We start from the raw sequence: 120,265 nt of genomic DNA on the forward strand, positions 1-120,265 counted from the left end.
GAAATGATTGTTATCAAGTTTGTCCAAATGGTGGCAATACACAGACCCAAGCAGATTATTTCCAGAACCTTCCACTGCCTGTTCTCACTGATTAAGCCTTAAAGCAGAATGCAAAGTGCAGCTGTTGGTTTACTGTCGGGGACTTGGTTTCACAATTAACTGTCTGATCCAATCTCTCCTTGTATCCCAGCCCACCTGTATACACACTCCATGACATTCCAGTCATTCCAGGGCACTCCCAAACACTCCCTGCCTCCACTGGAGGACCACCTGCACTACTCCACACTCTAGAGTCAAGCTTGGCATTTATTTAGGAATTCATTCATTCATTCTCTACTTCATAACAGATAGACAGTACACTCAAAAAACAGGCCTGTTTGTTTTTAATGACCCTAAACCATCAAAATACATAATAATATTTATAATATTTTATATTTTTTAAATGTTTTAAATATGAGGTGTACAGACCCCAAAAAATTGTACCCCAGTCCGACCCGACTTAACGGGATTCATTTTCAAACCCGACTGGACCCGAACGTAAAAAGCATTGACGTGTACACAGCCTGCAGCCCCGCAGTCAGTAAAAATCCCGGTGTCTTGCTGACTGATTTGCTAGCTAGCTTGTTACCTTGAGAAATCTTGCCCTCAAAGTTGTCAGCCAATTTAGAGCCCTTCTTCTTACTAGAGGTTGTGAGAGATGCCACTTCGACTGACATCGTTCACCATAATCCGCAGTCTTGGGGAAATGCATTACAAGTAATGCGAGTTGCGTAATCAGATTACTTTTTTCTAGTAAAGTAACGTATTACTTTTACGTTTACTACAAAATATCAAAGTCCTTTTTTAAAATAAGTAACGCAAGTTAATTTGTTTTACCATTTATTGACTGCCACCTCTCCTGTCCTCATGTTGAGAGAAATCGGGAGTAAGTGCAGAGGCGTTGTGTAAATATAATGGTTATTCTAGACTAGTTCTAGACTAAATGTGAGCATACATACTTCTGTATTCCAGAATGGCAGCGCAACTGAAAAGCTTTTTTGTTTGAACTGCGCCTTCTACTGTACAGGTGTGAATTTTCATTTCCTTCAGCTTGAGGCTTATTCATTTTCACTTTTGGTGTGAAAGGACCTTAATAAAGGGTAGGTAACATACACTGTTTCTACAAATCTACAAATGTTAATTTTGAGTACCTGTAGAGTAGTATTGCATCCTTCATATCACTTTTTATGTAAAGTAATGTAACAGATTACTTTACATAAAAAGTAACTAAGTAACGTGATTAGTTACTTTTTTAGCATTACTTTTAAAACTTTACCCAAAGCAGTTCTGACGGCGCTCATTGAAACAGTAGGCAAAAATGGAGCAACTGAATCTAAATGCGGAAGCAACCGTGCATAGAGTCCATTGCGCATAGAAGCGCAGAATTAGAGAGAACTTTTGAGAAAAAATTGAGATAATAACCTTGTCATAGAATTGTTTTAATTAAAGGTCCTCTAAGCGTTTTTAGGCCAAAACATTTTTTGTCACATACAGCAAACATCTGCTCACTATCCGCTAGCTGCCTGTCCCCTGAACACACTGTAAAAAAAAAACGCGGTCTCTGTAGTCGCCACAAGCTCCGAAAATGGCAAAAAAAAAAAAAAAAAAAACCTGGTGCAGCCTGGACAACGAATCATAATAAACATGCTCCAGCCAATAACCGACAAGAATGATTTTAAATGCGCGTTCATGACTGTTTCAGGAAGCACGGATGGGAGGAGGAGGGAGGGTCTAGCTAGCCTCTGTTTTGTTTGACAACACTTCGAACGTCAACAGGAAGTTACTCCGCTCAGGATCGCTTAGAGAACCTTTAATAACATTTTGTTAAATGCCTGACATTTTTTAAAAGGATTCAGGTCTTCTCCGGTCCGTTCGGAAAAAACACATTTATTTTAAATTAACGAGGCCACTAATACCGAACCCGACCCATTTCCAACTAAGGTACTTTCCAACTAAGGTACTAAGGTTTTCCTGAGGATCCAAGTGGACCCATGAAGTTTCTTGTAGAGATGGAGCCTCCATCATCAAGGTAGGGGTGAATAGTTGGAATGCTCACTTTCTGTTGACCGTTTCGTTTTGTTTAATTTAATTTAATTTAATTTAGTTTGTTTCATTTAGTTTCATATTTGCTTGTACCATCGTCATTTGACATGCTGATCCTGTTCAACGCTGTTTAAATAAAGAGTTTGCATCAAAACGCATCATGGATTTAATAGCAGCTACTTAGCCTCTCAGTGGATAGGCTACTTGTGCCGCTACATGAGGGAAAAACAAAACACTAAACTAAACTCCGCCTTTTGCCGAACTCACTCTTCTCCCTTTCCCCATCACATATCAAATCAGAAAGGTATTTATTTTCAATAAAAATGAAGAAAATATTTGAAAAGTGGAAATAAAGTGTCTAACAAGTGTTTAATAATAAAGTATTTATTGGGTAGGATTAGGGGTCATTGTAGGGAGGGTTTTATTGTCCCAATAGGTCGGCATCCATTTAATAATTTTAATAAATATAATAATTTACACTCTATGTTATTATTGCATCCTGTTAATGTACAACAATACTGAGGTACAAATATTATCTGCCACTATAAATAGCGTCTAACAACTATTTTCACTTATTACAAAGAACTGCTACTTTTATATAGTCTAAATAAAATATATCGCTATTTTCATTTAGTGTATATAGCATATCACTAAGAAAATTTTGCTATTGTCAATTAGTGTAAATAGAATAGGCTATTGCTCTTTTCACTTAGTGTAAATAGCATCTATAAATAGTAAGTTGACATTCATGAATTAATCCCCTAGAAAAGACTGTGGCAAAACATGTTCAAAAATCTGTTTGAAACCAGTCATACTGATTATTTTACTATTTTGTATAGTGCCGAAATTACACAATTAACCTTAAAATATCTAATTCCTTAAGCATTTTTCCACCATATGTTGTAGTCTATCATCATGGGTGTGGAATATAATTCACTGTATAGGTGTGGGAAAATTAAATCAGCCATTTTTTTTTTTTTTTATCACTATTATTTTACAATTATTAAAAATAACATTTTATGTTCGACACTATGTTTCACCATTGATATGCTATAAGCATCAAACTGTTGGCAGATATCAGTTAATTGCTCTGATTTATGATGGAGCAAAAGGTTATTTAAGGTCAATATTCAGAGTTTGGATCAGAGTGTTGAATCAGTCATCGTGTGGCAGAGATCCCACGCACAGTGATGATAGGTCGGTCCACCCTGCGTTTCCTCGCATCAAACCGGCACAGGGGAACCTGATACATCTTCACTTATTCTGAACCCTGTTCATTTAACCTGCCGTCCGGGTCCAAGTCAAACAGCTGTGGCTACTGTGAACACTACAGCAAAGATAAGTTACCACGCAATGAGAAAAAACAACAGGCCCAACTCCCATCGCTCCACAGGCGAGGAAATTTGTGTGGATAGGGAAGATCTGGTTTAAGTTGTGTGTGGACAGTCATCAATCCAAAACACTCCCCCCTCTCCCAAAAGACAAAAACATCCACATGCTGGATGCACCGATGCAGTAATAAGACCCATGGCTGCAAATTTTCCAAATTGGAGATCAACTGGGCAATGACACTCCTCCTTGGTCCAAGAGTTAAAGGAGTGCCCAGATATTTTAAAATGGACCTGAATCAAGGAACATCACAGCTTATCCCATCTACTGTAGGTCTTTGTCCGGAAGGATCCGTGGGTAAACGCTTGAGTTCTGGGCTTTGTGCCGAGAGGAACACCTGCAGTGGAGAATTGGGAGAAATCTCGAGACTATGGGAGAGAGCAGAGCTGTGATGTGCTGCTTAATAAGGCTTTCGTGTAAGATCCATTTCCCTCCATCCTTACAAGCATCTGGCTCCAACAGTAAGAGCGAGATATATATCCTCTTTGATCTATTGTAGAGTGTGGGTCAGATATGCTCAACTGTGAGAAAAAAGCACATGTACCGGACCACAGTTTTTGTGTGCGATGCATCATCCCTGCTGTGTTACAATGAAATTCAAGGCAACCTGTAAATGACCTAATATGACAGCTGTGGGTGTCCTTTTTTGGAACTTGTAGGCACTAGTGTCCTCTAATGACGTTCTGCAGCAGTATCTGGGAGAAACAAAGATGTTTTACTGAATAAATACACATTTACATGGATTAGGTCAGCTAAATATGAAAATTCTGTCGTCATTTACTCACCCTAGTTGTTCAAAACCTGAGTTTCATTCATCTGTGGAACACAATAGGATACATTTTGAACATGATCTTTTCCATGCAACTACAATGAAGAGTGACACAAAAGCGAAATAAATGTTTCACTGCAAACAAAATAAAAAGTAAACGTGTAAGAAATGATTACACGAATACGCTCCTAGATGATTACGCTCCTAGAAGAAAAAGTTCTATAAACTTAAAATGTTCTTTCAGGAGCTTCATATACTGGATATATAACCTTTCTGTGGTTCCAATCATGATATCATTTTATGGATTAAGTTTTAATTCATTTTTTATTTTGATTAAATTTTATGAATTAAACAGCTCATAAACACATTTTATGTGCACTAGCAATGACTCGTTAAACGTGGGAGTATTATGCAATCATTTAAGACATTTCTCCTTGTATTAAACTTTTTGGGCATAAAATGTTCTTTAAAATTGAATCAATAACCGTAGATTTCTGTAAATAACTCATTTGATTTGCAAGAACTCAAAGTTAATTAACTTTATATTAATTGTTATCAAAATGTATGAGTTAACTAACTCAGTACTTTTAACAATTAAAATGCATGAGTACTACAAACTCAAAATTTGATAGTTCTTCTTACTTAGAATTGGGAACATCATAACTCAAAAAAATTTGATGTAACTGATTACCTTAAATTTTTTGAGTTAGCCCAACTTATTTGGGTTTATAGAACCCAACTGAACCTTTCTGTAAGAGTGATATGGGTAAAGTGATGGACGCTTGAATTATTGAACATATTTAATTAATATCATTGATTAAATACAATAAAATAAACCTATTATTTTACACACAGTACATTTGAACTGTACGTTTTAGATGCTGCCAGTAATGTTCATTAAAACATAGTATAATGTATGTGTGCTAGAACTGCACTTTATATACAAATACATATGATTATTAATTATATCAACTGGATCATTGAGTCAGTAAGTTAAACCCAATAATGAATCATTCAGATCTGTTTAATGAAAAGGATCAAATGATTCACTGTAAAAAATCTGCAAATATCATCACTTCTTTCATGTCAGGGACAGACAAGGTGCACTAAAGAGTCTTTAAAGACTCAGGTGCAGTCAAGTTTTATAACTACTGAAATTTTGGCTCATTCCTCATACAAAGTTGTCATATGGCTTCAGAATTATATGACTTTCATGGTGCTTTTTGTAATTTTTGCTGCCATGATGTTCTTCTTTTATGTTCCACTGAATTAAGAAGGTCTGTGGTTGTAACAACAACATGACTGAGTAAATAATGAGAGAACCTTCAGTTTTTGGTTGAACTATCCCTTTAAGTGTTGTTCAGAGACAGCACCGAAATGCCAGAGAAAGCATCTGCACAGTAAGCTACCAGTATTGAAAAACTTTCTTAGTGTGCTTAGTATTTTATACAGTAAAACTCTATGCCAAAAGAAACACTATAGACTTCTATTAGTTTCTTGGGGGCTACAGTTTTGGACATACAGTAGAGGCCAATTTGGCTGCAAAACACCATTTTTTCTCTCCCAAAAAAGAAAACTGAAGACATTCTTCTTACAGCATGGATGAAGATAAGTTACAATAACACTCAAAGAACTGAAGTGAACTCCAAGTTATGTTTCTTCATGTTTATACAGTCTACCTTAGACAGGTCTTATTGTCAATTTGATAAGAGGACCATTACTCCTTCTTAGATTCAATTACAGTTCAATTTATTCTGTAGTGTAGAGTGATCAGGGTACATCACGCCTAGTAGGCATACAAATGTAACTCCATTTGCCTTGAGAGTGAACAAAAATCAGCTGGTCATAATCGCAGAATAAACTATGATAATTATTAACCAACCGATGATGACCAACTTAAGGTACGGTCATGAGTTCCCCACACAGATTTCACTCATATTCACTTAAAGGAGAGCTTCATGGCACATGGCTATTTAATACTGATCTGAGTTTATGAATATATATTTAAAACCTTACCTGTTGCATTTTTTCGGTAGGCTAACCCGGAAGTTGCCATCACCCTGGTTCCCTCAACAAAAACCCAACATGATTTTTCCATTGGATTTTGGATTACTGTAGAAAATATCCAACAAAAGTTTATGATTACATGTTTGTTCATCACAATAATCTTCAAAAATGAATGCAACTTTTATGAATTTTGAAGCTTAAATACAATCGTCAGAAGTAAAAAGCTAAATGTACGCTATATATAAGATCATCCCTACTAGGACACCAACTATGAAATGAATGCAGCATTAAATTTACTGTCTATTTGAATACAATATGTCTCAGATTTTCTCTTTGAAAGCCTTCAGAAAATATGTTTGAAAAATAGACTTTAGTTTTTCTTGTGTTTAATGTGAAATGTGTTTCATTTTTTTGATAAAAGGGCTTTGAGCTAAAATGATTTGCACCAAATTCTGACATAAAGTGTCATGAAAACATATCTAAATCAAATTCATGGATCCTCCAGGTTATTTCTCTCTCTTTGGCAGTCTTTGTTTCTCTTTCCAGCTCAGCTTTTCAGTCATCAATACATTATGCCCTGTTCATTTCCTTCATGCTGACTGACATTGTGTCCTTGGCCATCTGGCTTTTTCCAAGCTTTGGACTTTGACTGTACGTCAGTAAAGGTCACAAGGGCCTTTTTCTACCAGCAAATAGGAAAAGGTAACGACTGCTCCTTGTTCTCAGGTTTCCTTTTAATAATAGTCTTTATTTAGGAATTGTGGAAATTAGGTGATTCGCCACAATCCTTCACTTACAATTTCCTCAACAGACTGAAAGCATGTACACACAAATATTACTTCAAGTAAGTTACTACTCCTCCAGGAAATAGATACTAGTAACGGTAATAAGACTTTTCAGGAGGTTCAGCTGAGAATTTACCAAACTCAACAATTCGGAAACAGACATTTAAACTGAAGTGGACTGATGGAAGAGTACTAGAAAGTTGGAAGGGGAAAATGGCTGACCGCAGGTGTGGTCACAAATGCACAAATACAATAAACAGAGGATTAGAGCAGTGGTTCTTGATCCAGATTTTACTTTGGACTTAAGTGGCGACCCAGTACAGTAACAAAACTGTTTACTGTACAAAATTTAATTTCAATGGTTTCATGCTCTCAGCAGCCAATAATTCACCCCTCAAAACACATTGTGGTCAGCACAAACCATGTTTATCCTCAGTGCAAATGAACCCATTTTTAATGCAGTCTGAGGCGTATTTTCCTTTACTTGTGTAGTTTTGTTGATGGGTTTTGAGGATGAGGGCATGTCACGCAAACTAGTTTAACTCCTGGTTGTGACCCACCAGAACTACACTCTCAGAAAAAAAAGGAACAAAAGCTGTCACTGGGGTGGTACCCTTTCAAAATGTACTACCTTTAAGGTAGGCCTATTAATATATGCTCCCTTTAGGGGTAAATAATGTACAGAGGTGTAGCATTTGAAAGGGTACTGCCCCAGTAACAGCTTTTGTACTTTGTTTTCTGAGAGTGTAGAATTCTACAGTGAAGTGAAGCTATAAAAAAGTCCATGGGAGATATAAAGTAAGTGACCACCTCTTTCATCATGCTGTTTCACCTGGATCTCCTAATTGCCCACCAGAGAGAAAGAACGGCTGTTGGACCTCCACATTTATCGTCCATTGTGAGAAGAGCCCTTAAGGTGAAGACAATCCAGGCCTCCAGTCCAGTGTGTGTTTAAACAGAAAAAAAGCACTTGGACTATATATCAGTTTAATGCATTTTGTTCAGTGGATTGTGTTATTAAACTGTGTTGAGACACAAATGACCTGTAGAAAACAAGCAAACCCATGCTAGCCTCTGCCCTCCATAGAGTTCACACAAAGGTGTCTCACTTTTCCTCTCCACTGAGAACACTTGACACTTTGTCCTAGCAAAAGTGGCGATAAAGCAAGCACAAGGGAGTTTTGGCCCCATAAGTGTAAGGCCAGGCAGTGTCTCGTACAGTGCTCTCATTCACTCTTGTAATAATCTTGTAACACATCTTCCGGTGTGAAAGGACAAGTGACCCTTAACCCCACGACCTGAGGTTTGTGGAAACAAATCATACCGTCATCTGAAAAACCCTCCAAAGCATCTCAGCGTGGGCCCTCACACCTGGGCCTCCTTCAGTGTTGATCCTTTTCATTATAAATTATCACACCAATGAATACAGCTCATCCACCTTTATTGCCCGCAAAGGCGTCCACTCGCGTTATTAGATTCATGCGAAAGCCACATGTGCTAATGGCAGTTCCTCACACGCGTTTTGACTGGTCTTTCATCACCCTCGCTTCCCCCACACGTTTCTGCCGAGGTCTGGCATGTGTTAAACTGTCCGGAACGTAAGAGAAAGAAAGTGGGAGAAGGACAGAGGGCCAGGAAGAGTGGGAGGTGGGAAGAGGGTCTGAGTGAGAAATAAGGAAACCAGCTTTACTTGCATCATCCATAACTCGAAATTGATTGGAAACAGTGTTGGGAAGTAATTAATGTTAGCTTGTACATGAATCAATAAAAAAAGATTACTGTTATGTACTGCATTTTAGACCTTCTTAATTAAATAAATTTGATTTTAAAAAATCAAATAAATGACATTTAAAGACATTAAATTACCGCAAATAGACAATAGATATATATAGATATATAGATATATATAGGTACGAGAGGCTGTGCTGTATCGTGAATAAGTCACAGCTGAAGTGCGTTGTTAGGCACGATGCGAAGCCATGACTTATTCACGATACAGCACCAGCCTCGAGTACCTTACTGCTTTCATAAAACGGTTACTACACAATTCAAATATTAAAAGTCAAAAAATATACTATCAATGCAACTTTCATGAAGTAAAATCACTAAAAGCCTTCCTTCCGCCAGAAAATATAGTCCCTGACCATGAACAGCAACAGAAGTTAATGTACAGTATTACGACATTAGATGGCGGCAAAGATTGTCTTTATGAGTAAGCCACTCAGTTTACATTGAAAAGACTGAATTGTTGTGAACACGGAACAAGATGCAACTGACAAATGCTTTGACTAGCGCTGTCAGTCATGGGAAAACCCCTTAACTGTTAAAAGGACAAGATAATACATCGGACATTTAAACCGATTTTTTTTTATTATGAACACAGGACTGACCTGAAGGAAAATGCTAAATCTGAATGCAGGTAATAAACTCGCTCACTCGATCTCTTTCTCACAATACTCTTCTACATAATACAGTAAGCTTCAATGAACAATATCAATTGAGAAAATACAGTTTACGTTGCTAAGAGTGATTGCTAAGGGTGCTGTGTAGTGATACACAGAACCGTTGGGTGAAGCGGATCAGAATCAAGGACAGAAACTAACCGTTTTATAAATATCGCTTAATTGTGATTAATTGCATCTAACATAAAAGTTTGTGTTTATATAATACATGTATATTACTAACCTAAAGTATACAGCCCACCACAATCCATTCAATAAAGTAGTCAGTAATGGTTATTTTTATATATTTGCTAAGTATATGCTCCTCATTGTATTGTTTAGCTACTTTCTGTTATTAATTTTTTGTGTAACTAACAACTTTTCAAACGAGTAGCTTGATAAAAGATTATCAATCTATTTATCCATCTTAAACATGCATTTTTCTCTGTAGGGTCATGAGGTGATTGCAGTTTAAGTAGTTTAAAATATGGGAAGTTTTGGCAAGCTGCAGGTTTAAAGTAGCTTCCCCAAAATGTATTGAAAAATAACAAACGTTATCTCACCAAAGTCAGATCATTCTCTATTATATGACATATTGTATAATAGATGTGTAAAAGATATTTAAGGTGCTTTCTGTCTTTTTTTATTACATGCAACGTAATTGTCTTAAAGTTGTCTTAAAAGTACATTCGGTAATTTTACTTTCATTAAAAAGTTTTACACTATTAGAATTAATAGTACTTTTGATAACTAGTAAACCATTTCACATGAGATGAAGGCTTCAGGCATATAGGATATCACATGACCAGCTGAATACTACTTATTACTACCATTAATACTATAATTAAAATAATTAATACTACCATTTTGAAGTGCATTCAACTTCGTCAAGTGGACGAGGGAATATTTGTTTTGGACAGACCCTCAACCCCTCGATTTTGAGTGAGTTTACTCGTATGTAAACTTCAGGCAGATCCATAGACCATAATGCAACACCACTGTGATGTCACAACAGCAACTCCCATAGCAGATTCCAAATAATCAAGGGTTTACGGCATTCCATTTAAACGTATTGCAAGGGTATATATATATATATATATATATATAAACTTAAAATATATGGGAGCTTATTTTAATCACAGTAGTCAGTCAAAAAAGAAAAAAAGAAAAAGACAACTGAAAAAAACATTATTTGTGGTCAAGTTTACAATTATCTCAGAACATACGAGAGATAAAGGCCACAAGAATTTTTACTTACCTTTATTTAAAATTAGATGGCAAAGATCATCCCACTTACAATACAAATATGCAAAAAAATGAAGGTAAGAAAGAAAGAGGGAAAAGGGAAAGTACACTGGCTTTCCAGTGAAGTTGGATGTTATTGTTTGAAGAACAAGCCTGTTGCTGCTGTAGTGGGGTGAGTCCCCAGTAGAGAAGGGCCTCATAAATCTGGACCTTGACTGGAAGTCCCTAGCTGTGCAGGTTGGATGGAGGACAAAAGTAGCCGAGTGCTCAGGATGTGGAGAGACTGCTCTACAGTCAAGCCTGAGGGGCCGTGAAATAACATCAACAGTGACCTAGACCCTGTGCACGGCATAGGATCATAGGGGTCAGCCGACGTCTGTGTATGTGTTTGTGTGTGTTATAATATTTTACTGGATTTACATGGTAGAACACAATAACCCATCCCTATTCCAACTAAACGCATGAGTTCAGGACTAATTGTTTGACTGTTCGGAAAACGTGTTTGAAAACAGTTATTAGTTTTTGCAGTTGCATTTTGTTTTGAAATGACACACTTCTGCTGTAAAATGACTTTCTGGAATAGTGTCACTCCATGTAAAAGATGTGTTATTGTAATCATATTCCTTTCATCTTATCCAGTTAAACATTTTGAATGTAAATTTGGAAAGTGCTTCAAGCAGAATAAGACAGTAGTTTAATTATTTAGATATGCCTTTATGGATTCTACAGTTTTTAAAGAAATAAAACTTTATTTAAAGACATAAAACTGCTCTGCTTGTAATGTATTGTTGGCTCTCAGATTGATAACAGATTGCAGGCTCTGGCTTTGGCAAGGTGCGCTAGTTATTCTTCATGTAGTGCCTCAGTCTAACGCTCTTCCAAATCACTTATCAAAATCTCATCACTGTGGATCTGTGGGTCTCTACTGGATTTGATTCAGGACCCACATTTCACATTAGACATCAGTGGTGACCCAACACATCCAAAATGGCTTATCGTACAAAAGAAATTAAAAAAAAAAAAAAAATTGTTACAGTCAAACATTGACATTGAACTGCACAGGGTTTAATTATTAACAAGACAAAAGATAAAGGATAAAAAAATCTGAGCATTTTGTAAATGCAACAGAAGTATGATTTACAGTCTTTGGCATAAATAACAAAATGTGGGAAACATCCTTTTTAAAAGTTGATGAGCACATGTGACCCTGGACCAAAAAAAAGTGGCACGGGTATTTTTGTAGCAATAGCCAAAAATACATTGTATGGGTCAAAATAATCGTTTTTTTCTTTTATGCCAAAAATCAATTGGATATTAAGTAAAGATCATGCTCCATGAAGATATTTTGTAAATTTCCTACCGTAAATATATAAAAACATTATTTTGTGAGTGGATATGCATTGCATTCATTTGGACAACTTTAAAGGTGATTTTCTCAATATTTGGATTTTTTTTTTTTTTTTGCACCCTCAGATTCCAGATTTTCAATAGTTGTATCTCGGTCAAATATTGTAATATCCTATCAAACCATACATCAATGGAAAGCTTATTTATTCAGCTCTCAGATTATGTATAAATCTCAATTTTTTTGACTGGTTTTGAGGTCCAGGGTCACATATTAGTTTGCAGTAATAACTAGTTAGTTGCATGTATTATTTGATATGCATATGTTATTTTTAGTATTTTTCCCTATGTCCAATCTGAAGAGAGCTATATATGAACCATTGCTGGGTCCCAACTTCACTGTATCAGTCCACCATTTTAGCATAATTTATAAATAGTATTTACTAATATTTTGAAATAGTTTTTATTTTTATATTTTCGGTTTAGTTTTTGTTATTATTAAGTATTTTAAGTTTTTCATCTTAATATTAATATTTTTTTATTTCAGCTTTAACGGCAGCAATTTTTATTAGTTTCAGTTAACAATAAGAATACTGACAAGCCTTACCTACAGTAGATGGAAATATCTATTTTTATGAGTGAGTCATTGAATGATTGACTGATAACAAAAAACAGAACAATGTCTAAAGCTGCTATGTGACATGGTGTACAGCAAACAAGCTAAAAAACCCAGAACTAAGTTTTTATAAGTCTTTTATAAGACACAAAAGTGGATACAGGCAGCGAGACAGAGCGCAAATTACTATAAGAACAACACTAGAGGGGAACGTAATCGGCGACAACATGTGCTAAACAAACAAACAAACAAACAAAAAACCCATTCATTATTTTTAACCATGTCAAAGAATTATTTAACCTGTCACCGAATACGTTCCCCTCTAATGTAGTTCTAATAGTAATATGACCCGTTGTGATCCCTTTAACATTAGTTTTTTGGGGTCAACCATAGACTGTGGGGTCGACAGCCCCCCCGGTGGGCGTGGTTTTCAGATTATGACGTGTGTCGCTCTGTCTCTATTTCTGCCATAAAGCAGGAACACACCAAGCCGACGGTCGGCCATCGGGCAGTTTTTCTTCGTCGGCCGACTAAGTTTCCTCGGTGTGTTCCGCACCGTCGGCTGAAGTTGGTCCTTGTCGGCTTTGTTTCGGCCGATTCGACATGTTGAATCGCCGTCGGACCTCGTCGGGCCGTCGGACCATATGATCATTCTGATTGGCTGTTCAGCTACTGCCACCTGCTGTTCGGAAAGGCATTTCATATCACGCAGGCGCAGAACTGATGTGCTGTTTGGCTGTCGGCTGTTTAGCGTCGGTTTGGTGTGTCAGGGCAACTTTGGACACAGACGCTGCCGACGTGAGCCAACCCCGCAGTCTGCTTTCATCGCCCCTAGTTCGTCGGCATCGGCTTGGTGTGTTCTGGCCTATAGAAAGACACAAGTAGTACGAGTAGTATACTAGTATGGGGTTCCGAATTCAGTGACTGATTCGTTCAGGAATGAGTCTTTACGAGTGAGTCAGTGAATCATTTACACTGATTCATTTAGGAATGATGCGCCACTAATGTATGACGCAACGTTGAATTCTGCTATGGCTCTTTAGATTCGCAGTGCATAAAGTCCCTTTAAGATAGTCTTTGATAATAGTAAGGGAACCGACAATATTTTGTCTAAAACGTACGTTACGTAATATTTATTTCTTATGTTAAAAACATTATCACATTTGCAAACGTGCTTTTGGTTGTACAAAACAATAGTGTGCATTGTTAACTCCGCCGTGCTTTCGTCTGCTCTCACTAAAACATGTATAAAGTTGGCTCCCTTATATCCAAATGCTGGCCTTTGCTGATGATCATCAATGTTATATATATATTAGCTAATAAAGCAAATCTCCCCTGCAACATTGTGATCCAAAACACGGTTCTAAAGTGTCTTTCTAACATTCATACTTCCCAAGAAAATTCTGAAGTTTTGGCAGTGAAGTAGTGGAGACAGCGTGAAGTATTGCGATGACAGAGAATGGTTTGTCCTGCGTCGTGGGGCTTAAACTGCTGTTTAAGTTGGCACCTAGCGTGAGTAGGCTTATGTGCCAAATACCAAAAGCCTTTACACCCCATTGATAACCTGAATGACAGGGCGTCCTGTTACTCAGCAGATTGAAAATCAATGCCTCATTTCACACCACTGGTGACTACACAGGGACTACTTTCTTTACATGCTTCAGTACTCCACCATTTCCCCTTTTTTTGGCCTGCAGTGTTGATTCAAGACACTTCTATACGGTATTATTAGTAATTACTGATAAAACCCATTTCTTTTGACCTCTGCATTGTTTGATGTGGCCTTTGCCCAGCATCCCCGACTAGGTAATATAGATCTGCAGGCCTCAGCATACCGCATTCGGTGGGATGGTTTCTGCTGCGTTCCCCAAGATCCCTCCATGACTGCACGCAGGAACGCTGGCCGCCAGACTATGCAGCTGCCTGCTGTGCTGGAGAGCAGGGACATGCGGTACACTGAAGCCCAGCCACTCCTACTTCCCTCCAGTGACATCTCGCATCAATCTTCCACCACATCCCCTAGCAGAGAGGAGGGGGAACGCAGTAGAGCATCAACAATAGACTCAGCTGTCTTCCATGGATGTTTGCAGCTCAGAGGCTGTGTTATTTATAAGTGCTGGCTAACTTAGGGAACTGTTTGAAAACACTGATTTCTGAGGCCCAGATGATGGATTGAGACCTTCCATGATGCACCAACTACTAAAAAAGCGCAATAGATCAATGAGGGAATATAATAACAGTGCCTAGAGTTTTGGCCTCTGGCACTATTCGTGCCTGTCAGCAGATGTAAACACAAATCAATGTCTCACAACATTGATCCTTTTCATGAAATCTTCTGATATTCTTGTTTTTCCTTTCAGTTTTTTGTGAGTATGTTATTTGGCTTATGTTTTGGGGCTGGCAAAAATGAAGAAATATTCTGTTTCAGAACTTAAATTATTGTTATATCCATGACATAAGCTATATATTTTATTTTGCAGAGTTTTAAGCAATGCTAACCCTATTTAGATCACCAAAAGCAGCTGTCCATGAGCACATTTGCTTGTTTTTTGATTCAGATTACACTAGTATGGTAGTAGATGAAATTGTAGACCTGCTTCGTGGTGGCCGGTGTAGGTCAGTGGGCCACAGCTATAGGCTTAAGAGGATGGGTGGTCCTCCATTAGGTCTGCAGACCGCTGAACCTAACAGGCATGTAATTAGTCCCAAGAACATAATGAGATGCCAAGGTAATGCATCTTTCACAGCATGTGATGAGAGAGGAAGTTAGCCTCGTGCCACGGACTGTCTGTGGCCCAGCTGTAGGCGTAACGCTCGCTCTACAATAATCCCATTATTCTAAAAGACCATAAAACTCAGTCCAAATAAGAAACAGTCTATAAAACCAGCCACTTTATACAAGCATAACTCCACCTTCACTAGACTGTGCAAATATACATATGTTACTCACTCCTCAGCACAGCTAATGAGATGGAATAACCTAATATTGCACAAGGAGATTACGCAAAGAAAGTGGGTTGATTATAGAGAATTCAAAATAATACAGAATTCATATTTGATGTATAAGGGTAGACTAATATTAAACGTTATACAGGGCCTCTAAATGTTTTGTAAAAGTACATACAAAAAACATTTTTAATCAGTATCTTTGTCCTGTTTTACAGTATAATATATTGCATCATATAAATATAAATAAGATTTGCATGTTTTGAAGGTGAATGTTTTTTTTTTTTTCATTTTCCTCCCACCCATCAGTTTAACCAGTGGTGTGAGTTTGGGCAAAGACTATAGAATAACACAAGACGTGTCACTCGTATTGTTTTGAATGGGAGAAAGTGTAACGTGCAATATGGCGGAATAAGTCCCGCCTTCTAAATAAGAGCCAATCGCCGACTGGTAAAGTCATCGCGTCACTGCAGCAGCCGTTAGAAGCACCGGTTTAAGAAACAGTCAGACGCGCGCCTCTGAAACATGGCAGAAGAGACGCGCATTAGCTTGATCCAGCCTAAAAAATAAATTTTTTTGTCATGATTCGAGCGTTTGGATAAAACATTTATGAGACAGCTGTTGTCAGATTTCATTGGTGATTTCAAATATGAAATGTAATCGTAAGGTTGGCGAACAGTTTTGGAGAATTTGATGTTTGCCCATTCAAAGAGATAGGGCATGATGCCCAGGATGCCCGAGAGGCGTTTCAAAGATGGCCGCCGAGTGAAATGACTTGTCTTAAAGGGACTTTGGTTTTGGGCGGGACTATCTATTGGCTGACCAATGGCACATGGAGGTGTGAAAAAAAGTTGAGAGGCGAGTCTCATTTCACATACATCTGAACTATTCTGTGCAGTAGTGCGAGAAGTATGTTAAGTATGTAAACAGAGGCTTTACTTCCTTCAAACTTAAATTGGAATGTCACTGTTTCCGTCATGGCACCATCCCGAACACACACAAGAAATTAAAGGGTTATATAATGCCATTTTTACAAGATGTAAAAAAAAAAAAACAGTCTCTGATTTCCCCAGAGTATGTTAATCTTTAGCTCAAAATACCCCACAGATCATTTTTATAGCATGTTGAATTTGTCACTTTTTGAGGGTGAGAAAAAACAGGCTGTTTTGTGTGTGTCCCTTTAAATGCAAATGAGCTGCTGCTCCAACAAGGAGGGCAGAGTTTCGAGGGCTTGTTAGTAGCTCCAATTACCTCACACAGACTTACTGACAATCTCAGAAACTGTTCAGCCTTTTATATTTAAACCGGAGTCGGACACTGATGGAGAGACTCAAGAAGAAGTGACAACATGTAGAATGCAACAGGACATTTCTGAATGGTTAGTTGATGAATTTATGTAGCTGATGTGGAGATAACTATCTTAAGGTCATTGATTCTGACATGATAATCTATAAATTGCTCTTGTGTGAACTGTTGTAAGACGCCTACAGAGCCAGAGAATAAATGCTGCATGAAGACAGAACAGGTATAGTTTAGTTTAATTACGGTTATAACTTATACTGTTATCTTGCTTTTATGACATGTTATTGCATTTGTGTTACATTCTGTATTGCAATAACATGGGCTCACCCCTTTGTTGCATGTTATATGGGGCGTGGTTTATGTAAATTTTAGGGTTAGTAATGTCACTAACCTGGGAGAAAGTCGTTGTAGTCCCTACCAGCCGTTTGTTGTAGTCCTTAAAAAGTGATTTCTTTAAAAGAAAATTTCTCCCATTACATTGAACTTTGCAGATGTTGTTTATGCTTGAACAGCAACATTACACACTAACTAAAGTTAAAAAAGTGAAATCATAATCAAACACCCCTTTAAACATGTTCAGCTCAAACAAAGGCTAGATATAGACTTTATAAGTTTATTATCATATACATACAGCGCTTCACAGCCATTACATAACACATGCCCAGATTGGTCCTGATTAACTACTTCACTAAAACGCTCCCACTCTGTATTTTTCTTTTCTTTCCTTTTGTTGTTAATTCTCCTTTTTGAAATGTATCTCGAATCTGTTTTGCCTCCATTGCTGCTTAAACAAGTAGATCCCACAACCGCGTAGCATATTAACCGCAGTGTCCGTGGATATAACTGCGATCCGCGCAGCACTACTGTGTATACAAGTGCCGAGGAAGCCTCAAGAGCTTAAATTCAGAACCAATCACAACAGACTGGGCCATCTGACCAATCAGAGCAGAGTATGATCTTGGAAAGGAGGGGTTTAGAGAGACCAAACTTGATTGAACAATTTCAGACACTATGAGATAAGACGTGATGCTGAAATGCAAGTTTTTGCATTTAGGAATTAGGAATCTTTATCATAGCATTATGGGCACTTTAGTTGTAACTAGACTTATATTTTCACATATGTTATCTTTCAATGTTCTGTTAGCCTTCAGTGTTCAGTGCGAATGCATTAAAAGCAAAAACCTTACAGTATATTTTATTTTTTTACAGCCATTTTTATAGTGCAGGTGTCCGTCAGCTTTGTCAGAGTGAATGGTTACACCTCTCAAACACAAAAGAATGATCTTTTTGCACCCAAATATAAAAAAGCTAGACTCCCAAACCCCCAGATGATTTGTAGTGTCAAGCGATATATTTAGAAGAGAATTATTGCTTTGGGTTGAAAATCCCTTCCAAGCCGTTATAAAGCGCCTGATGTCCAGCAGACATTCTGCCCTCAGCAAGACAGGACTTAAATTTCGTAGAGAGGAGCTGAGATCCCTATTATGAGCTCTGAAGGAGTCTTAATGACCACAGGGATACAGTCAGACCTGTGTCTGCTCTTCAAACCCAGACAATAAGCCTTTATTGTTACTGGGGGTTACATAAGTGTACTCTTTCACTTAAAGTGGGTGTGTGTGTGTGTGTGTTCTAAGTGTCTGCTTTTGCCGTTTACTTCGGGGCCCAGGGAATGAGTTAAAATTTACAGCCTCAGGGTTTATCTCGCAGGATATTTTTCATCAAAATAATCATAACTGCTGGAGCCAAGTGGGTTTGTTACATTTAATTTATGACTTCCCGTTGATTTGGAAGCTGAGTTGTCAATAAGTGTAGCCTGTCCCTCTAGTTCTATGGTTTAACTGATCTCTTGAGTCTGAAGAAGTGAAACGTTTCTCGCTAATATGTTCATTTGGTTTTTTGCAACATTTGATAACCAGGCAACTTACATTAAGGATTTTGGAATGCCTACAAATTAAAAATCTAAATGTAACTCTTTGGGTTTGGGTTTGAAATTCCTAATTATGGGTTGTTTTGGAGCCCTCTGTGGCTATTTTTGGCACAATGTTGAAGTCTTGTAACAGTATGGCCCCATTGCTTTTATGTTGGATTGATGTTTTGTCCTTTATGTTTCCTTTGTGTGATTTCTAAGAAAAGCCACATCTTTTGTATTTTGCAATGTTGTTGATACTGCAGTGCGAGTATTACTTATTTTCTCTTGCATCTTTTTTCTCTCTCTCCAAGGATTCTCTAGGAGCCACTTGGGAGTTTAAGTTGGTGGTCTTTGGAAAATATTTTTGCGGTAACATTGCCTATTTCCTGTCTGATTTAGAAATTCATCAATCACCGGGGCTTTCCAGTCAGAATGGATCTAGGTTTAGGATGCATGACTATTGCATATGCTTAGAGGGCTTTATGGCTTTTTGGTGGTCTTGGACATAAATTATACATTCCTAAAGTTTTGTGGCAGCATGCTATGAAAAGATACATATGTAAAGTAATTGCGCCTGTATTATTTACGTGACATCATGGCAGCAGTTCTCCGCTGTCACAGTATTAAGGTAATTGAAAAAGAGGCACAGCCTTCTTGAAAGAGGTGAAGTGATTTTCCAGTCTAATCCTTTTCAAATGAAACGGTCTCATATTTGGCATTGAATGATGTTTGAGCTCATTTCAACTGTCACATTTATTTTGACTAAACTTAACGAGGGATCGTTTTATTGGTCACAAACATGGCCGACAGGTATGTATTTCCGTATCCCAACAACGACATTTGTCACTAATGAAAATGGATTTGAAGTGAAATGGAGAACGTGTTTGGTATTCCTCAGTCCTGAACGTAGACCTATATGGCCGGCAGGATCCAGTAGGGGAGTATGGCGAAGCCATTTTATGTATATGTACTGTATCTATTTCAATAATAAAATTATGTTTCTGTATATGTATTCAGAGAATGGCTTAAACCAGAAGTGTACTAAATGAAAATCATTAATCATAAGCAAATCATAAGCAAATATGACTTGCATAATTCATAAAATGTTTTCTTTTTTATTGCGACCTTTACACTACTGTTCAAAAGTTAGATTTTTTCTGTAAGATGTTTTGAAAAGCCTTATATGCTCCTCAAGGCTGCATTTATTTTATACAAAATATAGTAAAATATTATTACAATTTAAAGTAAATAGTTTAAAAATATTTAAAATAGTTTTCTATTTAAATATATTTTAAAATGTAATTTATTCCTGTGATGACAAAGCTGAATTTTCAGCATCATTACTCCAGTCTTTAGTATCACATGATCCTTCAGAAACTGAATTAATAATTTTTTTAAAGTAATGTATGATCAAGTATTTTGGTTTAATGTTGATCAAGTTTGGATTTCTGATCCAGTGTCATCTTGAAATCACCACCATGCATTTACACCCAAGTGAATACACACTCTAAAAAATTCTGGGTTAAAAACATAAAACATCCCAAGTTGGGTTGAAAATTTATTTAACCCAACTATTGTTTAAAAATTACTATATGGCTGGCTTAAAATGAACCCAAAATAATTACACATAAAGACACATAATTATAGAGGCAACAATAATAATCAAAAGGTGAACATTATTAATAAGCAATGTAATAAATGTTTATTGTTTAATTATTATTAAACTTGTTAATAAAGGCTCATTTATTAAACATATTAATAAATGTTAAATTCCAACATACTTTGTGTTAATTTTGAGCAAGCAGAACCATTTTTTTTTAAACAATAGTTGAGTTAAATAAGACTACCCAGCTGGTTGGGCAAATATTTAACCCAACCGTTGAGTTAAAACAACCCATTCACTGCTTAAAACAATCCAACTGCTGTCCATTTTCAACCTAACTTGGGTTGTTTTTAACTCAGCATTTTTTAGAGTGTATGTTCTATTATTCAGTAGAATTTATTATTCATTTTGAAGTTATTATTCATGCTTTTCCAAATAAGGGATTCAAGTTTGGCTACATCCCTTTTAAGCAGTATTCTTACCAGAGATAACAGCAGAACATAGAGCAAGAAAAATAAAAAATGATAATGCAGAAGAGGGAATACTTGAGAGAGCTGTCAGCTATAGATTACTGTTTTCCATACCATTTGAGATTGAGTCCTGCAAACTGCAAATATCTCAGTGCATTTTGACTGAAATCTTTAGAGGTATGAAAATGAGAGCACTGTTTCCAGACAGTAATTGGTTCTCTTGAGTCTGCACTGACTTTTCAAAGGAGTGTGGTGTGACTTTCCTTGTGGCAAAACTAAAGAATAGAACCGTGACAAGACAAGACACTCGTTCTCAGGGACAAAGAGGTATTTAAATTTGAGGTAAATCATTTTTATTGAACCTTATTTTACGCATACACGATGCCTCTCTGTAAAATCCACCCGAGTTTCACATGTTCCCTCTGCATGTGAAGTTTCCCTTCAGCTGAAGGGCCCAATTGACCATAAAATTGCAGTCCGTCACTGAGGATGTGTGGCAGCGGCGGATCGCAGGCGACCCCTCATTACTCGACTTCCTCTCCTGTCAACCTGCGTCTGGAATCAATTAGACATGTCTGGTGCTAACGAGAGAGTGTGTGCTGATGTGATTCACACGTGAGTCTGTGATGCGTCTTTTATTGTTATGGCCCATCTGTTGCTCGCTATGACCGAGGTGGTAAATCCCACTGGGGACTCCCTTCCTTGAGAGTTTGTGTGACAGTGATACCCATATTTTCATTAGACTATCTTTCATTTAGACAATCAGCACAAATAAAAGTTTTTTTCAAACATTTCGTCTGAAAATTAAACATAATATGCATCAATTATTCCAATCTTAAGTCCCTTGCACGCATATGTAAAATGCAGTGGTGGCCAATATACACAAGTCCTGTATTCAGGTATAGATGAAAAGTAGGTACAAGTCAGAAAGTATTTACGTTTGAATATACAAACCCGATTCCAAAAAAGTTGTGACACTGTACAAAATTGTGAATAATAACAGAATGCAATGATGTGGAAGTTTCAAATTTCAGTATTTTATTCAGAATACAACATAGATGACATATCAAATGTTTAAACTGAGAAAATGTATCATTTTAAGGGAAAAATAAGTTGATTTTAAATTTCATGGCATCAACACATCTCAAAAAAGTTAGGACAAGGCCATGTTTACCACTGTGTGGCATCCCCTCTTCTTTTTATAACAGTCTGCAAACGTCTGGGGACTGAGGAGACAAGTTGCTCAAGTTTAGGAACAGGAATGTTGTCCCATTCTTGTCTAATACAGGCTTCTAGTTGCTCAACTGTCTTAGGTCTTCTTTGTCGCATCTTCCTCTTTATGATGCGCCAAATGTTTTCTATGGGTGAAAGATCTGGACATGCAGTCTGGCCATTTCAGTACCCGGATCCTTCTTCTATGCAGCCATGATGTTGTAATTGATGCAGTATGTGGTCTGGCATTGTCATGTTGGAAAATGCAGGGTCTTCCCTGAAAGAGACGACGTCTGGATGGGAGCAAATGTTGTTCTAGAACTTGGATATACCTTTCAGCATTGATGTTGCCTTTCCAGATGTGTAAGCTGCCCATGCCACACGCACTCATGCAAACCCCATACCATCAGAGATGCAGGCTTCTGAACTGAGCGCTGATAACAACTTGGGTTGTCCTTGTCCTCTTTAGTCTGGATGACATGGCGTCCCAGTTTTCCAAAAAGAACTTCAAATTTTGATTCATCTGACCACAGAACAGTTTTCCACTTTGCCACAGTCCATTTTAAATGAGCCTTGGCCCAGAGAAAACGCCTGTGCTTCTGGATCATGTTTAGATATGGCTTCTTTTTTTACCTGTAGAGTTTTAGCTGGCAACGGCGAATGGCACGGTGGATTGTGTTCACCGACAATGTTTTCTGGAATTTTTCCTGAGCCCATGTTGTGATTTCCATTACATTAGCATTCCTGTATGTGATGCAGTGCCGTCTAAGGGCCCGAAGATCACAGGCATCCAGTATGGTTTTCCGGCCGTGACCCTTACGCACAGAGATTGTTCCAGATTCTCTGAATCTTTGGATGATATTATGCACCGTAGATGATTCAAACTTCAATTTTTCTCTGAGAAACTCCTTTCTTATATTGCTCCACTATTTTTCGCCGCAGCATTGGGGGAATTGGTGATCCTCTGCCCATCTTGACTTCTGAGAGACACTGCCACTCTGAGAGGCTCTTTTTATACCCGATCATTTTGCCAGTTGACCTAATAAGTTGCAAATTGGTCCTCCAGCTGTTCCTTATATGTACATTTAACTTTTCCGGCCTCTTATTGCTGCCTGTCCCAACTTTTTTGGAATGTGTAGCTCTCATGAAATCCAAAATGAGCCAATATTTGGCATGACATTTCAAAATGTCTCACTTTTAACATTTGATATGTTATCTATATTCTATTGTGAATAAAATATTTTATAAGTTTCCCAGTGTCCCAACTTTTTTGGAATCGGGTTTGTACTTAATTATCAAAAGTAAAAGTTCTGATCTATAAGGAGAATATTGAAAAGAATCAGCTAAAAAGTTATTCATAAATCAACATATTGTTATTCCTTAAGTTCTTCACTTTGAAAAAATAAGGAACGATATGCTTTTATGAAACATAGTGGAGCAAAAAGAAGATATTAATTTAAATGTAGCAAAGTAAAGTTTTCAATGATGAAAATACTATTTGTCACTGTGTCCACCACTGGTAAAACATGAAAACTTACAGTATCCAGATGGCTTTGGTATTTATTAGACATTATCCATGAGGTAATGTTTTTATTAGTATGACTTTGTCTTTCACTGTATAGAATCTACTGCACAAAGTCGGTACATGTTACATGGACGGTCCATATGGTGTTTCTATAGTTAGGAAACATCATTTATGATCTCCTTCAATCTTAGAACCTAATGAGTACTTTGCCTGTTAGGTACGTCAGTGGCTTGTCTCGAACGCACCTCCTCCATGGCAGTAATGATTTTTAGTCGACAGCAGTGGGAACCCATTATTTAAACTGAAATAATATGTTAACAATATAATAGTAGGTCTCTTGATGTGAATGGCCAAGGCTCGACTCTCAAGGATTCTGTTTTGAAGTCGTGCCAGTCGATTAACTGTGGCTAAGACCAAGGACTCGGAGTGCCGGAGTGGGACAGCGTTTAATTGCGCTGGTTTTGAAGGAGTGTAAGTTAAAGGGTGTATGGAAATGGCAGTGTGTTAAAGCCAGACCTGTGTGATATATGACTGTGGTGTCGCTATAGACAGGCTGGGGAGTTTTTTTCTTTCTAAAATACCACCAAGCCTGGACCATAAACTTAGGTGATGGTCATCTGCTCTGGTTTTACCTTCACATGAGCATGAGAGAGGGGGAATGCATGTCTGGATGTGTGTGTGTGTGTGTGTGTTTGCGCTCTAATGATGTAACACTTGGCCCTGGCTGGGTGGTTCTGAAGGCAGTTCATGGTATTTCCCTCAGTAATTACCTATTCTGCATTAGCACTGATGGAGGCTGGCCCTGACCCACCAGTGAAGTCATTTAAAGCCTTTTCAGACAAAAGCCAATAAAAACCCACCTGCCTGGCAGTCCACAGTCTGACTGGGATACTGAACGGCTTCATAATTGTAAGGAAACTGGTTCTGATTTTCAAACCCGCCCTCTCTGGCTACAGCAGTCTGCTCTATTCACGGCAGCACAGTTTTGATCAGAGGGTGTAATTTAACTCGCTAAAACTTGAAATGGCCTCTGAGCCTGTTTGAAGATGAAGAAGTGCACTTTGACAGAACTACATGTATGAAAAAAACGCTACTTTAATCATTAAGTAGGGTTTGACATTTAAATGGTTGTTTGATATGCTTATGTTTGATATGCTGTGGCTAAAATGTCTGTTCAGTGTTGTTCTTTATAACTAAAACTATTAAAAAAAAACATAAGATGGAATAAGATGAAATAAAATAAAAAATAAACCTAAACGTCTTACAAATGCCTTGACAGGTAAGTTTGTTGAAGTACTAATTTTACTGAAACTAAACTGATTACTAAACTAATTACTTTACATATGAAACTAATGGTATCTTTTTCTGAATGAAGGCCACTGATACTAATACTGGTACTGATGTCTCTATGAAATTGATTTAAAAAAAAAAGAAAAAAAAAAGCATTAATTATATTAACATTACAGTTTAACTGAAAGCTATCAATATCAACATTTTTTTTTTTTTTGAAAAATGATTTAATTTAACTTAAAACAATCTTCAATGTAAAGTATTTGAAAACTATTTAAGTCTTCACTGCATAAATTATAAATGAAATATGGATTAATCCTTATTAAAGCTACAATTTTCTCTGTTACCTTTGTTCTTTGATTAACATTAATGACATCACAGCAACTGGTTTATTAGGCTACTGTGACTTTAAGACCTGCCTCTGTTGAACATTGACAGCCCTAATAAAAACTAAATCAAAATATTTATAAATACTATAATAGAATGTAAATAATAAACCTGAGATGTGAAGATATATTGATCTGTGTCTTATAAGAGGGTCAATGACAAATAGGAGGGTCCGTGATAAAAAAAGATACATTTCTAAAAAATGCACGCTTTGTATACATGTTGATTTCAGATCCTTTAGAAAAAGCTTTAATTTAACTATAAAAGTGTCAGGGAAACCAAGTAAAAGAAGTAATATATTATCAATGTGTTTTTGGGAAGTTACACCATGTGACATTTTACAACCTAGACCTTGTCATAAATTATCTGATATTAGACCTATTGACCATAAAACACGAGGGTCTGCAGGAGTCCTCTCTGATATAATTTCTTGCTTTGTTAAAAAATTATTTTTTTTCTAAAAAAATAAATAAAATAAAAGTTCATGTAAAACTACTTAAGAGTTGCACAAAGTTGCATAATGTCATTGTAGATTAACACTTTGAACATGCACTGATCTGATTCTAAAGGTGCAGATTTGAAATGCAAATTGACGTCTTTAGACTTACAGTATGCTACATTTCTAGATTTTTAGTTCATCTTAGACTACCACAATAATTTAAGGCAGGTTATGGATGTCATAAGGGCTTGACATTAAAGGCAGGGTACTGTAGGTGATTTGCTTCAAAAACATTTTTGTTATGCTGGTTGAAACTCTCTTCACAACCCCAATAGCAATCACTAAGTCAGGGGTAGGCAAGTTCGGTCCTAGAGAGCCGCTGTCCTGCTGAGTTTAGCTCCAACCTTAATCAAACACACCTGAACAAGCTAATCAAGCTCTTCAGGATTACTAAGGCTAAAGGCAGCTGAAGGTTTTTTTTTTCCAGGGTTGGAGCTAAACTCTGCAGGACAGCGGCTCTCTAGGACCGAACTTGCCTTCCCCTGCACTAAGTTAAGTGATCTAGATGTATTTATGTAGCGGGTCTCGGCTAGGTCTCCGCTGGCAGATACATAGATAATCCTCTGCTAGGAGTGCTCTGGAAATATTACAAATATTGCAGAGAAATCAGTGACGCAGGACAACAGTTGCTCATTCTCCATTCACTCGGATTATGTTTATTTTTAACTTCATTTTAACTTTGTATCTGCAATCATGAATTACTTTCTGTTATTTTTGTCTGTTTTGCATTGAAGCACAGGTTATATCCACATTTGGATAACATGAAGCCATATATTCTTCAAAGGTCTATTTTCACATCAATGTATCCTCACATATTTTCCAAACATTAACTTATTAAAGTTTGTATGAAACCAAAAACAACCACTTTTCCTTTAAATCCCATTATTGGTCTCTCCTCAATCATGTCTGCATTTCTTCCTTTAAACACATATCATCTTTGTCCTCTTATTAAAAGAGTATTTTTGTAATAACTGTACATTTTATAAGTGTTCACTTTATACAACAGAATAATTCTCATTTGCAGTTAAGCTGTATTACATTTACACTATAAGAACACAAACTTCATTAATAAACATATCTGCCTCATAACATGGCGCTCAGTTCTATGAACTGAATCTGTATCATTGTAATATTAATGTGCGTGCGCCCTTAAACAAGGCCGCAGCCGTAACTGGTCTTACTCACATTAACATTTTACCTTTTTAACATTGTACTACACACATTGTACACTGAAATAACCCACAAATGCCCTGGAGCCGTAAGGAACAAATAAAATAAACAATCTGCGGACGTCGGCCGCCATTCTCTCAACTGCGTACTGTCAAACTTAACTGTTTACACATTTGACATACTTTTAGCTACAAAAGCACACATCACCGGGGATTCATTTTAGCTTATAAACATTTGTAGTCACATAAAAGGTGTGTAACTAACCTGAAAATATTACAAATATTGCAGAAAAATCAGTGACGCAGGACAACAGTTGCTCATTCTCCATTCACTCGGATTATGAGCTCATCTTGCTCTGCACATCGCTAAATGTCCCAGTGTGACGCTACTGCAGCTACTGCCACCCTGTGTCCGTTTTATGAAATACATGTCATTATGTGCTTTTCATTCAATTATATAAATCAGAATAAAATAAAATATTATTGCAATAAAAGGAAAGGAAACAAATAGTAATAATCTCAACAAAACTTATTTTGTGAGTGTCACATTTACATGTATTTATATCATCTTTGGAAGGCGTAGGACCATATAATGTTCATCCAATCACATCCCTTGGTCCAAGGATGTCCTACCTGTCTGTCAATGTATGTTTTTACATATCCTCACGCACACCCTGTTTGTGCAGACATCACACGTCATCAGCGCGTTTCATGCTATGCAGAGTTAGACAGACGCCAGTCACCGAGCACCACAAACAAAACAGCAGCCACGTTTTACAGTCCCCCCCCCCCTTGAATTTATGTGTTTCAATGCGTTTCAACACTATCAACTCGGAAATGAATCTGCAGCAGTCAGGTGATTCAGGTCAGTGTCTTTAAGTTGTTTACGTTCATTATTATTGTAACGTTATGTGTTTTGAGACATGCGTTAGTTTAACGCTGTCTATTGTGACACTTATGTTTGCTCCCTGCTGTACACTTTCATGTGTTTTAGAGGAGGTGTGGCTCTGAAGTGTGGGTGGGGATTGTATGTTTTCAAAGCTAGCTCGCTATTGCTAGCCTTCTCCGAAAATGACCTACCCTATCTTTAACATTTTTGCTCATGCACCAGCCACTGTGGCTAGTGGTTTTCCAAAGTTACTAGTCCTTAAATTAAAGTCAAGTAACACCAACAATATTCATCCGGAGCAAATAAAACGAGTGAGTAAGGGGAGGCGGGTTTGTGTGTCAAAGATGAGAGAGTGAGAAAGCGCAGCTATTGTGTATCTATTCTGCAGAAAGTGGAAGTGTTTCAGATTTTTCAGTATCGATATGTTATGAAAAATCTATATTTTTTGACAACACTACATTGCACTTATATTTCAGATGCCTTTGTAAAAGACTACAATTGAAAAATGTATATATTATATATAAAATTCAACCTGCCAAAGCGGCTAGTAGGAGTGACTGGGTTACACGCCGCTGCTGAAATCCAACCGCGTTTGGCGGGTTGTCGGTTGTTAATGTCAAGCCCTGGATGTCACGCACTGGACCGAACTGCCTGGAGAGTTTATTTTCCAGTTATCAAGGGCTCTTGGGTCTCAATGTGAGGGCAGTTCACCTGAGAGGATTCATGGATAGCCGAGTGTATCCACATCTTTAGAAGAGGTCAGAGAGTGAACAGATGATACTTCCTGTTTTGGGTCTTTCAGGTTTGAATAAAAAGTGTTTTCCACAGCCAGAATATTGTGAGCTAACAGGCCGGCCCGGATGAGCTCATGAGACACGGAACTGTCTCCTCCTGTGGATTCCTGCGAGCACGACTCAGGAGAGCATCGAGGTCTCGGAAAGTCAGGAAACGTTTATAACAGTTCGGCTTCTGATAAATTCAAACTGACATTTACTTAGAGTAGCGCTTCCGAGTCGCCGCACAGGACGTAGCAAACAAAAACAGACAGGCTGAGATTTCACAAAACATTGGAGAGCTGACAGACAAACAGATGTAGGAGAACTTGATTGGGTTAAGCCGTGAACAGTGAGTGTGGGAAGAATGAAATGTCTGAACATGGCCGCTGGAGTGACATGTTTGATGCAGATGGGAGGATTTAGTGCAAGGGTGAGGCCTGAAGGCTTGCAAATTATGGCGTTACCTAAACTTGAATTCAGATGTTTGCGTTGTAAAGCCCTAATGCTCCTTAATGAACATCTGATTTTTAAACTAAAGGTGAAAGTCTTACATTAAACAGGTCAACACAATAAGAGACAGTGAATCGGTGTGTTTGTTTGGCATGTGTGTAAGTGTGAGTGTCTGTGTAGCAGATGTAGTGCTCTGAGAGTCCCCGGCTCTGTAGGCGGTGGGTGTTTCTGATTGTGTCGGCAGCCATATGGAGAAAGGAGGTTTGGAAACATCCCATTACAAGTCGTACATCAGAGGCCTGACAGCCTCGTTCAGTCCTGTTTTCATTTCAGTCACGAGTGCAGCTGCTCCAAGCCTCCGGATCCCAGCCGCCTCCTTAACCCCTCACACACACACACATCAGAGAGCGGAGTGCCACCTTAAACACTTCATCCGATCGTTATAATGCACAGAAATGTCTGCTGTCTGCCATCTTAAAGTGTGATGAAAGCTGTTTTTTTGCTACTCCTCCTACAGAGTTGGATCGATCTTCACCAAATTTTGCCCAGACGTTCTTCAGACTATGCTTCACATAACCATCTGGATTTTTGATTTTCAAAACTCGCTCATTAATGCGCATACATAATTGGCCATGAGGACTTGCAGTATCATGGCAATGCTTTGGAATATTGAAATTAAACTTAGTTTGTGTCATTATCAAACTGATCTGAGACTGTACCTGTAGAGTTTGGTGACAGCGCCACCTATTGGTATAAAAATCCTACTTAGATGTATCAAATCCCCAATTCATTTTTTAATTGTAACAGATACAGATCTTTTTAAAATGCTTTTTTTTTTTATATTGTTGTTGTTGTGTGTGTTTGACTGGATTTTGTGTGGCTAAATATCTGGGCTTGTAAGGAAGGTTGTTGGTTTGATCATGACAAATGTGCATCACGTCCTCTGTACATTCTTTGGGTCTTGCTTAATGTGATGTGCATGCTGCCATTTCAGTGTTTGGCCACATTTTTGCTGCTTGCCTCGATACTTTCTAAACAGTTTGTTCCCTTTAAATGTGTTTATACAAGGCAGAAGGTCTACGGCATTAATAAAAATATATGTTTTTATAAAAATATTTTTGATCTACAAATTGTCAGTTTGGCATGTGCAAATCATAGCGTGATCCAGCAGTTTGAAACTTTGAAGATCAGAAATGTTTTTATAAAATAATTTTTAGAAAATTTATAATATAATTTTTTGATTTATTTATTAGTTTTTATTTATAACAAATATTTTTTTAAATAAATAAAAATCTAATTTCAAATTTTACGATATTTACATCCTGATCTGAAACTAGCTTTATAAGATATCATTATCAGATTGGTCTGTATTAGTTCAGAAATAATACACACACACACATATATATATATATATATATATATATATATATATATATATATATATATATATATATATATATATATATATATATATATATGATAATGTGTGTGTATTATTTATATTTATGCGAATAAAAGCCTAAATTAAATCTGTTCATCATAAAGCGATCAAGTCTCCTCAGAAAATTTGGACTAAACCACTCAATTCATATGGATTAGTTTTACGATCTCTTTATGAACTTTTTGAAGCATCAAATTTCTAGTTGAGTAGGCTGTCTATGGAGGGACAGAAAGCTCTCACATTTCATCAAAAATATCTTCATTAGTGTTCCGAAGATGAACGAAAGTCTTACGGGTTTAGAAGGACATGAGGGTGAGTAATAAATTACAGATTTTTCATTTTTTAGTGAACTAACTACTACAGTTTATTAGTACTCTCTCTTTATTCTGAATCACCTTACGTAGCTGAAAGGGATAGTTCACTCAAAAATTAAAATTCTGTCATCATTTACTCCCCCTCAAGTTGTTCCAAACCTGTATACATTTCTTTGTTCTGCTGAACACAAAGGAAGATATTTGGAAGAATGTTTGTAACCAAGCAGATCTTGCCCCCCATTGACTGCCATTGTATTTTTTTTTTTTTTTCTACTTTTTTTTCTAGTCGAGATCTGCTTGGTTACAAACATTCTTCCAAATATCTTCCTTGATGGGGAGTAAAAGATGACAGAATTTTCATTTTTGGGTGAACTATCCCTTTAATAGGTTTAATCACAAGTATTGTTTTGTTTCAATACAGATAAAACAGTGATACTAACTGTTGTGCTCAGTTCCAGAGCTCTATGAACATGAGAGATAAAGTTAATTCAGCCAACCACACGGTGGTCTAATTTTCACAGTCCCTCAATTCTCCCAGAAGTAAAACAAACAATCCAGTGAAGATGACTAAAACGGTTCCTTCTCTCTATCAGCAGGGGCAGTGAGGTGAAATTCAGAAACATACTATGCATCATAAAATACTTCAAATTATTCCAAAGTTGGACACTCAGGATGAAGCTTATCTCACTTAGGGGAGCACTTGATTCTGAGCGTGACAGAGCAATCTGAACATCTGTTTCTTCAAACATACAAGATAAAAACATGTTCAGTTCTCATTGCCCCACATTTGTTAATGATGAAAATGATTGTAATGCCAGAAATGGTTCTTGCTGTTCTCAAGACGAGCACAGCATCCAGAAACCTTCTCCCGTCCCTGAGCCAAATTTCCACTAGAAATCAAAAGTTGGAAGGGCTTATATGTTCGGATCTTCCAGTAAATCAGGTTGATCAAATGAGTTAATGTCTGACTGGCAAGCATCATCTGTCATGCAACTCATGTTAGAACTATGCCAAGATCCACACTCACACTGGCGACATCACTCTCTGACTCCTTTTTTTTAACCGGACGGCCTCTTTGGAATCATGTTTGTTTCTCATCATTTGCGTTTGACTATAAAGCACTGACACGTCTTCTGTCGTAATGGGACAAATCACTTCAAAACACTTTATGATCACTGTATTTAAATGTACCGTGTGCATTTTGAGTGACAGTGCTTGGAAAGTTCACTGATAAAAGCCAGAGAGGAAAACTGCTCTGCCTGGGAGAGAACGGACTATGACTTCACTCACTGGTTCTCCTCAAAAGCACCTCTCTCTCTCTTTCTCTCTTTCATTCTGTCATTGATTTGTCTCTGCATTACAGAGTAGCCTGACGATGTCATGATTTGTGAGTGCACTGACAGCAATGCTTTGAGCCATGCCAAATTTTTATAAAATTTATGTTGTGATTAATCATACAGACATTTTTAGGTGACTTTTCTCTAGACAATTTTGTGCTGAGAAAGAAAAGCACAAACCAATATAGAAATATATACACAGTCAAACCAAAATTTATTCAGACACCTTGAACATTTCATTCATTAATACAGTTTATTCACAGTAGTTAAAAAAAAATGGTAATAAAATATGACAAGATCTCAGTTAAACTGGGTCAGAAAAAAATCATCTCAATTATGTCAGATAACACTTAAGCAAAACATGGTCAGGTCAAAGTGTCTGAATAATTTTTGGTCCCAATTTTTATTAATTTTACTGGTAGTCCACTGTATGAAGAATTTTTTGGTATAATATGCCACATTTTACTTTATTTTGCTATCCTCACTTACATAAATGAACTATAGTGTCAAAAATGTAAAAAATGTCTGAATAATTTTTTGTTTTATATATATATATATAATGTGCATGCAATAATACAATTGCTTCATTTTTAATAAGGGTTAAAATATTTATAAATATTATAATATAAGAGTGTACATAACTGCAAGTTTTTTATTTGTTTAATAACATTTTTTTTTTTTTCAGTTTATTTGCTTCTTTTTCATAGTACCCATATTTATACTATTGGTTGAATTTTTTATTTTTTATTTTATATATATATATAAAGGCTATATATTTCACCTCTGGTTGGATTGTATGTTTTAGTCATGAGCTCTGTGAGTTTAGAAAGCATGAATGCGAACTTCTGAGGTCTGACTTGAATTACTAACAAAAGCTGACAGCGCCCTCATGTGGTCATGTTTGGAATAGGATGGGGGGGGGGGGGGGGTTAAATATATGCAAAGTATAAAATTATGTAAATTGTTCTCCATCACATACCTGTGGGATCACCTCATTTAACTGTAATGGCCTCATCATTTTAAACAATGTTATGTTATTACTGTGGCAAACTGTGTTTGTCATTACAACTGACATACCACTAGGTGGAGATGTTGTAGTCTCTAAACCATGACAGGCAAAATATAATATTCCAGTGGTTGGAAAATTAAAAGATAGACAGCTGATTCTGTATATTTCAGCTACTAAATAATTTGTCATCTTCCTATTAGGTTTCCTGTGCTGCTGTTTTCAGTAAGGCACTTTAAAAAATGTTCTAGGCTTCTTTCTTTTACAAATAATTCCTCTATACAGCCCACTGTATTCACTGAATTACGCAATCAGATGTCTCTTTATTCAACTGTATAAAGCACACATGGTAATGACAAAAAAAAATGTTGATTTTGGACCAGAGAATCATGGGAAGTTAAGTGCTCTGAGTGCTGTGAGTCAGGGCTGAGAGGAGAAATAAAACAAACACAGCCCTTTAGGTTTAAACCTGCTTCACTGGACATGTATATCACAGCACTAAAACTGCCAAAAATGTATCATCTTAAGTCTCTGCAAGCCTATTATCTGACGCTACAGAACAATGAACTAGGATGAAATGGAGTTATCACCTAAGGGCTGATATGTGTGGGAGAGAAAGCAAGAGCTTTCTGGAAGGAAGGCGGGGAGGAGATGCCCTGGAAATCAGTTTGGGAACACTGGTTGCTGGAGGAGGAGGCAGCGAGTTATATTAAAGTAGAGCATACACAGATATTCTGTGTTCTGTGTTAGAGGTCAAAGTTTTAAATGGCTGTATTCTGTTGGATTTCCAGAGATCTTTGTGGATTTAGATATAGTTTGGAGTAAAGCTCTACAGAAGCAGTGGATTCATGAATTTAGTCATGAACTGAGTAAATAATTCAACTGTTTGGAGCTCTACAGTATTGATATTTCAGAGGTTTTTGATTCAGTGTCTGTTTAAACATCATGTTGAGATGATTGAGATGGGTTTAGAAAATGTAAAAAAAAATCATTTTAAAAAATGTTATAGATTAGTGAATCGTGTATAGTTTAATTTAATACAGGCAGATTCATACTGAATGTTATCAATTACCCAATATCTGAGGTCACTGTTCTTCTATTGTTTTTCCTCTCTGCAGCCTCTCTGTTCTCTCCTCTCCTACTTGAGCCTCTTTGACTTATCTGGAGCATGTATGAAGGATCCCAGCAGGACACCAGGTTTGTGTGGAAGAATGGAGGAGGTTGGGATGACATAGATACATTACGGGGAATTGGTACAAGAAGCATGAATGAGATGAGGTTACCAGGCACTTTCTATGAATAGGGTACAGTTTGGATAAACAATTAAAATCATGCAACATCATCATTTTGATACCATTTGTTGATATTCATGTAATAGTAGTAGCACACAATTTTTTTTAACTATTTAATTTTAATTATCAAAAGCATATGATTATAGTTCACATTCATATATAACCACTGATCAATCAACCTGATCTCACTGCAATTCATACGTATTTTACCAGGTGACTAATTCATACGAATTCATACAACCTCACATCGTACATATTTAACGACTTGCCAAATTCGTATGAATTCATATGAATGACCTACCCCTAACCCCGCTTCCTTAACCTACTCATCACCGGTGTTTAGACAAATCGTATGAATTCACACGAGTGACGTCATACAAATTCGTATGAATTAGCCACCTCGTAAAATTCATACAAATTGGTCGTGAGATAGCGTTGGATCAATGCATGTACATAGAGCATCAAATATGGTAAATGCAAGTTCAAACGTGCATGCTTAACAAGCCAGTGAACTAATAGAGGGGTGGAACTATGACGGCAGTCTCGCTGGTTCCCTCGACAATAGGAATTTCCCATAGGCTTTTGGATTATCACAAAAAATACGTTCTGTAATCAACAAAGGTTTATGATACTTACACCTTTTGTCCATCAAGCTAATTTTCACAGATGAACACAACTTTTATGAATTTTGAAGCCTAAATGCAGTCGCCAGAAGCAAACAGCTAATGTTTCAACTTCACCAACTTGAATTAGAATAGTTTGTAAGAGCGCAGGTATACGCATAACTAGGTGGTAAAGTAGACAGAGCTTACCTGTTTGCCATAATGACATTTAATGTCACGGACAGCCTCTGAAGTCCGATTTAGCCACTTGTTTTTAAAAAAAATTACAGGTAAGTTAATACCGTGATGTATTTTATGTCGTATAATAAAACGTAAAAGTATCTTAAGCTTGTGTTTACCATTAATTTTTTCTGCAGTAATTAGTTTATCCACAAGGTGGCAACGGTGCCCTGGGGGCGTCAATTCACAAGGTAGTCAAAGAAAAACTGCATAAACAGAACAGGGGTGCGTTTCCCGAAAGCATCGTTGGTGAACTATGGTCGCAAGTCCCATTGAACTCTATTGGTAACGACGGAACTTACTACCATAGTTCGCTTTGGGAAACGCACCCCAGATCGGAACGCATGCAAGCTACAGCTACTGCATTTGTACAACTCTAGCATGAAAGAATACAAAGATATTTACACTAATTGTAACTCAATGTGTACACGGTGCTCATGCAAGACAGGAGCTTGAAAGAATACTCGGAGGAAGAGATTGCACAGATGAAAATAATCTGTGAAAATAATCTCAGTTGACCTCAACAGTTATTTTGCCTCAACAGAGGATGTGATTGGTTAACTGGACTAACCAGTGGATCAATTTCATTGCACAGCATCTCAAATGTTGGTTTGGTCATTCTGAAATGCCTGAACCAAAGTCTGTCATCAAAATGGTTGGGTATAATTATCTCCCAGAACGGTCTCACACTTACTCTGCAGTAAGAGCTGTGTATCTGATTTTGCCAAATAAGACATATTTTGTTGATCCTGGAGCAACCTTCGAGTCTGAAAATTTAGTCTTAACCCTATTCCTACCCCTAAACCTAATCCTAACCATAATTTATCAATAAAATCAGAGGGGAAAGATAGGTGAATAACATTGATGTAGAAGCACCTAACCCTGGTTGCGAGCCTAAACTTGACAATAAACGGTAAACTTGTCCCTCAAATCTGATTGGTTGATTGGAATGTTGTTCCAGTATCAACAAATATGTTGATCCAGGAACATGTCTTACTTGGCAAAATCACGGTGACCGTGTAGATCCAGACCAAAAATGATAGTCACGTGTGAAGTAAAAGAGATTAAGAATATTTTTCCCATTATTTTTCAGCAGGAAACAGGTAGTTTTGATGTTTTCCAAAACAATATGTGTCATAAAGGCAGGAAATATCACATACGCTCCATGAAATACTCAAGAGTGTTAGAGCAGTGAAGAAGAAAACAGCCATGCAGTGAGAACAGAATAAATTCAGAGCACATCACCCCATCATGGGATCCTTCCAAGCTTCGTATAGAGTCTCCAGGGCTCTCCTCATCTTCAGAGTTGAAGGAAATCCCGTGTTAAAGCTCCTCTGCACTGCGTGATTGGGAGCAAACGGATAAACATCCACCCCATGCTCATGTTTTCCATTTTTGCTCCCAGTAGTAAAGAAAAACTACAACATTCCCAAAAAAGAAACACAAAACCTACACACAGCACCCAAACAAACACAGACACACCCACATCTGTCACCAAAACAGCAGCTTTGAGATATGTGGTGAAGATTCCGATGGGGGAAGAAGGCCTCTTCTTGTTTTCTACACGTCTAATCTCTGTAAGCCTCATCGCTTCCAGAGCATTTTGATGTTCAGATAAGGGCACATCTGCACCCCCGGAAACCTTAAACCTGGTTCCTCCGCAAACATACCAGGGATTGTCAGTAGCTTGCACTGAAGATTATAGAAAGATTACTGAGGGTCAGAGGTCAGATAAATGTTTCACTGCAGCTGATTGTGTTGAAAATACATTCTGACACCTTCAAAGGGGGTTAACCTTATGACTGTAAATATGCCAGGTATCTGCTGCTGTATAAACATGCAGCCATAAAACACTTTAAATGAGCTGTTCGTGTCCGAGACCGATAAGGACGTACTGCAATTTTTCATTTTTTCTTCTTAGAAAAAATGTTAGTGTTCAGAATGTTATGCTTTATAGATCCCTTAAGAGAAAATCTCTGGAATGTCCAGAGTAATAACATCCATTTCCTATTTGTACAGCTTGTACCATCTGAAATGTATTGCGTTTAAAGTTGAAAGCACTTTTACAGTGAGTGGGAATGTTTTTGGAATCAGCTGTGATACGTCTGTTCCATTTTATTAATATGATTAGCTTATGCTTTATCCTTTTTTAATGTTACTAAAAAGCAAAAGCTGTCATATAATGATAAGCGTTCCTGATGTAGAAGAAACTGTAAAATATTTTAACAAAGTAGTTGTTGCTGAGGAATCACGATGATGCTGAGGAATAGGCTATTGTGACGAGCAGGGCGAGCGAGAGCCGTGAGGGAACGGCGCGAGGCCGGTGACGCGAGTGATAACGAGCATCACCTGCCAGGCGCACCGGCCTTGAGTCTCTCACGGAGGAGCTCCGGGAGCATAATAGGAGGAGCGACGACAGTGAAGGACGAGAGAGGACCAGGCCTGGATATTATTTTATGTTTTATTATGTTTGTGTGGCCGGCAGACGTCCGCGAGGGTCTGCCGGCATTACTTTCGTTTTGTTCTTTGTTTATTTTGGAATTAAAACTTTGTTTGAACGTTCACCGGTTCCCGCCTCATTCTTCCCATATTTACGAACTACGTTACATTGGTGCCGAAACCCGGGAGGAAGGAGGGACATGCTGTCGGAGAGCCCTCGTTGCTGAGGGGGATCGCGGTGCTGCGGAGTTCGGGCAGCGCGGGAGTGAAGACCGCGAGAGGCTTCCCGAGGCGGTGGTGCTGGAGCCTTGCGAAAGGTGGGGCGGAGACCCGGATGCCGTGCTCCTGGGACGAGGTGGGGTGGCTGCCGTCCTGGAGGGAGCGGAGGAGTGCCGTCGTCTGCCATGGGCCGGAGCCTGCTACCGTCCGCCATGAAGGGGAGGAGCAGGGGACGGCGGACTCGCTGCCTGCTGCCCTCAACCGGAGGAGCCATCGCCGGCCGTCAGGAGGCGGTCGAGGATTGGGCCGTCCACCGAGCGTTCAGTGCCATCACATGGCACCGCGAGGAAGAGCCTCTCGGCTGGCTGAGGACCGAGCGGCAGTGTGTCTGGGAGCCGGACCCAGAATTTTTTTTTCTCTTTTTCCTCTCTTCCCTCTCTCGATCTGTCGCTCCCCTTACTTCCGTCTCCTTTCTCTCATCTCGTCTGTCCTTACCCCCAGGTGCTGCGGCCGCCGAGACAGGCCCCGGGGGGGGAGTAAGCGCAGTCGCGGGACTACCCCCCCCGCCTGCGAAGGGCGATGGGGGTATGTGACGAGCAGAGCGGGCGAGAGCTGTGAGGGAACGGTGCAAGGCCGGTGACGCGAGTGATAACGAGCATCACCTGCCAGGCGCACCAGCCTTGAGTCTCTCACGGAGGAGCTCCGGGAGCATAAAAGGAGGAGCGACGACAGTGAAGGACGAGAGAGGACCAGGCCTGGATATTATTTTATGTTTTATTATGTTTGTGTGGCCGGCAGACGTCTGCCGGCATTACTTTCGTTTTGTTCTTTGTTTATTTTGGAATTAAAACTTTGTTTGAACGTTCGCCGGTTCCCGCCTCCTTCTTCCCATATTTACGAACTATGTTACAGCTATATTTATATAAACCGTAAATCCATTAAGTATATCCATTCATCCAGAAAAAGAAAGAAATTAATACATCTATTCAGCAAGGATACAATAAATTGATCAAATATGAATATCTGAACGATCATGTGACGCTAGAGACTGGTGTGAAAATTCAGTGTTGCCATCTCAGGAATAAACATTTTATTTTGGTGTGACATTTGGCATGTCTTTGCATGCATTTATCTACAAACATGTCAGTACAAATGCATTGACTCAGATATTTCTATGGTTTTGTGTACATCTAAATGTGAATGTGACCCACATCAGTGATTCATCATGTGTTGGTGCCCAGGATGTTTTGGATTTGTATGTTCCTTAAATTTTGTGTGATAGGGGAGGTGAGTGTCTGGATGTTTCCATATCAAATCTTTTATACGCTGATCACGTTCAGGGATACTGTGGGCAAATATGAGATTGTAGACTATGCAAAGCACATCTGAATTTTGTAATGACTGTTTTGTCTCAGATTGGCACACAGATACTCATTAGACCGCTCAGATCAGACCCAGTGACTGTGGCATGTCTGTTTTCTCTGCACTAAATCTTCCAACTGTACTTGGCACTCTAATTGAAACTGACTTTATTTAATCAGGTACTGTGGAGCTGAAAGATTCATGTACAGATCAGCCATTTAGTTGATCCCCATGAGATATCCTCTTATCCTGTGAACATGCAACTAATGGAAAATGCTGAATGAGAAACAAAGGCCGACATGGTCTTATAAAGAGGATGAAAACCAAAAACCACCAGGATTGATTGTAAGGATTAGCAAAAGTGTTTCTTGCAAGGTTTAGCTAGTTAGCATGACCATGCTAGCCCCTGCTGATACAATGACATAACTAGGGTTAAAAAAAACATTTCTTGCATACAAAAAAAATTTCGTAAGTTGAATACGGAATGTGTAGGATGTAGCGTATGCGTTTTGAACTACGAGAGGTGTTACTTTTTCTTCGTAAGTTGAATACGGAATGCGATCTGGCGGAAGCTAGATATTTTACTTTATAATTTGTTAAATATGGATATTTTTCTTACACAAACGCATCGCTTTTTCTTCAGAAGGCCTTTATGAACCCCCCCGGAGCCGTGTGGAGTACGTTTATGATGGATGGATGCACTTTCTTGAGCTTCAAACTCATTTGTCCCGCTCACTGCCATTATAAAGCTTGGATGCATCAGTATATTTATTAATATAACTTCATCAGAGTGTTCATCAGAAAGAAAAAAGTCATATACACCTAGGATGGCTTGAGGGTGAGTAAAGCTTGGAGTAATTTTAATTTTAAAGGTGCCCTAGAATTAAAAATGTATCTCAACATAACACTGTTACGTAAGTCGGGATCATTAATATGTACGCCCCCAATATTTGCATATGTCAGCCCATGTTCAAGGCATTACACAAGGGCAGGGCGTCTGGATGTGCACAGCTGAATCATCAGACTAGGTAAGCAAGCAAGGAGCAAGGACAATAGCGAAAAATGGCAGATGGAGCAATAATAACTGACATGATCCATGATATCATGATATTTTTAGTGATATTTGTAAATTGTCTTTCTAAATGTTTCGTTAGCATGTTGCTAATGTACTGTTAAATGTGGTTACAGTTACCATCGTTTCTTACTGTATTCATGGACACAAGACTGTCGTTATTTTCATTTTTTAAACACTTGCAGTCTGTATAATTCATAAACACAACTTCATTCTTTATAAATCTCTCCAACAGTGTGTAATGTTGGCTTTAGCCACGGAGCACTATCAAACTCATTCAGAATCAAATATAAACATCCAAATAAATACCATACTTACGCGATTAGACATGCTGCATGACGAACACTTTGTAAAAATCCATTTTGAGGGTTATATTAGCTGTGTGAACTTTGTTTATGCTGTTTAAGGCAAGCATGAGCTCCGTGGGCGGGGAGCACGAGATTTAAAGGGGCCGCGCAGCCTGAATCGGTGCATGTTTAATGATGCCCCAAAATAGGCAGTTAAAAAACTGAATAAAAAAAAATCTATGGGGTATTTTGAGCTGAAATTTCATTCAGGGGACACCTTAGACTTATATTACATCTTTTAAAAAGACGTTCTATGGCACCTTTAAAATAACTAATCCTTTAAGAAAAAATATTTGATAATTTTCCACAAAAAAAAAAAAAAAAAAATCATATACTTCAAGTGTCATTGAGTGGAAAGGGAACAGACAGCTTTCTCCATGTATGGTAGACGTCACTGATCTAGCAATATCTGTGTGCTTGAACTTTGTACAGACAGTTTTCGGCCCATCCAAACAGTACGCAAAGTTGCGAAACTGAAAGTGCTGTAATGTCTCTGTTTATCTAAAACACACTATCAGCCTGTGCTGGTAGCAAGAATCCAGCGGTTTTGTCTGACTCAAGCGTTACGTGTTGGTTCCCAGCAGATCGTGACTGCTCTTACAGTGCTGGAAATGAGTAAGGGAAGCCGCAGTCAGTGTGGGTGGCCTGGCAAACAGAATATCAGCAGGCACTTTACTTTACGCATGCTGGTGAGAGCCTGTGGTCGGGACAGAGAGCTTTTATACACGCAAAGGTGGGAAGAGGAGAGACGCATGGTTTTCATATTTTACAAGGCCATTTCATGTGTCCTTGCTTTTAAGCAGCTGGCAATCTGTATACACTTTCAAAATGCTATGGGACATTTTTGATTACGAAAGGTGCCAATGTGACAATCCAATCCAAGTGCCCTTTTGAAAAAACTCTTGAGAATAATAGCCATTCACCTTGTTGAAGATTATTAGCAGATTATTAAAGTGGATTTTGGGTGTTAACTGGTCCATACAAACCACAGCTTCATTACGTGAATAAGGTTTGGACTGAACTTACTACTGCAGTTTAAACTTTTGATTGCGTGTGAGAGGATTTTAAACTAACAGGGCATAAACAATGCAGTTGCACATTAACATTTAACAGTGACTGTAAACAACTCTTATCATTTACAGATGTAGGGCTTTAGAAAGACCCTGAACTGTAGCACTTTAGCACTAATTGTAGTTAAACTAGTGTCCTGCAGGCCAGGAATGATGAGAGAAATTTTAGGTAAGAGCCAAGGTCATTCTATTCAAACCAGAGATGGAATGCAAAACATCCCAGTATCTATTTTATCCATAGGAAATTTTTGGATCTGGAGCAGTGATGGTTTCATATAAGAACAGAGCCTTGAATATGTTTTTGGTTGATTGTGGAGGTTAACTCCTTCTGAAACACTGGTTCATACTTTTGTGCCCAGATGACATAAAAACAAACATAACATGAGTAATCTTTGATTTGATTTGATATCGACAGAACTTCAGAAGTTAAACACAATTTTCAACCTAGGCTTATTGTGAAACTGTTCTTCACTGCCGTTTCCAGCTGAATTGAACACTAGTGGCAATTGATTACTATGATTACTTTGGCAAAATATTGATTAATAATGCCTTATTTTCACACGGTCCATTCCACAATACTACGTTGTGACCTCAAAACACTTTTACCATAGTTCAAGATTTGTAAACCAATACATTTTGACATTAGTATCACATAACCAGCTCAATATACTTGGTTTTTCTGAAGTAGTAAACTTGCCTAGTACAGCTTTTCACTTGTGATGAGGAGCACTTGGGTCCCGTGACACATGAGTCACGATAAAAGAGCTCAAAGACTTGTAGAAGCAGCTAAAATGGCATGTTGTAGAAGCAGCTAAAATGGCATGCTTTACAAATTTGGCACACAGCTAGGACAGTCTGTAATCATAACAAATTTGGAATGTCCAACTCAAACCCTCTAGCACCACCAACTGTCCAAATATTCACTCACGTTTATGCTAATAACTTTTGAACCGTAAGGGCTAGAAACAAACATTTTCCGCCACTTTTAATTTTAAAAAAAAAATTTAATCCTTAGCCGGTACTCAAATTTTCTGAATTATTTGATTGAACAAGATCATCTTCAGACCATGCCGACAAAAAGATATGAAATTCAAGTTTATTAGTCAAACGGTTCTAAAATAACGTGCAAACATATTAGATGTACAGCCTGCCAAAATGGACGTAAGGCTCCATTCTCCACAACGCTTTAGTGTATTCTTACCAAACTTGGTGTGTTATGACAACCATGACCTGAGGCTACCTGCAGTTTCGGCGCAGTGCCACCTAGTGGTCAGGAGATATTAGAAATTGGCTTTTTTGTCTTCGGCGCCATGCCCTGATGGTACTCAAAAAGTCTTGTGGCAGCGCCACCCTGTAGTCAAAAGTTATAAGGAAATTTCCAAAAATGCTATTAACTTTTGATTGTATTAGCCTGTTGTAATGAAACTGGTCTTAATAAATTTCTTGGGTCATGCCGAGAACATAGTTACCAATTTTGCCATAGTCGGCCAAACTTCCTGTCAGACATTTAGATTTTCTTAAAAAAAAACAACTTTTTCTAAGTCCTCCTAGACCGTTGGTCCAATTTATACCTAAATTGAATCGTATCATCTTCAGACCATACCAGCAAAAGTTATGGATTTTGTGTCAATAGACAAAACTGTTTTCGTATACCGCAAATTTGATGGCATGATGCCAAAGCGACTCTGAGGCTGTATCTCTGCAATGCTTTAGCATATTGACACCAAACTTTGCATGTGTCATTGTCACTTTACTCTGACCACACCAAATCATTTTAGTCACAGCACCACCTATTGGTAAAAAGTGATAAACCATTATAACATATTATTAGTGACTGTATTTATGATTTTTCAGCCATTTTGCCTAAAATCAGTTTTTAATTGCTCATTGTTGCAGCTGGTCTGACACTCCCAGCCATGTTGGCATGACTTATCGTGTTCTTTGTACTTGGCCCTGATAATTGCTGCTTGCAGCTATATTTTTTTTTCTTTTTTAAATGTATTTATTTAATTTTTATGATTTAATTATTATCTTTTCATCAATTTACAAACCCCCCGCAGTTCCCTCATGAACAGTTTGGGAAATCCTGACCATCGTATGACAGACAGTTTGGCTCAAATAGACTCAGAGAAAAAGAAAATGGATATTAAATCAATCTAAATTCAATCAAAAAACTTTTTGACGTTTTACTCATTTTCCATGTTGCATGGTAACAGCGATTTGACTTTGTAGGGCAGAATAAGACCAAGAAAGTGTACAAGACAGTAAATACATTTTGATTTCATGTGGATTTTAAACTGAACAGAAGATGATCATAGTTACAGAGTGTAAATATGTCCAACCACTACAGAAATGTCAGATTCATGTGGCGATGCCTGCCTGTCTGTCTATCGGTTTCCTGTTTGTAACACTACATCCTAAAAAAGTGAGATGCTCAGATGAAGGTTCATCAACCCCGAGTGTCCCTCCTGGTGCATGAAAAATAACAACTCTCTGGCAGAGGATCAGACACTGCCTCAAGCAAGGACTGAACTATTTCAATAAAACAAGGGCATGCTTTTACTTTGATCTCGCAAGATCTTACTGTGTGTGTATTCATTTTTTTAGTCTTTGCTTTGATTTAGTCTTCAGCTTCTGTCCTTGTGTTATTTATAGTCATTGGAGATTACTTTCAGTATTCCAGTTACTTTTCCTCAAATGCTTTTTCAAATCTCTTTTACTTTCCCTTATTCTTTTGTTCATGACAGAAAGACACATTTGGTTGCTGTAGACTAGAGGTGTAAAGAGTACCTGAAAACCATACTTGAGTAAAAGTACAGATACCTTACAGCAAAAAAAAATGACTCTATTACAAGTTCCAATACAATTTGAGTAAAATAATCTTAAGTAAAATTAAATAATAGTCAAAGTCTGCTTGCACTGGACGTGCTGGTTTTGGCCTCATCATTGGCTGCAGCCACGTCCTCATCTCATATATGTAACACCTGCGATTCACAACTACCTGCTAATGCACTCGCATTCAGGTAAAGTATAGCCTTGTTGACAAATTTGGGCGAGTGAGAGCAAAACAGACAAAACACACAAGACAATGCCCTGTAGATGGTGATATCACTTCTTTGTAGCATAAATAAACTGCTGCAGAAAAAGTTAGGAGCCATGTAAAATGTAACGAGTAATTGCATCACTCATTACAAATGTATTGGAGTAAAAAGTACATATTCTTAATTAAACAGTCAAGCAGAGAGTAAAATATCTAATATCTACCTTGGTTCCAAATGCTGTAACTTTTGATTTCTTCATGCGATCACCACAAAATTTGATCCAGATACAGCTCACTTTTAGAGGAATATCACCAAAAAAGAATGATCCCACTACCTTATTTCCTTCATGAGATATTCCATTTTAAATTAGAAATATATGTAAATTTTCCCTATTTTACACTTTCTTTCTTTCTTTTCCTTTTTTGCCATTTATTTGCAGTTTCTTACGGAAGAGGATTAGGGCCAAGCAATAATAAAAAAATAAAACCATCTCGAGATTAAAGTTGTTAAATTTCGAGAAAAAAGTCTAAATAAAATGTTGAGAATAAACTCATTAAATTATGAGAAAAAACTTGTTAAATTTTGAGAAAAGGGTCGAGATTAAATGTTGAGAATAAACTTGTTAAATTATGAGAAAAAACTCGTTAAATTTCGAGAAAAAATTTGAGATAAAATGTTGAGAATAAACTCGTTAAATTATGAGAAAAAACTCGTTAAATTTCGAGAAAAAATTTGAGATAAAATGTTGAGAATAAAGTCATTAAATTACGAGAAAAAAGTTGTTAAATTCGTTAAATTACGAATTTGTTCTCATAATTTAATGACTTTTTTATAAAATATTAATAAATTTTTTTATTGCTTGGCCCTAATCCTCTTCCATAGTTTCTCAGCATAAGAATGTCCAAATTAAATTTTTTTGATTAAAAAATTTTAAAAGTTTCCTTTCAAACGATACCAACCTTTTGACTCTCCTCGCTATAGTTTTGGAGTTACGTGTCTTTACTTTTTTGTGTCACTCAGAAAAAAAACCCTCTGAAAATACCCACAGGAAGCAAGATGTTTATCATCATAATTAATATATAATACAAATTTTGAAAAGGAGGATCTCAGAAAGGTTGTGATGGTATCTCTTTATCCTAACCAGCTGAACGTGTAAAACAAGCTTCAAAATTGGCCTGTTAGACAACAGTTAGTTCTGGTCATTGAATCTGATTGGTTGATATTCTCTGGTGTTTTTCACTGTTTGTATCACTTCGCTTGTCTGTGTTCAATGCGTTTCAAGCTGTCAGTCTGTGTGTTGCTTGGCAACACATAACGGTTGATCATGCTTTGGGTTCTTTTGAAACTATTTTCAAAGAACAAAAATAACAAAGCTGGCCATGTTGTGCCTAAAATGCAAGTTACTCAAAATGAAAACTCTGTCGTTATTTACTTACCCTCATACCTTATCAAACCTTTATGATGTTATGGTTCACGGAACACTCCAAATGACCATGATCAAAATCATCTTTATGACTTGTGGTCAACATACTGAACAATAGCTTTGTGTCACTTTCAGAGCTTCCCCTTTAGAGAGCTTGAACCAGGATCTTTAAAAGGATCTTTACTAAATCTTTTATTTAACTACTATATTTAAGTGAAGGAGGTGTGTGAATGTAACTTAAAAATATAGCTGCGAGCAGCGATGGCGGGCCCAAGCCCGGTGGCACCGCCACCCCGGTGGCTTCAGGGCAACTGTGCACAGCGGGCAATAGGCACTTAAAACGGTTAAACATCAAAGGACTATTTCAAATTCACTCCACATTTACTGCACTACAAGGTGCCACTATAGAGCCCCTCCTCCCTGCCCATTTTCAAAGGATTACATGTGCCAAGTTTTAACATTATTCTGATGAATTTTGAAGCAAATCAGGTAAAAATAAGAGGGTCATCTCAATGTATGCTGAAAGTGACACATTTTCTGCTTCCAGTTGGTGGCGCTATGACTTTGAATCACAATAGTCACATCCATGTGATCAGCCTTGTACAACGAAGACTAAGCCGAAGTTTCATCAAAATCAATTAATGTATGCAGAAGTTATAACACTTTGTTTCCCTTTTCTTGCCATAAATTCGTTGCCTCGCCACGGCCAAACCGTTTGAGATATCCAAAATCCGTTTGCAATTAAACAACTTCAATGTGTTAGCAACAAGTTAAAAAAAGCTTGGTGTAAATTGGATAAACCCTGTAGGAGTAGTAGTATAAAATTCATAGCCTGTTTTTTCAAAAAATTAACATTCAAACCAAAATAGCTGACTTCCTGTTGGTCGGAGCTAATGAATGTAAATTAGAAAATTGTCCGGCTTGATGAGAACAATATGTGTACCAAGTTTGGTGACTGTAGGAAAAACAAACCCCCCCACTTTTGTCAAAAGGTGGCGCTACTGAGCCCCTCCACCACGCCCATTTCTATGGCTTTGTCCATGTCTACTGGTTGACAATATTGATGTGTGTGTCGAGTTTCATGCAATTTGAAGCATGTTAAGAGCCTCAAAAACACTCAAGAATATTATTACAGTTTGACCTGTTGCCATGGCAACAATATTTCAAATATCAAAAATCCTGTCATAGGTCTACATCTGCTGTGTATTGACATTACACTGATGAAGTTTGAAGCAAATCAGGTAAAAATAAGAGGGTGATCTCAAAACATTTCAAAAAGTGATACACTTCCTGCTGCCAGTTGGTGGCGCTATAACTTTGACTCACAATAGTCACATACATGTGATCAGACTCCTATAACGAACACACTTGTGAAGTTTCATAAAGATCAATATATGTATGCAGACGTTATAACACATTTCCTGTTTCCTTTTTCTCGCCATAAATTCGTTGCCTCGCCACGGACAAACCGTTCGAGATATCAAAAATCCCCTGGCAATTTTTAATCATCGGTGTCTTGACTTCATGCTGACCGAGTTTGGTGGCGATCGGATTAATCGTCTAGGAGGAGTATATCAAATTCCAGAGCATGCGTTTTTCAAACAACCCTTAATAGCTGACTTCCTGTTGGCGTGACGTTTAACTTAGAGCACGAAAGTTGTTCGGCCCGATGAGGTCTATATGTGTACCGAGTTTCAGACTAATACGTGCAAGCGTGTTTAATATATGGACCAAATTTTCAGACCTTTTTCAAGGGGGCGCTGTTGAGCCCCCCTGCCGCGGATTCCAATGTGTGTGCCAATTTTCAAGAGTTTTTGAGCATGTTAAGGCCCCCAAAAAGCCCCGGAAGACGGAAAAAAAAATAAAAAAAAAAAAAAAAAAAAAAAATAAAATAAAATAATAATAATCCTTAGAAAAACAAGAGGGCCCTGCGCGAATTTTCGCTTGGGCCCTAATAAACTACTAAATACAGAGTAAAGATGAAAGGATGTTCCTTTGATCACATCACTGGATCATGATTGGTCTAAATACAGCATAAGAATATACATACACAAGCCAAGGACTGGTCTACCACACTCAGGCGATAGTGTTTCCATGACAACTCAAGAGGACCATGAATGCAGAGACGAGCCAGTGCTTTCTCTGGTCATCTGTTCCTACTGTATCCAACAGACACACAAATACATGAAGTCAAGGCCCATTTGTGCGCTTTCAGATGAGTTTAACATGGTGAGTTGAAAAAAGAGAAAAGGGAAGTCACAAGATATTCTAGCAGAGAGCAAAACGGATATCAGCTCATTACTATACACATCAAGAATAGAACAGCAAAATCTCCCAGCATACCATCTGTACACTATCACTATCTCACAGCAAACAAGCAAAGCATATTACTTTTATACACGGTCTCATAATTCACTTGCTGACAGCATTTACTTGAGTATTTCCTGCTTAATTGAATGTTTGCATGTGAGTGCTTGAAAAGTTGGGATTGTCTTGTTATTCTGTTTAAGACATAAAGGTGAAAAGTCCACACGCTCCACACTATTGAGCCAGTTCTGTCTGCCAGGATCAGTGTTTTCCCGCACAGATTTGACCTACTTCCAAAGCTGCGTCCCACACATCTTTGAGAGAGAGATAAGGAAGAGGAAAGATGTGATGAGAGCGAGAGAATCATATAGCTGTCTCTCAGTGGGAGTTCTGAAGGGTTTTCTGCTTTCCTCTACCATCAGCAAATATCATCTCTCTTGTACACATTTCAAATATCAGCTATAAACATAAGAAATAGGTCAAATAAAAAAAGAGAAAATTTTGCCATTTATTATTTTGAATATCATTCCAAAGCTGTAAGACATTTTTCTTCCATAAAACACAAAAATAGTAATTTAGCGACATATCAAAAAAAAAGAAGATATTTCTGTCATGACAACTCTCGGAGTGTTTGGTAATAATGGGTATGACAATGTTGTATGTTTGGTCTTGGTGGAATAGATCTGCTACGCTGCAGAGCAAGTAAGACATGCTGCTGCTGTACAATATAGCATTCATGAATTACCTGTAACAGATCTATACAGGTGGAGCTGGGAAGGTGGAGGGTTTCTGAAAGCGTGCTGCACTGCTAAGGTAATGCTAACAAAGTATTTTGAAGGTTGAGCACGCAAGCTCATTGGCTACTGATACAGCAGGAACTAATCAGCTGTGCCCTATAGATAACGATGTGATTACGAGCAGCTTGAGTTAAAGGACCTATTAGCCTGCGCCATCTAGAGTTTCATGGCAGAACTTTGTATTTATAAATGATTCAATGATATAAGTCCATACTTATGGAAGCTTGTTTCCACCACTGAATAACAAATAAAAAAGGTAATTGCGACTTTTTATCTCACAATTCTGACTTTTTTTCCTCACAACTGCGAGATGATTATCATGATTTTGCATGACATAAACTCGCAATTGCGAGTTATAGTCAGAATTATGTGATATAACGTAGCAATTTTGTGTTATAAAGTCAGTCTTTTTTCCTCAGAATTGGACTTTGTAACTCAAACTTGCGAGTTTATATCTCACAATTCTGAGAAAGGCAGTCAGAATTGCGAGATATAAACTCTCAATTGCGAGAAAAAAGTCAGAATTGTGAGAAAAAATATTTTTTATCAATTTTTTTTATAATTTATTTGTCGCAATTGTAAGTTTAAATCACAGAATTCTGACATAACTCGAGACAAATCGCAATTATCTTTTAATTTTTTTATTTCCGTGGCGAAAATAATCTTCCATACTTACTAGTCCACAAGGAGTCATTTGCAGTCATTGTTTTATGCAAAGAACCAACGCTACCTCACGACTAATTCATACGTATTTTACAAGGTGGCTAATTTGTATGAATTCTTACGACCCCATTCGCACAAATTCGTACAATTTGTCTACACCCCAGTGACGGGTAGGTTTAGGGGTGGGGTTTGGGGTAGGTCATTCGTATGAATACATACGAATTTGTCAACTCGTAAAATGCGTACAATTTAGCAAAAAAATTTATGAATTCGTACAAGTGAGGTCGTATAAATTCGTATGAATTAGCCACCTCGTAAAATACATATGAATTGCCGTGAGGTCCCATATGATCCCTATATAAATGAGTCCCATTGTCCCATATATTGCATTTGCCAACTTTAAATATGCACATACTCAAAAAATTGTTTTCATTTTTGAACAGGTCTTGGTCACCTTTCTCTTTAGTTATATGGGAAGAGCAGTCAGAACATGCTGCCCTAACATCATCTTTTGTGTTCAACAGAAAATGAGTGATGAGAGTGAGTAAATGATCCCTTTAAATGGCAGATTTTCTTTTTTGAATTAGCTGACATTAAAGTGCTTGGTGACTAATATGCCATAACATTAAAGCATGTTGAATAACACTGTTTTTGTAATCTTTCTGCATTTCATTACCGTTGCTCACTTTCACAGCTATGTGCGACATGTTCTTCGATTGGAGGTAATTATCTAAATGCCGAGAACTTAAATTGTTTAAACCAATTATGCGTGAGTACTTCATCACACACTTCATTCCTCCTCTGGCAGGGGGCCACGGCAGATACACTCATATACCGAGGATGAGATCATGGATAAGTCTGTCAGTAGGCACGATTCCACAAACAGATATCTTCTCAGTTACATATAGTGTTAGGTTACAGGATTCATCCATTCTCCCTCTCTGACTTTCCTCATCCATGCCCTCAGCCTCACTTTGGCACGACGGAAATTTCCTTGGAGAGATTTTGGTAAACACACTGCAACCCAGTTAGTATGCAGCTCCACGAAACCTGCTTGCCTCACGCTGTTTGATATCAAACATTCTGTGAGTCTCAGTAGAAACACTTCATCTTTACACAGAGCTGACACAGATATCGAGAGAAGTTAGAAACTTAACTTTAGTTTTATTTAATTTTCAGTATAGCTTCAACATAAACGTGTCTGTTTTACACGATGTATGTGCTATTAAAGCCTACCCTTGATCCCCCCCCCCTTTTTTTAGTGATCACATACATGAAATAAACAGCAAATGCTTTAAAAGTCTTGAACTTATTGTTTGATAAGCCATATCAAATGATTTATGTTCTGAATTTACTTGATAGTCAGATGATTAGAGTTCTGCTACTGATGTAGCTTGCAAGTTACCTACTGCATTATGGGATGGAAGTGTGTCTGAAGCGTATCAGGTATCTAGGTTTACAGCACAGGGCTGAGCACTTGCTGTCATTGCTATTAATAGCCCTGCGAGAGAGCGAGATATTCAAAAGCATTCTTACCACAGGAGCCAGGGATACAGTAGAAGCTCCTTTCCGTAAAACTGCTGACAGGGCAAGAACAAGAACTATGTGCGACAAGGAAAAGCCATGACCCACTTATTGAATGTCTGTTTTAATACCAGACTTCATGAAGATAAATCTCCTTTACAGACTATAAACTACCTATAAAAACACACCATCATTTGTTAGAAAGATAATATTAATATTTCACATTGCTTCCCACTCGGTGCAGTAGAGCACTGGCCTTTTGTAAAATCACCTGACCTTGTGAATTCAGGTTGAGTAGTTTTAATTTACAGCTATGTTTTTGTATGAAGGATCTTGTGACACTAAAGACTGGAATAATAGCTTCTGAAAATTCAGCTTTGCCATCACAGGAATAAATTACATTTTATAATATATTAAAACAGAAAATTGTTATTTTACATTTTAGTAGTAAAATTTTGCAACATTACTGTTTTTTTACTGTAGTTTTGATCAAATAAATGCAGCCTTGGTGATCGTAAAAGGCTTCCTCCAGACCTCTGATATTTAACTAATAAATAAAATACAATCATCCTCTCACGTTTGGTCCCTAGCCGAGTCTGGTAGCTTCTGCCCATTGAGATTAACTTCATTTGTACCCTGCCTGTGTTTTCCAAGTAACCTTCACAAAAGGCTGTTTACTGGGATCGCACTATGTCTGTCTGTTGGGCGTTCACTGCTCTGACATGTCTATTGTACTTACGCATACGACACACACTCATGCACATGTGCACATCATTTCAACCAGCTGCAGACACACACTTGATCTGACAGCACAGAGCAGCACAACACCCTCAGTTTCCCCGGCACCACTCAGACACACCCATATAAACATGCTCCAAACAAAAGAGAAATCCCCACATTTCCTTCTCAAAAACATCTTGTAAACAGAAACTTCGTATTTTTAGTAACCTGGTGGTAACCGGTTACCTGTTGAAATGACGAGTTGAATTTAAGGACAAAGATTGTTTTCCTGTGTATCTGTCACTAGGGAAGGTTTGTCAGTCTCGTACACACACACATAAGCCCTTGGAAATGACAGGCTGGCTTTGGCCGCCGTTGATTCTGGATGGTTGTGTAACGCGAATGCACCTGCAGGGATTTTTCTGTCTGTCTGCATATGGATGCAGTGTATCGTCTCACAAAAATTAGATGTGAAAGTAGAAGTTTAGTGCCTGAGAGAGGGTACATTTTGGGTTAGAGAAGACCTGGACTGGACATGTTCAAGCATGATGGTCTTTCTGTTATTACTAAAGAAACACTGTGGATCATTAAATGCAGATTATTAAATTAGTGGCTGTAAATTAAATATGTACACTGTAAAATGAAAAGATATTTGGGGCATCATTTGGGTATCCTCAGGTAACCAATCTGGAAGAAACCTTTGGAGAATGTCTTGATGTCCTCAAATATCCTTTATATCTTTTACACTGCAAAAAAAATCCCAGTAAAATTTACGGTAAAAAACCGGCAGCTGTGGTTGCCAGAACTTTACCGTAAAAAATATGGTAGCAACGTAAAAAAAAAAATGTATGTTAAATTTACGGTAAAATAACATATTTCATTAACTGATATTAATGTTAATTTACCAACCTAATGAAGTACTAATATCTGTTTTGCACCTTTATAATACACTGACAATCACCAAACACAGTGGTGATGAGTCATCACAAGCAGATTTTCCACAAGCTGAGAAGGACAGCACTAACATATAGAAGGTGCACACAGTGTCATTCACACACACACTAAACACCATCATGGTAACACACATGACATTTTAAAAATGCAATAAACATTAATTTAACAACATTAGATGTAACATAAAACCCTAATGTACATAACTGATTAGAAAAAAATGAGAAAAACTAAGAAGAAACAGAGTTATTTCAACGAAAATATATCAAATGTAAAGTGTCACGCAGGGAATTGTGGGAATGTCAATTTACGGTTTTTCACTGTAAATTTTACAATGAATTGTTATTTTCACTTCCAAAAACTGTGAATTTAACAGTATTTTACCGTAAAATTACATTAAATGTACCGTTAGATCTATTACAGTTCTATTACAGTTACACCAATTAACAGTTTTTCACCGCAGCATTTTTACAGTCTTTTTACAGTCTGTTAAAATCACGGTCATTTTTTACAGTGTAGTATATAAGGTGGAGTCCAGAAGACTGAGACCACACGAAAATCCAGGATTAAAATTTTATTTTACTTATTTGATCAAAGTACTATGGAAGAGGATTAGGGCCAAGCAATAATAAAAAAATAAAACCATCTCGAGATTAAAGTTGTTAAATTTCGAGAAAAAACTTGTTAAATTTTGAGAAAAAAGTCAAGATAAAATGTTGAGAATAAACTCGTTAAATTACGAGAAAAAAGTCGTTAAATTACGAGAACAAATTCGTTAAATTATGAGAAAAATGTCGTTAAATTTCGAGAAAAAAGTTGAGATAAAATGTTGAGAATAAAGTCATTAAATTATGAGAAAAAAGTCGTTAAATTACGAGAACAAATTCGTTAAATTACGAATTTGTTCTCATAATTTAACAACTTTTTTCTCGTAATTTAATGACTTTATTCTCATAATTTAATGACTTTATTCTCAACATTTTATTTATATACTTTATTTTCGAGATGGTTTTATTTTTTATTATTGCTTGGCCCTAATCCTCTTCCGTAAAGTACAGCAAAATAGTACCATTGTAAAATATTATTATTATTTAAAATAACTGTTTTCCATTTTATTTCCATTTTACACAGTCTTCAGCGTCCCATGATACTTCAGAAATCATTCTAATATGCTGATTTGGTGCTTAAGAAACATTCTTATTATTATTGATGTTGAAAACAGTTGCGATGCCTAATATTTTTGTCTTTAGGTTTACATTTACATTTACAGATTATTGCACATTATTCATTTTGCAGATGCTTTTTATCCAAAGCGACTTATAAATGAGGAATACAGCAAGGGATTCAAATAAACACAAGACATGCTAATAATACAAAGATTCAGACATCGCTTGGAGTAGCATATTTAGATTTTCATTTAAGATGAGGTTAAAGGGTTAGTTCACCCAAAAATGAAATTTCTGTCATTAATTACTCACCCTCATGTCATTCCAAACCTGCAAGTCCTTTGTTCATCTTCAGAATACAAATTAAGATATTTTTGATGAAGTCCAATTTTTTATCTCCCATAGAAATCAACGAATTTACCACATTCAAGGTCCAGAAAATTAGTAAAGACATTGTTAAAATAGTCAACGGGACTACAGTGGTTCAACATTAATGTTATGAAGCGACGAGAATACTTTTTGTGTGCAAAAACAAAACAAAAATAACGACTTTATTCAACAGTTTTTCCTCTTCCCTGGCAGTCTCCTATGCAGTTGATGCAGTGAACGCAGTGCAGAGCTTCCATGTTCTATGCCACAATGCCGATTCTGTATTAAGTCGTTATTTTTGTTTTGTTTTTGCATGCAAAAAGTATTCTCGTCACTTCATAACATTAAAGGTGCCCTAGAACTTATTTTTAAAAGATGTAATATAAGTCTAAGGTGTCCCCTGAATGTGTCTGTGAAGTTTCAGCTCAAAATACCCCATAGATTTTTTTTAATTCATTTTTTTAACTGCCTATTTTGGGGCATCATTAACTATGCACCGATATATAGGTTGCGGCCCCTTTAATTCTCGTGCTCCCCTTCCCCTGGAGCTCGCGCTTGCCTTGAACAGCATAAACATAGTTTACACAGCTAATATAACCCTCAAAATGTCAAAATGGATCTTTACAAGATGTTCGTCATGCATGCTGCTTGCATACATCGGATCATATAAGTATAGTATTTATTTGGATGTATTACATTTGATTCTGAATGAGTTTGAGGCTATGCTGCGTGGCTAAAGCTAACATTACACACTGTTGGAGAGATTTATAAAGAATGAAGTTGTGTTTATGCATTATACAGACTGCAAGTGTTTAAAAATGAAAATAGCGACGGCTCTCTTGTCTCCGTGAATACAGTAAGAAACAATGGTAACTTTAACCACATTTAACAGTACATTAGCAACATGCTAACGAAACATTTAGAAAGACAATTCACAAATATCACTAAAAATATCATGATATCATGGATCATGTCAGTTATTATTGCTCCATCTGCCATTTTTCGCTATTGTTCTTGCTTGCTTACCTAGTCTGATGATTCAGCTGTGCACATCCAGACGTTCTGCCCTTGTCTAATGCCTCGATCATGGGCTGGCATATGCAAATATTGGGGGCGTACACCCCGACTGTTACGTAATGTTGAGATTCGCCTGTTCTTTGGAGGTCTTTTAAACAAATGAGATTTACATAAGAAGGAGGAAACAATGGAGTTTGAAGCTCAGTGTATGTCTTTTCCATGTACTGAACTCTTGTTATTCAACTATGCCAATATAAATTCAATATTTACTTCTAGGGCACCTTTAAGGTTGAACCAGTGTAGTCATGTTCAATATTTTAAAAATGTCTTTACTACTTCTCTGGACCTTGAATGTGGTAATTTCGTTGCTTTGTATGGGAGACAAAAAACCTATCGTATTTCATCCAAAAATATCTTTCATTTGTGTTCCGAAGATGAATGAAGGTCTTGCTGGCTTGGAACGACATGAGGGTGAGTAATTAATGACATAAAAAAAAAAAAAAAAACTTTTTGGGTGAACTAACCCTTTAAATGCTCATGGAAGAGATGAGTTTCAGCTGTCTTTTGAATATTGTCAGGGATTCTGCATTCTGGATGAAGGTGGGGAGATCATTCCACCAGCAAGGAACAGTGAACGAAAATGTTCCGGAGAGTAGTTTTGTGTCTCTCTGTGATGGTACAATGAGCCATACTTCTGGTAGGGATGTATACTCATAAGAGAGAGTGGAAGTAGGAGGGAGCTGAACCTGTGGTAGATATGTAAGCAAGCACCAATGCCTGGAACTTGATGTGATCAGCAAGTGGTAGCAAGTGCAGAAAGATAAAGAGAGATGTGACGTGGGCCCTCTTGGGCTTGTTGAAGACAAGATGTGCCTCAGCGTTCTGAATCATTTGTAGAGGTTTGATTGCACATGATGGAAGTCCGGCTAGAAAAGCATTGCCGTAAACAAACCTAGAAATGACCAGGGCCTGGACGAGAAGTTGTGTTGCATGCTCAGTTAGGAAAGGCCTGAATTTCCTGATGTTGTGTAGCGCAAACCTGCATGACCGAGCTGTCTTTGCAATGTGGTCTTTGAAGGTCAGCTGGTCCTCAAAATCCACTTTTCCACTGTCGGGCCAGTGCAAGCCAGGGCTTTCAGCGGGCCAGGCTAGGCTAATAGCCCTGGACTTGTAGCACCGAGCCCAAAATCACGCTGCATTTCCACCGTCGGGCCAGAAGCTCCGTAGCGCCGTAGCGCTTCACTAACCCCGCCCGTAACACTCCTCTCTAGAACAACGTCACACAAACCTGTCATTTCACAAACAAATGGAAGTTTTATTAGAAAAATAATCAGAAAGAAATTACTGGAAACTAGCGAGATTGTAAAGTGAACATGATAAAAGTAGGCATTGTTGGCATTTTGTTGTTTACTTAAAGGTCCCGTTTTTTGTGGTTTTTTGAAGCTTTGATTGTGTTTATAGTGTGCAATATAACATGTGTTCATGTTTCGCGTGTAAAAAAACACAGTATTTTTCACATAATTTACTTATCTGTATAACGTTGTTTCCACTGTCATAAAAACGGGCTGATGACTTCCTTGTTCTATGAAGTCCCTCCTTCAGAAATACGTAACGAGTTCTGATTGTGCCAGCGGTTCCTGTGTTGTGATTCGACAGCAGTTTAGCGCATCTTGCCCGGAAAGGTCACGCCTCTTACCATAACGTGGAGATGCATGCGCTCAGTGTTATTGTAAACATGTCTTTAATTTTACCCTATCAATTTGAGCCGGAATCAGACCCGGTGGTTGGACTGCGGGATGAAAATAACAGCGTTTCGACGACATGGCGACAAACACACTCTACAAACGCAACTCTTGTGTATTCCTGTGGGCGGAGGTTAGTCAAAAAACTGTTTTAGTGACGTCATTAAAGAAGGAAGTAGAGGGATGTAGTCCAAACTGGCCCTTCGATGTAGGCGACTTCTGTTAAATAAAATATCTCGCTTGGCATTGAACTTTGAGCTTTAAAATTTTACAGATTTTATTTATACTTTAACAACAACATTACACACTAACTAAAGTTTGAAACATGGGATCACGAAGAACGGGACCTTTAATTTAAAACCCAAGCATCAGTGTTTTACCAAACAAATTAATCATAATGAATTAATTTGTGTCAAGATTAAACATTAGTCACAGAAATAAAGTGGTATTTACTGTTATTTCACAAAAGAAAGAGGACACACGTAGCCTACTTATTCAGTCGCATCTGTTTCTTTATTTGTATAGTCATAGGACAGTATGTTTACATCACATTTACAAAGAATAATAATTTCTACAAATTTTCCACCAAAAATACGACCTGAGGAGCTTTAGCACTCTCTCCAGTGACAGAGAAACAATCCCGAAAACATGGAGTTGCTTTATTTTCTGAAATATGCGGAGCTAAATATTGATATCAGTCCGTTGAGAGACGAGACGTGCTGACAGATAAAATAATTACATGATTGTGATAGCCTACGTATATTTGTCTGATTTCTTCAAGCCGTCGTATTTACCATGTTTACTATGGTAATAGCGCGCATAGTCTTGGTGATCACATCGTATCACAAACAGAAGTTATTTCAAACACTTGCTGCTGTCTGAAAGTGAGTTTTGAGCTAAAATGATTTTAAAAGCCTTTAATGCTGATGTTAGCTGGTAACCTGTAATCATCCATGGCGCCTCCGTCTCCACACACAAATAAACTCCGCCTTTGTTCATAACCACTCCCTCAAGCCCGAGCTGGCCCGCTTTGGGCCAAGGTATTCGGCGGGAAAACCCGGACCGTTGGCCCCGAGGAAGCCCCGATGAGGCACGATCAAGCCCCGCAAGTGACAGTGGAAACACGACTGGCCCTGGCACGCACTAGCATGCCCGCTTTAGGTCCAACAGTGGAAACAAGGCTAATGATTACTCCAAGATTTCTGACCGACCCTGATGGGGTAATTGATGATGGACCTAGCTGGATGGAGAAATCGTGCTGTAGAGTCGGATTGGCAGGGAAGACGAGAAGCTCAGTCTTTGCCAGGTGATGTTCTTTTATCCAGGTGTCCGCCAGACAGCTTGAGATTCATGCAGCTACTGTTGGATCATATGGTTGAAATGAAAGATAGAGCTGTGTGTCATCAGCATAGCAATGGAATGAGAAACCATGTGCCTGTATGATGGATCCCAGTGATGTAGTGTATATGGAGAAGAGGAGGGTTCCAAAAACTGAATCCTGAGGAACCCCCGTGATCAGTTGATGTGCTTTGGATACTTCCCCCCCTCCAGACAACCCTGAAAGACCTACCTGTGAGATAAGATTCAACCCAGTGAAGTGGAGTTCCTATGATGCCTAATGATGTGAGGGTGGACAGAAGGATCTGATGATTCACAGCGTCAAAGGCAGCAGCAGAATGAGAACTGATGATTTGGAATCAGCTTTCGCAATCCTCAGGGCTTCAGTGACCGACAGTAATGCAGTCTTGGTTGAATGGCCGCTCTTGAAACCAGATTGGTTAACGTCCAGCTGGATATTCTGTGAAAGGAAAGATGATACCTGGTTGAAAACAAGCTATGAATGGTTGGACATCTGTAACTATCTACAAGTGACGTGTTTAATGTGTTTTTTTAAGCAGTCAGGTTAAACGAGCCTGCTTGAATGCGGTGGGGGAAATGCCAGTGTGGAGAGATGTGTTGATGTGTGTGAGAGCTGGTAAAAGTGTAGGAGAGATGGCTTGATCTACAGGGTAGGTGGTAGAATGACCAGAGAGGAGAGGTTTAGATACTTCTGCCTCAGTGAGGAGAGAGAAGGAGGAGAGAAGATTTCTGGCTGTGGATGTGGTTGATTCCTGTGTGTGTGGAGCTGCGAACTGACTGCTAATGGTTGTAGTTTTGTCAGTGAAGAAATTAGCAAAATCATCAGCAGTTAAAGAGATGGTGGGAGGTGGCAGAGGGGGACCGAGGAGAGTATTGAATGTTTTGAAATGTTTGTGTGTGTTTGAAACGCTGTTGATCTTGTTGTGAAGATTTTGCAGCATGGACTTCAACAGAAAAGTATGAGAGCAACTGATACATACTCAGGTCAGATTGGTCTTTGCTGCCCTGAGTTTGGTCCGGTGTTCACAAAGAACATCAGATAACCAGAGGTTAGAGGGAGTAGCACACGCTGGCCTGGAAGAGAGAGGAAAGATATTGTCTAGGCAAGAATGTAAAGTCGAACATAAAGTGTCCGTTGCGGTATTCACATTCAGAGATGAGAATTGTGTGGGTGAGAGAAGAGAGGATGACACAACAGAGGAAAGATGGGAGGGAGAAAGTGAGTGCAGGTTTCATCTGAAAGCAGCTTGTAGAGGGGTTGGTGGTGCACAAGTAGTAAGTTGTATCCTGTTGAAAAAACCATTGTATACTGGTTAGGTGTGTTTTGAAACATGGCAGCTGGTCATCAAGTGCTGGTCCTAAGCAACTAGCTCCAGCTCAGGACCAGCTTAAACCAGCTCATGACCAACTAAGGACCAGCATAAACCAGCTCAAACCAGCTGCCATGCTTCAAAACATACCTAACCAGCATATGTTGTTGTTGTTTTTTTCAACAGGGTAGACTAAAAAAGACAAGAAATGATCAGAAATGTTTTACTTTAGAGTTGTTGAAGGAGTTGTTACAGCATATAGCCATATAGGTATGTGAGTGCATGTCCACACACAGCCTTTTCTTCACTCATGCACATTAATACATTTTCTTTATCTTGCTCTTTCACAGTATTTTACTCTCTCTCTCTGTATTTCTGTTTCCTGTGTGTTTCTCTCACAGACAGTTTCGAGACAGGGGCCCCTGTGTGTGGAGAGGGATAATGTTGCAGCATGTTTCCTCAGGCTGGTGGGCTTCCTGTCTCCCTGCCTCTCTTCCTTCCATTCAACAAGCTGTTCTTCCCCTCACCTGATAGACCATTGTGTCCCAACAGCAGTTATAAGACTTAAAACAGACTGATGCCAAACACATAAACAGATGAAAACATACAAGCTACTGTCTCTAATTGTGATGCTAATGATAAATTGAGTCTAGCTGCATGGAGATGTGAGGACTAAAATCTCCTTAGATATTATATTTTCATTTGAGAAGCTCTATTCTCATAATAAATACATTTTTTTAGTAAAACAATAAATAAATACATAATCATTTCATACAAGTCAATGCTTTTGGAGACCTAGAAATTAGAATGTTCATATATTCATATAAGGAGATGGGAAAAGGTCTCAAGGAGAGCAGCAGCTTTTGTTTCTGCTTTGCTGGAAAGCAGTGGTGATGAGAGAACATTGTGCTTGGTATGTTTTTATCCCGTCTGGCTAGCGCACTTCCCATAATGTTTACGCATTAAGTCAGTAGGCGGAGAGTACGTGGTCTTTTGTGGCTGTTCGAAATCATTCAACCACTGCAAAAGCAATCCGGTCAAATGAGTTTTCGACTGCCTTTGGAAGTGGTCGAAAGTGGACAAGCTCTAAACGTTTTACATCCTGTTTACACCTGTTTTTAGCATCATCCACTTGTGATCTGATTGACCAAAATGCATCTTAAGACCAGTTGTAAACAGGGCCAGAAAATATTGGCCACAATCTCACCCATGGCTTTGTTTTCCTTCCAAAACTTTTTACCCAACCCCTCACAGTGACACCTCTGATTATTCAGCATTTCACAAGTTTAAGGGTCAAGGGTCAAACAAAGGGCATGGAAAACTGGGATCTCTGCTGTCATAGTGATTTGCGTTAATGTCATCACAACTGATCAGACACTGTAAGAACCCTACATATCTGATGACACTTCAAGCACACTATCTTCAACTGTGAGAAATGTTTCATGAGCACCAAATCAGCATATTTGATTGATTACTGAAGGATCATGTGATACTGAAGACTGGAGTATTGATGCTGAAAATTCTGTCATGATCACCAGTTGGAGTGCCCTATTTAGCCACCAGAGGGCACTCCAACCCGGACTGTTCCTCACCACACTTTTGGACTTCATTTCCCATAACCCACTTCCCGGACTCATTATCCCTTCATTGCACCAGCTGTATTGAGTTTTGTCATTAGTGTCTATTTATACTGAGTTGCTTCTGCCTTTGTTTGTGGATTGATAATTTGTGTTATGTGCACTTTGTGTTCCTGGTTTTCTGTTTAATGTGGACTGTTCTGTGGAGTTTGACCCTTGCCTGTTTCTGGAATACAATTTTGGATTGTCCTATTAAAGCTGCGCTTGGATCTTACCTTCTTGTCTCTGTGCCATCCGTGACAAATTCAGCTTTGCCATCACAGGAATAAATTACACTTTAAAATATATTAAAATAGAAAACAGTTATTTTAAATTGTAATAATATTTCACAATATTACTGTTTTACTGTAATTTCAATCAAATAAATGCAGCATTTTTGAACATATACCTTCTTTCAAAAACCTACCTTTGAACCGTAGTGTATATTTTAAATTTAAGAGAGCTTTAAAATGTTCCAGAAGAGCTACACAATTCCTAAAATGTATGAAATGTATAATAAAAGTTTATGCTAAATAAATAGGTACAAAAGCTGTCACTCAACTACCCTTTCAAAAATTACCCCTATGTACTTTATTTACCTTGAAAGGGAACCACCCCAGCAACAGCTTTTTGTACCTTTTTTTCTGATAGGGTTTTTATATATTTTTTTAAATAATTGGCTTTTAGCTAACTGTGCTGGTGGTGTCAAATGACAGCTTGTGTTGCACAGAAAATTACATTTACTCATTTAGCAGCTTTGCAAAATTCCTTTTAATAAGTCAACCCCCCTGAAAGTCATTGTATTATTCACACATTGTCAAAAATATAGCTGTGTATGTGTGTCCAATTGAAGCATCACTGCTAATGAGGTTGGGAATGAAGTTTGTATGGGGTTCAATCTGCCACCCGGCATGTAGGATTTCATTTCACTTCAAAAGGCGTTCACCTGATCCGTCTCGCTTTGTATGAGTACAAGAAAGCTGAAATGCACTAACTTCTGTTTGATCTATAAATGGGTGACTCAGGCATGGCTGTGATAACAGATAACAGGCCACGGCCTTCTTCTTTAATTAGTTTTTTCAGCACATTATCTGCAGTCATCTTCCCTTTCTTGCTCTCTGTGTTTCGCCTTCTTCATCAAACAGTTGTGAAAATAGTGAGGTGAGAGACAGTAATCATGCTGAGATTGGCCGTGATGGAATTAACTCCGTTTGATTGTTTGTATGTTAGTTCATATTTGCATGTGACGTGACCTAGATGAGCTAAAAAACATTGTCATGCTGTTTGTCCCTTAGTGTGATGTCTGCTTAAGGAATGTGTGGATGTAAACAGCAAGGATGTAAGGAGATTGAATATTAGTGAGGAATACACTCTTTTATTCAAAGTTAATGAAAGAGAAGCAGAAAGACTGCAAGAAATTACAATCAAATACATTCCTCCGTCTTCAGATTCTGAACTGTGTGATATATCTAATGGGACAAATAGTGAAGAACCAGGCGACAAAATTAAAGATGAGCAAAATGATGGAGTATCGTTGCACTAAAAGTCCCTTAGAGGGACATGGGCGGAGGGGACAGAACGGGGTGATGTATTCATCTGAAGATTAACGAGCTGCTGATTTGGAGCAGGCGTGGAAGAGGAACTTAGTGCAGCGGCCCTGCCATTAATAGCCAGTAGATGAAGGATTCCTTTTTTATGTGGGATATTTATGGAGGAGCCTATGTGCATCCAGCTCTGCTGTACCGTATACTGCTTCTGCCCTTTTATGTGTGTCTGAGAGGGTCTTTAACAGGGGTTTTACAGGCTACCTCACTTCACTAGTGCTGAGGAACATTAAACTTCTGTTAAGTCAAATCGTTTGAATCTAATGCATATTAGTGCATTAGAAAACTTCAGGATAAAATAATAATGGTACTGTTGGGTGAATCTCACAAAACCTGTCATAAACATGTACCTAAACAAAACCATTTCAGGCCCAAATCATGAAAAGAAAAAAGAAATTACATTTTGCAAACATTGACAAGTTTTTTTAAGACAAATTTTATGACATTTTGTTATTTTTTAGTTGAAAAAAAGTGGTATTATTTTTATGACATTTAAAGGATTAGTTCGCTTTAAAATGAAAATTACTCACCCTCAAGCCATCCTATGTGAGCTATGACTTTCTTCTTTCTGATGAACACAATTGGAGTTATTAATAATCACCCTGATGCTCCTAAGCTTGTTAATGGCAGTTCACGGAAACTACTTGCTTGAAACTCAAAAAAGTGCATCCATCCATTATAAACATACTCCACATGGCACCAGAGGGTTAATAAAGGCCTTCTGAAGTGAAGCGATGCATTTGTGTAAGAAAAATATCCCTATTTTACATGTTATAATGTAAAGCTTCCGCTAGACCGCCTTCCGTATTTAGCTCAGGAAGAAAGTGTAACTCCTCTCGCGGTTCAAAATGCTTACGTTACATTTAACTTACGAAACAAGCGTAACTGACACAGCGTTTTTTTTTTTTTTTTTTTTTGTAAGTTGAATACAGAAGGTGGTCTGGCGGAAGCTAGATGTTTTACTTTGTAACATGTTAAATATGGATATTTTTCTTACACAAACGTATCGCTTCGCTTTAGAAGGTCTTTATTAACCCCCTGATGCTGTGTGGAGTATGTTTATGATGGATAGATGCACTTTTTGGAGTTTCAAACAGGTGGTTTCCGTGCACTGCCTTTATAAAGCTTAAGAGCATCAGGGTGATCATTAATATAACTCCGACTATATTCGTCTGAAAGAAGATAGTCATATACACCTAGGATGGCTTTAGGGTGAGTAAATCATGGGGTAATTTTCATTTTAAAGTGAACTAACCCTTTAAGGACATTAGCGTAATTCTAATAATCACAATGGAAAAAAAAAATATATATATATTTTCAATACACTCTTACAAATATAGGTTCTTTATTGGCAATGATGGTTCCATAAAGAAATGTTAACATCCATGGAACAAAATGCTCTTTATATATTAGGTTTCTTTAAATTATGTTTTTCACACTAAAAACAAGAATTTCTTTAAGATTACAATAGTAAGAATATAATGTGAACCACCATTGACAAAAATTTTTTTATTTTAGGGTGAAAGGTGTCATCTCGCTGGACAATTTTTCTTTATTTTCCTTAAGATTTTGCAAGTGAAACTGAAATGAATTGAATCAGAAATGGATGCAACAGAACATGCTCTCTATTCAGCATGTGGTGTTGCTCTTTAAATGGAAATTAGACCATGTGGATGACAGATTTGTGATGCAAAATGAGATGCAGCTGATAACTGTGAATGGGGTGTTCTGGGAGCGTTCTTGGAAACACTGAGGGATTTTGTGATTGCGTGGTTAAAGATAAACCCAAAAGTGCTCAATCTAAATTAAGACCATTCAGCAAGCTCTGTTTGTGGTATCATATTGTTGCTCTTCTGCTGCCAAAAATCATGTGAGAAATGCACAGAACCTGAAGAATCTGAGAAATGTATAAGCCTCAAGGATTCTGCATTTACTTGTGGGTATGCGGATCCTCCCTCACCATGGGAGTTGTCGAAGACGACACATCAACTCCGACTCCCCGGGACTCTCAACACCTCCAGCAGCCATCTCTCTGCCTGCTCCAGATAGGACACATCATCCCAGCTCGGAGTGTCCCAGACGTTAAGAGATACCCATGTCCGACAAGGACCTAGAGCCCAAGCCTATGCCCACCAGACCATGGACCATGAGCCCCCTCCATCCCTGGAGACAGAGCCAGCCACAGTGTCTACCCAAGAGCCAGAGACGGCCCCTATTGTCAGGTCCATTATGGATTCAGCGCTGTTGAGAGAGTCCACCAATGATCCATCCCAGTCCCACCCAATGTCCTGCGCATCCCATTGTATCCATCCACACCGCTGGCTCCGTCTAGTCCCCTGGACTCACCTGCCCTACTGGTGTCTCACGGCTCCTTGGCTCCAGCCCCAGCGCTGACTCCCTTCAGCTCCTTGGCTTCGCCTCAGGCCCCTTCACCTCCAGCGTGAAGCTGTGAAGTGGATCCCCTGGGTTCACCTCAGGCCTCCAGACCCATTGTTCCACCTCCGCCTGTCAGCCCTTTGACTCCACCGGGCTCCTCCTTCCCTCCAGCTCCGCGTTGGTCCTCTCTTCCTCCGATGTCATCCCATACTGCCAGGTTTATATTCAAAACTGATTAAGCCGCCTTCATTCTTATTCATTTTAGCATAAACGTGAGCTACTGTAAGTCCTGTAGTCCTGGTAAACCCCACATTGTGGGGACAACTTTTTGGTCCCCATTTGGAAAACAGCTTATAAATCATAAAGAATGATGTTTTTTGAAAATGTAAAAATGCAAAAAGGAAAGTCCGCATAAAACATGGACACCAGTCATGAATGTTTGTCCATCAGTGTGCAATTTTGTGTGTTAACTTAGATCAGATCAGACTTTCTAAAATTACCACATCATGTGAAAATTAGTATTTGTGGGTTTTGTTTAAGCCTGGGGTTGGAGTGTGACCCAGTAAAGAATCTTAAGTTTCTTGTGTCTACTGTGTAGCGTCTGTGTGTTTTAGGCCTAAATCTTTTCCTGCTTTCACCACCTCACTGAAAATTTGTATTTAATTAACTTAAAATATATGCTTTGCATTATTTAGCCCTCTTCCTCACACACACACACACAAACACACACCATGAGGTGTGAAGTGTTTGCATAGGATTTAAATATAGCTCTGTGTTTTTACATCTGTGAGTGCATATATTTTTACTGTGATTATTTTAGGTGCCTACTTGCATTCTTGGGATGGCTTAAAAAGGATTTACCCTGATTGAGATTTGGCTCATCAAGCGGAGGTGCCGGGTTCATGCGGTTGTGCTGGCTCCCGCTCTGGGTTTAAACAGACCCGGTTCCCCTTTAGGCAGCAGCTGCTAATCTGCACTCTGGAGCTGAAGAACACGTGTTTTTGAGAGGCGAGTTAGCATACAAAGCCAAAGAGTACTCTGTTAGGTCGAGATAGGGAATGAAATGGGAAGCTTCAACACAAAATCAGCCTTGGGGTTTAGATCCAAAATAGGTGGAGCTGTAAATTGAGATGTAAGAAGGCCTTTCAGCCACAGGTCAAATCCAGAGCGGTTGCTGAAATCAACAGGTCTTTTAAGCTGATGTCTCTCAAAAAATGTGATATGCCTCTTTTTTTGACTGATTCCTTCACACTTAAATTCCAGTTCTATGTTCATGTCTTTATAAAGGTCGTAAGACTTCATTAGATCATGCAGAAAGTCTCTGCATTGCATTAATGTATGTTTTGTGTCAAAGTCATTTGTTGCCTATATTTAGTCAACAACAGACCTTTGGTCAGGACACAGGGGGCAGCTTTACTTTAATAAAGTCATTTTGTTACCACTGCACTGATATGGCTAGTCAGTCTAGACATCAAACATATCTCCTCCTGAACACATACTACAGTACTGGAGAATGTTTAACTAGGAGACGTAGCCCAGGGTCACTTGCAGCACAATAGTTAACTTTGATTTGGTCAAACTATTTAAAGTCTTGAATATTTAAGGTCTTAAGATGTGTTTTTACTGTTTTCTTTTTGACTTTTTTTTTTTTTTTTTTTTGGTCCCCATGTTGAAAACAACTTATAAATCATACAAAATAATTTCGGAAAATGTAAAAATGCAGAAATTTTTCTGTGATGGATAGGGTTAGGGGATAAAATATATAGTTTGTCTATGAAAAGTACCCATAAAACATGAAAACCCAACATGTAAACCCTAAGTCATGGGGACAAAATGTCCCCACCAAGATGGCAATATCCGAAATCCTTGTCCTTGTGGGGGCATTTTTTGGTCCCCATGAGGAAGACAGATTATAAATCATATTAAGTGATGTTTTTTTGAAAATCTAAAAAAGCAGAAAGTTTTCTGTCATGGGTTGGTTTCTGGGTAGGGGATTAGGGGACAGAATATACCATTTTTACATTATAAAAATATGGAAAATCCCTGTAAAACATGAAAACCCAACGTGTGTGTGTAACTTTGAGTGGTATTTCTTTGTTTTGTTCTGTTTTTGTCTCTCTCTGTGTTTTGTTTTTATTTTGGCTTGGTTTGAACTTTTTTGTCTGTCTCTGTATTTTGTTTTAGTCTGTCTCTGTGTTTTTTGTTTTTGTTTGACTCTGTGTTTTGTTTCGGTGGTCTGTCTCTGATTGTTTTTTTGGGGTTTTTTCGTCTCTGTTTTGTTTGTTTTGTGCATTAGAAAACTTCAGGATAAAATAATAATGGTACTATTGGGTGAATCTCACAAAACCTGTCATAAACATGTAACCAAACAAAACCATTTCAGGCCCAAATCATGAAAAGAAATAAGAAATTACATTTTGCAAACATTGACAAGTTTTTTTAAGACAAATTTTATGACATTTTGTTATTTTTTAGTTGAAAAAAAGTGGCATTATTTTTATGACATTTAAAGGATTAGTTCGCTTTAAAATGAAAACCCAATGTGTGTGTGTAACTTTGAGTGGTATTTCTTTGTTTTGTTCTGTTTTTGTCTCTCTCTGTGTTTTGTTTTTATTTTGGCTTGGTTTGAACTTTTTTGTCTGTCTCTGTATTTTGTTTTAGTCTGTCTCTGTGTTTTTTGTTTTTGTTTGACTCTGTGTTTTGTTTCGGTGGTCTGTCTCTGATTGTTTTTTGGGGGGTTTTTCGTCTCTGTTTTGTTTGTTTTGTGCATTAGAAAACTTCAGGATAAAATAATAATGGTACTATTGGGTGAATCTCACAAAACCTGTCATAAACATGTAACCAAACAAAACCATTTCAGGCCCAAATCATGAAAAGAAATAAGAAATTACATTTTGCAAACATTGACAAGTTTTTTAAGACAAATTTTATGACATTTTGTTATTTTTTAGTTGAAAAAAAGTGGCATTATTTTTATGACATTTAAAGGATTATTTTCGCTTTAAAATGAAAACCCAATGTGTGTGTGTAACTTTGAGTGGTATTTCTTTGTTTTGTTCTGTTTTTGTCTCTCTCTGTGTTTTGTTTTTATTTTGGCTTGGTTTGAACTTTTTTGTCTGTCTCTGTATTTTGTTTTAGTCTGTCTCTGTGTTTTTTGTTTTTGTTTGTCTCTGTGTTTTGTTTCGGTGGTCTGTCTCTGATTGTTTTTTGGGGTTTTTTCATCTCTGTTTTGTTTTTGTCTGTCTCTCTGTTTCATTTTGTTTTTGTTTGTCACTGTGGGGTTTTTTTTGGGGGGGGGGGTGCAATCTACTCAATAGTCAATTGTATTGCGTGAGTTTGTATTTGTGGTTATTATTAGGTTCAGGTTTACATTATCTAAACCTGAACCTTTACATGCTGCTTGTGTATGTGTTTGCACTGTCTGTCTCCTTCACAAACACACTCTTCTTCCTGCTTGTTGAACACACTTCTAGACCCCCTCCGGTGTTCCCAGTGCAGCTAGGGGAGGTTGTGCTGATCAGATGGGAATGACTGATGACAGACATGATCTTATCATGTTGTCTGTGCTTTCATCTAAAACTTTATTACCATGGCAATAAAACTTCTTGAATTTTGTCTAAAACAGCACAGGGTCATCTGCTATACAAGACAGGAAAATCAATGGCTAATGCAATATGGTTCCATATCATCTATTTTTGTGCACCAAATGATTTTATGTTTAGCATCAGGTTGTACTTCAGTGATGGGACTGGCATACAGCATAATTGTTGCACCTCAGGCAGAGGACTAAGATCAAGAGAATGCACCCCATTTATGGCAGTAAGGGATTAGGCCTGAATTTATAGTAGGACCTTATTAAATTCTCAAAAATATTACTGATTTGGCCTCTACTATCTTTATTGACATGCAGCAGAGCAGCTGATGTTGAAATGAAATACACAGCTATTCTGGGGTTGTGGTGGTAGTGTTGCACTTAGATCTGGGTTAGCAAGCATAACGGTCACACCACATACTCTAACAAATTCCAGAAATCCCTGTTATTGTTTTTAAAACATTATTGTTTTACATCACTTAGCAAAGTCATATACAATGAGCACAATGCGTACAATGAGCACTTTGAGTTTCTTAAAGGGACAGTTCACCCAAAAATAAAAATTCTGAAAATTCCAATCCTGACGTACAAACTTTTGTTTTTCTGAAGAACACAAAAAAGATATTCTGATTTTTTTTCTTTCTTTTTTTTTCATCAAAACAACACTGGACCCCATTGTACGGACCAAAAAATAAACACTTTGGGTTAAATGTCGCTTTAAACAGGAAGAGGGTTTTTTGATTGACATGTAAAATGAGCAACCATGGATTGTTTTGTTTTTATGTGATATTTAGAGGTGGATTTGTTTGAAATGGACTATACTACAGGCTGGCATGAAAAAAAAAGTAAATATTGCTGTGGCAGTCTTTACCAATGGATGCAATATGCATCAGACATCAGTAAACAGACTGTCTGCTGTCCATGGGTCTGAGGCTGAGACTACCTGTCATCTGTCTTTTTGGCACTGAGCTAGCTGCTAGGTAAAAGCATGAAATTACAACCCTTCTTCACCCTAAAAGGTGAAAATAACTGACAGATCTGAAGCTCCCTCCCTCCATCCATTTTTTCACTATCTTTTATGCTTTTACTGGAACCACAGATGTTTGATTACACAACCACAAGTGTCTGTGGTCATCTCAGCGAAAGATAGTAGAAGTTCAATAGTGCACTTATCACAGCCAGAAGGAGAAGATCAGTAAGACAGGGAGCAGAGCTCAGTCTTTCAGAAGTTATGCTTAATGCTAAACAGATTTTTTGTATGCCTGTTTCAAAGAAGCTCATCTGATTGGTCATGTTCTCCTTTTCTTCTCTGTTGTTTTTTATTGTGCTTTGCTCTGCCCTGCAGACTCATTTACAACAGTAAAATCACTATTTGAAAAGGTTCCTAGCCTCTTTGCTAATGCAAGAGCAACGGGCTCACACTGAGCAGCCACTCTGCTGGTCATCCGTCACAAATTACACTATTGACCGTCGGCTTTGGCACCACACAAAGCCCCCGTGGCAACATCCTCCCCCTGCGGTGTGCTTTGAACGAAGGGAAGCAAACCTTTGTCCTGCTTTTGTTCCCCCTCCCTCAGGCTAATTAACTTCATATCAACAAGACTTTTAGAGGATGTAAAAAATTAAGTGAGTGAGAAAGAGGTGTGCAAAGGAAGGGATGTTAGAAAAGTGTTCAAGAAAACCCTCAGACCTAGTTTTAAAAGGCTTGTCTACTTAAAGCTGCAGTCCGTAACTTTTTTGTTAAAAATGATCCAAAATCTATTTTTGAGCAAGTACATAACCAGCTAGTGTCTTATCTCCTTACCTTAGCCCGATTCACAACGATAAGCTTGTAATAATGTTTTATAATAAAATCTGTACTGGTGGGTTTCCGCGGGAAATTCAAACATGCAGCCGTTCGTCTGTCCATCATTGCGTCACGTTTTTAAACAGAAAGGAGTACTAGCTAGTATACTTTATGTCATGTGAGGACGCTGCTGGTAGAGGATCATTTATAGCTTTTTCTCTCAGCAGCAGAAATAAATAAACTTATCATTTTGATGGCGGATTGTAATCCAGAAAGGTCCAAATGACAATCATCAGTGACAACTGAAGATTAACCCATGTCAAAAGCAAAAGACTTTGGACTGCGGAGTGGCTATAGAAATTGAATTCTACACTAATACACACTAAATACACATAGTCACACAATGCAGATGTTGTTAACATTAACAATTTGAGAACAAATAATAATTTGCACAGTTTGACGTGATCCAAGCTAAGCAGTCGTTAGATTTAATCACTAATGGCAGCGCGATTATATTGTTATGCTTTTTTTCTCAGTTGTTCAGAACAAAAGTGGCAGATTTGTTACTTACTTGTTCAGAAGACATTTTCCAGTGAAAATTCTTATTTTGGTCAAACTTCCAAGACGTAGAATCTGTGATTCCAAAGTACAGTATCCACACCGATGTGACTGATAGCAAACATTAAATTCGTCCGCGCTGAGGAGTCGTGCCAATGCACAACTTACATAAAATTGATAATTCCCCAAATAACTGCAATTGCAGGTTTCAAACAGAGATGGCGACAAAGAGGCAAAACCTACGGACTGCAGCTTTAAAATGAAAATTGTCATTTACTCACCCTCATGTAATTTTACAAACATGTACACTACCATTCAAATGTTCTTTTTTAAAAGAAATTGATATTCTGCAAAGATGCATTAAACTTATCAAAGGTGAGAGTAAAGACATTTATAATGTTACAAAAGATTTCTATTTCAAATAAAATAATCCTGAAAAAAAATGTATAACCGTTTCCGCAAAAATATTAAGCAGCACAACTGTTTTCAGCAATAATAATAATAAGAAATGTTTCTTGAGCACCAAATCAGCATATTAGAATGATTTCTGAAGGATCATGTGACACCGAAGAATGGAGTAATGATGCTGAAAATACAGCTTTGCCATCACAGGAATAAATTACATTTTAAAATATATTCAAAGAGAAAACAGTCATAATGTATAAGCTGTAATAATATTTTGCAATATTTGCTAATGTTTTAGTGTATTTTTGATTAAAAAAAACTGCAGCCTTGATGATCATAAGAGACTCCTTTCAAAAACATTAAAAATTGCATCAACCTCAAACTTTTGAATAGTAGTGAATGTTGTAATTTGTTCCGTGACGCAATCAGTTGATCAGATTTTAATATTAGCTGTAAACAAGGTCTGAGGAAGCATGGAAAAGCACTGGAGATAAATAAACAGATGGATGACGGCAGAGGAAAAGGCACAAGGATGGAATATGAGCAAGCTGGAGAGATAACATTTAGCACACAGGAAAAAGAGCAAAGGATGATGAGATGAACAGCCAAAGGCTAATAGGTGCAATGACATTAAAATCAGGGAAAATTTACTCCGGTCTTTTCCCATATGGCAACGTGACGCAGAAGTCAAACTTACACATCTCAAAATAGCTCAGTTGTGTGCTGGCTTTGTTAGCGTATTCAAACAGAGTGCCAAAGTCTGACACACTTTGCATAAGCTGTTAGCCATTCAACTCGTGGTTGCATGCATGCTATTTTTAGATTTCAAACGCTCTGTGAATATATTAACACATCGGATCAGGGAAAGAGAAAAGATACCCCTCATATATTATGTGTGATTGCATGAAAAGCAGAAATTCATTAATAAATAGCCTAAGTACTAAAAACAGCCTCTGAAATTTTCTGTGTAGCTCCATCAATGTTTTATCAACCTTCCCAGAGGGTACATGGTTTTTGTAATTGGGTTTATGATGTACTGTATGTAATGTTAACCACAGACTTGTCATTGTGCCCAAAACTGTGCCAGCCAGCTTCATCCCAAACATTAATGTGGGCGATTACTGTCCTCGGGGCTTAAATGCATTACTGGTGTATCTGTTCCAACTGAACAGGGACAAAATGATCTTTGTGCCATATAACAGAACAGGTGGACATAGCTGGAGCAAAATCAAGCTTTCATAAGGAGCACAGTACTGTGGCCACACAGAGGACAATAGAAGCTTTACGTAACCTGTGAGGAATTGACGCTTAAATGTGGCCGGCCTTGATTGTGTTATTGTTTCTGCCAAAGTCAGAGGAGCTCTTCCAGAAGGTGGGAGTTTTCCAGAACAGCTGTTGGGACTCATTTAAAAAGTTGTTGATACACCTCCAAAGTACGCAATCTGCAGTTGGATAACTTTGTTTAGTCTGAAGCTTTGTTTGTGCTTGGTATTAGCATGCATCTGAAATGTCTCCAAAATCTCCTTATGTATAATTTCCTGACTATATATATGTAATGGACGTAGGTCGGTAAGATCTTTGTGTGTAAACCTCACTCCCCTGATCTCAAGAGGCGCTCCTTGTTAGAGCGCCGACTCCCATGCCGGCGGACCCGGGTTCGAGTCCCGCTTAGAACGGGTGGTTTGAACAGGAGGGGTTACATTGGTGCCGTGACCCGGATGGGAGTGAGGTTTAGGGGGTTGAGTGTAACGGATATAAGCCGATAAGAGCTGTGCGTGTAAACCTCACTCCCCTGATCTCAAGCGGCGCTCTAGCGACTGATGCCTCCTTGTTAGAGCGCCCGACTCCCATGCTGGTGGACCCGGGTTCGAGTCCCGCTTAGAACGGGTGGTTTGAACAGGAGGGGTTACATTGGTGCCGTGACCCGGATGGGAGTGAGGTTGTGTGTTACTGCATGCTAATTAAGTGCAAAAAGTCCGAAAAAGGAATTAAAAGAAAAAAGTGTTAATGTTTTTTTTTGTTTTTTTGTTAATATTGGGTATTTAATATTATTATATATTTTTATATACATTGAAAAAGTTTTAAATTGAAGTAAATAAAGTGCATTAAATCGACTGTAAAGAAATCTATAATGTTACAAAAAAATCTATTTCAAATAAATTGTATTATTTTAAGCTTCCTGAATCCTGAAAAATATATTTCACAATTTCCACAAAAAATGTTTAGCAGCACAACTGTTTTAAACATTGATAATAATAAGAAATGGTTATTGAGCACCAAATTAGCATATTATAACTGAACGATATCTGAAGGATCATGTGACGGTCAAGACTAGAATACTATTTTTACTGATTGCAGCCTTGGTGAGCAAAAGAGGCTTCTTTGAAAAACGATTTATTTATTTAAATAAAAAAATCAGGAATTATTTATTGATTCCTCATTTTCTGATTTGAAATATGTTATGAAATGTAATTTTGACAAATTGTTACAAAATTTTCGGTCTTCTCCCATTCAAGTAGGTGTTGTACTTGCATCACTACAAATAACTGCCTGTGGTTAATGGCCACAGAGTCACATGACTTGCCTTAATTGGACTCTGCTACTGTTTACACTACAGATGCGATGTTGTCACATGCTATTTTGATTTCATTCAATCCAGAAAGCAACATAGTGTGGCCCAGATCCGGCCCACATTTGGTACATGTGGATAACATGCGGATCAGATGTGAGCCGGATCTGGGCCAACACTTTGTTGCAACATTTTGGACCCCATTTACACCTGTATTTAATGCTGAAACTGGATCACCCAGAACAGGTGTTAATGGAGTCCAAGAGTTTTTTACTGTGTAAACGAGGGTCTGCAGTCTCACAATGTCTCGTTTCCTTGTGTCATCAGTGGCGATAATGAGCCGGCGCTCAGAGACTTTCACCTGCTGAGAGGATAATCTTGTTGGTTCCTTCAAATAAACATCTGCCGTACGCCGCTGTCCCACTCAAACACACCTCTTCGCACGTCTCTATTCCTGACAGCTGTCATTCACTCAGCGCTCTTTCTACCTCAGATCACAGTGGGAAGCGGAGCTGAGCTGATGGCTTTCAGAGAGTTGTTTACAGTGGCTCTACAGCTGCCTGACTCTCACAGGTTCCAGCATTATCTCCACACTGTGTGTTTTCACAGAGGTCTGCTGAAGCGCTGTGCCAACAGTTGCATAACCCAAAGGCATTTTCTGCGCAAATGCAGTAGTAAGGCCTGTGTTTCCTCCGGCTGTATGAGCATAACTCATGTGCACTGGAACTGAAACGTTAAATAATTTCCAGACGTGATTGTTGTTAGGCAGATCAGAGGGATTGAGGTGTTTTGGAAAAGGTTTGGCACGCAAAAGGGATGGATGAACCGACATTAAAAGGCTCTTAGGCAGAGTGGCTTCACGATGGAGGTGCTGAGGTGTTTATTTAAATGTCTGAATGTTTAATATAGAGGATGACTGGGCATATGGCAGAAGCTCGCTGTACAGGGTAAGATGGAAGGGTGTAAAAGGGGTTATGTAAGTTTTAAAAGGCACGAGAGGTACATTTCCAGGAAAGACTAGTTCAGATATAGGCTAGTTTAAAGGGATACCATGTCAGAACTCAACTTGATCTCACAGGAAAACGTAACTATTTTACAAGATGGCGATTCTGAATGAATTTGTACAATGTTATTGTATGATAACATATGTTAAAAAAAAAAAGAAGAAAAAAGTAAGCATGTAGGCCCCCCCTTAATCTGAAACTCAAACTTAACAGCCACTAGCGTAAGCAGATTGTGCGAAAACATACAATCAATCGTACAAATTCATATGAATTAGTCACCAATTTGCTCAAATGTAAAATTTTTCATAAAAGTTAAGAATTGCCATGAGATTGTGTTGGGATCGTCTTATATTCTGTAATACTATATGTGTATTTTCAACGCTATCTCACGGCCAATTTGTACGTATTTTACGAGATGGCTAATTCGTACAAATTCATATGACCTCACTCGTATGAATTTGTATGTTTTTTGTAGGGCTGTTAAACGATTAATCGCGATTAATCACATACAAAATAAAAGTTGGAGTTAACTCCTAATATATGTGGATGTACTGTGTGTATTTATTATGTATATATAAATACAAACACATTCATGTACATATTTGAGAAATATTTACAAGTATATTTATTTATCTACATTTTTATAGAATTTATATTATATATAAATAAAATATTTTGTACATAAATAACATATTACTCTTGTGTGTTTTTATATATACATATTAATTACACACAGTACTCACACATATATTATGCAAACTCAAACTTTTATTTTGTATGCGATTAATTGTTTTTTTGCTAAATCACACGTATTTTATGAGTTGCCAAATTTGTATGAATTCGTACGAATGACCTACCCCTAACCCCGCCCCTAAACCTACCTGTCACTGGGGTTTAGACAAATCATATGAATTCGTACAAGTAACGTTGTACGTATTTGTTTGAATTAGCCACCTCATAAAATACGCATGAATTGCTGTGATATCAGGTTAGTATTTTATATGTATTTTTTGTGATAAATAGAATATTGTTGTTGCAGTTTGCTCTGAAACCTTAAAATAAAATAAAATAAAATAAAATAAAATAAAATAAAATAAAATAAAATAAAATAAAATTAAATTAAATTAAATTAAATTAAATTAAATTAAATTAAATTAAATTAAATTAAATTAAATTAAATTAAATTAATGGTTGGACTGGTGAAAAAAAATATTGAGCTATGCCTGTGTTCTATTGGTCTTTTATTGTTATTTGTATAATCAAATATATAATAATGGGAACTCTTATTTGAAATCCAACATTGTTACAGCTGAGTTCAAATACAAACTGTTTTTGCAGCCAAATTGCATTTGCAAAGGTCTGATTGATGAACTACTCTACACTAAATTCTTCCACCCATTTTCTTCACCTTTCTGTTTGACTTAAAGTCTTATCTGAACTGCTCCTGTACAGCCCTCTCAAGACCATGACAGGAAGCCCTGGACATCCACACCCTCTGTGTTAACAAAGGCTCTCTGGACAAAACACAACAATTTAGTTCCTGTGTCCACTGCAACTGCCCTGTCATCCTCTCCCACCCTCCTGAACAGTGCCTCCAGCCAGAGGGACCCCATCCAAAGACAAGAATTATACTTTATACAAACACCACAATTTATATTTATACTATTTACATTCATGTTTTACACTAGATCCTTCTGCCTGGAGCCACACCATATCTAACTTTATAACTTTACTTCCATATTTTGTAATATTTTATACAGTGTGATAAACAAATAATGTTAAACAATATGAAAATGTTGAACAGTATTGTTCTAATTTTTGTATTTATAGTTTGTTTTATTTGAATATATTTGGATATTTTGTCACTGATAATGTTTCATTTTGTATCAGTCACAGAAGTAAACACATGCAAACAAAAAGGACAGACTGTAAAAGATTACGCCAATGAATTGCACCACAATGGGGTTTTTCCACTTCAAAGCAAGTTGTTTAATGTGACTGTAGTTTTCTTTTTGCATATATTCATTATTATGTGGTTCAGATAACCACACTTTACTAAAACACACTTTATAGATCAGGTCAGGCCAATCATTACCAGTCTCTGGATAAATGAATAATGACATTTGTCGAGAATCACAGTTCATGAGAGCTCATTTGAAGGACAGTAAAAGAACACCTTCAAACTGAATACTTACACAATTCTACTGAGGTTTTGTTTTAAGTGCAGCCCGGCTTTGAACTGTCAGACATACTGAGGGATACTCGCTTATACACGTATTCTTCATTTCTCTTCTTCTCTGTTCTTTCTCTCTCTGTGTCTCTCCCTCGCCTCCTCTTGTGTGCTCACAGATATGTATCCTGAATTTTAAATCATGCTGTTATTACTTCCCTAGTATGGTTTTTATTCATTTTCATCTAACATTTTCATAATTTTACTTTAAAGTATATAATGTTACAAATTCTTCGGCAATGTTAAGCACTTTTGCCAAATTTTCTTGAATCTGAAGAGGAGGGGTTGGGGCAAAATGAAGGGAGTAAGAAATATGATGCAACTCTTGGTCTATCATATAAGAATCAGTTAAATCAGCACAAGTATAAACAGTTGTTTGATGAGGTCAAATCTTGGTTCAAAGTGTTTAAATCATAAACAAAGTCTTACGAAATAGCCTTATCGTGAAAACATCCTTTAAACACCCTCACCGGAAGCTGCTCCCATGATCACTAGGCCTTGAAATTGTCCCGCAATTACATAAGCCAAATTGAGCGTCATTCAAGCCATTTTTTATATGCAATCCTCCCTAAAACACAAAATATAAAGAGAGGTGTTCTCACTATGGTTTTGATACTAAAACATTCATTTATTTGTCATTTCTTGTCTAATTTTGCAGTTTATGAAAGCACCAGCATTATATTTTCCAAGTGACTATATCCCATATTTATTACAATTAAACTAATGAAATAATTAATTCTGAACATCAATAAAGGTAAATTATCCACACTGTAAAAATTCTTTTCACATTTTTTTCTTTTGTCAATAATTAATGTTGTTCAGATAACATCAAATTTTGAGTTTCTGTTGATTAAATCAATCGCCTTTGTTGTATTAACTCAAATTTTTAATTTCAATGAACTCAAAATTTTAAGGCGACCAGGTAACTTACTTTTTTATGTTAAACCAACAATTCTTTTTTACAGCGCAGTAACAAGTTAACTGGAGAATGAATAAATTCAGTCAAACTGTGTCGTCATAGCTTGGCATTTGCGTTGAAAGGAGGGCGGGAGCCGCTGTGCTTCTCAGGAAAGGCAGGGAGTGGTGGAGCACTTATCTCGCTCTGCTTTCCCCTCTCACCCAGGCCTATCATCCTCCACCCGCCCGTTCACACCACACTCACCCCTGCGTTTAGACATTCACACCTCGCCCCTGCAACTAGACATCACTGATAAATGGACTGACTTCAAACATATGTTAATCAGAATTTAAGCACTGAGAATGAGACATGGCAAGCCGTTAAAAGGCCTAAACATTAACTCTGCCAGGTATCTCTGCCATCTAAAAACAGGATCACAAATGAAAGTGTTGATTGTAGTGTTGTTTGAAAGACTCCTTTGATTCTGGTATTACCATCCATTTCAGTTGATGCCCAAGACATTTTGTGATCTAATTACTCAACACACATTAGGAGGCAGTTGAAAACCCATGTGTACATTACATTTGTAAATGCTAATCTCCAGGACTACTACTCACCTGTCAATCAACCATTGCAATAAAAAAAAAAAAAGAGTTTTAAACTGCTGGTTGGTTATGGTTTGAACAAAATACATCTAATTTCATCCGATGGGGGGGCGTATATACATGCACAAGACATCATATCTTTGAGATCAATTTAGATCTACACTGTTAGCCCGGATAAGTTGAATTTACTTAAAAAATTGGTTGCCCTAAAAAAATTAAGTAATGTTAACTTAATAATTCGTGTTCATTTAACTTAAAACTGTAGAATCACAATGTTGCTGTAATCAATAATGTAAATCTAACTCAGAGATTGGGCTCTAAATGAGTTCAGTGATTCAGACCAAATAATGATTATGTGAAAACATAATCAACACCACCTGATCATCTTTTAACTTTGCTTGTCTGGTTGGTTTTAATACGGTTAAAACTGCCCAAACAAAATCTAATATTAAAAAGTCAAGGGTCAAGAGCTCAACTAAAACAAACCCTGACCTCGATGATGGTAACTTAAAAATTGGTATTTTTTTCTTTTGGTGAAAAACTATAAAAAGGTAAATGTTTGGAAAAAACAAATGTTCCAACTGCTCATCAACAGCTCCTTGAATTCACATACACCACAACAAAATGGCGTCATTACCTGCCGCAAACCAGTGTGTAGGAGGCGTGGTCAGGAAAAAAACTTCATAATTTAAGTGCATTTAACTTACATTTATTAACACATTCAAATACACCCACAAATTAGTAGAATATACTTATATTTTATAAGTAATGCAACCAAACTTAAATATTTTAAGTATATTGTAATTATATTTTTAAGTAAATATAAAATCCAGGCTAAGAGTGTATTTATTTACATTTACATCAATATTTCAGTTAATTTTTAGCGTGATTAATATGTCGTGACACACTGATCAAGTAAGTTATATAAACTGTTGTTCAAAAGTTTGAGGTTGGAAAGATAATTGAAAATTATGTTTTACTCACCAAATGCACCTGCATTTATTTAATCAAAAATACAGCAGTTATATTGTGAAATATCATTATAATAAAAAAAATATATATATTTCAGTATATTTTAAAATGTGGTTTATTCCTGAGATGACAAAGCTGAATTTTCAGCAGCAATTACTCTAATCTTCAGTGTCACATGATCCTTTAGAAATCATTCTAAAATGCTGATTTGGAACTTTACTATTTATCATCAATGTTGAAAACAGTTGTGCTGCTTAATATTTTTTCAGGATTCTTTTAAAGTTCAAAAGAACAGCATTTGTTTGAAATACGTCTTTACTGTCACTTTTGATCAATTTAATGCATCCTTAAATGCTGAATAAAAGTACAAAACATATGTATATTACTGACCCCAAATGACTGAACTCTAGTGTGTATATAGTCACAAAATGGGAAATTGTTAGCTCCACTGCAAGACATGGGAACACCAAATTATTACAATAAACATCTGCTGTACATAAAAGAGTTAGTGTTCCAGATTGATTTTACATTCCCAAATGGCCTTAATGAGTACCTTTTATCACCATGAGCAACAGTTTTACAAGTGTATAAGTGGCTCTTTTATGACAAGCAGCAGTGCAGGACACTCAGTGTAGGGAGTGTACGATGCCATGTCCTTAGTCAGTGTGTTCTGGGGTGGAGCAAACAGGAAGCCTGCTCTGATTTCTGATCTCTTTTACCAACACTGGCCCTTCAATCCCACGTCACTTACATCACAGGATCAGAAGGAAAGGGGCCTGAACTGGGTCACAGCAGCGTACAGGAAGGGTCAGGAGCGATAGGAAAGTATGGGAACTGCTAACCTCAGTTTGATTCTGATAAACCGGGAGAAGACCGGGAGAACAGTCATGAGAACGGCACAAAAACTTAACCTCTGCCCCACTTAAATGATGTTTTAGTGGAACAGACCATGGGGAACTGGGCATAATGCCAACCCCCCTCACAGAACCAGCATTAGTAATACAAGTGAGCTGTACTTTCATGCAAAGACAAAAGACACGACACACCGGTTCATTAAAATTCCTCAGCTCATCTGCATGACTTGTGAAGCAGAGGTTGTCAGGTATAATTCTCAAGTGCTGTTCTCAAACAAATCAAAGCAGACAGTCAGACAGCCAGATCACACCTTTCTCCAAAGCCTCATGACCAACCAGGCTGTGTTGATGTTGTTACCCTCCAAAATACAACACAACCCTGCATCTTGAAAAAAAAAAAGGGTTACGCTTTATTTTAAGGTGTCTTTGTTACACTGTAATTATACATTTAAGTACTGAGTAATATTAAGTAACTACATGTACTTACTATAGGGTTAGGATTAGGGTTCGGTTTGGTTTAGTTGCATGTAATTATGCATAATTTATAGTTATTACTATAGTAACTACATGTAACATATGTAACAATGACACTGTAAAATAAAGTGTTGCCAAAAAATGCTGATTTTCAAAAATAATTTGATGATGCTAAGTTCAAGAATAGTAATAAAAACCTTCCATCACATAGTTTAAAAAAAAGATTTTTCAAATTATTTATATATTACGAGTTATAATGTCAAATTGCGAGATATAAACTCACAAATGCAGGATATAAAGATCTGACTTTTTTCTCCTAACTGTGAGTTTATATCTCGCAATTCTGATTTCTTTTCTCACAACTGTGAGATAAAAACTTGCAATTGCGAGTTCTAAAGTTCAGTTCTGAGGAGAAAAAGACTTACTTTTTTCTCAGAATTGCATTATATCTCACAATTCTAACCATATAACTCAAAATTCTGACTTTATAACTCGCAATTGCATGTAATATAGTCAGAATATTAACTCTGCGAGATATAAACTCGCAATTCTGACTTTATAACTCGCAATTGCGAGTTTATATCACACAATTCTGACTTTACAGCTCGCAATTGCAAGTTTATATCATGGAATTCTGAGAAAAACAGTCAGAATTGTGAGATAAAATGTCGCAATTAGTGGCGGAAACAAGCTTGGAGTTCAAAATGTTCAAATACTCAATTTAATGTAAAAGAATGTTAAATAAACATTTTTAAAAAAAGTAAGCTTTTTTCAAAATTTGTAATTTCTAATCACTGTAAAAAAAAAAAAAAATATATATATATATATATATATATATATATATATATATATATATATATTTCAACTTAAAAAAGTAAGTGTTCATGCTGCCCTGAAATTTTATGTTTTTTCAACTTGAAATGTGAAGTTGAACTAAGTGACAACTAAACTTAAAATTTTAAGGCAGCACGAATACTTTTTAAGTTGATTTTTTCTTTTTTTCTTTTTTCTTTTTTCACAGTGAGATGTATCAGAAAAGATTCTGGGTCATGTTTGCATTTTCTTCTACCAACGGCCATAATTCTAACCTTGAAATCAGGACTTGGCATCATGTCTTTGTGGCAGTTGGTGATAATACAAGACTTCTTCACCTTAATGGTTTTCTAAAGCAAAAATGCTATGAAATATACATCAAAGTGTGATGTATAAGAGCAAAACAGGCACTATTTTTGGAATCAGCACCCTAAAATTAGTAAGTATTCCGCAAATATGATGCAGGACAGTGTAATATATAAAAACATGCAATTATATTTTGAGATGCTAAATTGTGAATTCTCTTTTTACAGTCTCCTTATATGAGCACCAAAACAGAAGGTTTTCCACTGAGCAAGATGCTGTGGCTTCTATGGAGGATACACGTTTGCATTTTTTATGATTTGAGACCCAATTAGAAGCCAATTCCACCTCTATTATCTCTGAAGCCAGTATCACATGATCTGCGTCTGTCATCCAGCTGCCTCCAGAATGCTGAACAGACTAACATCCAGCGATGGATTCCTGTTTGAACTGGTCAGCTGGTGTACAGGCCCCTCTCCCTGCCTTAAAGCCTCATTGTTCCCAGGGAAAGTGTTCTTGTGCTAGAACCGGCTGTGCCAGATCCTCTCCAAACACAACATGCGACTCTGTGGGGCTCCGGGAAAACCAACTGAAATGCTGAAAATCTCTGAGCGGTTACATATCACAGTTTGTAAAAGAACAAATTCTTGTGAAGTCTTATTTGATTAATGCTTAATTAAGCGTGAACTCTCAGTTGGTTTGGCTTGTTATACAAGAACCATTTCACAATAAAGAATAATATATCCCAAAATCGTTAAAAAAAAGTTAAAAAAAAGTTCTTAAAATCTATTCTTTGTTGATTTTTTGTTAACTAGTCTAAAATGTTATGTGGTATACACATCAAGTAAAAATGCCTTTAGTTAAACCTTGATTTTTTCTTTCCCCCCAAACAAAAAAGTTTTTAATAAAAAGTAAAACATCTTTGTTGTTGAATGTCATTCTTTTAATTCTTTTTTCTTCATTGATATCAGAACAGTTGTGTCATCCTGACATTTTTGGCTATTACAAAAATTATTCAGAAATTAAATTAATTGTATGAATTACAATTTTAAAATGTAAAATAAATAGAAAGAAAAAAAGCATGGCATCATTTACCCTAAAACATGAATGACTCTGAAATACATAATACTTCACAAATGCAACATAAAGAAACCAAAATGCACATTAAAATTAAATAATTTAAAACATTTATATAGCTGTTTGACAACAGACTGAGTACAAAGTACATCCTGTCCGGTCACATGCCTAGAACGGGACACATCAAATGTGTGTCATGTCACCACTTTTGCATGTCCCAATGACTCTATAAAAAGGTACAACCTTCAGTGACTCATATGTAAAGTGCGTCAAATGATTATCAGACTAAAAATGCAATCAGGTAATAAACTTTGATAATTAGCATGAGTTCATCATGCAACAGGTAATAATGAGGACTCAAAACATGATAAAGTTTAGTGTAGTTGTGGATTTATTCAAAGTGTACAAATTCTGACACATAAATATGAACATCCCCCAACACACGAGCACTGAGTGACAAACTTACACTTTGAACGTGGAACAGTGGATAGTTAAAAAAAAACAAAAAAAACGCTTCATTCGAAGCAATACATTACTTCTTTTTTTTGTAACATGATAAACTCTTTACAAAAAAAATCAGATGCTGCAAGTTCATAGATTAGAAAAGGGAATTTCTAAAGTGCATTTAAACATCTCTTGTCATTTAGGGAATCGCACAATGTGGGTACAGCTAGAAATGACACACGTAGTCCTCAAGCTCAACATGTGTCAGTCAACAGAACTACTTAAGAAGGATAGTACACCTTTAACAAATCTTGACAACTACCACATTCGCCTGTTGAACTACTTTAGCGGTTGACGAAATGCCCTTCTCTGTGATTCCGATCTGATTTAAACATTTGTGCATTCCCAAACAAGTGATCCATAAAGCTTATTCTGGTTCCCCGACCACCAAGACAGCAAACACTCAGAGAAAATGACGAGTGGCCATTCTGGATAAAAACCAATGGGGGAAACATCACCTGAATGTATACACTGGATTTTTCATTATGTCCATGGCAGCTTTGGTAATCAATCCTTCCATTTCGAGACAATACATGAATGCTAGGATACGTGTAACACTTCAGACGCAAAGACAAAGACCATTTGTCTTTGTCATTTACAAGTTAATGTCCAGTGTTGTCCTTCAAGAGAACTCGATGTACCACAGACCCCATGACGTTGCGTAACACTGTGTTGATGTAAAAGTTCCATGTGATTGTCCCACGGCTGCTACAATCCAACAACCAAAGTGGTAAATCAATATTGTCCTCTTGCGTCTCTGAACTGTATTTATCCAGAACCACTTGACTGATAAAACTCAGCCCGCCGAAACAACAATTCCAGGAGCGCGGGGCCACAAAGGCCCACGGCACGTCACCAGCGGAGCCATCACAGAGGCCTACCACCACATCCAGCTCACATTCCCATCACCAAACAGTCATCTTTTCCTCTTCTGCTGCCTCATCATCTTTCTCCGCTTGATGATCATGGAGTGGAGACGTTCCAGGCCTTCTTGTAGACCTTCTCCGATGATGGCACAGGCCGGTTGGAGGTGCCAGGGTGTGTGAGAGCCGAGCTCGTTCAGCGCCAACATCTGCTCGACCTCACATAGAGGCAACGCGCTGCGCAGGTCCTGCTTGTTAGCCACCACCAACACGGGCACCCCCTGGTTCTCCTGTAGCCGCGTGATCTTATGCAGCTCCGTTTTGGCCTCCTCCATGCGTTCGGCATCTACCGAGTCCACTACGAACACCAGGCCGTCGGCACACCGCGTATAGGAGCGCCAAAGCGGCCGGAGCTTTTCCTGACCTCCTACATCCCAGAAATGAAAGGTCGCAGTCCGGCCTTTCCCACCGAGAGTCACCTTGATCTTCTCCGTGTTGAAGCCCTTGGTGGGAACGGTGTTCACAAACTCATTGAAGCGTAGCCGGTACAACACCGTGGTCTTACCGGCACAGTCCAAGCCGAGGATAACAATGTGCAGGGCCTGAAAGGACGGCAGGCAGGGAAAGATGGCATGGGGCTCTGATAATCCATTCCCCATCTTGTTCTGCAACTCTTATGAGGATGAAAGTGAACGCGGAGACTCGGGAGACCAGGTGTCGCTGCTGCTACCGCTTCACCAAATATTCACAAGGCTTCTCTCGTTCCCTTGAGAAGCTGCTGCTATAACCTGAAACCAAATGAAAAAGGAGATGATGCAATGAGGCCAGCAGTGGAGCACCATGACACACACAGTTTTGCAGCTCTCCTTTACTTGGCTGTTCATTTTAAGTAAGCATTGTCATTCTAAAAGCCACACAGATTCAACCTAGCTGGATGTCATTCAGTGCCAGTTGAATGAGGGATGAAACAGCAGGAAGCCCATTTGCACATGTAGCGCCACAGGGGCACCAGAATTACGCATCGGTAAAAATCCTAGAGCGCAAAGGCTCCTGTTCATCTATTCATGCCATTTTATTGTTCAACAGTAGTTGTCAGTTGCAAATAGAGGGGGAAAAGCACCGGTTGGCCTATGTAAACGTGGAAAACACGAGTCTGTCGCAGATCTCTATGGCCATCTGTAGAGGAGCTTTAGGAGGGGCACATCTCCATACATAAAGGCATGAATTTTCTTCATTATTTTCTCCCAACAAGTGATTCAACATGAGAAGCATTATTATTTTGTGCGCTTAAAATGTTTTACGAGCCCAGAAGGCTAGAGCTTCGTTACCAAAATAATAAGTTACTCTAAATCATATTATTGCATAGACTGTTATTTTTCTATCATTTAAGCTTTGCAAGCACCCCTATAAGGAAATAAAATCTCGTGCGGCACCCACCTTATTTAGTGCGATCCTTGCATTACACGTTAGCTCAGTAGATGAAAATGTTTGCGACTATTTCCAAAATATTGCTGCCATTCAGATCAGCTGAGCCGACAAGTGTATCCACTCCCTGTAACAGCGCCTGTTTCACTGACTCTACAGCGAGAAGCATTCCACTTCATTCTAGCAGGGTTGGCTCCGCCCACTGTTTGGAACAACGCGCTGATTGGTTCAATTCAGTTAGCGCGTGTTATTTTCTTTGCAGTTTGATTGGTGAAAAGTCAAGCCTGTCGTCTTTTTGCACACACCTCCTCACCACCTGTTAACGTCGCTCAAGGCGTTTAAAGTTTGAGAGACGCGTTTACAGGTGAGCGTTAGCTGGGAAACAAAAGTTTGAGTGTGCTTTTGTGTTTAAAAGTACAGTATTATTGGTAATATCCACTTCATCCAGCGTTCTGGCCCTTGTGTTCTAATATATTTCGTTATAAAGTGTCAGTATATGTTTTATTGAGTGAGACACCGCTTAAAAGAGTGTGGGAATGAGCTGTCCGATTCTTTTAGACTCTTTGAGCAATGAATTCGAAAGAACCGACTCCATTAAGTTCGATTCTAACATATTATTAAACAAAAATAAGGTGGTTTATGTATGTAAACGTAACTTAACATAACTTATTTGCGAAAAACTGTGTCCCAGCAAGAGTCTTGCCCCTGAATTTTAACCTTAAAAGAAGTGAATGCAGGTCATCAACTTGTAGTGGAATTACTATGTAGTGGAAAGCAAAATAGAATAAACATAAGTGAGCCAGTCCTGTCAAAGAAAGGAGGCGTATCAAAGTGTCAGAACAATTAGCGATGCTTTCAATAGACAATTAGCCCGTGATGGACGTGCTGTCACGTACACCACACATCTATTCATACACCGGAGATCTAACTACTGAATACCCTAGACTGGCTTGATTGCTCGTCTTCAAACAATCGTTCGTCTGAGCTTCTTAATAAACTAGTTAATTCAGTACTGGTTAGTTAGTCTGTCACTTAAAAATACGACATGACTTTATAAACACATTCGCATGTCTAGCGAAATATGCATATTCAATAAAGTTCAGCAAATGTACAAAATACGATAAAATAAAATAACGCATGGAAACTAATGGAGGTTTTAAGGGTTGATCTTTTATAATAAAACCGTTTGGGGTAACAATTTTGCTGGTTTTAAAATCTAAAGTTATTGTTGGTCATATATATATATATATATATATATATATATATATATATATATATATATATATTTTTTTTTTTTTTTTTTTTTAATAAAGCAGTGTTAGCAGCACTCAATGCAGCGCTGGATGAACTGTTATGTTATTCCTAATGATGCATTTTGTCCGTAAAATTTTTGTTTTACTTGTGCGCCATCTTGTGGTCTTGGAAGGAAATACCACATGGGCTGTTATTGTTCACCCTTGATACTTTCAATTGCTTAACACGTTTATTCCCAAATAATGGGATAAGTGAGCACATTTATTCCATTTGTTGGATATCCCATGAAACAAACTCCATACAGTTTTTGTTTGTTTGTTTTTTTACGTTTTACAGTTACACTTTATTCCTTTTCACAACTGAAACAGCAGGAAACTAGTAAAAACATAGCTCAAAGTAACATAATTTAATATTTTTTTAGCAGTTGTGGGGAAAGTGGGATGATAAACCAAGTACTTCGTTCTTTCTTTTTTTTTCTTTTTTACTTGGTTTCTTTGTTTGTGTAAATGTAACAATACTTTTACATTTTTAAGATGTGCATCAAACATTTACTTACTAAAAACCCACCAGTCACAAATGGGGCCACTGGCATGTTTACAGCAAGTTTTTTGATCATGGTATATATAAGGCAGGTGTACAGGTTTGGCTATACAGTCATGTGAAAAAGTTATTGAATTCCATGGTTTTCCGTATCAGGACATAATAATAAAAAAAAAAATCATCTGTTCTTTGGCAGGTCTTAAAATTTGGAAGATAAAACCTCAGATGAACAACAACACATGACATATTACACCGTGTCATTATTTATATAACAAAAACTAGGGCAAAATGGAAAAGCCATGTGTGACAAACTAAGGACACCCTTACTGTTAACATAGGAATTAAGAGGGTAAGTAACAATCAGACGCTGCTAATCAAATACCTTTGATTAATTGATCATCAGCAAAAGCAGAAGTTTTGGCAGTTTGAGCGTCTTCAGCCTTCAAATGTGTGTTAACACAATGCCAAGGAGGAAAGACATCAGCAATGATCTTAGAGAAGCAATTTTTGGTGCCATTAATCTTAGAAGGGTTATAAAGCCATTTCTAAATAATTTGAAGTCCTTCCTTCTACAGTGAGGAAGTGGAAAACATTCAAAACAGACACAATCATCCCAGGAGTGGCAAATTCACCCCAAGATCAGTCCGTGTAATGCTCAGAGAAATTGCAGACGACCCAAGAACTACACCTCAGACTCTACAGGCCTCAGTCAACGTGTTAAATGATAAAGTTCATGACAGTACAGTTAGAAAAAGACAGGCCAAGTATGGCATGTTTGGAAGGGTTTCTAGGAGAAAGCCTCTTCTCTCTAATAGGACATGGCAGTACAGCTTAGGTTTGCAAAGTTGCTTCAGAACAAACCACAAGACTTCTGGAACAAAGTCCTTTGGACAGACGAGGCCAAAGTGGAGATGTTTCAGCATCTTCAGATGGCCATAATTCAGCACCAAGTTTGGTGAAAACCAAAAGAGCATATCAGCACAAACACCTCACACCAAAAGTCAAGCATGCGGTATAGGGCTGATGATTTTGGGCTTGTTTTGCAGCCACAGGCCCTGGGAACCTCACAGTCATTGAGTCAACCATGAACTCCTCCCTATACCAAAGTATTCTAGAGTCAAATGTGAAGCCATCTTGGCCAAAACTGGGTTATGCAACTGGACAATAATCTAAAGATCAGCAGCAAATCTACAGCAGAATGACTGAAAAAGAAAACAATCAAAGTGTTGCAATGGCCCAGTCAAGTTCAGACCTCATCCCGACTGAAAAGCTGTGGCGAGAGCTGTGCAGAGACAAATGCCTACAAAACTCAATAAACTCTAGAAACGTTATAAAGAGGATTGGGCTAAAATTTCTCCAGAATGATGTGAGAGACTGATAAAGTCACACAGAAAATGATTACGTTATTGAGTTATTGATGCTAAAAGTAGATCTATAAGCAATTGAATCATTGGGTGTCCTTAGTTTGTCACATATGGCTTTTCCATTTTGGCCTAGTTTTTGTTAAATACATAATGACGCGGTGTGATATGTCATGTGTTGTTGTTCAGCTGAGGTTTTATTTTTCAAATTTTAAGACCTGCCAAGGACCAGATGATTTTTTTTTTATTATGTCCTTATATGGAAAACCATGGAATTCAATAGGGTGTCCTAAATTTTTCACATGACTGTACATGTGAGGTCCAAATTATTCACACTTTTCAAAATGGTATATAGTGAAGCACCAACTAGCCAGACCTCGTTGGTTAAAAATGCTCATGAATGTTCCAGAAGATGTTAGTCTTTAAATCCGTGCACAGGTGAGGGTTAGTTTTAGGGATAGGGGTTGGATTAGGACATAGAGGCTTGGTTTCACAAACAGGGCTTAGATTAAGCCAGGGCCGTAGTTCAATTAGGATATTTATGTAGATTTTATAAACATGCCTTAGAAAAAAAAACATTACTGGTGTGCATCTTGAGACACAACAATGGCAGTGACATATTTTACATATTTTAAGTGTAAGTTGCCTTTAGTTAAAACAGCTCAAACATGGGAGGTTTAAACCTTGTCTGTGAAATCAGGGGAGAAAGTATAATTATACGGATATAATAAAAACAGTTTAAGTCTATGGGATGTTCTCACTAACATAAAGTGAAACAATATTATTCCAACTTTTTTTAATCACGAATGTATCATATATTTGACCAAACCATTTGGCTGTCCATGCACAATGCATCAGCACTACAAGCACTACACTCATTTCACCATTTTACCAATATTTATTGAGGAAGTAATATTAAAACCCATTTAAGGCCACCTGCAACTGTAGTTGCCGCAGTGTATAGTTGTCATTTTCCTTTTGTAAGTATTTTTCTAGATGTTATCCAAGTTTTATGTCTCAATGACATGCAAGCAAACAACCAAATAAAGGATTTCAAGAACAAAAAAAAAGATATCTTCTGACATGAGGCTGTCAACTTCCTACCCCTACTTCCAGGAAGCATGATGAAGGCAAACCCTACCAAATATTTTTAGTTGACACACACACACACACACACACACACACACACACACACACACACACACACACACACACACACACACATATATAAAGATATCTTTTCTGACATGAGGATATATATATATATATATATATATATATATATATATATATAATGTATGTGTATCATTGGGAAATGGGCTATACTGTGTTAATATGTTAATAAATCAAGGTGATTGGTCTTGTTTAGTGCTTTTTGCTTTCATAATGTCCCACCTAAAACATAACTTAACCCTTTAACTGACATCTCTACTGTACATTAGACATTAATTTGATAGTGATGATGGATGCACTTCCTTTGCATGTGAGAAATGCGGTGTTGCCTTGCATATTGAGTGCTTCAAGAAATTTCATGCAAACCACTAAAACTCTACCCAGGAGAGAGAAGAGAGATAGAAAAGGGGAGCGGGGAGGATACGTATAACACAAACTTCCTATTCCGAATGTCTTTTGAAAGAAACTGTCTGTATGCATTGTTATTTTTGTTATTTGTTTTTTTATTTATTTATTTTTGTTGTTGTTGTTATATGTGACCCTGGACCACAAAGCCAGTCATAAGGGTCAATTTTTTGAAACTGAGATTTATACATCATCTGAAAGCTGAATAAATAATCTTTCCATTGATGTATGGTTTGTTAGGATAGGACATTTGGCTAACAATTTGAAAATTTGGAATCTGAGGGTGCAAAAAAAATCTAAATATTGTGAAAATCGCCTTTAAAGTTGTCCAAATGAAGTCCTTAACAATGCATATCCACTCACAAAAATACATTTTTGATATATTTATGGTAGGAAATTTACAAAATATCTTCATGGAACATGATCTTTACTTAATATCCTAATGATTTTTGGCATAAAATAAAAATCGATAATTTTGACCCATACAATGTATTGTTGGCTATTGCTACAAATATACCTGTGTGACTTATGACTTTTCTGGTCCAGGGTCACATGTAGATGTAATATTTTCTTCATTCTATTTATTTTTATTTATTTATTTTCATTTAACTTTTTGATTCACAATGCCCTGTTGGGGCAACTTAAGCCGGGCACACATTTAACGACTAGCTAAAACATTCTAAGACTGTGCTGAACATACAAGCGATTGTTTCCTGCGACTGAAGCCGATTTAAATACTTACACATGGAATTTGAACACCGACTGTAATCGCAGACTGAACGCGACTGGACGCGTTTGATCGCGATCAGTCATAAGTATCAATTTACATTCATAATCGGCCTTACAATCGTTAAGTGTGTGCGCGGCTTTAATGGCTGCACTTTGTTCTGCACTATGTTCCACCACTTTAAGACAAATGGATTTGTTGTTTGTTGTGTTTTCATATTCAAGACATTATAAGCATGATGCAGCTTTTTTGGGTTCACACAGAATATTCTTCGACTTTTATACATAATAAATTTGTTTATGAATAATGATTGATCTGTTGAAAGCAGTTATTTTGCCAAATGTTCTCCTCCTATTCAAATTTTACTTTGAAGGGGTGCATACAACATATTTCCCCACCGGCAAGTTGCCACACATTCAAATACGATTTTTAAGGGGGGAAAAAAGACTGGTTTAAAAAATAATTTTACAGCCTTGTATCCTTCTAAGATCAAATACTTACAGTTTGTATGTACCAAATAAAGTAAATATTATTTACAATAAAGATCCATTGGGTGTGATGAACTTTAACCCTTACCTTTATATGTATTTCTTATATATTTCTTGTGTTTATATCAGTGTGTTTATATGTAGCCTCTACATGTATCATATAGTAGTACCATGAAGATGCTGATGCATGGAAATTCATATGGTATCGTGGTGTTTTTCAAAGTACCATGTTATTTTCTTATACCATCACTTGACCATAGTACTTCCACTGTATTTTTGTGTGCATTGGTGGTCTTTTGTCTTTAGGGGGCTCTTGTGAGCTGCATTGACTAAGAAAAAGCATTTTTCATAAATGAATTGATTCTTTAATTGTACAGTTGCAAATCATGCTTACAGAAGTCCAGAGCAGAAATATAAATCTGTGCAAACAATTCTAAGAGAAATACACTTTATGTTCTGAAGAGTATTGAGTAACTTAATATGTTGGACATGTGGCATATTTTTAGTAGGATATTAAAGGAACTGTCCAAAATAATTCCCTCAGTAAACAATCTGTTTTATCTTTCTGTTGAGTTCAGGATTGGAATGAACTGCAGTCCTCAGTTAACCTGCAGTGATTTCACTGCTCTTGCCATGAGGTCACTGTCCCATCGCGAGGCGTCCCACCCCAGGAACCAGCCGGTGAAGGTGGGCGGCTCGTGCCCCTGCTTCACCACCACCACAGATGTCTCCTTGTCCCGTCCCGATGGGTCTGTCTCAATGTAAGTCTTTGCTGCAAAGGTACAAAATACTTATTCAAAATGTTGAATTACCATATTTATTAGTTTACAAAGACAGGACGTAATCAAAATATTGATTTTACATGATTTTTGGATTTAATATTTTATGTTTAAGCTGTATCGTGTGAATCATGTCATCTGTTCAGGTAAGTATGCTGTTAAACTTGTTGAAGCCCTGAAGGGGTTTCAGTTTTATGTTCAAATTATGTAGAAAAATGTGTTAAGGAAGGTGTGCCAGCTGATCTCACCAGATTTGACAGACTCAGTCTTCTCCACCTCATTGGCATCCTTTCCAATCCACACAAACACCTGAGAGATGGAAATCAGGGGTCAGAGACATGTACCACACGCTAACCCATGAAAGTCAGAAGATATCTTTGAATATTAAAGATTGTCAGAGACAGCTGCTTCGAATCTTAGAGATAATCTTGAAAAACATCATAAAGAGAGATAACTCTCTAACCTGATCCCAGACATCCAGTAACATGACATCATCCTCTGCCAGGTCATCTTGGTTAAACTCACCAGGTACTTCTTCAATCTGTTGTTAAAAAAATGAATAGTTAGTTGCCAAACAATATTTTGCCTGTATGTAGTGGTATCTGAGAGGTTAGCACAAAAAGTCAACGTTTTATATTTTCTGCAGTGTCTTCCATGCAAAATTACTACTTAAAGGACTTTGGTTCTCTCTTATCAGGTCTAGGATACTCACGATGAACCTTCCGCTTTTGTTGGAGCAGGCGAACAGTCTGGGAGGATGTGTTATAGTTTTACTTTCCAACATCTCAGATTTCTGATACTCTGTCTTTCCACCTAGAGCCTTCCAGAAGTCCTCTTTAAATGGAAAATGAGCAATAAGTATATAAATAAATGTAGAACTTCATTCCACTCAATGTGTGAGTAGAGTATGAAGATTGTGAATTGAATCTATTATATATAGGCCGTACCAGGCTCGTTTCCTTCAGTAACTGCCTTGGTTTTGCACTTCAGATTCTCACTCATGTACTTTGCCCCTCGTTCCTCTTCCTCGGTGGCCCCCTTTCCCTTCCATATGTATCCATCCCCCTGAGGTAACTTCAGCAGGTAGGCATCATTGGTGTTCAAACTTGATGCTTTGGCATCTACCTGTTTAGACCACAAACCAGCAAACTCAAAGTTCATATCTAAATTAAAAATAGGTCATTCTAACCAAAGATAGTCAAAACTGTTTTGGAAAATCAAGCAGATCTCCACTATCTTGGCCTAGAAGATCTGCTAGTGCTAACCAGAGTGACCGAGATAGTCTAGCATGTCAATTTCAGCTCCACCACATGGTGGTCCACTGAATCAACCACCTAAACCAACTTGGACCATCTACTGACTATAAATGATCAGGTTAGACATGGAAACCATGCACAAGAAACTTGGTTTAGCTGGATCTTCCTTTTCCTGATCATTTCATGTGACCAAACCCATGTTTCTGGACGTTGTGCTTCACCAGAGACCAGGACTCACCTCACAAATTCGTGTAATGGTGCCCAGGTTCTTGCGCACTTGAAAGAGGCGGGTTGGAGGTGCGGGTGCCTGTCCTCCCTTTCTAGAAGTCCCATTCTTATACACGATCAGAGGCTTGTCTTTGAAGAGACTCAGCAAATGAGGTGGTTCCTTTCCTTGAGTCACTCGCACCTGGATGAACATGGAATCGAACCATTATAAGATAACACTGGGCTAGTCATGTTTAGTCATGGATGTACATCATTGGGGCCCCAGTCATCAAGTCCATAATTCAGCCCTAATTACAGTCAATAAATGAGTAGATAAAATTCAAATTCCCCTCACCTGAACGGCATGTCCTCCCAGCGAACGGTCCAGTTCAACTGTGAGAAAGGCTGAAGCTGTCAGTTCATCTATTGTGCTGCTGGAACCTTGCCTGAGGGTGAAAGCATAGAGCGATAAGCCTTATCTGATTCTTTTTGTGCATGATTTGACTCCCCCTCCGGAAACCATCCACTTCTACAGGGCTTACCAAGTGTAAATGATTTCTCCCTTGGTGTAAGTATATAAAATGATATAGCAGTCCCCTCCATAGAACTGGCCGTATGTCTCTGGGTCTACAGGAACCTTGGTATCGGTTGCGCTACTACCACACTCCACTCTCCAAATCTGTGAAACAACACAAGATTAAGAATATCCATATTCACATTTTAGAGGGGCTGGATTTTATCAGATTATTTTCTTTGATAATAGAGAACAATCTGTGATTGTTTTGCAACAACAAGATGCGCTCAAATTAGGGAATTTTTGTGTACATAAAGGTCTATCGTCAGTAGTGTAGCAATGTATCACACACTTTCAAACCAAGCAACTTTCTGCTGATCAACATAACAAATCTGCATGAACCCGTTACAAAATTTGTGTGGGGAAATCTTTTGCTCTCATGCAAAATTCCAGATCGCATGGATTCCTATCAACATCTCGTCTGTGAAAATTCGCTGAAAAGCAATAAGTGGAACTGCACCTTTTGAATGCAAAAGTTGTTGAGCAACATATCATAATTTTAGCTTCAAATTTCATTTTGAGTGTCATTTTGACAGTAAGGTGCCTATCTGCAAGCAACACAAGCACAATTTCACATATACAATCTCTGATCTCTTGTATGCAAATAGTGACCTGGGTTTTTCCAGTGCCGTCATCAACCATGTTGTACTGAGCAGCCATTTGCTGAGACTCGTGCAGCTTTGAAGCATCAAACTTGGATTGTTGAATCTTGGCAATCCGCTCAGTGACAAAGACTCTGCCTAGACCCTCAGCCTGGTCCTTCTCTTTCCAGGTTTTGAAGAACTGCTTAAAGATGGGTGTCTCTCCACCCTCTGGAAGGACCTGGATCTGTGTACAAGGAAGAAAAGCCCTGGATGACTCAAAGATTAATTTACTTGTTCCCTGTCTGAAGAAAACAAAATGCGCAAAAATTTTACCTATAGGCATGCACAGTTTGTCACTGGGGCAAAACCCTTAAATGGGCAACTCTGTACATTATAAACCCCTAAACAGTTAATATCAGTACCTTAGAGTACACTCTAAAAAATGCTGGGGGAAAAAATATCAAATATGGAGAGAAAAAAAAAAACAACAACAGTTGGGGTTGACCCAAATTTGTGTTGAAACAACCCAGCATTTTTAGAGTGTAGTAATGTGTACTCTTAAGGTACTACTATAAACATTTAAGATGTCCCATTGAGGGTACTGCCCCAGTGAGAAACTGTTGTACCCTTAGTAAAAGTAACATTTTTACATATTTTTTTCTGACAATGTTGCTACATCCATGAGTGATTCACTCATTCAAGTTAATAAATGATAATGCAGCAAAACATAAACACATATTTAATGTTTCTAAACCTGGGTGTTTTCAGGATATCCCATCTGCTTAATGAAACCCTCAGCTGTTTTCATGGCTTCCTTTCTCTCACTTGGATTTGCGTTGCGGCCTAGATCATCAAAAATAAGGTCAGGCACCTCTTTAAGTAGTGAATGTCACACAACTCCTTTGTTTAATGGCTTCAGTTTACAGATACCTTTCCACACAAAGATCATTTTGCTTTTTCCATGGTCCAGAATGAAGCATTCCTCAGACAACAGGTCACTTTGGTTAAACGGATTCTCTTCTGACACAAGTGTCACTTGCATTTTTCCTGTTGCATCTGATACCTGTAAAGCACAATGGTATTTAAGTAATAACCTGTTAGTTCACATCTATTGAATTTGCATATAGATTAAATGAACTTATTGACTTGTTTACCATGTAAAGTTTGGCAATTTTCCTGTTAGACATGTCAGCAACTGCATCCTCATTATCGTCACCTTCAGGAATTTCAGGCTTCATACCAAGAACCTTTGATATGCAAAGCCAAGTTATAAAATGTCAAACTTTCCAGCTAAACTAGATATCATTCTGCCTATAGCAAACATCGGTTTAACTGTTAAATCCATGGTAAAAAAAAAATAAAAAATAAGCAAGTTCTACCAGATGCTTAAGATTCTGTTGCATGCAAAATCAGATAAACTTAAGATGTTTGATTTGACACTTTTATTTGATACCTTTATCATTTCTGCAGGCTCCTGTCCTTCCTCTACTACCACCAGCTTGGCCCGTCCATTTCTTTCATTGTCCCGGATGCCAGTAGCCACCTGTGCAGCTTTGAGGCGCTCAAACTTGTTGCACTTAGACCCACACCATTGGTAGATTACCTAGTTTCAGAAATCTGATCAATTTTTGGAGATCTTGTTACACGTAAAAACAAATCGCTAGCAGACTTCCTAGGAAGGCATCAACCTCAAAAATCTGTTTCTTTCTTGGTAATTTTGTCAGTGACACATGAGCTTTCTTAGGAAATAATATTTTTGAGTTGCCTCTATACCTTTGAAAATACCACCATATAGTATGTGGAATGGCATCAGTCAGGATGTGTCTGTGCTGTTTATTTGTGACTGGTCTTTAATTTCCATTATTAGAGATTTGAGAGAGTGGATCACTAAGTGTGCTGTCAGATCAGTCAGTCAAATGGTATTATCACATTTAATCTTCCTGTAAACTATTACATGCAATGCATGGTCAGTAAGGGCCTGTTAGATGCTTAATGGATGCATCTGTTGTTTGGAGTGAGGCATGGTTCAATCCCTTGTGCTCTAATAACATTTGTTCTACACAGTATGTTGACAGTCAAAGTAATTTGACAGCAGTCCAATGATATAACCCACCCTAAGTGCATACAGAGAGGATATTAAATACACACTGCACAAGTGAACCAGCCAGTTATTGTCTATGAAAAAAGAAAGTGTAATACATGCCATTTCTGTAGGAATTCTATTTGGGTTATCCTAACTCAGGATAAGCAGCAGTTCTTTTGCTGTTTATTGAAATCACAGTGTGGAGATTTTTGCTAAATAATTCCATGGATGTTTCAATGAAAAAGAGAGTTGGACTTGTAAGCCAAAGGTCGTGGGTTTGAGTCTCTTTACTGGCAGGAAATGAGTGAATAAACATCACTCTCTTCCACTCTCATTACCCATACTTGGCTAATGCAGCCATTTGTTGATGCAACAGGTCTTACCGCTCCCAGATCAGCTATGAAGCAGTCGCCATTGTTGAAGCTGGCCCAGGCGAGAGGCACTTCTGTGGCCCGGACTGTGCGTCTGCCCTTGATGTGGAAGAGTCGACGGGCAGTAAGATCATTGGTGACCACGTGTTGAAATCCTGATGCCACACCTCCGGTCTGAGGAGGTAAGAAAATATTTTTCTCATTTTTCCTCTGCTCCTTCTTCTTGTTTTTCCATTTTTAAACACTTTCCGTTTTTAAACCCAATAATTATTTTCAGTCTGAGGCCAAATGCAACACTGAGGGGTTGAATGTCCCCAAACACATGCTATAACACAACATCCCACCAGACCATCATGGAAGTTTGGGCTTTTGAAAAACAGAAGGTCCTAAGTAGGAAGGTATTTGAGTAGTAGATTTTACCTCACCCAAATTGTAAACAAAACAACTAATCCTAGATTTGCACTGTGAAGTCTAGGAAACATTTTCTCAATTTGCAAATAAATACTGCAGCGACTGTCAGCCTTTCCATCAGTTTTGTGTTTAACAAACAGCAGCTTTGTGTTTAACATAAAGCAGACTTGAAGTAAAATGAAGAATAGTACACTGTTGGGAGTCACTAAAACTAAAATAAAAGTGTTGTGAGAGCAGGAACAGAAGGGACATAAACTGTCTCAAACCTTATATGTGATCCCGCCTTTAAAATAGCTGGTAAAGTGGTTGGACTCAAAACCCTGGAGTTCACGGTACTGGACTGGTTTGCCTCCCAGGTAGTCATCCATCTGAATGGTAAAGATGGCCGCTGCTGTACTTTCATCTTGTGTGCAGTCTTTACCTAGAGAGAGAGAGAAAAAGTATAGAGGGACTTCATCCACACCTACTTCTGTGGACTATTATTTTTATTCAGGTTAATATTTAAGTGATAGTTTTTCTTTTATTCTTTTACACTTTCTGCTCCTCAGAGGCATGAGCATTGCAGTGCTGAACCAGAAAGAGCTGTTTGTTTTTGTTTTCACACTTGACGACAACTGATACCCAAAGTGTTTATTCAATTTTTACACCTTAAAGCCTGCTGTAGTAGCTGTTGCATGTGACCACAGATGTGTTGTGGGACGTAAAAGGCCTTTCTTTGCGATGCTGCCCATTTTCAGCAGGCTTTTTTAGGGTAAATGACTTGGCAACAAAGACCTGATAGGCAGAAACATCATTAAGGAATCCATTTACAATGGAAGTGGTTAATGACTCATAATGGAGGCTGTTTTGTGTGTGTGTGTGTGTGTGTGTGTGTGTGTGTGTGTGTGTGTGTGTGTGTGTGTGTGTGTGTGTGTGTGTGTGTGTGTGTGTGGTTACATACACTCAAGGCCAAAACATCACAGCGATATTGACATCTCTGAAACATCTAATGGAGTAAAGAAAGTGCTTTCACTTAGCAAAGAAAGGAAGCTGTATTAAGTGAACATGGTTTCTGGCAACTAAATGGCTTCTAAATTTCTGTGATCTTCTATGAGAAAACTGGTGACATTAAACATTCATTTTTTGGTCAACTAACCCTTTAACAGAACTTTAACGTTATATTTGTCTTGTAGACTCTGCCAGAGTAAAATCCATAAATTATACTCATTATTTCATGTTCTACATGTTCTTCCTGTGTTTTCTACTCTTTTGCAACTTGAACACAGAAGTTTGTTTTTTGAAATAACAGTGACACAGCTTTTTGAAGCAACCGAGGCGTGCATATCTATGCCTGAGGCTTCACCACAACACATATCATGAATTAAATATCAATCATTTTCAGGAAGTTGCATCACATGACATTTTAATCTTGTCACAAAAGGTAAAATAATAAAACATCTTTAGAGATGTATTCACCTTCACCTATGACACCTTGACATAAGGGACTGCAGGGGTCCCCTTTATGACATAATTTTTTCCCCTGCATGTTTCTGCATGCTGCCTGGACCACATGATTTTAACTAGCAGTAAATAAATCAATAAATCGTAAAAATTAATATTTAACGATAATGCCAAACTACTTAAAAATTCTGAGAATGAGGCTTCTTTCTGTTGTATGACCCTGACACACTTTTGACTTCAAAATATCAAATTGAATTTTAATACATAAATTAAAAACATGCTCTTCATAGAGTAGGTGCATAGATGAAAGTCCAGTATAAAAACCAGGAGACCCAGTGCCCGCTTCTGAGAATGAACTTTACAACCTTTATATTACGAAAGCGTAGTTTTATAGGTGCCATATACTTTGCTCAGGCTATCATTTGGTGTATTTACAGTATGCTCATTTGTGTATCATTTCAGGTAATTTTCCGTCGTCTTTCCTCAACCTTTTATGTAGTAACTGAGATTTTGCAGTTTCTTTTTTCTCAAAAATTCATCATTCATACAGATCTGGACAAAAGTTTGTGAATATAACTTTGACCTGATACCCTCTTGAATGTTTAAGGTACTAGATTAGTCAAGGTACTGAGGTAGTTAAGGTGCAGAGATTAGTCATTTTACTGTTTAATTGCAGTCACATGCACTTTTGAGTAAAGAATATATAATATAATATAATATAATATAATATAATATAATATAATATAATATAATATAATATAATATTTGTGTTATGTTAAGAGTTGATTCAATACATTTAAGCACTTCTCTAAAGTACAGAACAACTGCTGCTTACCCAGCCAGAAATGCAGATCATAGAAACACGAGTTCTTCTGTTTGACAGTGTGGAGCACCAGGTATGCATCACCAATGTAGAAGTTCCCATGTAAGTTGTCAGGCACAGGGACCAGTTCCATCTTTTCAACTCTCCATATCTGAAGACCGGCATTTTGGCCAGCCCGCTCGAACTCTTTGTGGTGAAGCCCCATGTCTGAGAGAGGTGTGCGCAGATGAGCTGAGAGGCAGACAGTGTACTTCTGTGGCCTGACTGCACTGAATCAATAACAGCAGTGTGCAGATGTCTTCACTGATACATTTAAGTGGGCGTGTTCAGAAACATGAAGTAGTTAAACATGCAGAGAGAGAGAGAAGTGCCATGTAAAAAAGAGAAATCAAATAATGTTATTTCTTCTTTTGCTCACGTTATAAAGCCACATCAGTCAACTTTAAATGAAAAGTGCTATCTAAATTGATGTTAAAAGACACTGATTAGTAATAGGTTTGTTGCCATAACAGGAGGCAAAAGATAGTTGACATGTATTTATTTACATTCAAAGCACATTTATTTCTACATTTCTTACTTAAGTGTCTACCATTTGGAATAGTAAATATTGCAAAGGACTTCCAAGACAATGGACACCCTCCAAAGATTTGATATAAAGAGCCTGTTTAGTGTCTGATCAAGAGATGCATTGGGAGACTGACAGCTAAAACCTAAATATATCCAGAGCTTTTGAGGTTCTCTCACTGTTGCACTACAAGGATTACACACATTTTACATATTGCAATTTATATACCATCATATTACCTTGTTGTTTTTTTTATATATATATATATATATATATATATATATATATATATATATGCATGCACATTTTAATCGAATTTCTGCCAACCACAATTAGTCTCATGACTAATGCTGTGCACATATGTACATTTCTACATAATTATTACTATGAGTCACAATGTCAACTTATTTTGCATCAATATTGGAGATTTATCATAAATTAGGTGGAAAATCTGCAAAAGCTGCAGCTGAAAGATGTAGTTCAACAGGATGGGTGGGGTTGAGGTTTAATTAGGTTAGGTAGAAAATGTATAAAAACCACTGGAAAAAAATGAGGATGGTAATCTGATATGAAATAAATAAGAAAAAAAACTGTTACTTTACACAGAAAATCCTTCACTGACACCATGTAAAAAGGAAACTAATTTATTTGGTAGTTCAACATCTCTCAGGAAGTCAAGGGTGTAGCTGTCATATACAGTCGCTGACTTCAGAGAGTATCCTGAGAAATGAACTTTTAATTTCCAGTGAGTTACAATTCTAGTCCTTGGCAAGGAATAGCTTAAACTTATGCCAACGAAGCAACCACAACTATCTATAGTATTTAAATCCAGAGTAAACAAACTTGACTTGTCATGTCAACTTACATTAGGCCTATGCACAGAGAAGTAAATATGAGATGTAAAAAGAAGAAACCCTTTGTAGACCAAACCTATCAGAGCAAACTATCAGAAGTTTGCTAGTTGAACTAATAATTCGGCGGAACAGGATCATTTCATTAGAAAAGTCTTGTTTAATGTTGACATTTTTTACAAACATCCACTTTTCAGTGATCTATGCAAATTAATGGCAAAGGGACTGACAATTTTTAATTTTTTTAAATTTATGGAATAGTTTATTACTTTAAAACGGGAAAACATGATGGTAACAAAGTTAACACTCAACCCAAGTGCACAGCTTAAAGCATTTATAATAATACATTTATTTAAAAAAAAAAATACATTTATATAATGAAAAAAGACTAAATATACTTTTTTAATATTTAATATTTACTATACAAATGTATGGAATTGAATTACTTTAAAAGGGGAAACCATATTTTTTTTATTTTAGTAATAGATAAAATAAAATAAAATAAATTCACTAAGGCCGTGTGTCCGCCAAAGCGTTTTTTCCGGCTCCGAGCGTACTTTTTCAATTGTTTTCAATGGGAGCGCCGCGTTTTTTAAACGCCAGGAGCGCTGCATTCACACGGGGCGTCAGCGTCAACGCTTGACGGAGGGCGTGTCTGAAGCTTGTGTTGACGCGATCGTTATAGTGATTACAGCCAATCACATTACTTTCCAGTGTTGCACGAACGCAGTTGGCTAGCGACTGCTCTAGGGAATTTGCATAGGGCCATCTGATTGGATGATGCCTGCGTTGGCGCTTGAAAAGTTGAGAAATCTTCAACTTCTGCCGCTTGCAACGCGAGTGAAGCGACGCGACGGAACCCACAATTCAGTTCGGCAACGCATGACGTCACCCATTCAGAGTAAATGAGAAGCGTTAACGCCGGCGCCCCGTGTGAATGCAGCGTAACGAGCCGCTGAGTGTCTTTTTTACGCTCAAGCGCTGAGAGCTCGGCGTTTTTTACTGGTCGCCTCGAGTTGAAGAATGTTCAACTTTGAGTAAAACGCTGCGCTCATCACTGTCACTTTTTAGCCAGCCATCCAATCAGAGTGAATGAGGGGCGGGACAAATACAACACCGGCCAACTGATATTCCGTATCATAGCAACAAAGCGTCTCAACGGAAAAAAACGTTACGCTGCAGAAGCGCTCTCAAGCGCTCACAGACGGGCGTTTTCAGCTGGCTAAAAACGCTTTGGTGGACACACGGCCTAAAAGTAAAATAAAAAGTAATTCAATTTAAAAGTAATAAATAAATAATAACAAAAAGTGTGTTGTTTCCTGTATATCATCTTTTATAAAATGGTTAGTTCCTGTCCTTGATTCTCTATTCATGATAAAACACGGCTATGACCGCTTCACCCAGCGGTTCTGTGTATCACTACACAACACCCTTAGCAACCACTCTTAGCAACGTAAACTGTTCTCAATTGATATTGTTCATTGAAGCTTACTGTATTATGTAGAAAAATATTGTGAGAAAGAGATCAAGTGAGCGAGTATATTACCCGCATTCAGATTTAGCATTTTCCTTCAGGTCAGTCCTATGTTCATAATAAAAAATCAGTTTAAATGTCCGATGTATTATCTTGTCCTTTTAACGGTTAAGGGGTTTTCCCGTGACTGACAGCGCTAGTCAAAGCATTTGTCAGTTGCATCTTGTTCCGTGTTCGCAACAATTCAGTCTTTTCAATGTAAAAGTCTTCGCTACTGACTCACACACTTATAAAGATAGTCTTTGCCGCCATCTAATGACTTAATAATGTAACTTCTGTTGCTGTTCACGGTCAGGGACTATTTTTTCTGGCGGAAGAAAGGCTTTTAGTGAAAGTTTACTTTATGAAAGTTGCATTGTTACATATTTTTGGCTTTAATATTTGTATTGTGTGGTAATCGTTTCATAAAAGCAATAAGGTACTCGAGGCTAGTGCTGTATCATGAATAAATCACGGCTGAAGGGGTTGCAGCCTCTCGTACCTTATTGCTTACGTATATACAAAAATGTCACATGGCCACAATGTCAGTGCATTACCCATAAAAACATTTTTCTCACAAAAACAGGATTCATATGCATTATATATTCCGTTGTCATGTGCCAAAGATTTCTGAGAGTATCGTGGTTCTTGTGTCTTTAAGAACCAAATTTCTCACCTTTCACAGTGACAGTTGCATTCACACTTATAACAAAAAAACTAAATGTAATCAGCTTTTGCTTCTTCACACATGACAGAATCTTCTTTTCTCTCTTGCAGTGTTAAAAAAACTGAATGCTGAATGCAGTGTCACAGTGATGTTATATTTCCTCCAGAGCATGTATTCAGCTCTATGTGTATCTCACATTGCAGTAAATCAGAGATGCATGTGTCTCTAAGAACCCTTCAAACCAGGGTTCGAAACAGTCATGCTTGATGATTAATCCAAACAAGTGCAAAATATTATTTAAAAAATGGGTTACACTTTATTTCGATAGTCCACTTTAGACATTCTACTAAGTAACTTTTTGCGACTACATGTCAAGTATCTCTTATTAGAGTATTAGTAGACTGTTTAGTTAGGTTTAGGGTTAGGGTTCAAGTCAAGTAGAAAAAGTTGACATGTAGTTTCAAAGTTACTCAAACGTCAAATGGATGTCAATTTTTTGATGTCAATTTGATGGGGGTTTTTTCGACATCAATTGGACATCAGTGTGTGGACGTCAAATTGACATCAAAAAATTGATGTCAATTTGATGGGGTTTTTTTCGACATCAATTAGACATCAGTGTGTGGATGTCAAATTGACAAAAAAATTGACGTCAATTTGATGTTTTTTTTCGACATCAATTGGGCATCAGTGTATGGACGTCAAATTGACATCAAAAAATTGACATCAATTTGATGGGGGGGGGGTTTTGACATCAATTGGACATCAGTGTGTGGATGTCAAATTGACATCAAAAAATTGACATCAATTTGATGGGGGGTTTTTTCGACATCAATTGGACATCAGTGTGTGGATGTCAAATTGACAAAAAAATTGACGTCAATTTGATGTGTTTTTTTTCGACATCAATTGGACATCAGTGTATCGACGTCAAATTGACGTAAAAAAATTGATGTCAATTTGATGTTTTTTTCAACATCAATTGGACATCAGTGTTTGGACGTCAAATTGACATCAAAAAATTTACATCAATTTGATGGGGGTTTTTTTCGACATCAATTGGACATCAGTGTGTGGACGTCAAATTGACATCAATTTGATGGGGTTTTTTCGACATCAATTGGACATCAGTGTGTGGACGTCAAATTGACATCAATTTGATGGGGGTTTTTTTACATCAATTGGACATCAGTGTGTGGACATCAAATTGATGTCAAGTTTTGACATCAATTTGACATATTTTTTTCAACGTCAATTGGACATCAGTGTGTGGACGTCAAATTGACATAAAAAAGTTGACATCAATTTGATGGGGGGTTTTTTCGACATCAATTGGACATCAGTGTGTGGATGTCAAATTGACATCAAAAAATTGACATCGATTTGATGGGGGGTTTTTTCGACATCAATTGGACATCAGTGTGTGGACATCAAATTGACATCAAAAAATTGACATCGATTTGATGGGGGGTTTTTTCGACATCAATTGGACATCAGTGTGTGGACATCAAATTGACATCAAAAAATTGACATCGATTTGATGGAGGGTTTTTTCAACATCAATTGGACATCAGTGTGTGGACGTCAAATTGACATCAATTTGATGGGGTTTTTTTTCAACGTCAATTGGACATCAGTGAATGGATATCAAAAATGTCCAACAGCGTTTTTGAAAATCTACTTACCCCACCTTTAAAGCAACTTGTACACCTTAACAGTTTTGTATTATTAGAATGGCAGTGGCTAAATGCATTGCATATTGTACAAGGCAGATGTGTATTTCCGTGCATGTTTTTTATTGTGGCAACTTGCTTGTTGACTTTGTCCTGCTGGTGTGACTTACTTGGAAGAAATAGTGAGGATTACTAATCTAGGTGGTTATCCATGCTTGTTTAGAGAGCTTTAATTATTTTGTGGATTGCTACAGTATGTTAGTATGAGTGATGGTGGCTGAAAATCTTGTAATTAATGCTATAGTTTATAATGTTTTAAAATGAGTGATACAAGTTTTTCCGTCTTCATACAGGTGCTGTACAGCAGTCAAATCCAGAATCGTCTGAGACTGACATCATCAAATACATAAAGAACTATCTCTGATCAGCCCCTGACAGATATGGGGGTATGGGACGCCAGAAGGGCCAGACAGCCTTTGATCTTTGTTCTCAATCAGAATAGGTGCATTTTTGTTTTTATTTACATTTGTATTATTGATTTGAAGTTTGCTGAATAAAAGTTCTGTCATGACAACTCTCTGAGTGTTTGGCATGGTAATGAGTATGACAATGTATATATGTTTGGCCTTGGTGGAAAACATCTGCTACGCTGCTGCTGCTTTTGTTGATGCTGCTGCTGTTGATTATTGCTGCTGCTGCTGCAGAGCAATTATGGGATTTGCTACTGCCAGTACATACACGACACGCTGCTGTGAGCAAGTAAGACATGCTGCTGCTGTACAATATAGCGTACATGAATAACTGTAGCAGATTTAGACAGGTGGAGCTGGGGAAGGTGGAGGGTTTCATAAAGCGTGCTGCACTGCTAAGGCAAATGCTACTCATGTATTTAAAAACTGAGCATGTAAGCTCATTGGCTACTAATACAGCAGGAACCAATCATCTGTGTCCTATAGATAATGATGTGATTACGAGCAGCTGAGTTAAGGACCTATTAGCCTGTGCATTTAGAGTTTCATGACAGAACTTTGTATTTTTCTTTCATTGCATTGCTTTTGTGTCATTATTTTGGTGGTCGAAAGAATATCAGTGTGTGGATGTCAACTGGACGTCAAATTTTTGACATCAGTTTTATTTGCATTTTTGACCTGTTTTTTGACATCAATTTAATATTATTTTCAACATCAATTGGACATCAGTGTGTGTATGTCAAATGGACGTAAATTTTTTTATGTCAATTTGACTGTTTTTCAACATCGATTGGACATCAGTGTGTGGACGTCAAATGGATGTCAAGTTTTTGACGTCAATTTGAGTTTATCAAAATAAAGTGTTAAGGCCCGTTCACACTATAAATATAACTATAACGATAACTATATTTTTGTCCACACCAACGAACGATAACGGTCTGTTTATTCTAAGCTCATGCGCTGCAGTTTCAAAGTGTGTACAACATGTTTTTGCTGTTTTTGTTGTATTTACACAGCTTTAACCAGCAAATGTCCTCAGTATGCTATGTTGCGAGTGAATAGCTAGCACATAATCAATGTAATTTAACAGTAAATTTAGCTGACAAAGTCAATATAGTGGATTAAAAAAACGCCTAGTCTTTTTCACTTCAGCTTCAAAGGCAGCAAGACAATGTTGTCGAAACTAGCTGAGGTATGTTTATTTTACACTGTTTGCTAGCCTGGCTAGCTCGTTAATACGTCTCGCCATTTACTCCGATTATATGACCGGTTGCTTTCCATATATCCATTTTCTTTAAAGTATATACAGGGAGTGCAGAATTATTAGGCAAGTTGATTTTCTGATCATATTTTTTTCCCAAGCACATTTTACCAATTCCAATCCACATCAATCTTAATAACTACTATTAATATTGTTTTTAATCATTTATAAGTGATATATAATTGTTCATGAAGGCTGGAAATGAAAAATGCCTTATATTCAGGTGTGCAGAATTATTAGGCAAGTTTTCTTTTACAGGCAAAATGAGCCAAAAAAAAAGATTTAACTCAGACTGAAAAGTCAAAAATTATTAAATACTCATGAGAAGGACGCAATACTAATGCAATACTAGAAATTGCAAAGTTAAAGCATGACCAAGGGACAGCAAAATGCTCATTGGGTCAGCGGGGTCAGACAAAAACAGGTGGAAAAGAAAAGACACATGTTAACTGCAAAATAATTAAGAATTATGTGTGAAACCATCAGGAACCCTTTAGTCTCCAGCGCCACCATTTTCCAGAACTGCAACCTACCTGGAGTCTCCAGAAGTGCAAGGTCTCAGGATCTCAGAGACTTAGGTTAGCTAAAGAATCCTAAAAAATGACCCGCACTTGATAAGAATCACAAGCTGAAGTGTTATAAAAATACATGAAGACTGGGTTTTTATAGGCCTTATAAACAGACAGCTTGAGAGTGACTCCTGAAGGACCAGCACCACATCCTCTTGTACCACTGTTTGAAGAATTTATCTTCCAGAATCTGGCAGTAAGTTTTGGAAGATCATTTTTAGTCCATCTCTGCAAGACAGACATTTCAGGATAAGAGATGGACTAAAAGTGAACTCAAACACCTTACTGCCAGATTCTGGATAAATTCTTCAAACAGTGGTACAAGAGGATGTGGTGCTGGTCCATCAGGAGTCATTCTCAAGCTGTCTGTCTATAAGCCCTATTAAAACCCAGTCTTCATGTATTTTATAACACTTCAGCTTGTGATTCTTATCAAGTGCAGGTCATTTTTTAGGATTCTTTAGCTAACCTAAGTCTCTGAGATCCTGAGACCTTGCACTTCTGGAGACTCCAGGTAGGTTGCAGTTCTGGAAAATGGTGGCGCTGGAGACTAAAGGGTTCCTGATGGTTTCACACTTAATTCTTCACCTTAATTCTTAATTATTTTGCAGTTAACATGTGTCTTTTCTTTTCCACCTGTTTTTGTCTGACCCCGCTGACCCAATGAGCATTTTGCTGTCCCTTGGTCATGCTTTAACTTTGCAATTTCTAGTATTGCATTAGTATTGCGTCCTTCTCATGAGTATTTAATAATTTTTGACTTTTCAGTCTGAGTTAAATCTCTTTTTTGGCTCATTTTGCCTGTAAAAGAAAACTTGCCTAATAATTCTGCACACCTGAATATAAGGCATTTTTCATTTCCAGCCTTCATGAACAATTATATATCACTTATAAATGATTAAAAACAATATTAATAGTAGTTATTAAGATTGATGTGGATTGGAATTGGTAAAATGTGCTTGGGAAAAAAATATGATCAGAAAATCAACTTGCCTAATAATTCTGCACTCCCTGTATATATATATTATATATATTGGGAGAGGTTGTCCATCATGAGAGTGTGCATACAGAGTTTGGATCCAGACAAAGAGTTAAGAATTTGAAGAAGCTCAAATATTCAGTTAAATTTTTTTGTTTGTTTGTTTTTTGGTCACTAAATAATTCCCACCATACTTCCATTTGTGTAATATTTGACATGTGACATTTTAATGAAGTTACTATAATTTAAAAATGTTAAAAGTCAAAATAAGTAGATGTGTCTAAACGTTTCACTGGTAGATCTTCACAGGATCAATAGAATCAGTTGTCACTAAGGATCATGTGTCATTATAACTGAATGTGAAACTAGCTCTGTGTTCAAAGGAATTTTACATAACACCTAATTACTTAACTGAACCTTAAGTTCAATCAGTAGTATTTGTGGAATGAGTGGCACGAGTACAGAAAAACAGTTGTTTGTGCATTTCCAAAGTAATTCCTGTGGTTGAAGTTCATTCCAAGTAATGCTTTTATGTGTAATTATTTTACCTTCCTGGTATCCTTGCATAAGTATTATGCAAAAGTTAATAGGTTGACATGATCATGAGTAGAAATATTAAATATAGCATTGCTTAGACAAGGCTAGTGAGTGATCGCACAAAATCTAAAACTGTATACAGTTGCATGAAAAAGTTTGGGAACCACTTGCAGAATCTGTGAAAATGTGAATAATTTTAACAAAATAAGAGAGATCATACAAAATGGATGTTATTTTTTATTTAGTACTGTCCTGAGTGAGATATTTTGCATAAAAGATGTTTACATATAGTCCACAAGACAAAAAAAAAAATGTATTGTAAAAAGTAAAAAAAAAAACAGTAAAAAAAGCTGTATTTATTAAAATAACCCCATTCAACAGTCTGTGAACCATTGGTTCTTAATACTGTGTGTGGTTACCTGGATGATGTGTTTTTTTGTTTTGTGATGGTTATTCATGAGTCTCTTGTTTGTTCTGAGCAGTTAAACTGAGCTCTGTTCTTCAGAAAAATCCTTCAGGTTCTGCAGATTCTTCAGCTTTCAAGGATTTTTTGCATATTTGAACCCTTTCCAGCAGTGACTGTATGATTTTGAGATCCTTCTTTTCACACTGAGGACAATTGAGGGACTCAAACACAACTATTAAAGGGTTAGTTCACCCAAAAATGAAAATTCTGTCATTTATTACTCACCCTCATGCCGTTCCACACCCGTAAGACCTTCATTAATCTTCAGAACACAAATTAAGATATTTTAGTTGAAATCCGATGGCTCTGTGGGGCCTCCATAGGGAGCAATGGACATTTCCTCTCTCAAGATCCATAAAGGTACTAAAAACATATTTAAGTCGGTTCATGTGAGTACAGTGGTTCAATATTAATATATAAAGCGACGAGAATATTTTTGGAGCGCCAAAAAAACAAAATAACGACTTATTTGGTGATGGCCGATTTCAAAACACTGCTTCAGGAAGCATCGGAGCACAAATGAATCAGTGTATCGAATCATGATTCAGATCGCGTGTCAAACTGCCAACGGCTGAAATCACATGACTTTGGCGCTCCGAACAGCAGATTCGATACACTGATTCATTTGTGCTCCGAAGCTTCCTGAAGCAGTGTTTTGAAATCGGCCATCACTAAATAAGTCGTTATTTTGATTTTTTGGCGCTCCAAAAATATTCTCGTTGCTTTATAATATTAATATTGAACCACTGTACTCACATGAACCGATTTAAATATGTTTTTAGTACCTTTATGGATCTTGAGAGAGGAAATGTCCATTGCTCCCTATGGAGGCCTCACGGAGCCATCGGATTTCAACTAAAATATCTTAATTTGTGTTCCGAAGATTAACGAAGGTCTTAGAGTAGAACGGCATGAGGGTGAGTTATAAATGACAGAATTTTCATTTTTGGGTGAACTAACCCTTTAAAAAAGGTTCAAACATTCACTGATGCTCAAGAAGGAAACACGACGCATTAAGACCCAGGGGGTGAAAACAAACAAGAGACTCATGAACAACCATCACAAGTCAAAAAAACAGTGGTAGATCATCCAGGTAACCACACACAGTATTGAGAACCAAGGTTTCACAAATTTTGAATGGGGTTATTTTAATAAATTCAGCTATTTTTTGTCTTGTGGACTATGTAAACATATTTTAAGTAAAATATCTTACTCAGGACAGTACTAAATAAAAAATAACATGAATTTTGTATGATCTCTCTTATATTGTTAAAATTATTCACATTTTCAGATTCTGCAAGTGGCTCCCATACTTTTTCATGCAACTGTAGCTCATAAAACACATAGCTATGGCTATACTTTTTTCAAAACAGTATGATAATTATATGTATACAGTACTCTGGTGTGGCACACTTGAACCATAGACTTTAATTGTCTCACTTGCTGTTCTGTCTCCATGACAACCACCATTTGAGGGATCTGTGATCTTGGTCTCGGTGGATCTGTGAATGATAAAGAAAGTCTTCGTTCATCAGCTGAAAATTTGATTGTCTCTTATGAACTCAGCAGTGCATTATGCAAATCCATGAATAATGAAAAAACATCACTCAAGGAACCTGGGATGGTAATTGTAGCTCTCTTGTGACAAAACAGACAAACTGATTAAATGCGGGGATCACTGCAGGCCATGGAGAACGAATATGAATATGAAGTCCTGTTCTTCATATATATCATTTGCATTTTGCAAATGTATAGACACTGTAATCTCTGTAAAGCTTTTCCAGTGCCTATAAACAATTCTGCAGTTTTGAAAAACCTTTATTTAAAAAGACAAGTGATTGCAACATAATTATAGTGAGTAACTGAATAGAAATTACACCTCTTATTGGCAGTACTTTCTCCTTGACAACCGTTGTGTAATTTGTCTATGCCCTGGACACATTGTTGCCAACTAATAAACCATGCTCCCTGTTTGAATCGCCATTGTGTAAGCTCTAAATAAGGTTTGCGGTAAGTGTCGGGGTTATGAAATAACATTCATTAGACTGTTACAATACCCAATTGTACATGATTGCTTTGTTGTCCTGGAGAAGCATGGAAATGAAAATCTCCTAATTGCACACTTCAGTATGATGCTTTAATGAGTTATTTGCGCACTTCAATATAACATTGCTGAGAAGATGTAGTTTTTAATGAGCAACCCCAGTCGTTCACCTTCAAGTCTTTCAATCAATTACTTTAAAGTTGCCATGAACCGGAAGTTCACTAGTTTGTCATTGAGTCAGTGCTGCTGATGCAAAGTAGGCCCTTCATTATCAAACACCAAGTAACTAAATTAGGATACAGTTATGAGTAATTCGCAAACTGTTAAACATTAAACTGTTGGTTACTTTAAAACTAACCTTCATCTGGGCGATCACAGGGATATGTGAATATTTGATCTGTTAAAGCCACAATATGTACATTTTTGCCGCTAGAGGTCGCTTATTGAAAACAAAGGTGTAGCTTGATGACGCCTTGATTTCACGAATAATGGAAGATGTCATCTTCACGTCTACAGTCGGGAAAAGAATCAGGATGGGACTCGGGCAGAAATCATGTTCATGGATGAGATTATTAACGTTACTCTAGTATGAAGCAGGGTGCGGCTGAAAGCCGTTGGAGTGGAACGAGGCCACTGGAGTGATTACTAATGAGAGATGAGTGCGACATACGACTCGAGAACAGCGAAACTTTTATTATGCCCCAGTCGCCGCTTCCACTTCTCCTGAGTATTTGGGGTACTTTCCTGTCTAACCAAAAACAAACCTTAAATTAAAGCTGCAAGCAGCGATGAAAGGGCCCTCGCACCCAGGCTCATCACCACCCGTTGGCCTTAGGACCCGTTGAGCGACATGCATGTAAGCAAGTAAATACAGGAGAAATATGGCAAAGTCATTTCAAAGTGCCATTTCGTGGCGTTAATCACATACATTAGCACTTAGCCAAGTGTTGCATGATTTAACGTGCTTTTTTTAACATGTTTGGTACTTCATTGCATATTGAAATGTGTTTCTGGGAGTGAATTACAGTGTAAAGTGTGTACTTTCCTGTTGCCAGCAGGTGGGGCTATGACTAACTGAATATAGAGGGTATGCATCGACGTCACTTTCCCGCCGAAAACGCACTCCCTCAGCTGGACTGAGTGGCAAATGAACCTGCTGCGTAACTGGATTAATAGGAGAAACGGCGAAAACGCGAGTAAAACTAACGAATTACTCTAAAGGTTGGACTCGAAAGTGTTTCTTACAACTTGTCAAATAAACCTAATCCATGGATATTGACATGCAGCCAGGAGTCGTGTTTCCTGACATTTATATGTGCCTGATTTGACGCCGGGGAAATACATAAAGCAAATCTGGCTGTGAATATTTATATAATTACAATATCGGTAGGTTTAAAGATGCTTAATCACTTATATCAATGTTATATCGTCATATTGTCCAGCCCTAAAACATATATAGTTTTATAGTATAGTTTTTGACAGTGTTGTTTATTTAAAAACACCCAATTATGCATAATATAAGATGGAAAATATTTAATTGATGAGTCGTCAACATAATATATAACAATACAATATATAAGGTATGATTTTACCTCAAAATCCAACAATTCGACACAAAATGATAACTGCAAATCCATGTTTCTTTGCCTGGAGTCCAGCTGTTTCTGTGACTTGCAGTGATCCATTTGCTTCTTTTTCTGTTGCTTTCTCTAGTTTTTAAATATATACCTCAGGGTTTGTGTCAAATCTATTTGTACAGTCAGCCGCAAAGCTCTTTCCCGTTTTGAATGTGTTTTGTGTGTTTTTCGTTTTTCACGCTGAAAACCAATGCTGCTGCTCAGTCTTTTGCCACTCAGCGTGCGTAACCGCAGTCCTAACGGTCGACGGTGACGTCACGTGCATACCCTCTATTGGCAAGTAGATGTCTTCAGGACTCTTATCAAACATGTGATGTTTGCGGCAGATCAGACATTGTATGCCCAAGTTACAACAACTTCCTGTTTCATGGCGAAACATCAAATTTTGTCAGGCCGCCACGGACACGCCCTTCAGTGAAAACTCAAGATCTTTGCAATTTAACATTGCGAAGGCCTTTAGATTAGACTGCCCAAATATGATGCTGATCTGATTAAATCTCTAGGTGGAGTTCTTTAAAGTACAACGTCCAGAAATGGCAAAAACTGCAAAAAATTTGCAGGGGGTATTCAGATTTTGCACCCAGGGACTTTTTTGTAGGTATTGGGCTGTTACACATCCGGGTGCGGGTCGGGTCGCGGTTTTTATGTCAAATGGGTCGGGTTGGGTGCAGGCTAAAATAGGTGTTTCTGTCGGATATCAGGTCGGGTGTGCTGTTAATAACGTCTCGGTTACAAAGGTAACCCTCGTTCCCTGAAGGAGGGAACGGAGACGTACGTCGGATGACCGACGAATAGGAATCTCGCTAGAGAGGCCAATCTACTTCGAGTGTAACTAAACGAGCCAATGCACATTGGCATGCAATCATATGCATCAGCTGCTCGCCTCGCAGCGCGGGTATATAATGAGCAGCAGGTGCGTTGCATCTTCAGGTTTTCGCTGAGGAGCCGAACCCAGCAGGTGGCAGCATCAGCAGGACAGCGCCTGTGGCGACGGGACGTACGTCTCCGTTCCCTCCTTCAGGGAACGAGGGTTACCTTTGTAACCGAGACGTTCCCATTCAGTCGGTCACTTCGACGTACGTCGGATGACCGACGAATAGGAATCCCTACCAAAGCACCACAGGAGGTGCCCTCTTCCAGTGCTCTGTTGTGAGCCACCTGAACCCCCTTGCCTAAGGACGGTGGGACCGGGCTCACACAGAGAGGGTCGATCACTGTTGTTCCCAAAACCCACTCAGTGAGACTATAGATACCACTGGGAGCGTAACCTTACGTCAGATAAGGAACGCTGCGGAAGCCATATCCTTCCCCGAAGGAGTTATATGGATAAGTACATATGGACTAACCTTGTAGGTTGTACAACATATGGAAGAACTGGGGTGACTCCAACTTGGTGGGTTCTCCCAGAGGGAAAGACACGGGCTTCGATTAGGAGCAACCGTGGAAAGCCGCATATGGGATCCCCGTAGGGTCACACATATGGAACCCAGCCTAAATCCGGTTCTCAAGGATTCAACGGAGTAAGGCCTGGCGACCGACGCTCCGCCACGTCGGCTGCCGAAGGGATGTCGGAGGACTCGACAGGGTCTGCCTTGTAGGGACTCTCTGGAGAAAAGAAGCGCATGTCGCGCAGCAAGCGGACACTAAGCCGGGGCCTCTCCGTGCCTCTGACCTGAGGCAAGAACACGGGAGGAGACCGGCTCCACACGAAGGCTATAGTACCTAGCGAACGTGTTAGGTGTCGCCCAGCCCGCAGCTCTACAAATGTCTGTCAGCGAGGCGCCACGAGCCAGCGCCCAGGAGGATGCTACACCTCTCGTGGAGTGAGCATGCAACCTGAGCGGGCAGGGCACGCCCTGAGCTTGATAAGCCAGGGCGATGGCATCCACTATCCAGTGGGCCATCCTCTGCTTGGAGACAGCCTTTCCCTTCTGCTGGCCTCCGTAACAGACAAAGAGCTGGTCTGAGGTCCTGAAGCTTCGAGTTCTGTCTATGTACCGTCGCAAAGCGCGGACTGGACAGAGCAAAGCCAGGGCTGGGTCTGCCTCCTCCGAGGGCAGCGCTTGCAGGCTCACCACCTGGTCCCTGAAGGGAGTGGTGGGAACCTTGGGCACGTAGCCAGGCCGGGGTCTCAGTACCACGTGGCTGTCGCCCGGCCCGAACTCCAGGCACGATTCGTCGACCGAAAATGACTGCAGGTCCCCTACCCTCTTGATGGAGGCCAATGCAACCAGCAGCAAAGTCTTCATAGACAGAATCTTTAAGTCTGCTGACTGCAAAGGCTCAAAGGGAGCAATCTGGAGTGCTCTTAGCACCAGAGCGAGGTCCCAAGAGGGTATGGAGGGAGGTCGAGGAGGATTTAACCGTCTCGCCCCCCTAAGGAACCTGATGACCAGGTCGTGCTGACCAACAGATTTGCCATCTATGTGGTCGTGGTAAGCGGAGATAGCAGCAGTCTGGACTTTGAGGGTGGAGGGGGACAGCCTACGCTCCAACCCTTGCTGCAAGAAGGAAAGCACGACTCCGATCGAGCATCTTCGGGGGTCTTCTCGGCGAGAAGAGCACCACTCGACGAACAGGTTCCACTTCGAGGCGTAAGCACGTCTTGTAGACGGTGCACGTGCCGAAGTGATGGTGTTAAGTACCTCAGGGGGTAAGTCACCTAGAACCTCCGCGTCCCGTCCAGGGGCCAGACATGGAGTTTCCAGAGGTCTGGACGCTGGTGCCAGAGAGTGCCCCGTCTCTGAGAAAGAAGGTCCTTCCTCAGAGGGATGGGCCAGGGAGGGGCTGTCGCGAGGAGAGAGAGTTCTGGGAACCAGGTCCGGTTGGGCCAGTAGGGCGCAACTAGCAAGACCTGCTCCTCGTCCTCCCTGACTTTGCACAGTGTCTGTGCAAGTAGGCTCACTGGGGGAAACGCATATTTGCGCAGGCCCCGGGGCCAGCTGTGTGCCAGTGCGTCTGTCCCGAGTGTTCCCTCGGTCAGAGAGTAAAACAACTGGCAGTGGGAGGTCTCTAGAGAGGCATACAGGTCTACCTGAGCCTCTCCGAACTCTTTCCAGATCAGCTGAACCACCTGGGGGTGGAGTCGCCACTCTCCTGGCAGCGCAGCTCGTGACAGCTCGTCGGCCACACGGTTGAGCACACCGGGAACATGAATGGCGCGAAGCGACCTCAGATGCTTCTGACTCCAGAGGAGGAGATGGCGGGCGAGTTGCGACATGCGACGGGAGCGTAGACCACCTTGACGGTTGATGTACGCAACGGTCGCAGTGTTGTCCGTACGGACCAGTACATGCTTGCCCCGTAACGGCCCTTTGAGGCGGCTCAGAGCAAGGCGTACTGCCAGCAACTCGAGGCAATTGATGTGCCAATGCAGATGGGGTCCCGTCCAAACCCCTGACACTGCATGCCCGATGTACGTGGCACCCCAGCCGGTGGCCGAAGCATCTGTGAATACCACAGCATGCCGGGACACTTGTTCTAGGGGCACTCCTGCCCGAAGAAACAAAGGGTCCGACCACGGGCTGAAGGCTTGGCGGCACTCCTGAGTGATTGGCACCCGGAACGTGCCGTGTAGCCACGCCCATCTCGGGACTCGGCCGTGAAGCCAGTGCTGAAGCGGTCTCATATGAAGCAGACCGAGCGGTGTTACAGCCGCTGCGGCCGCCATATGCCCCAGGAGCCTCTGAAAAAATTTCAGTGGGACCGCTGTCCTGCCGTTGAAAGTATTCAGGCAGTTCAACACCGACCGAGCACGTTCCTCTGTGAGGCGTGCTATCTGTTCGACCGAATCCAACTCCATACCGAGAAAAGAGATCCTCTGCACTGGGGCGAGTTTGCTCTTTTCCCAGTTGACCTGAAGCCCCAACTGGCTGAGGTGACTGAGCACCAAGTCCCTGTGTTCGCACAACTGATCCCGAGACTGTGCTAGGATAAGCCAGTCGTCTAGATAGTTGAGGATGCGAACACCCTGTTCTCTCATGGGAACAAGGGCTCCCTCCACGACTTTCGTGAAGACGCGGGGAGACAGGGCGAGCCCGAAGGGTAGGACCCTGTACTGGTATGCTCGACCTTCGAACGCGAACCTCAGGAATGGCCTGTGTCGCGGAAGAATCGAAACATGGAAGTACGCGTCCTTCAGGTCGATCGCTGCAAACCAATCTCGGGGACGGATGCATTCGAAAATGCGTTTCTGCGTGAGCATTTTGAACGGTAGCTTGTGGAGGCTCCGATTCAAAAGACGCAGGTCCAAGATCGGTCGTAACCCGCCGCTTTTCTTGGGTACAATGAAGTAGGGACTGTAGAACCCTGACCTCATATCGGCTGGAGGGACCGGCTCGATCGCGTCCTTCGCCAGTAGGACTGCGATCTCCGCACGCAGGACAGGGGCATCGGCAGCTTTCACTGTAGTGAAGAGGATGCCCCTGAATGGGGGGGCGCCGGGCGAACTGAATCGCATAGCCGAGCCTGATGGTCCGAAGGAGCCAGCGAGACGGACTGGGGAGCGCTAGCCAGGCTCCCAGAGACCGAGCAAGCGGCACCAAGGGGACCACCGGCGTACCCGCCGCGGGGCAGCGAGGTGGAACGCAGGGACGCGGCCCGGGGGGCTCTCTGTATGAGGCGGCCCGAAGCGGGGTCACAGTGTGCTGTGCAACACTTACCTGCTTCCACAGGTGGACAGAGGGAGCAGTCGAGGTTTTGTCTGCCTGCTGCTCGCTGCTGTCCGCTGGCGACAGAAGAGGTGGATGAGAGTGGTGAGGTTCTTGCCCTCCCACTGCCCTCCGAGCCCTCTTCGGACCCGGAGATAGAGGAAACTGCTCTTTTATTGAAAATTTGGGTACCGCTGGTCGTTGGGCCAGCGGCGGAACAAAAAGGGGAAACAAAAGATTCTCCACCCGGCCCTCCTCCGGGGGAAGGAGCGGTGCGGTCACCACCTCCTGAAGAGCAGTCCCATCCATCTCCGGGTCACCCGTCCTAGGGCCGCTTGGACTTGGCCTTGCCACCCTTCTTTTTAGGGTGTGGCGGGACGGGCTGGGCACCCCGCCCGCGACCGGCTCCACGACGCCGCTTGGATGGAGGCTGCTGCTGCGGCGTGGGAGCGGGGGCGGCCGCAGGGGGGCGCCCTCGGCGACGGGCAGACTGAGGTGCCGCCGGCGGTGGGGGTGCAGCAGCTGACCGCCTCGGCAGGATGTGACTAATGGCCTCAGACTGCTTTTGTACAGCCGAGAACTGTTGGGCAAAGTTCTCGACCGCGTCGCCGAAGAGGCCGGTCTGGGACACGGGGGAATTAAGAAACCTGACCTTGTCGGTATCCCTCATGTCCGCGAGACACAGCCAGAGATGGCGTTCCTGGACCACCATGGTGGACATCGCACGACCCACTGACCGCGCCGTAACCTTCGTCGCACGAAGCGCGAGGTCCGTCGCGGTACGAAGTTCTTGTAGAACTTGCGGATCATGACCACCCTCGTGTAGGTCCTTCAGTGCCTTGGCCTGATGGACCTGCAACAACGCCATAGCGTGTAAGGCAGAAGCGGCTTCCCCACAGGCCTGATAAGCCTTGCCGGTAAGATCCGACGAGTGCTTACAGGCCCGGGAAGGGAGAGACGGCTCCCCCCGCCAGGTGGAGTTAGGGCACAGTTGCATAGCAACGGCCCATTCCACAGGGGGTATGCGCGCATAACCCTTCGCCGCTCCGCCATCAAGGGTGGTGAGGGAGGAGGACCCACCGACACGGTTTCGGGCAGTAAAAGGTGCCGTCCATGTGCCAGTGAGTTCTTCATGCACCTCCGGG

The 120,265-nt window shown here is 38.5% G+C and overlaps 2 protein-coding genes and 2 long non-coding RNA genes across 5 annotated transcripts; 1 reads left to right on the top strand and 3 right to left on the bottom strand.

The window, feature by feature from the left end:
• Positions 1 to 2,080: 2,080 nt before the first annotated feature.
• On the bottom strand, positions 2,081 to 37,012 carry LOC125274826. 2 transcript variants are annotated; one of them, XR_007186327.1, is made up of 4 exons: positions 36,583 to 37,012; positions 6,257 to 6,352; positions 4,257 to 4,287; positions 2,081 to 4,166 (listed from the first exon to the last, which is right to left on the bottom strand). It is a non-coding gene; the product is annotated as an uncharacterized LOC125274826 (long non-coding RNA). The 2 variants fall into 2 exon arrangements; XR_007186328.1 differs by lacking the exon at positions 36,583 to 37,012 and adding an exon at positions 34,276 to 35,567.
• On the top strand, positions 33,154 to 83,979 carry LOC125274827. The gene is made up of 3 exons (XR_007186329.1): positions 33,154 to 34,400; positions 82,800 to 83,030; positions 83,125 to 83,979. It is a non-coding gene; the product is annotated as an uncharacterized LOC125274827 (long non-coding RNA).
• A 365-nt stretch (positions 83,980 to 84,344) lies between these two features.
• arl4ab (ADP-ribosylation factor-like 4ab) lies at positions 84,345 to 86,928 on the bottom strand. The gene is made up of 2 exons (XM_048201308.1): positions 86,776 to 86,928; positions 84,345 to 86,126 (listed from the first exon to the last, which is right to left on the bottom strand). Exon 2 carries the CDS (start codon positions 85,995 to 85,997, stop codon positions 85,392 to 85,394), a length of 606 nt encoding a protein of 201 aa, XP_048057265.1. The 5' UTR covers positions 85,998 to 86,126; positions 86,776 to 86,928; the 3' UTR covers positions 84,345 to 85,391.
• Positions 86,929 to 93,053: 6,125 nt separating this feature from the next.
• Positions 93,054 to 101,525, bottom strand: scin (scinderin). The gene is made up of 16 exons (XM_048201307.1): positions 101,252 to 101,525; positions 99,243 to 99,397; positions 98,578 to 98,739; positions 97,565 to 97,714; positions 97,266 to 97,358; positions 97,042 to 97,174; positions 96,866 to 96,954; positions 96,140 to 96,355; positions 95,496 to 95,632; positions 95,309 to 95,399; positions 94,985 to 95,155; positions 94,438 to 94,615; positions 94,203 to 94,324; positions 93,954 to 94,031; positions 93,739 to 93,799; positions 93,054 to 93,483 (listed from the first exon to the last, which is right to left on the bottom strand). The coding sequence occupies exons 1-16, from the start codon at positions 101,442 to 101,444 to the stop codon at positions 93,311 to 93,313; spliced, it is 2,202 nt and encodes a 733-aa protein (XP_048057264.1). The 5' UTR covers positions 101,445 to 101,525; the 3' UTR covers positions 93,054 to 93,310.
• Positions 101,526 to 120,265: the final 18,740 nt, after the last annotated feature.

Source organism: Megalobrama amblycephala, linkage group LG9, assembly GCF_018812025.1.
Source record: "Megalobrama amblycephala isolate DHTTF-2021 linkage group LG9, ASM1881202v1, whole genome shotgun sequence".
Lineage (NCBI taxonomy): Eukaryota > Metazoa > Chordata > Actinopteri > Cypriniformes > Xenocyprididae > Megalobrama > Megalobrama amblycephala.

Coding starts and splice junctions, on each gene's coding strand:
- arl4ab (XM_048201308.1), bottom strand. CDS start 85,997: ATGGGGAATGGATTATCAGAGCCCCATGCCATCTTTCCCTGCCTGCCG.
- scin (XM_048201307.1), bottom strand. CDS start 101,444: ATGGGGCTTCACCACAAAGAGTTCGAGCGGGCTGGCCAAAATGCCGGT. Junction 97,175..97,265: donor AAATTGCCAAACTTTACATG/GTAAACAAGTCA, acceptor TGTGCTTTACAG/GTATCAGATGCAACAGGAAA. Junction 96,955..97,041: donor AATGATCTTTGTGTGGAAAG/GTATCTGTAAAC, acceptor TTGATGATCTAG/GCCGCAACGCAAATCCAAGT.